Raw genomic sequence first — 144,179 nt, forward strand, 5'->3', positions numbered from 1 at the left:
GAAATGTGTGGAGAATAAAATTGGATTAGTGTAGGATTAGTGTAAATGGGTTCTCTATGGTCGGTGTGGACACAGTAGGCAGAAAGACCTGTCTCAACACACAAGATGCTGGAGGAACTCAGCAGGTCAGGCAACATCTATGGAGGGAAATGGAGAGTCAATGTTTCGGGTCAAGGCCCTTCACCTGGATTGCCAAAGAGCAGCAAAGCAGTAGAAATCTCAGTGGTCTGGTACAGAACTACCAACAAAGAAGGAAAACTTGTTCGAAGTCGGCACACCTTGAAGAGATTTTGCAGTGGAACAGCAAAGACAGAGACTGGAGATGCTGGAATCTGGAGCTACATACGAGATGCTAGAGGAACTCAGCAGGTCAGGCAGCATCTGTGAAGGGAAATGGACAGTCGACATTTCAGGTCGAGACCTTTCAATGTTCCCATGCTGAATGACATCTAAGAATTGATATCGCTCTTTTTATATTACAACCTAAATTCAATATCACTGTTTTCAATGACTGAGGGGTCTAGAATGAAGATTAACTGGAAGAGATTAATTAAAGGAAGCATGCAAAACTTCTCTTAACTGCAGCTCCGAGACTGAAAAATCTGGGGGTAGAGGTTGACAACTTTATTCAGAACATGAAATGGCAATCCCAGACATTATTATTTGAGGATTTGCAAGGTAACTATTGTTGGTATGTGTATTAGGAAAGTTTTTAAAAAACATTGGCAGCATATTATTTATGCAGACTATATAGGTCAGATAGCAGTATTGCTAGATTCATTGGCAAACTCTGATGAGGAGTCAGCCTTGGCTTTGGTTCTTGCAGTGATTAATTTTGCCATCAGCTTTTTGAGCTACACAGAATATTTTCCTGCAGGTCTTCATCTTGCCTCTTTCTGCTGTGTGGCAGTTTCACTGAGCAACTCTTCACAGAGCTTTTGTGGTTTTAGTTATTGATTGGCTGTCTTGATTTTCATGACGATCGACACTTCTTCGTGATCATTTACAGTAAATCTGCATCCAAAGAAATTATTCCTACAGTGGTTCTGCTGGAAATCACAAAATCTGAAATTCTATTTTCCACAATTGTGGGGGGTAGGCATTCATCTTCAGTACGTGAGACAAAATTATCCTTCTATTGCTTTCTTCCTTGTGCTCGTGTTACTTCTTAAATAATCTACATTTTTCTGCTTGGAGGCACAAGAGACTGCAGCTGCTGGAATCTGGAGCAACAGATAATCTGCTGGAGGAACTCAGGAGGTCGAGCAGCTTCTGAGGGAGGAAAGGAACTGTCAACGTTTTGGGTCGAAATCCTGCATCAGTCCTAATGCAGGGTTTCCACCTGAAATGTCAACAGTTCCTTTCCTACCACAGATGCTACTCGACCTGCTGAGTTCCTCCAGCAGATTGTTTACTGCTTAACCGCTTCAGGCAATAGCAAGTTCCTCTTAATTGCGGTAGACATTAACCTTGAGTTAACTATTGGATTTATTAATAACTACCTTATAATTGCACACTCACACTTGTAATCATTCAGAGGTTAAAACATCTGTCTTGCATCTATCAAGTCTCCTCTCAACCTGCAAACAAAGAGAAAAAGCCCCAGACTGTTCAGTTTTTCCTGATAGTGTCTGTATCCCCTGCTATCTTTGCTTTGACTTACAGGCTGCAAAATTCTGCTGTGTAGTACTTCTTGTTGATAACACCACACAGATATGCTTTCAGCTTGGAATTTGATCTGTAGTGCCAATAGATGAGACTGATTTAACACCAATACTGATTGGTGTTATGGTGACACCTAATGTGATGTTTTGAGTTTCTACATCAATGGGATTTGGTTCTTCTACACTTCATTCGAGTTGGTAAAGTCTACAAGTACCATGAGCCAGGATCTGACAGAGCTTGGCTGTATGTCAAGGCTTCTGCTGTCAGACATGGGTGACTTAACAGGCATTACACTGGACTGCAGCACGACAGAGACAGAAAGAAGGATGCACAGGGTAAGATGTCCTACTAAATTGGTATTGGTATTGGTATTGGTTTTGGTTTATTATTGTTACTTGTACCGAGGTACAGTGAAAAACTTGTCTTACAAATCGATCGTACAGGTCAATTCATTACACAGTGCAGTTACATTAAGTTAGTACAGAGTGCATTGACGTAGTACAGGTAAAAAAAACAATAACAGTACAGAGTAAAGTGTCACAGCTACAGAGAAAGTGCAGTGCAATAAGGTGCAAGGTCGCAACAAGGTAGATCATGAGGTCATGAGGTCATAGGTCATAGTCCATCTCATTGTATAAGGGAACTGTTCAATAGTCTTATCACAGTGGGGTAGAAGCTGTCCTTAAGTCTGGTGGTATGTGCCCTCAGGCTCCTGTATCTTCCACCCGATGGAAGAGGAGAGAAGAGAGAATGTCCCGGGTGGGTGGGGTCTTTGATTATGTTGGCTGCATCACCAAGACAACGAGAGGTAAAGACAAGAGTCCAAGGAGGGGAGGCTGGTGTCCGTAATGCACTGGGCTGTGTCCACAACTCTCTGCAGCTTCTCGCGGACTTGGGCAGAGCAGTTGCCATACCAAGCCGTGATACATCCTGATAGGATGCTTTCTATGGTGCATCGGTAAAAGTTGGTGAGAGTCAAAGGGGACAAACCAAATTTCTTTAGCCTCCTGAGGAAGGAGGAGGAGAGGAAGAAAAGCCTCAGGGTGTGACACTCCTTCTTGCACCCATTGCCAGGAGTAATCCATGAGGCACCTACAATTCAGTAACATTGTATTTCAAAAATAAGGGACAGGCTGTGGTTAAAACTTGCAGGCGGATTAGAGCAGGACAGCGGCACAGCTAATAAAGCTGCTGCCTCATTGCTCCACTGACCAGGGTTCAATCCTCACCTCTGATGCTGTCTGTGTGCACTTTCTCACTGTGACTGCATGTGTTTCCTCCAGCTCTTATTTCCTCCTACATGCCAAAGCCTCCTGGGTTCTTAAACTAGGCGACCGCTTGGCCGAGCACCTGCACTCTGTCTGCCATGGCCGTCTGGAGATCCCAGTTGCAAACCATTTTAATTCTCCTCCCCATTCCCACTCCAACAAGTCTGTCAGTGGCTTCCTCCACTGCCAGGGTGAGGCTAAATGCAAACTAAAGGAGCAGCACCTCATATTCCACCTGTGTAGTCTATAACCCGGTGGCGTGTACCTTGAATCCTCCAACTTCCGGTAAACTGTTCCCCCTCTTCACCAGAGCCCAGGGTCAAACTCATAACACTGGAGCTATGAGGAAGCATCTCTACCAGTTGATGCCACTGTGTTGTCTACTATTAACACTTCTTAGCAAATTCCAGCATATAGTCTTTTCCTCTGATTCTCTGCCTGGTAAATTTCCCTGTTACTAATTCAAAAGCAGAATAGTCTGTACTTTACAATTATCAAGTAGGAATTATACAGTATTAATGAACTGTTTCGACCACACTGTACTCCTCACAGATCTATTGAGACATTGGCCTCCAGCAATATGCACAGCCTACCTATAATATGTGCATGAAGCACATGACTCCAAGGCTCAATTGATTTAGACCTTGAAACTTACTTCCGAGCTGCATCTGCCAGCTGGCTGCCCAGATGTAGCTTGAATCCTTTGCAAAGTCATCAGCTTGAATGAGAACAGAGGAAGAATTTGCATTTCACAATCTCAGTTCATCCTGAAGTGCTTTACAGCCAATTAAGCACCACTGAATTGTAGTGATTGTTGTAATGGAGAAAAATTCAGCAGCCAATTTAGTGCACAGAAAGGTTCCACAAGCAGCAATACAATAATAGACAGAATGCCTAGAAATTCATCCTCTTTCAGTGGCACTAAATGTGCTATGGTGGTGATTGTGCTTCTGAAATTTGAATCCATCGACCATGTATAAAGTTTTTAGCAGGTCACCGATTTTGTATTACGTTCTATCCTCCATTGATGCTGAATAGTCACAAAAGCATGATGTTGCACAGTCCAACTTCCAGGTACCCAAATTAAAAATGACACTGGAGAAATGCATTGGGAACACAGCATATAGGTAAGTGGCTGAGCCCCATGTGAACAATCTGCTTGCTGAGTAGACTTTGAGGGCTAAAATTCCTATCATTGTGTCACTTTAATTGGGTGTGATGTGTAGTGCGGACAATCTGACTTGTGTGGCTGTGACCAGTGAAACAAAGGCAGGGAAAATAATCAAACACACACTGCTAGTGTATGCACCAGCCCTGCTAATAATAGAATTAGTCACTCTTGCAGTCATAATGACTAAAAATAACCCAATTGATCCATAAAGGATCAGTCTGCAGGAGGCACCATCAAGCATCACTTACATTTCCTGTCATATGCAGTGCTGTGCACTGCCAGGATTAGTGAAATGAAAGATGAAACAACCATTCAGACAGAGGTTAACACAAGAGAACAGGGCAACTCTGGTAATTGTATGAGTATTTGACCATAATTGCCACTGCAGCTTATTTGTCCTGACTTGGTTAATGTTTAAGTGTGACTTAGAGCAAGTTAAATAAATGATTCTATCTGATCTCATAATGCGGCTGATAGAGTAGAAATGAACGCAATGATTTCTGCATTATCTGTAGCAACTTGGAGTGTTTTGAAGACACGATGCTGTGTTAACTACACTCTGTGTCTCACTCCTCTTGAACAAGTTTGTCTTTGCAGGAACAGTTAACTTTGTACATTGCTTATAATAATAGATTGACAAAAGAACTTTGCTCTTATTAGCAGCTTTTCCCTCAGCATGTTCCCAAGTGCAGTGCAGCTGATATGAAGTCCTGTTTTACAGAAGTGTAATGTAAGAACTGGAGTAACTATTTTGTGCAGAACAGGGCACAAGAAAAAGCAATGTGATTCATTGATTTATACTGCATGGAAATAGGCCCTTCAGCCCAACTTGTCCATGCCAACCAAGATGCACTAATCCCACTTGCTTGCATGTGGCCCACATCCTTCTACACCTTTCCTATCCATATACCTATCCAAATGTCTTTGACAGTTGCAATTGTATCTGCCTCTGTCACATCTTCTGGCAGCTCGTTCCATATATCCACTACCCTGTACGAAAAGCTTTCCTCTTGTTACCCTCCGCCACCTGGTTCTGACTGTCCATCACCCACAGACCTACCCATGTTTCTTTTCACTTAATTCACCTTTCCTATCCTCTTTCCCACCTAGTTCCATCTATCCATCATCTCTCCCTTAGGTGGTTCCACCTATCACCTACTAGGCCTCATCTGTCTTTCTTCTCCTCCTCCTCACCGCACCCAGTTCCATCTGCTTAATTTTCCACCCGTTTATCTGTTTCCACCTATCACATACGAGCCTCTCTCCCTCTCGCTCTTATATATACTAGCCATCTTCCTGCTACACACTCAATCCTGATGCAGGGTCCAGTGTTGCAGCTTCAGTGGTTGCGTGGGAAGGTGCCATAAGAAAGGGAGTGTGTATTGGAGGAGATGGAACCAGAGTTCGTGGAGAGAACGTTCCATTTCGAATACCAAAAGAAGAGAAGAAATATCTGATAGTAGCATCTCTTTGAAGGTGATAGAATTATAAAGGATTATCCACTGAATGTGGAATCTGGTGAAGGTCAAGGAACCCTGTCTTTGCTCTGGGTGGGAGTAGAGGGAATGAGTGAAATGCAGGAAATGTAACAGACACGATTCCGAGCACCGTCAGCTATAAAGGAGGGAAACCCATCTCAAAAGCATTGGTGTGGAAAGAACAAAAATGACAAGGAAGATTCAGAGATGGGCAGTGTGAAAATCAGAGTAGAGTGGAAATTTGCAGCAAAGACAATGAAACGTTTAAGTTCTGTATGAAAGGAGGAAGCCGCACAAATGTAGGTATCTGTACAAGGGAAAGAGAAGATGGAGAGGGCCCTACTGTTTTTTCATGGAGGACGAATATTGGCCAGGATGTCAGAACTAGCCTGTTTCGGTTACTTTATTTTATTTATACAGCACGGTAACAGGCCCTTCTGGCCCAACGAGCCCGCGCCACCCAATTACACCCATCTTAACCTACGTCTTTGGAATGTGAGAGGAAACTGGAGCACCGGGAGGAAACCCTTGCAGTCACTGGGAGGACGTACAAACTCCCTACAGACAGCGGTGGGAATTGAACCCCGATCGCTGGTGCTGGTATTGGTATTGCTATTGGTATTGGTTTATTATTGTCACTTGTACCGAGGTACAGTGAAAATCTTGTCTTACAAACCAATCGTACTGGTCAATTCATTACAAAGTGCAGTTACATTGAGTCAGTACAGAGTGCATTGATGCAGTACAGGTAAAAACAACAACAGTACAGAGTAAAGTGTCACAGCTACAGAGAAAGTGCAGTGCAATAAGGTGCGAGGTCACAACAAGGTAGATCGTGAGGTCATAGTCCATCTCATTGTATAAGGGAACTGCTGTAATAGCGTTATGCTAACCACTGTGCCGACCCTGTTCTTTAAAACAGTGCTAAGGAATTGCTTCCATCTAGCTCAGAGAAGTAATGTAGGAGAGAGGGAGTGGGTGGTATAGAAAGGGAGAGGGTATGGTTGGGGAGAAAAAAGATGGTGATGGAGGGGGAGGGAGTGGTATGCTGTGATAGAGAGAGGGGAATGGGAGGAAGGAAACGAGTAAGGAGGAAAGGGATGGAAAAAAGGGAGGAGGTGAGAGGGTGGAGGGATGGATTTGGAGTAGAGTAGGTGATATCCCACCAGAAGACTAGTGACCTGACAATGAATTGCTGCCCACAGGAGTACAGGAAGCAGGTGGTGTGAGATGTAGTTGGTCACCTGCTAGCAAATGTAGTCATGCTGAGGACCAAGTGTTTGAGCGCCATTGTCTGGCCTTATGTACACGGGGGAATGGAGAGAGTGGGTACAGGATCTGAGCCAGGTCCAGTAAGGTGCTGGGGGGGGGGGGGGGGGGGGGACAGTCACAGGGAAGTGAGACCTAGCTGTTGGGTTAGGTTAGGGCTTGGAAGGAGGGTCTGTGTAGGGATCGAGGGGAAGACAATGTAGGAAACTATATTAAAGGGGACCTCTCTGTGTGAGGCCCCCAATGCCAGGCTTGACTTGCTCAGGGAAGGCCTCTTTAGATAAATGGGGGGCAGACAAATCACCACTGTGAAAACCTGGTTGCTGTGAGAGGGCCCAAATATCAGGAGCACATAAGAACCAGGTGGGGAAACTTGCCTAACAACACTTTAAACAAGCATAACATAAGAATAATGCCATGTATCTCCAGGCAATCACAGTTCACAACCAGCAGGACCTAGTCAAATTGCCACTGTCACACACTTTATCGCAGAATTTTAATTGTGTTCCACGAGAAAAAAAGGACAGCTTCTATCCCGCTGTATTCAGACTCTTGAACGGACCTCTCCTATGCTAAAGATAAATTCTTGGTCTCTCAATCTAGCTCGTCATGGTCCTTGCACTTTATTTGTTTATCTGCACTTTCTCTGTAGCCGCTACACTATATTCTGCATTTTGTTTTCTTTCTAATACCTCGATGAGCTTATGTATGGCATAATCTGCTTGGATGCCAGGCAAGCAAAAATTTTTCACTGTATCTTGTTACACGTGACAATAGTAAACCAATTCCAAACCAATTCCAATTCCATTTCCAATTCCAAGATGGTATCCATGCATGTAGTGCTGCTGAAAACATCACCATGCTTTCCTGTGTCACCAATAGTGCAGGGTGCCCTTATAGGAACATAGGGAAATAGAAAATAGGAACAGGAGTTGGCCTTTCAGCCCTTCAAGCCCGTACCATCATCACCTCAGTGCCACAATCCTGCCCCCTTACAATTCCCTTTTGATGTTTTTTATGTCTAGAAATCTATCTACCTCCTTCTTGAATATAATCAGCAACTTGGCCTCCACTGTCTCTGTTGTAAAGAATTCCACAGATTCACCATGCTCTAAGTGAAGAAATTTCTCCTCATCTCAGTCCCCTTATTCTGAAATAGAACATAGAACGTAGAACAGTACAGCGCAAGAACAGACCCTTCAGCCCACAATGTCTGTGCCGAACACAATGTTGGATTAAACTAAATCTCTTCTGCCTTCACATGGTCCATATTCCTCCATTCCCTGCATATTCACATGTTTACCTAACAGCCTCTTACACACAACTATCACATCGGCTTCCACCACAACCCCTGGCATACTGTTTCAAGCACCCACCACTCTGTGTAAAAAACTTGCCCTGCACATTTCCTTAAAACATTCCTCCTGTCACCTTAAATGCAAGTTCTCTAGTACTTGACATCTCTACCCTGGAAAAAAGATTCTGACTGTCTACTCTATCTATGCCTCTCCTCCTCATGATGACTTCTCACTATTCCCTGCCAGTCAATCAAAACTTCTTACCTGCGCCCAGTGAGCATTTTGTACATTTCTATGATATCGCCTCTCTTTCTTCTAAATATTAGTGAATGTAAGCTGAGTCGATGTATTTTGAGCAGTGCGGGTTATCTGGAAATAGAGAACATTTGGGATTATATTGAATCTTCTGGACATTCACACAACAAGACATAGTCTTTCCCTTCAGCAACAAACAAACTGCTGGAGGAGCTTGGTGGGAGGAGCAGCATCTGTGGGGGAAAGTCAAAACCCTGTGCCAGGAATTTCTTTCCCCCACAGATGCTGTTCAACCCATGAGTTCCTCTAGCAGATTGTTTGATGCTCCAGATTCCAGCATAGAGTCATAGAATCATAAAGTCGTACAGCATGGCCCTTCGGCCCAACTCGTCAATGCCAACTGTGTTGCCCAGCAAGCTAATCCCATCCCCCTGCATTTGGCCCTTAGCCCTCTAAACTTCTCCTATCCATGTACTTATTTAGACAGCTTTTAAATGTTGCTAATGTGCCCACCTCAACCATTATTTCTGGCAGCTCGTTCCAAATATGCACCACCCTTTGTGTGAACAAGCTGATCTTAAACCTATGCCCTCTTGTTTTTAGCACACACTCCCTGGGAAAAAGACTATATGCTTTTACCCTACCTATGCCCCTCATGGTCTTATATACCTCAGAAACAAAGGACAGCAGATGCTGGAATCTAGATGGAAAACACAATGATGCTGGGGGAACTCAGCAGACCAGGCAGCATCAGTGGAGAAAAGCAGGCAGTCAATGTTTCATGTCAGAACCCTTCTTCAGGACTGACCTGAAATGTTGACCGCCTGCTTTTCTCCACGGATGTTGCCTAGCCTGCTGATTTCCTCCAGAATCATCGTGTTTTTCATCCTATATACCTCTATCATGTCACCGCTCAATCTCCTACTTTTCAGGGAATAAAGTCCTAGTCTACACACCTCCCCTTGTAACTCAGGCCCCCAAGTCCAGGCAACATCCTGGTAAATCTTTTCTCCACTCTTTCTAGTTTAGTAACATCTTTCCTATAACAGGGTGACCACAGCATCTGCAGTCTCTTGTGTCTCCAGACTTTTCCTTGCCTGGTGTCCAGTTTTGCTCAGTCAGCACAGAACAGAATTGAATCACAGACCTGCTGGTGAGGTGCCGTTACTTGTTAGGTGGTCTTTGACCTGCTTCTGGTTCTTTTGTTCCTGCTGCTTTAGCAGGCGTGTTGAGTTAATGCGATTAGCCTGCTTTGAGAGATGCCGAGAGAAAAGGGAACCAATCCTGATGAAATTCCACTTCTGTTGCCCCAGTTATTGCTCACAACTTTTGAAGTATGAAGTGACTCGCAGGTGGTGTGACTGCGACCTCAACCAAAGATTTCCCGAAGTTTCCAAACTAAGGAACCGTGCACAGCGAAAGGCAGGAGGGGCAGGTTTCCTTGAGTGTCTGCCAGCATTTCCTGATAATTGAACCATGGGCGAGGCTTTAATTCGGAACAGGTGAATTCTAACAGTGAAAGAGATTGAAGGCTCAAGGCAGCAACAGACCCAGGGAAGGATTTAAATAGAAATATGATTAACAATGTGCAAAGGGAGCTGAGTTGGCTGAGCTGGTTGGCAGGCTGCACAATGCTTTAACATGGCCAGCACAGTTTGCTTGATCTAAGCAGCTGCCTGTGATCGATGTGGACACTGTGAGTGGCGGGGACTACTCGGTCATTAGCACTGCTGTTCATAATGTGATGTTGCTTTTGGGCTTCCAAGATCTATCTGATTTTTACTGAAAAATAATGAAGCACAGCCTCAGGATATGGAAGCCAGAAGATTATTTCCATCAGAATCTGTCGTCAGATCTCCCCTGAACAACGATCCTGGACCAGTGGCTAATCTGCATATTAATGGAGTCATATTCATTTACTCCATAGGCGACAAATTGACCGTGCTTTTACTTGGTGATTGGTTCCAGTTGTAATTATGAACACAAGGCTGCTCTGTGGGACTGGTGAAGTGATTTGGGAGTTCCGGATTACTCAGTCACTGACGGGCAGGGGTCAAGGTGATGTCCTGCTACGTGTCAAGTTTTAATGTTGCTTTCAATATAAAGAACAGAAAGTACAACGCAATGCATGTTGGTGTTTACCAGTGACTTTTCTTAAAAGCACAAGTTATTATCTAAATGAAGTCCTTCATGAAATCAGCAAGCCAATTTAGTCGATGAGCTACTCACTTACATTGTTATTGAGATGTTAGTATTCTTTATCATAAGCTGGACTTTTGACTCCACCACTTCATCTAAATTGTTAAATCCCATGGCCAACATCTAATACTGGATGAACAAAAATTCCCTCCAGCTAAATATTGGGCAGGCAAAACCATTGGTAATTGGTTTACTATTGTCACACGTACTGAGATACAGTGACAAGTTTTTGTTTGTGTGCCATCCAGACAGATCATTCCGTACATCGAAGTAGTACAATAGGAAAACAAAACAGAAAGCGGAATAAAATGTTACAGTTACAGAGAAAATGCAGTGCAGGTAGACAATAAGGTGCAAGGACCATGATGAGATATATTGAGAGATCAAGAGTTCATTGTATTGTCCCTGCCATAAACTCAGTTATCTGGGCACGGTAGCATAGCGGTTAGCGTGACGCTATTACAGCACCAGCGATCAGGGTTCGATTCCCGTCGCTGTCTGTAAGGAGTTTGTGCGTTCTCCCGTGTCTGCGCGGGTTTCCTCCGGGTGCTCCGGTTTCCTCCCACATTGCAAAGACCTACAGGTAGTTTAATTTGGGTTTAAAATGGGTGGCGCGAACTCGTTGGGCAGGAAGGGCCTGTTACCATGTTGTAAATAAAATTAAAAAAAAATTTAATTAAAAAATTTTTAAAGATCCTTTCTTTGGTACTTACGCCCTCTCTTCATATTTGACCCCAAGGTCAGTGTCAGACCACATTACAAAGAGAATCTATTTCCATTTTTAGAACATCGCCGCTCACCAGTCCTGTACTGGGCATCTGGCAGTTTTGGCAAATAGCAGTGGGGTGGTGTCCTTTTGGATGGGTGGGACGGGCTTTGTGAAAAATAAATTAAAGAGCAAATGTCAAAATAATAAGCATTCCATCCACTCCCTGTTTTTACTTATTTTTATTTGCTCCGATTTGTGTTATTTATGGCATTGCTGGATTGCTAAATCTCGTCTTTCCACAACTCCCACTGGGTCTGGTGAGCCTGAAGTGCCAGGGCTGATTTTTGTTCCCAGTCTGTCGCTGACCGACGTTGGCCTGCCTCATTTCATTTGCTGCTGAAGTCCTCATCCATCTCTAGTGCTCTCCAGACCTCAAGCATTCCATTCATAGAATTAACGAATCATAGAGTTACTAGAGCACAGGAAGAGGCCATTCTGTCTCTCGTCTATACTCCCACAAGAACAATCCCATCAATGCCATTCCCTGTATCCTACCAAATAATTCAGTCTCAAGCATCTACCCAATTCACTTTTGATTGATTCTGATTCCCCCAACCTCACAGGAAGTGAATTCCAAAGAGAGTCATGGAGTCATAGAGTTATACAGCATGGAAACAGCTCCTTCAGCCCAACTCATCCATGCTGACCAAGGTGTCTATCTGAGCTTGTCCCATTTGTCTGTGTTTGGCCCATATCCCTCTAAACCTTTTCTATCCATGTAGCTGTAGATGACCTGCAGTAATGCAAACATTCACTGAGGAAAACATTTTTTCCTATGTCCCTCTTGTACTGTTTGTACAAAATTTTAAATTTTTGTCTCCTGGTTCTTGAACCATTAGCTAATGGGAACAGCTTCCCTCCAGTGACCCCATCTAAATGAACCATGATCTTATTGAAGACTGCACTTCAGCTGTTGCTTTAGTGTTGAGGCATATCTTCAGATGGGGAATGGACGAAAAGATCAAATCTCCTCTCAACCTCCTTTACTCCAAGGAGAACACGACCTTCTCCAGTCTAGTTTTGTGGATGAAAGCCCTCATCCCTGGAACCATCCTGGTGAATTTTTTTTTGCCTTTGAAAATTCCTAAAGTGTGGACACCAGGATTGGAAGCAATATTCCAAATGCATTCCATGTACCGATTCTTACAGTTCAAAGTAATCATGAAGGCAAAAAAGTGCAGATGCTGGAATCCTGAAATAAAAAAAGGAAAATTCTGGAAATACTCAGCAGGTCACGCAGTATCCATGGAGAGAGAAAAACAGGCCATGCTTCATGATCCTTAGTTCATACTTGACTCCAAGATCAACATATCCAGATCTTTCTGCAATCTATGACTATCCTCCTCACTGCTTTGCCATCCGCAGGTGTGGAAATTTACTCCGCACATCAATGCCTAAGCCATTAATATATATCAAAAAAAAGGCAGTGTTCCCAGTACCGAGCCCTGGGTAGGACCACTGTCTACTGCCCTCTGTGACGAAACATATCCACTGCTCCTGACTTCTGCTGTTGAGCTCATTTCCTACCCAGGCTGCCGCTGATCTTTTCATTTCATGGGTCTTAAGTTGGTTAATTGACTTTATAAAATGCCTTCTGAAAATCCATGACAACATAACTGTATATTACTGTGTACCCTCGATCAACCTTCTCTGTCACATTGCAAAAAATCAGTTAGGGTCGGTCAAAAGTAACTTGCCATTAATTGTATAATACTGTCTCTCCTTATCAATTGAACCTCAAAGTCAAAGTTGAGCTAATTGTTCTATGCACAAGTACATGTGTGCACAGGTGCAATGAAAACTTACTTGCAGCAGCATCACAAGCCCATAACATCATATAATTAACATTCACAAGAAAACATAAATTAAGCACAATTTTTACCAGAAAGAACACAATTAGAACAAAAAAAAAGTCCATTGTAGTGCAAAGTGGTCACAGTGGTCATAGCGTTGCTATACTGAGGTAGTGGTTAGGGTTGTGCAGTTTGTTTCTTGAACCCAGTGGTGTGGGACTTCAGGCTTCTGTACCTCCTGCCTGATGGTAGCTGTAAGAAGATGGCATGGCCTGGATGGTGGGGGTCTTTGATGATAGATGTTGCCTTCTTGAGGCAGCACCTCATGTAGTTAGTGCCGATGGTGGGGAGGGATGTGCCCGTGATGTATCGGGCTGAGTCCACTACTCTCTGCAGCTTCTCAAGTTCCTGTGCATTCAAATTGCTGCTCCAGACCATGATGCAGCCAGTCAGGATACTTTCAACAGTACATCTGTTCAATTTCTCCAAGCCTTCATTAATGTTATAGAGTCATAGGGAGATAGAGCATGAAAACAGGCCCTTAGGCCCATCGAACCCATGCCGACCATCACATATGTTAATCCTATTTTTGAGTTACACTAGTCCTATGTTAATCCTATTTTTATTCTCCCAACATTCTTTTCAACTCCCCCAGATTTGACCACTGAACCACACTAGGTGTACTTTATAGTGGCCAATTAACCTATCATTGCCCATATTTGGGATATGAGAGGAAAATGGAGCACCTGGAGGAAACCCATACAGGGAGAATGTGAAACTCCACTCAGACAGCACCTGAGGTCAGGATTGAACTCAGGTCTTTGGCACTGCAAGGCAGCAACTTTACGAGCTGCACTGCTGTTCTCCCTGATTATTGCTGGTAAAAGATTCCACAGAACCATCTGTATCAATGATTTGGATGAGAGTGTATGAGGCATGGTTAGTAAGTTTCCAGATGACACTAAAATAGGTGGCATAGTTAACAGTGAAGATGGTTATCAGGATTAACAGTGGCATCTTGGTCAACTGGGTATGTGGGCTGAGGAATGGCAAATGGAGTTTAATCCAGATAAGTGTGGGGTGTTGCACGTTGGGGAAACAATTGAGGGTAGGACTTTCACAGTGAACACTAGGGCGCTGGGGAGTGTTGTAGAACAGAGGGACCTAGGAATACAAGTACATGGTTCCCTGAAAGTGGCATAGCAGGTAGACAGGGTGTGAAGAAGGCTTTTGACATGCTGGTCTTCATCAGTTGGAACACTGAGTATCGAAGTTGGGATGTTATGTTGCAGTTGTACAAGACATTGGTAGGCCACATTTGGAATATTGTGTTTAGTTCTGATTACCCTGCTACGGGAAAGATGCCACTAAGCTGGAAAGCGTGTAGAGGAGTTTTATAAAGATGTTCCCGCACTCAAGGGACTGAGTTATGGAGAGAGGTTGAGAAGGTTGGGACTTATGGCATTGGAGCCTATGAGAATGGGAGGTAACCTTATAGAGGTGTATAAAATCATGAGGGGCATAGGTAGGGTCAATACGCACAGATGGATGGTCACAATCTTTTTCTCAGGGTTGAGGAATCAAGAATTAGAGGGCATAGGTTTAAGGTGAGAAGGGGGAGATTTAATAAGAACCTGAGGGGCAACATTTTCACCTAGGGTGTGGTCTGTATATGGAATGAGCTGCCAGAGGAAGTGGTTGAGGCAGGTACATCAAAAAAATTCAAGAGACACTTGGACAAGTACATGGATGGGAAAGGTTTAGATATTTAGGCCAAACGCGGGTAAATGGGACTAGCTTAGATGGGAATCTTGGTCGGCATGGACTGGTTGGGCTGAAGGGCCTGTTTCCATGCTGTATGACTCTATGACTCCATGATTCTATGGCCTTATTAGCCACCTCAGAACCCACAAAACCAGAGTAGAAGCAAGTCATCCACAATCCTGAGGTGCTGGCCTAACATGAATGGAAATTGTTGTTAGGATGTTTCTTACTGGAGATATTAATCTGAAAGTTCTACTGCACAATGTTGTCTCTTTTCAGCCTTAGACGACTGTCAGTCAATGTTTGCTGGAGTGAAATGTGATCACAGCCATTTCTGGGCCATTTTGCGTCGCTTGAAAAGTTTGTCCAGGCCCTGCCTGTTATGAGTTGCTGTGGTGATCCTATCATGATTTCTGTGTCAAGGCAATCTGGGTCGACTTTGTTCCCTGCGCAACACTTCTTTGGGAACATTGAAGGGGAACTTGCAACATGCTCTCCTGGGCAATTGTTGTTGGGCATTCCTGAACAACACCTTCTTGCCACAGCACCAAACTGGAAGACTTATGAAGCAAATTAATTACTTACCTACACCAAGGGATTTTCTCCAGTGCACTAAAGCCACCCATAACCTGATCTTCTGGCAGCCCCCATCACCCCTTGATCTCCGTCCACTCCAGACTCCATGATTCCACCCTCTGACTCCCTTATTTCCCCTCTCGCCACCCCAACCTCAATCCCTCCTGCTTCCAGAGGTGATCTTCCAGACTTTGAACCCAACCGTCCCAAAATTCTGCCAGATCTGATTCTCCCTCCCCCACTAACAACCTGCCAATACACTCTACTCACAGTCACAATGCCCCCTCCCCAAATGCTGAGCACTGATGCCCACCATCCCCTGGGCCATGGGCCCAATTGGGATTGAAAAGCGCCTAAGCCCAAACATGGGACATGGCAACCAGGTGGCACATGGTTGCTGCTGTGTCGTGCCCACTACCTTTGGCCATGGGCAAATGATCAAGGGGGGCATTGGCACCTCACCTCTGCGGCATTCTGGCATATCTAATGGGTGCACTTGGTAGCTGAGGTAACGTGTTCTGTTAGCAGGTTCCCTGATTCATAAATAGGAAGGATAATGATTCAACACAACATCATCTTGTCTCCTCTCCTTCGGATGTTCACTTTGAATGAATTGCTCTGCTTTTTAATAGAGCTGAGAACTTTACAGAAAATACATCATTCCTTTGTAGAAAGACATTGAGCAAATGGATCTGGTGCAAGGAACAGCTCCAAGGAACTGTCACGCTGGCAGTGTTACTATGGGGTTTTGGAGCTGAGTTAGGCTGTCCTGACTCTGAAGACAAAACCTTCACATCAAACGAAACCTGTCAACAGATGAAAAGAACTGGATGAAATAAACACATCATCTTATTGAATAAGGCTAATCTTAAACAGATTGAGAGAAACAGTGTTCTAGAAGTGTATATCAATTTCAGACCAACCATGTCTGAGAGTAAAGAGACTGCAGGGACAAATTATCTGTTTTTTCCTCTATCTGTCACTAAAATTAATTGAAGATCAAAGGTTGCAACGAAAGCTCATTGCTCATGTTGTTTACATTTGATGAAGTCCCTTATCAGTTCATTGGCTTTGAGGGACCCTCTCAGTTTTAGTGGTTGGTTTCTTGCGTATAATCAGAGACTTTATTCTAACCTTCAGTCTTGCTCTGTTTACAAATAAGTGAACAACAGCTCTTAAGGTCGATAGAATTAGCAGTTGTATTCTCTGGATATCCTACGGATATTCGCACTGAGGCACTTCTTTCAAAATGCAGTTACAGTCATTATGTGTGCATGGAAAATTTGCAGTAGAGGTGATTTTAGTGATTTTGGGAAGGAGTGTTGACTCTCTTCCCTTCTAGACATTGCTCTTTGGGATTTTTGTTTACCACTACCTGAACACGCCGGCTTGCCTCAGTATGCCCAGCTCCATTTCCAGGCCTCCCCGTCTAGCCCCAGCCAGGATCTAAGGTGTTTACTCTCCATTCGTTGCTCCATCATCTTTAGCCCTTTGTCACCTCCACTTATTACTTCCTAGCTTTGGGCGCTATTCCCACTCCTTCCCTCCCCCATCTGCCTATCACCTCCCCCTCATCTGGATCCACCTGCCGTCTGCCAGCTCTTGCTTTTCCCCTTCCCCTCCACCTTTTTAAACTGTCCATCTCTCCTCTATCTTTCAGTCCAGATGAAGGGTCTCAACCCAAAATGATGACTGTCCATTTCCCTCCGCAGATGCTGCCTGACCCGCTGAATTCCTCCAGCTTTTCGTGTGTTGCTCCAGATTCCAGCATCTGCAGTCTCTTGTGTCTACATTCAAAAGGCTCTGGATTAGTGCCGCTCTGTTGAGAAATAGATAAGATAAGTTATCTTTATTAGTCTCATGTACATCAAAACACAGAGTGAAATACATCTTTTTGTGTACTGCTCTGGGAGCAGCCTGCAAATGTTGCCACGCTTCCGGCGCCAACATAGCATGCCCACAACTTCCTAACCTGTATGTGTTTGGAATGTGGGAGGAAACCAGAGCACCTGGAGGAAACCCACGCAGTCAAGGGGAGAACATACAAACTCCTTACAGACAGTAGCCGGAATTGAACCTGGGTCGCTGGCGCTGTAAAACATTATGCTAACCGCTACACTACTGTGCCTGCCCAACGCCTGACGTTGCTTCACCCCCTCAGTACTGCCCTGATGTGTGAGCTTAGATCATGTGTTCATGCCTCTGGAATGAAGCTGGAATCTTGAACCTTTCAGGCAGTGATGTTAAGGTCTAACCTGGAGTGAGCTACTTTATACAAGGATGAATTCAGACACGTTTTTACAAGTGTAAATTCAACAATGCTGCTGCCCCAAAGGTTCTAATGTTACGCATGGCAGGAGTGTGGATGACAGAACCAGCTCTCTAAATGTGAAGTCACGGGGACAAGGGGAAAATGCAGGTGTGTGGTATTAGGTTACAGATCAGCCATGATCATAATGAATAGCAGAACAATTTGAAGGGTAAAATGACCTTTCCTTCTTTCTGATACTATACCCTCCATTCCCATGTTCCCATCTTGATACAATTACTGTTCCTTTTACATAGGTTATCGGCGGCAAAAATTAACCTCACTGCTGAAAATCTTACAGTGATTTGTCCATGAGCACATATTCACTATTCTGCTGGGAATTTTATGACTTCAAATAAAACACACTGGCAGCAGAGAACTATGAATTAGACAGGACTACCAAATTAGGAAGGCATGTTCCACATGCTGATAATATGTTGATGGTGTGTAATTCATGTAATTTTAAGACACTGGTAAGGTATAATACTTAAGTCAAACTGTGAGACTAAAGAAGAAGCCATCCAGTTTTATTAATACAAACTGGTCCTTTTTGTCAAAGAATTGTGCAAATAAGAGGTGATTTTTTGGCTTAAAATCAATGCTCCCAACATGCAGGGCAAACAGGGGCATTGATTATGTAGTGGGAGACTGCTAACAAAACCTTCGAAATGCCAAGAGCCGTGTATTGCGGGAGCTGTAATTGTGTATGGCAGAGGAAGCTGCAGTCTTTGCCCAGCAGGTAACAGTCTTGCCTCCATGTCAGGTTATTGGTTCAATGTCCCCTATAGAGATATGAACACATGAACTGGGCTTCACTCTGGTGTGATTACTCTTGCATGGATGAGATATAATGCTGCAAGACTATCTGACATTTCTGGTGGATATAAAAAATTGCACAGCACTCTTCTGTCAAAAGTATGGGAGATATTCCCAATGCCTTGGCTGAAATCTGTCCCTCAACTGATAACACTGAAATAGACCTTCTGGTCATTCATCGAGCTGGTGTCGGTGGAACCTCTTTTCATTTGTACATGGAACGTGAGTGTCTCAGGCAGGGCCTACATCTATTGTCCATCCAAATTTCCCAGGAGAAAACATTGGTGGGCCATTTTCTTGAACTGTGGTGAAAGTACTTCCAAACGCTGTCAGGTAAGGAATTCTAGGGTTTGTTGAGCAACAATGAAAGAATGGAAAATACTTCTATATCAGGGTGGTGTGTGACTTGGAGAGGAAATGACAAATGTTTGCTGCTCTTGCTGTGGGTTTGGGAGATGCTGTCAAAGATAGTGAATTGCTGCAGGTCATCTTTAGTGATTCGCACTGTAGCCATGGTATATCAATGATGGAGGCAGGGAATGTTTAGGAAGGCGGATGCAGTACCAATCAATCAGGCTGCTTTGTCCTGGTTGGAGATGAGCTTCTTGAGTGTTATCAGAACTGCACTCATCCAGGCAAGAGAGAGTATTACATCACACTCTGGAATTTAGGGAGTCAAGAGGGGAGAGACTTGGCCTCTGAATACTTAGGGAATTGTTTTACTGCTTCGTACTGTTCTCCAAGGAAAGAATGCAGAGATATGGAAACAACATCTTGGGAGACAATGATCACAATACTTTGGATTTGAATATGCATCTTGGTTCTGGGATGAATGTGATGTGTTGTAAATAGTGCACTACAGAGTTTCCAATTTATAAACTGTTACCCAAATTAATGACTATTTTTTGATAACCTTTTCTTTTTTTAAAAAGTATTGTTAAAAATTGGTTGTAGCAAATTTCATTTCAGTTACATTTCATGAGCAGGGAATACAAATCTCTCTCTGAAGCATTCATTGAGATAAAAGGCAATCTTCAAAACATTATGAGATATAACAGGCAGAGTGATAATACGACACCATCCTTGACACAGGCAAGAATGACAGGCATTCTTTTAATATTGCTTAATATATAAGGGTCATGTGAACACCCCCAGAACAAGAAAAGATGTTCCACATGTTATCTGTTCTTTTGAAAGGCAAGAGACAATAACTTCCAAATCTATGAGCCATTATGTCTGATGTTTTTGTAAATGTTTTATTTAAATGTTGTGTTGCTTGATGGACATCATGTTCACATGGGGTGAGACAGATATTCATTTTATAAAGTATTGATCTGAAGTGACTGTCTCCAGATTCATGGCTTCTTTGCTTGGTAAATTGGCAAATTGGTTTATACTTTTGTATCTACTGCCTATTGGGAGGGGGGAGAAGAGAGAATGTCCGGGTTGGGTGGGCTCTTTGATTATGCTGGCTGCTTTACCGAAGCAGTGAGAAGTATAGACTGAGTCCAAGGAGGGGAGGCTGGTTTCCGTGATGTGCTGAGCTGTGTCCACAACTCTCTGCAGCTTCTTGCGGTCCAGGGCAGAGCAGTTGCCGTACAAAGCCCTGATGCATCCGGATAGGATGCTTTCCATGGTGCACCAATAAAAATTGGTGAGCGACAAAGAAGACATGACAAATTTCTTCAGCCTCCTGAGGAAGTAGAGGCACTGGTGAGTTTTCTTGGCTGTGGTGGCTACGTGGTTGGACCAGGACAGGCTATTGGTGATGTTCACTCCTAGGAACTTGAAGCTGTCAACCCGCTCGATCTCAGCACCGTTGATGTAAACAGGAGCATATATACCACCCCCCTTTCTTGAAGTCAATGACCAGCTCTTTTGTTTTTTCTGACATTGAGGGAAAGGTTGTTGTCCTGACACCATTCCACTAAGCTCTCTATCTCCTTCCTGTACTCTGACTCATTGTTATTTGAGATACGGCTGGCTACGGTGGTATCATCTGCAAACTTGTAGATGGAGTTAGAGCAGAATCTGGCCATGCAGTCATGAGTATATAGGGAGTAGACTAGAGGGCTAAGGATGCAGCCTTGTGGGGCAACAGTGTTGAGAAAAATCGTGGCGGAGGTATTGCCGCCTATCCTCACTGATTGTGGTCTGTTGGTCAGGAAGTCAAGGATCCAGTTGCAAAGGGAGGTGTTGTGTCCCAGATCTAGAAGTTTGGAGATGAGTTTGCTCAGAATTCTAGTTGAAGGTGGAGCTGTAGTCAATAAACAATAGTCGAATGTAGGTGCCTTTACTGTCCAGGTGCTCCAGAGATGAATGTAGGGCCAGGGAGATGACGTCTGCTGTAGACCTGTTTTGGCTTGAATGAATTGCAGTGGGTCTGGAAGGCTGGAGTTGATGTGTGCCATGACTAGCCTCTCAATGCACATCATGATGGTGGATGTCAGAGCCACCAGGCGGTAGTCATTAAGGCATGTTACCTTGTTTTTTCTCAGGTACCAGGATGATAGTCGTCTTCTTGAAGCAGGTGGGAACCTCAGATTGAAGCAGTGAGAGGTTAAGAATGTCTGCAAATACCTCCACCAGCTGATCTGCGCATGATCTAAGCACATGGCCAGGGACACCATCGGGGCCAGATGCTTTCTGCGGGTTCGCTCTCCAGAACACTGATCTTTCGTCCACAATGGTGACTGTGGGTTCAGGTGCATTGAAGGCTTTCAGGGTGGGTGGTGACATTCCAGTGCCCTTCTGTTCTAAACGTGCAAAGAATGCATTAAACTCATCAGGAAGGGATGCGCTGTTGTTGATGATGCTGCTCAACTTTGTTTTGTAGCCCATTATAGCATGTAAGCCCTGCCACAACTGACGCCTGTTCTGGAACTTGTATCTCGATTTCTTGTACAGCTCAAGGACAACTGATTTGACCACCACAGTCTTAGACTTCAGTAAGGAGTGGATCTCCTGGTTCATCCATGGTTTCCAGTTTGGGAACACCAGGATTGCCCTCTTTGGTACACAGTCCTCAACACACTTGCTGATAAAGTCTGTCATGGTGGTGACATACTCATCTAGGCTGGCAGCTGAGTCTTTGAACATGGACCGGTCTACCGACGCAAAGCAGTCGTGTAGAAGCTCATCTATTTCCTCAGACCAGCACTGCATGACTTTCTGTACTGGATCCTCCCATTTCAGCTTCTGTTTGTATGCAGGGAGAAGGAGCACAGGCTGGTGATCTGATTTACCAAAGTGAGGGCAGGGAGTAGCTCAGTAGGTGACCTTGATGGTTGTGTAGCAATGGTCAAGGGTGTTTGGGCCCCTGGTGGGACAGGAGACATGCTGGTAGTATTTTGGTAACACACTCTTGAAGTTGGACTTGTTGAAGTCACCGGCAATGATGAAGAGGGTCTCAGGGCATCCCGTTTCGAGGCTGTTGACAACAGAGTATAGTTCATTGAGTGCAGGCTTCACATCTGCCTGGGGTGGGATGTAGACTGCTGTCAGGATAGCTGAGATGAACTCCCGTGGCAGATAGTATGGGCAGCACTTCACCATCAGATATTCCAAGCTGAGTGAGCAGGGCCGTCACATCTGAGCACTACGAGATGTTGATTAGGAAGCAGACCCTTCCAGCTCTGCCTGAGGATGCCATACGATTCATCTGGTGAATTGAGAAGCCCTCAGGTTGCTTGGCACAGTCAGGTGAAACAAGTGTAAGCTACGTTTCAATAAAACATAGCACACAGCAGTCCCTCAGTTCTCTTTGACAGATCAGTCTTGCTCTTTGTTCATCTCACTCTTAGTGCCTGACATGCTTTTCTCCTTCAAAGTTGTATTCAGTTATGGGCTGTGTGGTGTTGGGCTGAGTGGGTGTTTGGGTCTGTAATGAGGACGGTAGGAGCAGGTTTAAGTTGTTCCATTGGTCAACCTGCTGTGTTGCTACCCATCGGTTTGGTTCAGTATCCAAGTCTCTTCCAGTAGCTTATGAATGTCTTATGCAAACAGTTTGCAAATTAGGTCTCCTTTTATTCCAGTCTCCAGTTCTTAGTTGATGCAATATGTATCTCATCACCCTCTGCCTGTGTTGTCAGTAGCAGTGTTAATATGTGTAGACTTGTATTACTTGGTATAGAGCCCAAAGGTACAGCGCATGTGTGTCAACTGAAAGTGAAGTGCTGGGGTGACTATATAGCATGTTTAGCAGCATTCATTTGGGATGAATTTCTGGCAATGCATCTATTCCAATCCTGTAGCAAAAAATAAATTGCCGGAAGAACTCAGCGGGTCGAGCAGCATCTGTGGAGTCAATGGGATTGTTGGCATTTTGGGTCAAGACCCTACATCAGAACTCAGAGGGAAGATAGGATTGGGAGGGACATGTGAGAGAGAGGCTGGAAGGCGATAGGTGAAACCAGATGAGGAGGAGGTGAAGCCGGGTGGGAGAGGGAGAGTGTTGAGATAGTGGCTGGTAGGTGATAGGTTGGACTAGATAAATGAGGGATTATGGGCAGATGGAACCAGGTGGGGGAGGGTGATGAGTCCAGCTGAGGGGGGGGGGGGGGATGGAAAAGCTAAGCAAAGGGGGAGAGACCCTGGGTGGACTGGTGGGAGTGAGAAAGGAACATGGGGGACTGGGTTACCTGAAAATGGACATTTCAATGTTCATACCATTGGGCTGCAGGCTACTTCAGTGGAATATGAGGTGACGTTCTTCTAGTTTGCATTTGGCCTCAACGTGGCAGTGGATCTCGATTCCAATCTTGTCGTTTTCCATACTTTGAGCTATTGTAGTTTACTTGGTTAGATATTGTATATGGAAAACCTGAAGTATACAGTAAAACTCCATCAAGTTTAGCACTTTGGTGATACTGAACTAGCCAATTTTCTGGACTGGGATATTATTTTATTAATGCTCCCACACACTTTTAATTCACTTTTTAAGAATAACATACTTTTGAGTAAACCCAGTAAGTTTAAGGGGAGACTGGGAAACAGAACCAGGTACATTACAGGGAGTGCGGGAAATGAGGCCCATGTGAGTTTAAAGAGAGCACAGGAGATAGGGGCGAGGTGAAAGTAAGTGTGGGAACTGGGGTCCGGCAAGTGGACAGGGAGCATGGGAGCCCAGGCCCAAGAGGGTGACAGGGCTGCACGGGAACCGGGGCCCCAGTGAGCGGAAGGGGGGTGCAGGAATTGGGGCCCTGCCTAGTGGATGGATAAGGACCTAGGAACACATCACCTGGTGAGCCAGCTGCTGAACCATTGGGATTTCTGAATTGTCAGATAGTGACTGTCAGAGTTTTATTGTATAAATTGAAAAGTGTTGGTGCTTGTACTTAGTGCTGAGGGTCTCCACTCTTCATGGTTTGCATTCTGTCTTTTTCTCCTTGATTGGTCCTAAGTTTGAAAGAGCCACGGTTGACCAGTCCAGATCCTGTTGGACTGGTGACCCCATCCCATGTGATCAACGTCCCCAAGCCCCCTGTCCTGTCCAGGATGAGTCTACATGGAACAGAGGAGCCTTCTGGTTGGTGACAGGGCCCAGCCCCACCCCTAAATATTCCTGAAAGCTCTGTCCACTTCCAGCTTTGTTGACTGTAAAGGCTGTGCAACTTTTTTCGTAATTTTAAACTGATTTTCAAAGACATCTAAAACTATTACGTTTGAAGTAAATAATTACAAAAACTAAATTTCACTAAATAAATAAAGTTAACTAGCAACATCAATAAATGGCTTAAACATTAAACTAATCCAAAATAATAAAAATAACATCTTCCCCTTTGCCTCCTAATCCAAAACGCTGGAATTCCCATTGAAGTTAAAGGGATCGTGGATTCTGTGTTAGGTCTGACCAGTGTAAAGTTGGGACATCCTTGTGGCTCCACCTGGAGTCCAGCAGTGGAATGAACTGGTGGATTCAGCCTTCCTAATCTGTCAGTAAATCCAGACTTCTGCTTTTGACGGGACATGTGTTGATGGCAGAGACTTACTGCTGTTTAAATGGTGAAACACTGGCTGTTCCATTTGGAACTATTGTGACAGCCAAAGAGATCAGACATTGTCATGTCCTTGGTGAAAACACATGACTGGTATCACAGATTACAATTTATACTTAAGGACTTGGTGCAATCGAGGTTAATAAAGGCCACTCCTGATTCCTGGCTCATTTCAAATCTGCTCTCTCTGTCAGAGGTGGACATTGTAACTGGTTTATTATAACTTTGATCTTTACAAATGGCAGCTTATTCCAGGTTAGGAGTGCTGTGCATGATGTTGGACAAACTTGATTTCCGTTCTATTCAGTATAGTAGAGATATAGCACAGAAACAGGCCCTTCGGCCCATCGAGTCTGCACCAACCATCAACCATTTACACTAATCCTTCATTAATCCTATTTTGTTTATTCTTCCCACATACCCATTAACTGCCCCTTCAGATTCTACCACTCACTTACACACTAGGGGTAATTTACAGTGGCCATTTAACCAAACAACCCACATGCCTTTGGGATGTGGGAAGAAACCAGAGCACCCAGAGGAAACCAAGAGAGTCAAAGAGAGAACGTGCAAACTCCATACGGACAGCACAAGGTCAGGATTGAACCTGGGTCTCTGGTGTTCGAAGGCAGTGGCTCTAGCAGCTGCACCACTCTGCTGCCAAGGCTCCAGGCTGTATGTAACACAAGGAGTTTTTGACGTTTTAGATTCCCTGCTGTTTTTTTTTCTGTTTTTCGTGATGTGTTTGTGAGTCTGGTGCCTTCTGGTTGACGGTGGGTGTGTTGAAGGACCAATGGTGTGAGTACAGTGCTTAGTGGGAAGAGGTGTTTGTGCAGATGGAGGTGAGAACTCGTGAGTTGGATCTTGCTTTGTGCCCCATGTGAATAGAGAAAGTAGTCACTTATCTGCTTAGTTAATAAATACATCAGTCGTTAATGAGCAGTACAGATTATGAACCGAGAAGTGTCTGCTGGAACAATTATAAATTCAGCATCAAATCAGGTACAGAATGTGAAGTATAGAAAAGAATAAATTGCATTAAGTGAATTAAAAAACCAGAAAGGATAAGTAAATAAAAACTGACATTTATTTAACTTTTTATCTAATCTATAATAATAAGTAAGAGTTGAAACTTTTGCATAAGTTAGTTTTCAGTGTTAGTGAGGTTGTTTGGCCTAAATTGAGAATTACCTAGGCTGGTATTGACAAGGTCTAATACCTTGACTTTTTTTTAGTTCACAGTCATGAGGTGGATACAGCAATTTTGCATCAATTAGTGAGCCATGAAACGGATGGTATGACACTACTTTCAGAAAGCTTTTGGACAAGGATGACATTAGCTATCGGATTTATGCATTTACCCTCAACGCTGTGGGGGCTGCAAATAGCCTCCCAGCTTGTGCAAGTACAAATTCCCCTATTAGTTCTCCAGCCAAATCCAGCCCACAGGATCATGGCTTTCAAGAACACATCCAAGGAGAGTTGAGGTCCCTAATTCTGGTAGTTAGGGACCAAGGGTGAAACGACATTTGTTGTGGTGTAGTACCTCCATGTTATTTTGTGTCAGCCAAGTGTACTACCTTTATTTTAAATTTTTTTTTCACCATTTGTTTCTGATCAGAACTTCATCCTCCAGTTTAAAATAATTACCACAATAATTTGCAACTAATATTTACCTTCATAGATAGGTTGGACAAACTTGGGTTGTTTTCTCTGGTGCCTCGGAGGCTGAGGGGAGACCTGATAGGAGTTTATAAAATTATGACAGTCTTAGATAGGGTAGACAGTCAGAATGTTTTTCCCAGGGGAGAAATATAAAGTGATAAGAGTACATGCATTTAAGGTGAGAGGGGGAAGATTTAAAGGAGATGTGCAGGGTAAGTTTCTTACACAGAGAGTGGTGGGTGCCTGGAACAGGCTGCAGAGGTTGTGGTGGAAGCAGTTAAAGACAGCGGCGTTTAAGAGGCTGTTCGGTAGACACATGAATATGCAGGAAATAGAGGGATTTGGATCACGTACAGGCAGAAGAGATTTAGTTTAATTTAACATCATGTTCAGTGCAGATATTGTGGGCCGAAGGGCCTGTCCCTGTGTTATACTATGTTCTATGTTCATCTGAATAAGGAACAACCGGTGCAGAATTGTGACTTGGATTATGTAGTGCTGAGCCACTTGTGCGTTAAAAGCAGCAGTGCGAGATTTCGTCTGCAGCCAAACTCAAAGTGGGGGAGAAGTTGAAAACTGGTTCATCTCACACAATTTCCTTTTGGGGGAAATAGTACAAAGCCTGAGACTCCTGTCAACGCCAGTAATAGACTAATAAAGTGCGAGCGAGCTCTCAATGTGCCTTCAGCCATTCTTCTAGTCTTTCATGGGCAGGTCATTCTTTGAATGATTCCCTGTGGACCAGACCAGTTTTAATTGCTCACAGCTGGCGATGTCTGAAATCCAGGTGGTTTTTGCTGTTGTTGCTGATTATTTCAAAGTCGCTTGGCAATTGAGTGTGTGATTATTGCCTTTGTAAAACAATAAATCGCCCCTATCTGCAAATATTGAATTTTCCTTACTAAGACCCATTGAACGAATCCACAGGAGGAGAAACCTTATTCCACTGCTTAGTAAAAGAAAAGGGACACGGTGCAGTTCAAAGGAAGGAAGCAAAAAGGCTGCACTTCCGGACAGCCGATGCTTCTTTATCTTAATGCCAAGTTGACCATGAAAGTGAAAGCTAAGCAGGAAATGACCCTGAGTGACAGTTGTTGAGTTCCAACTGCATTCAGGCCTAATCAGGTGTGTCCTGTTCTTTTCTCTTGCAGCATCTGTCTATCATGGTTGACGTACTTCATGCAATTCCAAGATTGTTAATGTCCGAAAGGCATTGTTTGTCATTACGGCCTCACAGGAACCGGCACCCATCCTTTAACTTTGAGGGAATTCAAGTGATTTTTGTCACTTCAAAGCATCCACATGTGCAAGCTCCATCAACGTCCTCTGTTGATATGAATATGTGAGGAAATATTACATTCACTATGGGCTTTACTGAATTCCTCCCCTTCTGGGTTATTCCAAACACAAACTATGATACAAGGATGAGAAACACTGTCATCTGAGCTCAGTTGATAATAGCTCACTTAGTTGAGGATTGAAATACAGTGACTATCAGACTGTGGTTTCCACTGCCATTCCTCACATGATCTGTCTGCGATTTTGTTCTTGGGATACACAGAGATAAATTGGAGGATTTTGCACTCTGGGTCTGTGGGGTTGCTGTACCATGGGGGCATAGCTGCATATTCCTAATGGATGCCCCTGGGATATTAGACTGATTGGAAGGGAGTAAAAGCCCAGATGTAGGCCTCGATCAGAGCTGCATCGGCTGACAATTAGTCAGCCGAACATCACAGTGATTCAGATCCAGAATCTCAATATCCAGTGGTGTCCAAGGCTTCAGACACCACTGAAAGACTCTTCCATTCTTGCCTTTGTGCATCATACCATTGTAAGGTGAGCAAAGGGGAGTATCAGGGTCCAGGGCATTGCCTGGGTGAGCATGTCGGAGATCAGGGCCAAGAACTGAGCCAAGGCTGAGTTGGGTCAGTGGGCCAAGTAAGCACTGCAGTCAGGGTTATTTCCATATTTCCATATGGCATGAAGAAAGCAATTGGTCCGTTGAATCTAAGGTAGCCCTGAGAGAGATCGCATTAACCCACTCATTACCCTATAATCCTTCCAGAGAATCTCAGAAGCATGGAATCGTACAGCACAGAGACACACCCTTTGGCCTACCTTGTCCATGCCGACCATGATGCCTATCAACACTAATTCCATTTGTCCTCGTTAGGCCATTTCTCCCTGTTCCTTTCCTATCTGAGTACCTGCCCAAGTGCCTTTTAAACATTGTAATTGTACCATGCTCTACCACCTCCTCTGGCAGCTCATTCCAGATAATCACCACCCTCTGTGTGAAGAACTTACCCCTCGGATCTCCTTTAAATTCCTCCCCTCTCACCTTAGACCTGTGCCCTCTAGTCCTAGTTTTAGACTTCCCAGACCTGAGCAAAAGACTAGTCTTTTCCCCTCTGTAAGGTCACCTCTTAGCCTCCAATGATCCAGTGAGAATAAACCCAGCCTATCCAATCTCTCCTTATAACTACAGCCCCCCAGTCCCAGGCAACATCCTGGTGATTCTGGCCGTTGTCCATCAACATGCCTGTGGTTCGCTCACCAGCCACGCACACTAGGGGCAATCTACAGTGGCCAACCAGGCCATCAAGCAATGGGAACCAGAGGTGGGGTTGGGGGTGGATGTTGATATAGGTGGGGGTGGAGTACGGGCTGTTGGGTGACTGGGGAGTTGGATCCAGAGTCGTCAGGTTAAGGCTGATTTGTGAGGCAGGAGTGACCTGGGAGTCAAAGCCAGAGGTGGATTCGTTTGAGGAGTTGGGGGAAGAGTTGAAGTTTAATTTGGGAATCAAAGCCAGGCAGGGAGAGGGAAGGGGGGGCCGGAGAAAAGTTGGTTAGGTGGACAGTGGTCGGGGAGTTATAGCAATAGCCAGAGGAGCTTGGAGAGAGAGGAGGTCAGTACAAAACCTACCTGAGGAACCAGAGTGGGGTAACCGCCCAGGGACCAGTCTGATGGAAACGTGGCCTACCTCAGAGCAGTGTAACCCAATTTCCAGAAAACATTTTAAAGGAGAGTTGTATGAGGAATGAGGCCACTAGCACTTTCAGGAGGGGATCACACCATAGAATACTCAACCTCTGACCCGTTCTTATAGCCACAGTATTGATGTGGCTGGTCCAGCAGAGGTTCTGGCTAATGGCGAACTCCCAGGAAATCGTTGGTGGGGGAGCCAGCATTTGTAACACCTTTGAATGTTAAGGGTAGATGGCTTGACTCTCTCTTGCTATTGGTCATGGCCTGGAACTTCTGTGGGAACAACTGTCACTTGCCAGTTATCAACCCACAACTGAACGTTACATGGATTTTGTTGCACGTGAGTATGAGCTGCTTTGTTAACTCAGGAATACAAATTAGAAGGGAGCAAACAGAGCTGGCTGCTGTGCAGCCATCAGTGAGCATTCCCACTAATTACCCCACAATGGAAGGAGGCCATTGAAGAAGCAGCTGAGGTTGGCTGGGCCCAGGGCACTGCCCTGAGGAACTCTAGCAGCAATGTCCTGGGATGAGGTAATTGATCTCCAGTGACCACAACTATTTTTAGTTGGCTTTCACTTGGACTCTTCAATGCCATACTTGATCAATGATGCCTTGGTTTCAAGGGAAAGTCTTCACCTCTCCCTCCTGACTCAGCTCATCCTCTGCTGAAACTCTCATCCATGTCCTTGTTACTTCTGCACTTGACTATTCTGGTGCAATTCTGTCTGGCCTCCCCTGTTCTTAGCTTCAGGTCTCCGAATCTCTGCCGCCCATGTCTTAACCTTCATGGTCCTGCTCACCAATCATCCTATGCTTCAACTTACATCGGCTCCTGGTCAAGCAACTCCCTCACAGCTCGGTTCTCCACTGCTCCAACCTCTACTGATGTTGTACTGTACCAATCATGGCATCTTGAATTTAATTGTTCTAACCATGGATTCATCTGCCAAGATCCTAATCTCTGGAATTCCCTACTGAAACTTCTGTAGTTCCTACTCCCTTCCCACAGGATCCATCTGAGCAAAGCCGCCAGAGGACGTTATTGCAGCTGTATGCTTTGTAATGACTAAAATCACTTGACTGTCCACTAACACCAATGATAGATGTTGAATCCTGATGGACAATAAAGGGAAAATGCTTCTCCCGTGTCCTATGTACTGTTGTGTTGAAATGATTTGTATGGATGGCATGCAAAACTAAGTTTTTCACTGTACCTCAGTACATGTGACAACAATTAGCCAATTACCAATTAAAGCCAACAGTGCCCAGGCCCAAGGCTCCTGACACCACTGAAAGCCCTTACACACTTAAGTTTTAGAACATAAGGAAATAGAAGCAGGAGTAGGCCACTCATTCCCTCAAGCCTGCCACATTATTCAATTTGATCATGGCTGATCTATGCTGGCCTCATCTCCTCTTCTGTACCAGATGCCCATAGCCCTAAATTCCCTGATCTTTCAGAAATTTATCTCTCTCCTTTTTAAGTGTTTCCAATTACTTAGACTCCACAACCCACCAAGGTAAAGAATTACAGAGATTCACCACCCTCTTCCAGAAGAAGTTCCTGCATACCTTTGTTTTAAATAACCGCCCCCTAATTGAGTATTAGAGTCACACAGTACAGAAGCAGGCCCTTCAGCCCACCAAATCCATGCTGCCATCATGTACCTATCTATACTAATCCCATTTACAAGCACTTGGTCCATAGCCTTCTATGCCTTGGTAATTCAAGTGCTCGTGCTTCTTAAACATTGTGACAGTATCTGTCTCCAACACCTTCTTGGGCTGATGCTTTCACAGTATTTAAGAAGCATCTGGACAAGCACTTGAATCTTGTAACTAATCTTGTAAACTCCTAACCTTGTGCTAATGCAAGGAGATAAAAGGGAAGTATAAAGAATGTTAAGGGTTGGGGCTGGGACCCAAGGGATTACCAGGGCCGGGACTGAGCCAACACCTTGGTTGGTGGTCAAGGGCTCAGATCAGGACTGTAGTAAAGCCAAATAAAAGTAGCTGTGGTCCCTGGAGTTTGATCATCTCAGCCCGGGTCATCGGTAGAAGGAGTTCCTCAAGGCAGTGTCCTGGCCTCAACCATCTTCAGCTGGTTCATGATGACCAAGCTAATGCTCAACTACCCTCATACCTCCTTCTGCGGCACAGTCAAATTTAATTGGATAACTCCTTTGTGGAACTCCTTGGAACATTTTGCTGTATCAAAGGTTCTTTATAAGTTTTTAAAAGTTTTGTTGTTGGAAAATACTAAAATGCAACATATTTCAAATGGAACCTTTAACTTCTGCTCATTAAAATTGCCCTCTTTATAAATTTTTTTTATCCTGCTGTCTTCCAAGTTTGCATTCACGCTGGAAGAGAATCGAGACGCCCTTGCTTCAAGATGAAGCAACTTGTTTGCAGAAGCAAGTCATGCTGAACCTAAAAGATGGCTGTAATTTTTACACTCAAAGGGAGCAGTGGACATCGTCTGAAGTCATTCAAGTATCTCTAGTAGTCACTCTTATTCGAGGTCACACACAAGTAGGTATGTCTTTGAAACAGAGTGAGCACAATGACAACAATAGCAGACACCACAACTGGGTTATTGCGAACCACCTGTTGGCTTTCCTTATCTCCACTGCAAGCATCGATCTCAGCCACTGTAACTGAGCGATGTGGTACCTCAACAAAAGTCAGTGAATGAATATGCATCAAACATGGCAGGAAGCATTTTAAAGATACACACTACTGCCAATGAAATACTACATCTGGGATGCTTTAAAACCACACAATATTGTTTTAAACAACCTGTGTCCTGTAATGTCTTATTGGTTCCAGACCTTTTCTTTTATAAAGCTCGTAGCTATCTTTAAAAAATCTTCAAAATGCTTCACTTGCAGTGAACTTTCTGGTGAACTTCTAGATGACATTCAGCTGTTTTGCTTCAGCATGAACACTTCCCAATGTTCAGACCAAAGCAGAAAATAGTTGAAAAATGTACAAAATAAACAGATTGAAGAACCATGAAAACTAACAAAGTAGAAATAGAATTACAAAACAATGTTAGAAGGTGGATGGGATAATTGACAATTCAACTCAGGCAGAGCTCGGTTTCCTGGATATGGATTATGGCAAATCAGCAGGCCCTTATACATCTCTCCTGACAACTATCAGCAGCGAAGCCAATGGATAATAAATAGGGAGAGTTGTGTAAAAGGTGCTGACTTGCTACCATCCACTCTACACAAAGCCAACATCAACCCCAATACCTTCCACGAGGCTGTGTCCTGATGTCAAAAGAAGTTGCCTTAATCAGATGGAAATTCTGCTGTTTCCTTGAAAGGAATATTTATTGACAACACCGTGTCACACAAACTGCTGGAGGTATATGATTTACAACAGTCTTTAGCACAGTAAAGAAAGTTAATTTAGTCAGCAATCAGAGTCTGTTTAAAAAACAGAGGAAATATAAACCACAGCAACTTCTCTCAATAAAAGTCGGGTAACTTCTCCAGAAAAAAATGAAGTGAGTGGAAGATAGCTAAATGAAAAGTATGTAGATGAAATCAATCTCAATCTCTTTTTGGGGTGTGGCCATCAAGCTTGAATGGCAGGGAAATTACCCAATCATCTCTGCTCTGGCTGGCTGTTGTATTGTCACAATATACAACATCATTTAAATTCTTTGGACATGACATAATATTCAAATTAAGCTCCCATGCCAGAACACTGTGAGTAAATGGGAACCTAATACAAGATGCCTAATGGAAACAAAATGCTGGAAACACTCAGCAAGTCAGACAACATCTGAGGAAAGAGAAACAGAGTTAATGTTTCATGTTGAATGTCGCTGACCTGAAAATTTAACTCTGTTTCTCTTCCCACAAATGCCGCACGGACTGCTGAATGCTTCCAGCATCTCTTTTGAATTCAAACTTTCAACGTCTGCATTTTTTTTGGTTCACAAGATGTATCACAATCACTGTATCCACCCAATTCAGTGATGTGCGATTGCCTGCTTCGTTCCAGCATTAAGAAGAAAAACTGCTGTATAATTCCTCCTTTGCTCACATCCAAAGTAGCACCTTCATTAAGGCACAAATTGATTGGGCTTACCATTTTGTAAGGGAAAAGCAATACATTTCACATCAGTGAGAGCCCAGGTGTATACCGTCAAAGCACTGAGGCACTTGGAGGTTGAATGGCCCATGTTTGAATGAACATTGATGGTTAGTGATGTCCCAACACCAAATTAAGTCAAAGTCACGAGCAATCTAATACATGAATTATATTGCACACAAACCTATTGAGAAAACCCTCAAATCTGTTGTTAACAAGGAAACACTCTAGAGAACCACCCTCTCAATGACACTGTCCTACATAAGAACATAAGAAATAGGAGCAGGAGTAGGTCATCTGGCCCAATGATCCTGCTCCGCCATTCAGTAAGATCATGGCTGATCAGTCCATGGACTCAGATCCACCTACCTGCCTTTTCCCTATAACCCTTAATTCCCCTACTATGGTCTGAGTAGAAAGGTAAAAATAGAAGCCCACAATAAATACTTGGAGGGACTTCTGGCTTCTGATAAATTCAGTAATCAACTGCTCAGAAATATTTAGCCTTAGTATATTGATAGTTCCATAAACACAGTTACAGTTGCAGTAGTTTTACCTTTATTTTATTTCTTTATGATATTTTATTTACACAAGATTCAGAACAGTTTAATTGGTGATGCCAATCCACTTTCCAGTTCCTGGAATGGCTGCCAACATCTATTCGGGTACGTGCAAAGTAAATATTTACTCTGTGGCTATAGATGGGGTGGATTGCAAAGGCTGTTTAGTAGGCTGAATTCTCAAAAACAATAATCATCTTTCTTGTACATGCCAGTTTTAATAAATAGATTGCATGTTTCTGCAGAGGGAGCCTCTAATGTACAATTTGTGTTCAGAATCTTGAAATGGCTCTGATTAAACTCAAATGAAGATCTCTAAACTTCACTATTCTGTTCAGTTGATGGTTTGAAGTTCCATTGAAACAGTGACAGAAACAAACCATTATGTGAACTTTTCATTAATGGCAGTGCTTTTTAAAATTCTATTTCAAATCAACTTCTTGCTTAAAATCCACTACCATCACAATAGGTAGCTGTAAATGATAAGAGGGATAATTAAATGTACCAAAGCTCAAAGGTTTCATTCATGGCACGAAATCTAGGCCGATGCTCTAGTACAGGACAGACAGAATGCTGCATCATTACCCGTGCTACCTTTTGGATGAGTTGTTAAACCAAGATCTGATCTGCCAACTCAGCTGCTTATAAAGATACTGAATACCAATTTGAAGAAGAACATGGGAGTTCATTCCAATGTCCTGGCCAACACTTATCCATCAACCACTGTCATACCATTTTCACATTACTGTTTGCAGGAACTTGTCAAACATAATCTAGCTGCCTGGTTCTTGCCTTACAATAATTTCTCCACTTCAAATATACTTCACTGCCTGTGAAGTATTTTGGAAATGATCTGAGGTTGGAAAAGGCAACAGGTAAATATAAATTCCTTCTTCTCTTTAAACGTTTACAGTTTTGATTCCCCATTACTGTTTCCTTGTCATACTAGAGAAACAAAGGACCATTTCCTTGTCCCCTCAAATGGATAGAAAGGTACACACAGAAATCTGGTAGTGTGGCTTGTGCAAGGAATTTGTAAAGACCCTGAAGGAAGATGACAAGGTTCTTCAGTATAATTGAGAAATATCTTAATCTCCTTGTCCTCTGCCCCCCTTCCCCAAACTCTATCCTGTTATACTGGGTGACCTTTGGGCCTTGGTAGTTCCTACAAGCGTCATGCAGTCATAGAGTTATAGAGACATACAGCATTGAAACAGGCCCTTTGGCCTACTGAGCCTGTGCCAACCATCAAGCACCCACTAACACTGATCCTATTCACTACACACTAGGGGCAATTTACAGCAGCAAATTAACCCACGAACCCACATATCTTTGGGCTGTGGAGGAAACAAGAGCACTTGGGGAAACCCAAGCAGTCACAGGAGAATGTGCAAACTCCACACGGACAGCACCTGAGGTCAGGATTGAACCCAGGTCACCGGAGCTGTAGGGCAGCAGGTCTATTAGCTGTGCCTCTGCACACTCTCTCTGGTTGCTCTTCACTGCATCTGCCCAACAGCTGTGATATTGACATCGAGGAAACAAAGGAATGGAAGCCTCAATTGAGCCAGTTACTTTGGTCTCTAGATTATTGAGCTACTTGGGTCTTTGCCTCGGCTGAATGTGTTTGTCTCGACATGACATTCAGCTGATGTAGTTTCCCAAGTAACTTATGTTCTCTGGCACCACTCAACAGATGGACCTCAATTTGCTACAGTGAAGAAATGTTTTGAGAATTATGCTTTTCCTACTTTCTGCTAAAAATAATCAGTGAAGTGGAATTTGTCCAGAAACTGCTGATGGTCTTTTTGTCTGTATTTGGTATTTCTTAGGATTTCTAACATTCCAATATTGGATAAAAGATAAGAAACAGAATCATCACCCTCGCTTTTGATTATGGGACTGTTATAGGAACTTTGCATCTCAGAAAAGCTATTTCGGCTATTTGCTGAGATAATTTCACCAGATTGAAGTGTTGCACGTCAGATAATGACATGGTTGAAGGACAGAAAATTAAGAATAATCATTTATAAATGATTTCAGATAAGCAAGTAGCAATATCCCTAAAATTGATATTGGGATTATTGTTCTCAATAAAAAAAGGGAGAATCTTAAGTTTTTATATATAAAAATATAGGATATAGGTTGATGGGACAAGTAGATGGCAGAAGAAAGTTTTTGGAAAGGACCATGAGGTGGTACGTTCTGTGAGGTAGAATATGGAGAGAAATGTGCACTACTGGCTTTGTTTTAAGGGGAACAGAGGACCTGAAATACTTAGGAGAACAGATGCAAAAGTCTTGAAATTTTAAGTAAAGTGAGTGGACAAGTTAATAAAAGCAATAAGATTGTAGATTTTACAAAATATATAAGCATAGAGGCAATTTTAAACTTATGTATGTTATTGGGGATGTGGAGAGAATAAAATGGGATTAGTGTAGGATTAGTGCTTAATGGTCAGTGTGGACTCGGTCAGCCAAAGGGCCTGTTTCCGTGTTGACGACTCTATGATTCTCTTATTGGTTGGAGTGGGATTAGAATTGTATCCAGTTTTGGACATTATGGTGATTGGTTGTTGTGATTTTGTTATTGGACTAGAAATCCAGAAACCAGACTAATGATCTGAAGACATGAATCCAAACCCCACCATGGCAACTAGCAAATTTCAATTCAATTGATTAAGTAAATCTGGAAAAAAAAAATTGGGAATCAATAATGGTGACCTAAAATGACTGGAATGTTGTACAAGCCATCTAGTTCACTGATATACTTTAGGGAAGAAAATCTGCTGCCTTTATCTACCTACAGTAGGCTTACATGTGACTCCAGACCCATAGCAATTTGGTTGGCTTTCAACTGCCTTCTGAAATGCCCTAGCAAGCTTCTCAGTTCAAGGACAATTAAGGATGGTTTTGACAACAATGCTTACATTGCATGAAAGAAAGAAACAAGGAAGCTGTTGCTTTAAATACTGAACTGTCTGTTGTGATGCTTCATCAGCATTTTTCCCTGGAGCAACACTTGGGAATGCTGGTGAGTTTTCCCTTGGTGCTGTGAATCCAGCTGTGTTCAGCTGACATTCACCCTTAAGGATTCTACGCCCAGATAAATAGATTAACTGGGAGGACATCCCAAAGCAGAGAAAGCTTTATTAAACAGCAACAAAAAGCTACATTTGTATGGAGACAAAAGAGACTGCAGATGCTGGAATATGGAGCAAAAAGCAAGCTACTGGAAGGACTCAGCAGATCAAGCAGCATCTGTGGAGGCAGAGGGCTGGTTCACGTTTCAGAATACAACCCTGCATCAGGACTTCACCATTATTTATACTGTGTCTTTGATGTAGTCAAATGTGCTGAGATGCATCATGGTTCAATTGCCAACAAAAGAATAGGTGCAAAATGTGTTTAAGGGCTGGTGACTAATGACTTAGACAAAGGGATATGCTTTAGGAAGATTCTTAGGAGAGAATGATAGAATCGGAGAGATTTGGTGAGGGATTTCTAGAGCTTAGGAGTTATCCAGCTGAAGGCTGAACCACAAGTGGGAGTGTGTATGTCAAAAACAGTGTTGTAAGTTGAACTTAGGTTCCTCTCAAAAGTGAAGTGGGTAAATATTTGAGAAACAAATTTTATATGAGTTGGTGAAAGGGCAGCAGAGTGGGTGGACCTTGCAGAGAGCTGGCACAGGAGTGATGGGCTGATAGTCCTCCTTTTGGGGTTGATTCATACAGTCAGTAGTTCACATGATCAAGTTTAAAATAAATCTCTATAACAAAGATCTGCTCATTTGTAATGATAGCACTTTGGTGAGCACTTCAGCGAGCAAATTGATGTGTAAAATACTTTTGTGCATTTACTTCAGCCAATTCACGTGGGTCTCTTAACATTAGGCACCACATCCTGACAAGTATGCAGGAAGGCAGGCTTGTATGTTGAATCCTGGAACAGTGACGAAACGGGCAGCCACAGTCTGCATTGTGGGCTGTGAGCACTTTCCTCTGCTGGAAGATCATCAACTCAGTGAAAGACGCACTTTGGTCTGCCAGAAACTTGTCGGTCTTCCAGTGTGATGAGAAGTCCGCAAGCAAATTCTGCTGACTGGCACATTCCAGGGTGCAGGAGGACGTGCTGAGGGACATGTTGAAGCTTGGTGCAGCCACCACAAAGGCTCTGTGGGAGAGAACCACAGTCTCGGGTGCTGCTGCTCCTGGACGCTGAAGGGCCGGTTGTGTGTAACAACCTCTCAAGTGCTTCATGTGTGTATGTTAAGAGGAATTATAAAGTGGCATTGATGCTTTGTACATATTGGTGCTGGTTTGATGACGCAATGAATGTATTGACTGGATGACATTATGGAAGTAAAGAAGGACATGTACTGATTGCATTGTATTTCCTGTATATTCTTTTGAAATAAAAAAATACTTCCCTCAGTAGCAACCTCACAGCCAGAGCTATGGAGGATCTGCAAATCCCTCAGTGATAGAGAGACCACTGACAGCAGAGCCTCCCGGAACTTGTCCTTTATTTCGGATGTTTTTAGATGACAGTGAACGGGAGTCTGATGCTGAAGGAGCTGACAAGCTCCATCCGTACCCTCGAGAAGAATAAAACTCCTGGAAGTAATGATTTACCATCTGATTTGTACTTGGTTCTGTGGGACTGGATGGGCTCAGACCCGCCAGAAGTGTTCAATGCTATCCTTGTTAGAATCCCTGAGGAAGGGCATCATGGCGCTCATCTACAGGCAGAAAGGAGTGAGGGAGGACATTAGTGACCCATATCACATGATTCTGTCCAAGGTCATCTCCAGTCGAGTGTCTTCTGGGACAGATGATCAACCTGGATCAGACCTGTGTATACCTGTAGGAAAATCTCTGACAACTTTGCGTTGCTCAGGGGTATCATCACCCATGTGTGGGACAGGGGGTGGACAGTTGCCTGGTCAGCTTGGAACAGGAGAAGGCCTTTGACAGGATATCATACATGTACATGATGGACGTGCTCTCCAAAATGGGCTCTCGGGAGGGAATCAGGAATTGGATCCAACTGCTCTACACGGACATCAGTAATGCAGTCCAAATCAACGGGTGGAAACAGAGCTTCCAATTAAGTCTGGAGTTGGATAAGGCTGCCCACTCTCCTCCATCTTGTTTGTGTGTGTGGTATTGAGTCCTTTGCTGAATCCATCAAGAAGGTTGTAGACACAAGAGGGGTGACATGCCAGGCAGTGGGGGCATTCAGATCAAAACCTCCCTGCACATGGACAACGTAACCGGGTTCTGTTCAGATCCATGGTTGGTCTGCAGACTGATCAGCATCTGTGACCAGTTTGAACTGGCATCAGAGGCCAGAGTCAGTCACAACAAAAGTGAGGCCATGTTCTTCTGCCCCTGGCCTGACAGATCCTCCATTCCTTTCACCGTCAAGTCTGATGACCTGAAGGTTGCTGGGAATCTGGTCTGGAGGATCCAGGACCTGTGGCAAGAAATGGCTGGAGTGGGTAGCCAAGGTGAACCAGAAATTGGGTCTGTGGGAGCAGTGCTCCCCTTCGATGGCAGGCCCTCCCCATCAGAGCCTTCCTGTACAGCTGGAATCTCACCTCCACTCCACGCTGCCTCAAGATGCTTGTAGTGCTGATGAGACTGCAGGGTCCACCTCCTCATGGACTCTTCATTTGCATGAAGGTCAACGAAAGCATGCAGCATCCTTGTTCAGATTTACCCTGAGCAGCTACATAACAGAGGGCCCTGTGATCTGTGGGCTTTTCCTGGACACACATATCATAGACGAACATCAAATGATGCTGGAAGATAAGATAAGATAAGATATCTTATTATTAGTCACATGTACATCAAAACAGACAATGAAATACATCTTTTCATGTAGAGTGTTCCGGAGGCAGCCCACAAGTGTTGCCACGCTTCCGGCGCCAACATAGTAAGCCCACAACTTCCAAACCCGCGCGTCTTTGGAATGTGGGAGGAAACCGGAGCACCTGGAGGAAACCCACGCAGACACGGGGAGAACGTACAAACTCCTTAAAGACAGCGGCGGGAATTGAACCTGGGTCGCTGGCGCTGAAATAGCATTATGCTAACCGCTACACTACCGTACTGTACCATGCCACCGAGATCGTCAACTTGGTGAAAGATGCACTTTGGGCTGCCTGAAACTTGTTGGTCTTCCAGTGTAAGGACATATCTTCAAGTGAATGCTGCCGACTGACACATTCCAGGGTGCAAGAGTACGTGCTGAGGGATGCACTGAAGCTCGGTGCAGCAAAGGCTTTATGGGGAAGGAACACATTCTGGGGTCCAGCCGCTACTGGATACTCAGGGGGTCACTCCTGTGTAACAACCTCTCAGTTACATTGTGGGTGTATTGTTTAAGTAGGAAACACGAGTGGCATTGACACCTTGTAAGAGAATGTATGGAATTGAAGGTGCAATGAATATAGTGACAGACATGCAGTATATACAGTATGTATATTTTTGAATAGTGTATATTTTTCAAAACAAAATAAACTTCCCTTCCTTGCTCCAACCTCATCTTCCTCTAAGGCAAGAAACTGACCTCTTCCAAGTGGCATCTTTGTGGCCAAATTCAAGGAATTGACATCATTGGCTGTAAACAGGACAGTGAATGTGGAACTTGTGGCTTAAGGCTTGCTCTGCCACATGGAATACTATTGACAAATATCAGTAGTTTTTCTGAGCAAAAGTTCTTTTTATTGTCTATCTACTCACTGACTTCCTGAAGAACTGGTTCCAATATCACTGCAATAGATTAATAAGGCAGTAATGTTCGTGGGAGGCTGCTTTGTTACAAATTGGTAGTCATGTTACCCACATTACAACAATAACTATATTTCAAAAGTTCTGCATTAGCTGTAATGTGCCTTGGGCTGCCCTGAGGCCATGGAACATGCTTTATCATTGCACAGTCTTTTTTTCATCACTTCTGGGTTACTGTAAGCACAGGACAGCAGTTACCTTCTACTGCTACATCCAACCAGGTGTGTCTACACCCTGTCTACGCTTCTCGCTGCCTTGGAAAAGCAGCCAGCATAATCAAAGAACCCTCCCACCCCAGTCATTCTCTCTTCTCCTCCATTCCATCAGACAGAAGAGATAAAAGCTTGAAAATGCACAGCACCAGGCTCAAGGACAGCTTCTATCCCACTGTTATAAGACTCTTGAATGGACCTCTTGTATGTTAAAGATGAACTCTTGTCCTCACAATCTACCCTGTCATGGCCCTTACACCTTAACTGCACTGCACTTTCTCTGTAACTGTAACACTATATTGTGCATTCTGTTATTGGTTTTCCCTTGTACTACCTCAAAGTACTTATGTTTTGAATCAGAATCAGGTTTATTATCATTGACATATATCGTGAAATTTGTTGTTTTGCCGGCAGCAGACATAAAGACATAAATATTACCATAAGTTATAAAAATAAATAAATAGTGCAAAAAGGAATAACGAGGTAGCGTTACAAGAGAAATAAGGGACTGCAGATGCTGGAATCTAAATGAAAAACACAATGATGCTGGAGGAACTCAGCAGACCAGGCAGCATCTGTGGAGAAAAGCAGGCAGTCAACGTTTCGGCTCACACTATCACTGACATGTCAGTCCTCGGCCTCCTCCACTGCCAGAAGAATTCCAAGTGCAAACTGGAGCAACAGTACCTCATTTTCCATCTTGGAACCTTGCAGCCTAACAGCATGAACATTGAATTCTCCCACTTTAAGTAATCCCCACCCCCTTCCCCACAACCCCGCACCCCACCACGCTTCTTCTCTTCTTCCCTTTCCTAGCCTATCTTTCTTTTTGCTACCCCCTTTTTTTCTTCCTCTTCTTACCTTTGACCCATCCCCCGGTGGATCTGCTCTTCCTTCCTCCCCCGCACCCGCCTATCACTATCTCTTACCTGCATCTACCTATCACCACCTTGTGCCCACCCCACCTCCCCTCTTTTGTCCACCTATCACTGCTCTGCTTCTCCCTCCTACATATTGGGCTTCCCCTTTTCCTATCTTCAGTCCTGAAGAAGGGCCCTGACCCGAAACGTTGACCGTCTGCTTTTCTCCGTGGATGCTGCCCGGCCTGCTGAGTTCCTCCAGCATCATTGTGTTTTTCATTTTAATGAGGTAGTGTTCCTGGGTTCGTGGACTGTTCAGAAACTTGATGGTGGAGGGGAAGAAGCTGTTCCTGAATTGTTGAGTGAAATGATCTGTATGGATGGCTTGCAAATAAAGTTTTTCACTGTATCTCGGTACATGTGACAATAATAAACCAATAACAATATTCTGTTTGAGTCCAGACAATGATTACCTGTAGTTTAATTGATTGTGTAGGGCCCGACAGCAACCAAAGCCCACTTTCGATTTCGTGTGACCATATATTGCACTGTAGCCTAGCTGGATAGTTGTCAGCATAAAACTCCTCAATTTACTGCATCGAATTAGTGGAGTTCCAATGAATGGAGGTCACACAATGTAATCAAAAATAGGTCACATAATATCTTACTGTTTATTCAGATTTTTTAAATTCAATTTATTGATTTTGGCAAATAAACAATGAGGCCATCATCTTTAAATTGTGGTCTCCAGTTTAGCAATTCCTTCAGCCACGTGGTCTACCAGAACTAATCTGAAATTCCCCTACAGCCCCAGGGCTATCACTCTCATTATATTGAAATAATTTGTCATGGGACCTACTCTGAACTTCCAGCTGTCTAATGAGAGATCAAAACCGAAAATGAGAAGTAAAGTTAGTTCAACATCAGATTACAAATTAGGGGTTTGTTAAAGGGGATGCATTAAAGTCCAAGTTGGGAGAGTAAATAGTTTGGACCAGAAGAGATTAGAATAGAGTTCGGAAATTTGCACTAAAATGACGGTAAAGTTTCTTCCCAAGCCACGGGGGAATTAACTATCTCACTCGCATGGCCCACAAGGAGCTGTTCATATAAGCAGTGCCATTCCCAGAGCTTCACTGAAGCAATGTACAGTAACCCTGTGCAAAATCACTTGCCCCATCTTCTGCCCTGGCAGCAGCTCTTAAAGTGGCAGTCCTCAAATGCAGCTGCCCCTTCTAGTACTGGGCCTGAAATGTAATTCCAGAACCAGCAGTGGGAGGCTGGAGATGGGAGTGAGGTGTCTGCACCTTCAACAAATCCTGGTAGTGGAGGTAGACACATCTCTGACCTCAAAAAGGAAGAAGCAGGCCTTACCCTAGCCATGGAGACATCTGGTTCATCAGCGAGGATTCCATGGCTGAATTGTGACCACCTCCTCTGGTGGGCTGGGTCTCTTTAACTCACATCTGGTGGGGTGAGGGGTATGTTCATTCCCTCACGGAGACCTGCTTCACCAGGCAAGGTGCACAGTTTCCTCAGTATGCATCCAGTCACACAGCTGGTAGGTCAGGTACGTGTTGATGTCAGTATTGCAGGCCCATTTGTTTCTCTGCATGAGTGTGTCAAATGCATAGAGACCAACAGTTCAGTTTATCATTGCAGTACCCATCCCAATTTGAGGTCAGTTTTGCACTTCAGATTAATTATATAATGCTTAAGTAACATTGCCCTGAGGAATATCATTGATTAGAGACTTAACTAAACCAGCCACATAGATACCAAGGCTTCCTGAGCAACTCAGAGACTATGTCACAAATCATCTTGATTTGGAAACATATCTCCATTCCTTCATTGCTGCAATAAGTGACACACCTCCTGACACCCGAAGCCTTTCTACCATCTACAAGGCACAAGTCAGGAGTGTGATGAATACTGTCTACTTGTTTAGATGAGCGCAGCTGTAACAATGTTCTTGATGTTCAACATCAGCCAAGTCACGATTAGATCAGCAGCTTCATCACCTAAAAATTCCCTTCCCCACGTTTGTGTGTGGATGAATGTGTGTGAGTATGAGAAAATGTGTCTTTGAGTGTGCGTGCATTCATTTGTTTGTAAGTGTGTCTGCGAAGGCATGTATCTATCTATGTGTGCAATGTGTGCATCCATGTGTGTGCAGGCGCTTGTGCAGATTGTGTCTCAGTTATGTGTACTGAATGTTCAGATTTGTATGTACTTGTGTGTGGAAGCATGAGGCATGCAGGTGTCTATGTATCTATGTGAATGTGTGCCCACTCTGTGTGTGTGTAGTTGTGTGTGTGTTTGTGTATATCTCTGTGTGTGTGTGTGTGTGTGTGTGTGTGTTGTATAAGTATGAATGCAGGAGTGTGTCTTTCTGTGCGTGTGTGTGTATGAGTACGTGTGCACACAGCTGGATTCCAAGGACTGTGAATAAATATCCCACAGGACAACCTCTTTGGGAAGTTTTGCAACTGCTCCTCCAGCCTTCAATGACAGAACATCCCTGTAAATCCTCTCCACATGCAGCACTCCCTGAAGAGTTAAGTCGTGCTCCAGCCCTCACAGAGCTGCCTTGGTGTAGTGCCGATGACAGGAGTGTGATCACGCTGCCTACTTGTGATGCTGGGCATGTGGCCACTCTGTTTTAGCTTTCCCTTTATTCCCACTGGAACGTATAAGCATGAGGTCTTAATCCACACACCATATGAGGAACAAAGGCACAATGGTTATGAATAAGAGACAGGATGAACTGTGTTCTGGACTTGTGGTAAGTGGGTGTTCAATGAAGTATTTGTGCAACAGTTGTTGGAATATTAATCTGTGTTTCACAGTGCCGAGGAGGCCGTGCTTGGTGGTGCTGGAGGCTTTTGTGTAGGATTTTTGTTTTAGCTATGCCATCAAGAATGAATCATAGCTTGATGTGTCTTTTTTAGACTGGGCCATACAACCTCTTCCGTATGGTTTCACTGCCCCTCCCTACAGTGATACTGGGCAGGAGATTAAAGGCAAAACAACTTCCTCTTTTTGGGGGAATCAAGGATTTTCTTTGATTTCAAGACAGAATTGATTTCATCAGTTGAGCGGACAATGGCATTGAGGCTTTATTGCAACTGCTCGACCTGCTCCTTCTTCACTCTGGAACTAAGGTTACCCCAACTTCAGTTATCGAGCTGCAGTGCAGAGACGGTGCTGGTGATTGTGCCAATTCAAACACTGAGCTGCACGTCATTGTTGATGGTAGGGGAAAATAAACACGTAACAGCACAGAACATAGATCCGCTATCTTTGGTCCTCTACAAAGGTAAGAGGATAACTAGGGAGCAGGCAGGATTATTCAAGGATGAAGGAGGGTATTTATGCTGTGAGTCAGAGGATGTGGGCAAGGTACTAAACGAGTACTTTACGTTGGTATTCACCAAGGAGAAGAACATGGAGGATAGTGAGTTTTGCGTGAGGCTTGCTAATGTGCTGGGGCATCTTGAGATCAAGAATGAGGTTGTACTGGGTCTCTTGAAGAGATTCGGTAGATAAGTCCCCAGGGCCTGATGGAATAAGATAATATCTCTTTATTAGTCACATGTACATCGAAACACACAGTGAAATGCATCTTTTGCGTAGAGTGTTCTGGGGGCAGCCCGCAAGTGTCGCCACGCTTCCGGCACCAACATAACATGCCCACAACTTCCTAACTCGTACGTCTTTGGAATGTGGGAGGAAACCAGAGCACCCAGTGGAAACCCACACAGACACGGGGAGAACGTACAAACTCCTTACAGACGGCGGCAGGAATTGAACTCAGGTTGCTGGTGCTGCAATAGCGTTATGCTAACCGCTACACTACTGTGCCTGGATACATCCCAGGTTATTGAAAGAGGCAAGAGAGGAGATTGCTGGGGCATTGATGAAGATCTTTGTATCCTCACTAGCAACAGGTGAGGTCAGAATCTATTTCCCAGGGTAGAAATGTCAGATACTAAAGGACATGCACTTAAGGTGAGAGGGGGAAAGTTTAAAGGAGGTGAGCAGGGCAAGTTTTTGACACAGAGAGTGGTGGGTGCCTGGAATGGGCTGCCAAGGGTAGTGGTCGAATTAGATACGATGGTGGCATTTAAGATGCTGTTAGATAGACACATGAATGTGCAGGGAATGGAGGGGTATGAATCATGTACAGGCAGAAGAGATTTAATTTAGTTTAGCATTGTGTTCGGTACAGACATCATGGGCTGAAAGGGCCTGTTCCTGTGCTGTAATATTCTATGTACCAACCTGCCTCCTGTCCCACAACAGCACTGTCCAATAATAAACATTCACAGCAAGACTTAGATCATGTGGATCTCTCCCTATATCTTAGGAGCCGCCTCTCAGGATAGCACCATTCATCACTGCCTTCAATGCACTTGCACAGACTTTGGAGGAAAAGACTCTCTTTAGATTGAGACCTCAAACCCAGTACAAAGCTTTTGTTTGACCTGGTAGCAGTGAGCTGTGTTCTCCCACAGCTTCTGAGATATGGATTATGGACAGCAGGCATTGTAATATAGTGAAAAACATGATGATGCTGGAGGAACTCAGCAGGCCAGGCAGCATCCATGGAGAAAAGCAGGCGGTCAACGTTTTTCATCTGGATTCCAGCACCTGTAGTCCCTTGTTTCTTATTGCAATGTAGTGGATGGGTGCGATCAACACTGTCTCTGCAAAACACTCCACAGCATCAGAATGACAATCAAAGCATTCTCTCCAAGACCAACGTCCCCTTTATCAAGGTCCTAATTACACCAATTTTCACCTAATTACACTCCACCAGCTACATTGGTCAGATCATATCAGTCACATACTCCCCCTCCACCCCCCCCAACAACACCTGACTCCTGATATAGAGATTCTAATCCAATTTCTGTTGTGGCAGGAGATTACTGGAGAGTGGGGGTGTGAGGAATGAAGCAAAAGTTTCAAGGATGTTCCCAAAACCTCTTTGAAAAAGTCTGACATCTTCACCAATGCTCTGGGGACTCCTGGTCCATAACTGCTCAAAGTGGATAAGGTCAACATTGTGCCAGGTGCACATGGAAGCCCAGCAACAACAGCAGAAGGAGTGCACCACCTCTCAAACTGCAACCCACCCTGTTCCCAATTTGTCCTCATCAGTCACTTCAGAACCCACAGAACTGGAGTGGAAACAAGTCATCCTCGATCCTGAGGGCCAATGAAGAAGGAAAGGGTGTGTGTGCCTGTGTGTGTGTTGTGTTCTTTGTGTGTGATTATGTGTCTAGGGGTGTGTGTGTGTGTGAGAGAGAGAGAGAGCAAGCAAGCCTGTGGGTCTTTATGTGCTCATGCATTTGGTTGTATGTGAGTGTGTGTATATGTGTATGAAAGTGTGCATGAGTGGTTGTGTGTGAAAGAAAGCGGTTGGATATAGGTGTATTTGTTTGTGCATGTGTGTGAATGAGTGTGTGTGTGTATGAGTGGTTGTGTGTGAGAGTGGTTGAGTGTATATGTGTGCGAGTGTGTGCATGGGTGTGAGTGTGTACGTGAGTGTATTTGTGAGTGGGTATGTATGTGAGCGTGTGCATGAGTGAATGTGTGTGAGAGAAAGTGGTTGGGTGTATGTGTGTGTTTGTGTATGTATGTGTTTATGAGTGTGTGTTTGGGCATGTATGTGTCTGAGTGTGTGTTTGCATGTAAGTATATGTATGTGTGTTTGTGCGTGAGTGTGTGCACAAGTGGCTGTATGCAAGAGAGATTGGTTGACTGTATGCGTGTGTTTGTGTGTGAGTATGTACATGAGTGGTTGTGTGTGGGTGAGTGTATACATGAGCGGTTGTGTGTTTATGTGTGTGCATGCACATGCACATGTGTGTGTTTGTGCCTGCAGGTTTTTGTGCTTGCATGTGTGAGAGAGCGGTTGAGTATATGCACGTATTTGCATGTGAGTGTATGAGTGTGTGTGTTTGTGTGTGAGTGTCTGCATGATTGAATATGTTGAGTATATTTTATGTGTAGGTGTATGTGTGTTTGTATGTGAGTATGCATCTGTGTGTGTGTGTGTGTAGGTTTGCGAATGTGTGCATGAGTAGTTGTGTGTGAGAGAGGGTGGCTGAGTGTATGTGCACACGTGTGTGTGTGTTGTATAAGTGTGAATGCGGGAGTGTGTCTTTCTGTGCGTGTGAGTGTATGAGTACGTGTGCACACAGCTGGATTCCAAGGACTGTGAATAAATATCCCACAGGACAACCCTTCTGGGAAGTTTTGCAACTGCTCCTCCAGCCTTCAACGACAGAACATCCCTGTAAATCCTCTCCACATGCAGCACTCCCTGAAGAGTTAAGTCGTGCTCCAGCCCTCACAGAGCTGCCTTGGTGTAGTGCCGATGACAGGAGTGTGATCACGCTGCCTACTTGTGATGCTGGGCGTGTGGCCACTCTGTTTTAGCTTTCCCTTTATTCCCACTGGAACGTATAAGCATGAGGCCTTAATCCACACACCATATGAGGAACAAAGGCACAATGGTTATGAATAAGAGACAGGATGAACTGTGTTCTGGACTTGTGGTAAGTGGGTGTTCAATGAAGTATCTGTGCAACAGTTGCTGGAATATTAATCTGTGTTTCACAGTGCCGAGGAGGCCGTGCTTGGTGGTGCTGGAGGCTTTTGTGTAGGATTTTTGTTTTAGCTATGCCATCAAGAATGAATGATAGTTTGCTGTGTCCGTTTCAGACTGGGCCATACAGCCTCTTCCATATCGTTTCACTGCCCCTCCCTACAGTGATCCTGGGCAGGAGATTAAAGGCAAAACAACTTCCTCTTCTTGGGGGAATCAGGGATTTTCTTTGATTTCAAGATGTAATTGATTTCATCAGTTGAGCGGACAATGGCATTGAGGTTTTATTGACTTTTATGACTTTCTAATGTGTAATTCAATGCTTCAAATGAATTAGTTGAAGGACGAAATCAACCCTTTTCATCAAACAAAATGCACCCTGGTGAAAATCAAAACAAAAACTTCAGATGCTGGAAATCTAAAATAAAACCAGAACATGTCAGAAACACTCAGCAGGTCAGGCAGCATCTGTGGGAAGCGAAACAGATTAATGTCTCAGGTTGACCTGAAACTTTGACTCTTTCTCTTCCCACAGATGCAGCCTGACCTGCTGAGTGTTTCTGGCATTTTCTGTTTTTACTTTAAAATGCACACCGGTGCTTTGTATGGAGTTAGTATTGATGTGCATGGTGGGCTTACTTGTGCTTATGGGGATCACACCCTGTTCTGTTTCCTGTTCTTCTGTACACTTCCCTCAGTCATATGCCTTCTACTCCTGGGCAGGTAGCAATCATGTGCTTGCATCCAAGGTTCCTGGAGAATCAAAGTGAAAGTCAAGTTTAGTGCCACACGCACAAGTACATGTATGCACAGGTGCAATGAAAAACAGATTCCTAGCATTAGAGACAACATTCAGAAGAAAACCATCAATTAAACATTAATTATACAACATTTGTTACAAGAAAGAACACAACTAAAACAAAAAAAAAGTCCATTGTAGTGTAAAGTGGTCAAAGTGTTGCTGTACTGAGGAAGTGATTAGGATTATTCAGGATGGTTCAAGAACCAAATGGTTGAAGGGAAGTAGCTGTTCTTGAACCTGGTGGTGTGGGACTTCAAGCTTCTGTACGTCCTGCCCAATGGTAGCTATGAGAAGATGGCGTGGCCTGGATGGTGGGGATTTTTTGAAGCAGCACCTCATGTAGATACTTTCAATGGTGGGGAGGGATGTGCCCACGATGTATTGGGCTGAGTCCACTACTCTCTGCAGCTTCTTACCTTCCTGCGCAATTGAATTGCTGTACCAGACCATGATGCAACCAGTCAGGATACTTTCAACAGTACATCTGCAGAAGTTTGTTAAAGTGTTCAGTGATATGTCCAACCTCCTTAACCTTCTAAGAAAATAAAGATGCTGGTGCGCCTTCCGTGTGATTGCATCTATGTGCTGGGCCCAGGGCAAGTCATCTGACAGGTTAATGCCCAGGAAATTAAAGCTGCTGACTCTCTCTGCTGCCCCATCTCTACGTGCACATTACCTGTGCCTTGCAACTGCATCACATGACACCATTCTGTTGTGTGCTATGCTGCAACGAAAGCTAAAATATGACTGGAAATTGGGATTTACTGTGGGCTGCATGAAGTCTGTAGTCTTTTTAGGTCCACCTGGCCTCTGATGCACTAACATATCAAGAGCAAGGACTCCATTTTCAAGAACTATTTGCAAGCATGGCCCTAAGTGTCTCCAGCTACTCATGCAGAAACAGACCTTCACAACACTTGTGCGGCCCACTTCAGTGCTTTTTCAAGCCTAACGATTTAAGTCGTGTATTACCCTGCTCTCCATTGGATCCTCCTCTTCCCCCCACATGACCCTAACTCTGTCCACTGACCTGCCTGACTGACTCACCCCCACTCCTCCCCGATCGAGCATCCACTAACCTGCCTGCCCTGTCCACCCCATCCAATGACCCACAAGCTTGATTCCCACCCATCCAATGATGTGCCGATCCAATTCACTCAAGCCAATGACCTACCTGCCTAATCCACCTCAGGCCAATGACCTACTGTCTAATCCATCTCCATCAAATGACCTGCCTGATTCACCTCCATCCAATGACCTACTTCTCTAATCCATCTCCAGCCAATGAACTACCTTTCTGACCCAGCTGCACCCAATGGCCTGCTGCAGTTGCTATCTACCATTTGCCTGACCTACTGGGTGTTTCCAGCAATTTCTGATTTTATTTTGTATTTCCAGCATCTGCAGGTCTTTTTTTGCATTTTTATTTACCAAGGGAACTAATTTCTTCCTACATAAATCAGAGTGTGAATTGTCTTGTAACAGGGAGTTGTTGAAGTGGGCATTTAAAAGGTGGCTAAATGATTAATGCAGATTACTATAACAGGAAATTATACTAACCCTATATGAATGTTGCAAACACACATGGAGCACTGTTTAGTTCTAGTTGCCATATTATTAAATGGACTTTCTACAGTCACGTAGCTAGTTGTGCCGCTGCCTCACAACAACATCAATCCAGGTTCAATCCTTACCTCTGGCACTGTCTGTGTGGAGTTTGCACGTTCCCCCGAGACTGCATGAGTTTCCCCTGGGTTTCTCCAGTTTCCTCCCACATCCCAAAGATGTGCAGGTTAATTGGGAAGGCTAATGATTTAAGTCACGTATTACCCTGCTCTCCCTTGGGTCCTCCTCTTCCCCCCCATCTGACCCTAGCTCTGTCCATCCACATCCACTGACCTGCCTGACTAACTCACCCCCACTCCTCCCCGAGCGAGCACCCAGCAACCTGCTTGCCCTGTCCACCCCACCCAATGACCCATAAGCTTGATTCCCGTAGCCTGAAAAAGCTATGGGAATAAGTGCAGCTGAAAGGGATTAAAATGAATAGGCACTTGATGGTCAGCATGGACAACTAGGTCAAAGAGCCTGATGACTCTATGACATTGAACATTGACAGGGTAGCTACTGGGAGACTGCTTCCCTCAACTTGAGAGTCGAGAACTGGGGGTCTCAGAACAAGGAATTAGCTGTTTGGGACTGAAATTTTCTTCATTTGTAAACCTTTGGAATTCTCTACTGCAGACAGCTGTGTATCATTGAGTATATGCTCAAGGCAGTCATCTTTGTATGTTATGGGAACCAAAGGATTTGGGGATAGTGTGAGAGTTATTGTAGTGAGAAAGGTCATGGCTGTCATGTGACCGTGACAACACTGACCCCTCTGACTGGGATGACACCATTGAGCACATGGCCGAAAGTGACACCACTGTCAATCAAGGTTTGGCTCCACCCCACCCATTAGGTATACACATAGGGATTGGTCTTTGCGAGCACCTTTGTTCCTGGGCACACCTAACCATTGGCCCATTTAAACACCTTTGTCCTTGCTGCACCACCCAGCCCTCCAGCAGTATAAAAGTGCTGCATGTTTGGTTCTCACTCTCTCTCTCCCTGAAGGTGTTGAGGTAAGTTGTGCACTACTTCAGGGTAGATAGTTAAAGATCCCAGGGAGCATTAGAGCCAATGTTTGTCCAGATTCAAGGTGTTCAGACATTGTGTTGTTTATTCCTTGATCATTTGTAACCAGTTCAGTGTGTGTGTGCGCATTCTCACCCCTGTTGCGATTTCCCCCACGTCTTGCGATCACTCGTGTGTGAGTGTGCATCTGTTCCCATCCATTCTGACCCCGCATTTGTCTTTGTAAATAAATTTTCCCTTTTTAAAATACTGAGACTTGTGTATGAAGCCCTCTGTCTTTAAGACCCGAAAGAACCTTTTCTCACAACAGTTATTTATTTATTTTTCCTTTCTGTCTGTTTTATAATGACAGAGGAGACCATTCAGCACATCAAGTTTATGCTGGCTTGCAGAACAATCCCATTCCCCCACTTATTTCACTGGAACCTATTCTCTCTCCCATGTCCATTAACTCCTCTTGATTCTTCTCCAACCCACCTACATTAGGGGTAGCTTATAGTTGGCAATTAACTGACTAATCAGCATGTCTTTGGGAAGTGGGAGGAAACCGGAGCACCCAGAGGAAATCCACATGGTCACAGGGAGAACGTGTGAACTCCACACAGACGGCACCAGGAGTCAGGATCGAGCTTGGATCCCTGAAGCTATACCACTGTGGTGCCCTTTCGCTGTGAGATAGGAGACAAGCCATAATGTTAATAAATGGCAGAAAAGGTTTGAAGCAACAACTTCTATTTTTTAACTTCTTCTGTTCATATTTTGCAAAATCTAAAGCTCTTCATAAACTATATGCATTTTATGATCTATCATTTCTATTCAACAACTCCATGAAGAGGGTAATGGGAACATTTTGGTGATGAATATGTCTGAATAGCTCTTATTATTAACACTAGATCTGTGAGAAGAGCACTATTCTGTATGGTAATAGCAATTAAAGTGAGAAATCAGAGCATATTTAAATAATTGGATTAATCTATTTAAAAAACACAGAAATTAAATCATAATCCTTTAATATCAACATATTGTAATTATATAAATGTTCTTCTACAGGAAAGGAAAAAAAAAGTTGAAGTTTGCAGCAACATACAACCTGCTAGAAGAACTCAGCGGGTCGAGCAGCAACTGTCGGGGGAAGAAATTGTTGACGTTTCGCGTCTGCAGTCTCTTGTGTCGTTTCTGATGCAGGGTTTTGACCCAAAACGCTGACAATTCCTTTCCGCTGACAAATGCTGCTCGACCTGCTGAGTTCCTCCAGCAGATTGCTAGTTGCTTTAGATTCCAGGATCGGCAGTCCCGTCTGTCTCAGTTGAAGATTGCAATTCAGAAAATGATTTTATTTCGTGTGGTTTCCCAAAAGCAGATACTGTATCTCTGGACAGGGGCTGGATAGTAACTGAACACGATTTCTATGATCAGCAGAATGTGTGTAGAGGCCCATAAAATACCCAATATTAAATGCAAATGATGAACAGAGGATTGTGTCCAATTTATAGACTTGCACAGCTTGAGGAAATGGATCACCCAACCAGCAAGAATTGAGGCATATAGAAAAAGAAGAGCCGAGAAATTGGACACATTAACATCTGTTTAATTGTGCACAGGTCATGTATAAGAGCCACTTTGTTCAATGAGCACAATGAGGTGGTCACCATAGGAACAGGCAGAAAGGTGATGGGTGGCCATCAGGAAGAACAAATGGCAAACAGTGCAGGTGTCCCCTGTGTTCATCCTCTCTCAAACAGGTATAACATTTTAGATACCATTGGGGGGATGGTCTCTCAGGGAAAAGCAGCAAGTACCAAAGCTATGGCACCAAGGTTGTCTCTGCTGGATAGCGGAAACAATAAAAAGACTAGGTGAGCTATAGTGCTAGTTGACTCAATAGTGAGGGGAGCAGTCGGGTTGTGAATTGGATTCCAATGGTATGATGCCTCCCTGGTACCAGGGTCAGAGATGTCCCGGAGTGGCTGCAGGGGATTTTGATGGGGGGAAGGTGATTGGCCAGCAGTCGTGATATACGTCAGTCCCAACAACATAGGTAGTAAAAGGGATGAGGTACTGCAAAGTGAATTTAGGGAGTTTGGTAGAAGGGGAAAGACCAGGACCTCCAACGTTGTAATCTCTGGATTACTGCCTGTGCCATGTGCTAGTGAATGTAGAAACAGTAGGATAGATCAAATGAGTACATGGTGAAAGGGATGGTGTAGGAGGGAGGGCTTTAGATATTTGGATCATTGGGACCACTTCTGGGGAAAGTGGGACTTGTGCAAACAGGACAGGTTGCACCTAAACTGGAAGGGGACCAATATCCTTGCAGGGAGGTTTGCTCATACTGTTGGGGAGGGCTTGAACTAATTTGGCAGGGGGCTGAGGCAGAGTACTGTGGTACAGGTGGGGATTTCGGTCAAATATAATGTATAAACCAAGAGAGTCCAATAGGAAGAGTAGGTAGGGACATGATAAGGCAGATTATTATAATGCAAGGAGACTGATGGGTAAGACTGCTGAACTAAGAGTGTTAATCAGCAAATGGAAAGATAATATTACTGCAATCATAGAAACATAGTTGAAGGAAGGGCAGGACTGGCAGTTCAATGTTTCAGGGTACAGAAATTTCAGGTATGAAAGGGGGGGGGCAGGTAAAAGAGGAGGGGGCAATATTGATTGGGGAAAACATCACTGAGGTCTTTGACATGAAACATTAGCTCTGTTTCTTTTTTCACAAATGTTGCCTGACCTGCTGAGTGTTTCCAGCATTTTCTATTTTTATTTCTGTGTTCTTCTTGGTTGTCTTGCTTTTCCTTGGAAATGGCAGGACTGTATTGGTTTTGAGGGAGTGGGACAAGGAAGGGGAAAATTTGGGTAGTGGAGGTAGTGTGTTAGCACCTGCTCCCTGTTACTCCAACCCTCAAGGTGTGGGTCAGCCTTGACGGACTAAGTGGCCTTTCTACCGATTCCTTTAATGTGCCTATCTTGTAACCTTAAGCATCCTGTTTATAGGAAAATTATCACACTGCACTCCTATCACACTGCACTCCTGTCAGTGGACAGTCCTGTAAAAATTATTCTTTGTGGAATACTAATCCATCATACACAGATTGGAAGTACTTTTATTCTTATTATATGCTAAAAGATTTATTGATACCCATTTGACAAAACGGAGAGCTACTTACTTGAGATTCCTCTGGTGCCTTGTTTGCCATAGTAATGCCTTTGTAAATCTTTCTAATATGGTGTATAAACTGTTCCACGTGTTTGTTGCCCAAGTGAAAATATAAGGTAATTGGGTGAGGAACTGTTAATTGTTTCTTAATAAACAGTTTCAAAAAGGCGATGACAGGCCTTAGGCTTGTGCTATATATTAATGATTAACACAATTGAGTCCAATTATTTTGTGATATTTTCACAGCCTTGAAGGGCTAATTCTGCGATTATGAGCTATTATTAAGGAGAAAAGGCCAGAAATAAAATAACAGAAGCCTAGTTTGGAATCTAGTTGGTTGATATTAGATTCGCTGAGCTGATAGGCTGAATGAAACCATGATTTTTAACCTTCATTTGCATTTTCTTCAGGGTAAACATCTCACTTGGTGGAAGGTCACATAAATAAAAAAAAATGTTTCAGGCATGATAGAAATTCAGAGCAGGATTTTTCAAACTATTTTACCAATTATTGCTGTTAACTGCCTGGAATTGCTGTGTGCACCACCCATTTTCCAAGAAAGTTTATTAGGATCCCAGTATGGGAGTCAGGAAGCAAATGCACATTTGCAATTATAAAAGAATCCAATATTCATATGTATGTACACACAGGCATTCTGTAGCCCTACTTGAAATGGGTGTTTGGCAGCCTCAACTTATTTGCATTTGACAGATACACTTTATGAAGATTAATTTCACTGACTCAAATTCAGGGAGGTCAGATGTAGAGATTTCCTAATTATTTCAGTCATGAAAATAAGTAACTTGTTTGAATGTGGAGATGGGAAGAACAGGAATATACACTGGAGAAACCCTTAACTTCAATTCTCCATAATCCTTCATCGCCTCTGATATGGTCACTTGTGAGATGAATTCCTTAATGTCATAATCTTACGTGAAGTGTGGGTGTCATCAGTATAAGTCTATCTTTAGGAATTGAGTGTACTATGTGGTATGACTTTTGATACATTTTTGCACCAAATACAAAAGTTAGTGGAGAGTTGACTGCCTTCAATAGAGGATGTTTTGTTGATACCTCTACCTCTATTATTTGCCTTGGTAAGCAGCACCAAATGCAATGGGTGACATTGAAGTTCCTGATCTGAATGGCTTATACTTACTTACTTACTTTACTTTATGTACTTACTTTATATACTTACTTTATGGAAGTGATTATGTTATCGCAAACCTCCTGGGCAATCTCCTACCATGTCCACCACATTGCTTGGTTCATTGGCTTTCTTCACCCCCCTTTGGGGGAAGGTTGTTTTCTTGTTCACGTACCTCCTCCACTGTGTCCACATGTGGTGAGAACTCGTGCTCCCTCTTCCTTGATCTCTGAGCCATCATGATACACACCTTTGGCTGCTACACCTCCACAAGACATACTCCTAATCAGTGTTTCAGTGCTAAGTCTGCTGGTCTCAGTTTTAGTGTTTTAAAAATGATAAACATTGATTAACTCAAAAGGTGCAGGTTAAAACCAGGCTTTTAAACTGGTATGTTCTATTTGCATGGTACCCACTCAGCATCTGTTTCCACCCGTTACACAAATTAATCCCCTTTCTCACCATCCACATTATTAAATCCTTTAATCACTTAAAACTAATAGAACTGATGCTGGAGACCCAAATTCAATCCTAATCTCAAGTGTTGGTGGTGTGGAGTTTGCACGTTCTCATGTGAGTTTCCCCTGGGTGCTCCAGTTTCCTCCCACATTCTAAAGATGTGCGGGTTTGTAGGTTAATTGGTCACTGTAAATTGCCCCTAGTCTGTAGGTGAGTGGTAGAATCTGGAGAGAGTTGATGGGAAGGTGGGGAGAATAAAAAATTGGGGATTTATATAGGATTAGTGTAAATGGGTTGTCGGTGGTCAGCACAGACTTCGTGGTTGTATCTCTCTAGGACTTTGACTCTACCTGTGACCTCAAAGTGATAACCCTATAATCCTCAGTACAATCAATACTTATTGATAAATATGTGGCAGTGATATGCAGACTGAGTCAAGGGAGTAGAGAATCCTATTAGAGTAATCTTATATGGATTGTATGGCGGCATGGACTCGATGGACTGAATGGCCTGTACTCAAGCAGGACTTAATGGTAGTAATTACTTTGATTATATGCAGAGGTGGGTTGATCACCAACCAATGTGATGAGACTTGAGATTTGGAAAGAGCAGAGTCCACAGCGCAGAAAGAATGCTTCGGGGATTGGAATGGCAGCGAGAAATGGCTCCTGGGGATACATTACCTCTGGCAATGGGGTGAATGTAAGGAGTTCTTTAAGAGGGGGAACAACCAGGGTAATTGGTTTATTATTGTCACATGTACAGTGAAAAACTTTGTTTTGTGTGCCATCCACACAGATCATTTCAAAACATAAGTAGGGAAAAGCAATAACAGAATGCAGAATATGGTGTTGCAGTTACAGAGAAAGTGCAGTGCAGACAGATAACAAGGCACAAAGTCATAACAAGGTAGATTGTGAGGTCAAGAGTCCATCTTATTGTACCAGGGAACTGTTCAATAGTCTTATAACAGCGGATAGGAACTGTCCATGAGCCTGGTGGACATGTGCTCATGGGTCATGCTCATGCGCATGGAAATGGGGAACAATTTAACAACATTTCTCTTTAAACTAATTACAGGAGGTGCTGTTTCTATACTGTTGTTTGAATGCTGCAGTGTCAGAGCTCCAATGAGCGCATAAACCGAGACTTCCTCAGTCTTCTCAACTGCATGAAAAACGTTTCATTGCTTTATTTGAAGAGAACAGGGAACATTCCTTGGGGTCTGAGCCAATGCAAACATTTCAACCATCATCACCAAGGCACATCATACAGTGTGGGATTTTCAATATTATGACACATACTGTTCAAGAAGTCCTGCATTACTGTAAAGTGCTTTGGGATATCCAGAGACTATTAGTTGCACTATATAAATTTAAATTACTTCAGATTTTCTTGTCTTTGTCCTAGTCTTCTTTAAAAAGTGGTTTCCTTATCTGTGACTGAAAGCACCCATTATTTATTAAGTTCTACTGAGGCCAAGCTTTTTAATGAAAGAAAGTGTTATGATATGAAGATAGCAGGCCTAGGAATTGTTTTGCACCGTAGGCAGATGCACTGTGTGGTACAGTGATGACCATTTCCACCTCAGCTTGCTGCTTCAAACTTCAGTAGCTACCAGGCAGGGGGGGGTGAGAGGAATCTTTGGCTGGGATACGGATGGGAGCAGATGAGGGGAGTGCAGTGAGGACAGCTGGTGGGAGATTGAGAGCCTGATTTAGTCTGGGGCAGGGTGTTGCCACGTTGATGGTTGGCAGTGGTCGGCGGGTGTGGTCAGGATCTGGGTGGTGCTTCTGGCTGTCAGAGGCTCTACTGGGGCCCTGGGATTGGTAGGCTAGCAATGGCTGGCAGGGGACCAGGGGACACCCCGTACATATGATTGAACATTTGGGAGACCAGCGGGCTGGATGGGGATGGATTCACATGGTGCTGCGGGCATCTTCTGCCAGGTGGGAATGGGCCTTTCCACGTGCCTTCTCTCTCCACACATCACCCTCCCATGCCCCCCACGGAGTCACAACAACCAGGGGATGGGTCAACATTGCACAGACTCACTCACTCACTGAGTCAGTGAGGCCGGCTGGCAGCCACTCTCCTTTACTTTACCATCACTGCTGTCTCTGTGATCCTCCTCCGTACACTGTTTCTGTTCATTTCCAACTTATGAACCGTTCAGGTTACGAACAGTTCTCAGGAATGGAAAGAACCCTATCGTAACCTCAGGATTGCCTGTATATCTTGCCAAATGGAGTAGATTCTAAACTCATTTTCAGTTAAGGGTTTGCACCATAACTTACAATTCCCTTCCTTTTAAAGCTTGCTTTTTCATTCAAGATCTTTGCAGATTGTTTCTGCATGCATGCTTGCTTAAATGTTTCAGCAGCGATGTCTAATGGGTGTCAAGTGCCAGTCACTGTTACCCAGTGACCTCTGTGTATCGATACAACACATGCATGAAGGATTGTGGTCCAATTTTACAGTGCACACTGAGTACAGAGGTGCTTAACACATTTTATGACTGATTTTTGCATTTACAATCTTTACATAGTATTTGATATATATCTGTTCCTAACTTCCCAGTAACCCCAAATAGAAAGGCAATAACTACAGATGATGGAAATCTGAAATAAAAGCAGAAAATACTGGGGCTGCTCAGCAGGTTAGGCAGCACCTGTGGAAAGAGAAACAGGTGACTCAGGTGACTCTTCAGCAGAACTGGAAAAGTGAGGAAACAAGTAGTTTTAAGCATGCTTTATTTCCCTCCCCACTGCCCTCATTCGCGTCCCTCAAATTACACTCCTCCACACAGAACAGTTATGACTAACAACCATTTATCACCCTCTCAGAGGGCACCAGAAGCAAAAGTGTCATCTGCAAAACCTGGGTCTCTGCCTACCACTGGCATTCTGTTTGTTCTCTCCACCTCTCCCTCTCACCTTTTCATCTAATGGGTGTCAAGCGCCAGTCACTGTTACCCAGTGACCCCTGTGTATCGATACAACACACGCATGAAGAATTGTGGTCCAATTTTACAGTGCCCATGAAAGATCAACAACCAGATGAAAGATCAACAACCTGAAATGGTAACCCTGTTTCCTCCTTACAGATGCTGCCTGACTTGTTGAGTATCCCCAGCATCTTTTTTTCTTATTCTTTAACAGAAAAGTTATGTACAACAAAGAAACCAAAAGTAGGCCAAAAATGAGGCCAAAAACCTGCATTAGTTCAAAATGACCACTAAGGAAGGAAGCAGTTACACTGGCTTTTGTCTCCACCATCTTTTCTCAGGGATCTTATTGGAAACAGCCTCCCATTGTCCAAAATATTCTCCCCAATGTCAGAAGGTCACAACAGGAGTAAAAGGCTTGTAAATGTGAGCTCAAACTGAATAAAATTAGAAGTTATGTAGTCTTACTTGAAGTTTGCTATTTATAATTACATTGTCTAGTCTAGCAACTCCACCTGATTTTCAATTACTGTCGATATGTATTTTATGTCTTCCCCATATGAAAAATGATCTTCTTGGCTGAGGTGACCTAGTCAGAGTCTGTGGAATCACAGTGCTGCCTGAGTTAATGTCTTTCAAACAGCAATAGGTAAGCTGAATGAGTCAGAATTAATAAAAAAAAACTATAATTTGTATAAAAGTATCTTCATGATCACATTTTCCTCAACAATATAAACAATTAACTTCAAGTTTTGTTGTACGTGCTTCACGGCAGTCCAGCTACATTACGAGAAGAAATTAATTTTCTTTATTAATTACACCTGATTGCTCTTAGTAATTGAGGGTAAAAATCTAGTGCAGCACCATTAAAGAAAATGAAATCCCTAATTGATGTACTTCTTCACTTTAATAACACCAGGTGGTATTATTTTCAAATATGTTAATGTGAAAACCTGGCATCATAAAACCCATGGAAAAGTGTATGAATCAAGGATTCTTTTGTGCCTGCAGAAAAGACACTTACAAGTAGCTATTAAACCAAGCAATTATTGATTTGTTAAAATACTAAAAAAGAACAAATTTGGCAGTATTTTGGCAGCACACCAAATTTGGCACTTTGACAGTCAATAAAATTCGTAAAGTTTTAAATAACATTACAGCAGACTTTTAATATTCACACACTATCTTGTTTGTTTTTTAAAATATGTGATACAGACATGTCAATCATGTTAACTAGATGAGTATTCATTGAACAATAATTCATCAAACTGCCTGGTTTGACTGACAATTGATACACACCAGAGCATTAGAAATCATGTAGTTTTTTCTTTGAAGAATATACACATTCTCACCTCAAAAAAAAGTGCAGTTCTTGAATTGTTGTTAAGAAATGTACAGACACATAGATCCATAGATGTACAAAATATTCAGTCAATGATCATCTTTGGGACCTCTAATGCACTGAATTGGTAATTAATTAGTTTATCATTGCCACATGTACCGAGATACAGTGAAAATCTTTTGTTTGCATGCCATCCAGACAGATCATTCTGTACATAAGTACATCGAGGTAGAAAAACAGAATGCAAAATATAGTGTTATAGTTACAGAGAAAATGCAGAGCATGAAGACAAATAAAGTGCGAGGGCCATGACAAGGTAGATTAAGAGTTCAAGAGTTCAACTTTATTATATAAGAGGTCTGTTCAAGAGTCTTAGCTGATAAGAAATAATGTTTTTAATGGGAGGAGTGTACAAACTTAAGAAAACTGGCAAATTACTGGATGCAGATGAGGAGAACTTTCTATACTGAGTAAGTTGTATTGATCTAGAATGCACTTCAGAAGGGTAGTATTGGTAGTTTTCACAAAGGAAATAGATATGTAAAAAAAGGTAACATTTGAAGAGCTGCATTGAAAGGACGGTAATGGGATAACCTGAATGGCTCACTCAGTGAGGCTCTCTGTGCATGATTGTCTGTTGTGTATTATTATTCTCTGATTATCTCATTTTGGAAGAACTCGTCACTCACTGGTGTGAAAGAACCACCTTGAATGGTTAGATATTTTCTTTATCCTTTTCTTTGGCCCTGCTGTAGTTAACATTGGCAAAAGGAAAATACCGACAAAGTCTAGTTTGTGAGTTTTGACCTTTTCAAGGAGAATGGTAGTAGCTGACTGCAATATCCTCATCTTCTTCATGAAGATCCAGCAAATAATCTTGTGTTTCTCATTCAGGCATCCAGCATATCAAGCGCAAGGGAAAAATCTTCATATCATCTCTTTTTGCAATGCAGACATTGGAGTCTTGACTCAAAAGGATTTCAAACAACTTTGTTGACATTGTCAATCGTGGATTTTTTTAATCTTTAGTTTCTATGCGGTGGCAGCTAATTACCTTGCATGGTTGAATATGAATACAATGAGGGTATAAGCTTCATTTTAGTATCACAGGAGCACTTGACTGTGGCATATTACTGTATTTAACACTTGGGAAAGCTTTGCAGAAACAATTTATCCATCTAGCATTTCATTGGTCCCAATATTATTAGGATTTCAAAAACACAAACTGCTGGAGGAACTCAGTGGGTCAAAGTGCTCAGAGCCATATGCAGTCTCCTCCACTGCAAGGGAGCATCCATGCTTCAGTAATTATTTGACCAACAGGATGCACCAGACACCAAGTGTGAATAAGACCATAAGATTTAGGACCAGAATTAGGCCATTCAGTCCATCGAGTCAGCTCCATCATTTAATCATGAGTGATTTTTTTTTTCAACCCCATTCTCCCGCCTTCTCTGTGTAACTCTTAACCCCCTTACCAATCAAGAACCTGTCGTTCTCTGCCTTAAATACACCCAATGACTTGGCTTGCTCAGCCCTCTGTGGCAACAAATTCCACGGATTCACCACCTTCTGGCTGAAGAAATTCCCCCTCATCTCATTTCTAAAGGGACATACCTTTATTCTGAGGCTGTCCCCTTGGATCCTAAGCTATCCTACTAATGGAAACATCCTCTCCACGTCCACTCTATCCAGGCCTTTCAATATTCGGTAGGTGTCAATGAGATCCTTCCTCATCCTTCTGAATTCCATCGATTTCAGACACAGCCATCGAATGTTCCTCATACATATATGAATAGTTCATGTTTGTACACTTTTGAAATCTTGATTTAATGTATAAATATAATCTGGAATGATATAGTTTGGTTTGATCTTTTATTCAACAATTGTGGTCAAGGATGGGTGGAGTGAAGATTTATTCTTTTAGTTTAACTTGTCATGGGTTGTGGGTGTTGCTGGCAAGGTTACTCTCAAGTTGTCTTTGAGAACTAGGTGGAAGCTGCCTTTTAGAGTTGCTGCAGTGTATGTGCTGTCAGGAAAAATATGGAATTGGTCAAAGAGTTGTTTTAGATATTTATTCCTTGTTCTAGAAATTAAACTCAGAGACAATGGAGAAACTGAGATATATTTCCAAGGGGTGATATATGACTTTGAGGCAATCTTAATTCTTTTCTATGTAACAGGGCTGATTTTACAGTAAAGAAAATGATTCTTCCAGGCAAGTGGAGAGAGAAGGCCTGAGTATACAAGATTATTCCTTCATGGGACCTGCTGAAAAGCATACTTAGCCATAAATCAAACGTGTAAACATATGAAGTTATGTGCTAGCCCTTGTTTAAACTGTGAGGACTGATAAATATGCTTTCCACAGGAGAGTCACAAAGAACTATGTTAATTCATGTGGAAATATGAACATGGGTGCCATACACCTATTCCTCCAGAGCTTCCTTCAATCTTAACTTGAATTGGATCCAGTTTGATCCGAAGGAACAAGAAATACCCGGAAATGGACTGACACAAACATTCTTAGTTGTTACTGCAGACAGTGACAGAATGGAAAGCTTATTGCACGAAACTTGACCACTTTGTGAGGAAGTCCAAAAAACATATATGGGTGTTTTCATTAACCTGATATATGTGGATGTGAAATTATTGCCATGTGGAGAGAGAGGTATTTAATTGGAACAAAGGTAGTTTTTGACACGTTAGAATACATTTCTCAAGGAATGATTATCTTAAATGACTTTTTCTCCAATTCCATACTTTTTCAATCACATGGCAATAAATTCACATCCATAGTTTAATGAAAAACCTCAGATGTATATTATTTTGAATTTCTTTGTAAAGTGGTAGGGCTATAGAATTTCTCTGTAAAGTGGGAAATCACCATCCAGGATTTTTATTTAAAAGCAAAAGTTGTGGTTGCTGAGACTGTACTTTTAAGGGTCTTGTTGACAGTTTCTAACTTTATAACTAAAGGAAACTGTTGGTTTTAACAGCCTGTTAAAGTGAGACTGTTGATTCCACTTTAACAGGCTGTTTCTGAGGAGGGAGAGTTTCAGGCCAGTAATTTTTCATTGCCAACAATGCCCTGTATTTAAAAAGCTCCTTTAATTCAGGAAAGTGTCCCAAGATGCTTCACGGGGGAGTTATCAAACAACATTTGACACCAAGCCTCAAAGGCAGCTATTGGTGAAGTTGTGGTCCTAGTGGGTAGCAAGAGAGATGGAAATTGAGCCCAAATTGGACAGACTGCGGGGGTTGCCAACCATCAGACATAAATAAAGGTCTGATTTATGGAAAATGGAAGAGAGGAAGCAGTGTGGATAGGAAAGTTCAGAGAACTTTGAACTTTTACAGATCTTACTTCAGACTTCACAGTTCCCATTTTTCTTTCACCCCAAAGACGGAGGATGTCGCTACTTAGGAAAGGAGAAATAAAGATAAAGGAAGAAGGATTTCAGACAGAGATTCAAAAGTTACAGGAGCACTGAAAATAGACGTTAAGGGGCCAGAACTTCTGTAGCTGGGCATTGCTGCTGGAAAATGTGAAGGGGTCCTGGAACATATGCTGGCCCTGTCCCACAGTACTTAATAACTGGGGTGAAATAGTCTCCAACTTAAAGGGGCAACATTGGCACCTGTCCAGAATAGCTGGTGCCAATTGGATCTGACCTCCACTGCCATATTGGTTATGCCCAAGGGGCTGAAGATGTTGGAGGTGAAAGATAAAACAATTTTATTGTTCGCTAGACAGTGATTAAGTAAAACATGAAAAAAGTAAGTAATCTCTATGGGTTGTATGACCTTTGTCTCTTGACTTTTTTGGGGCAATGACCATTTCTGGCAAGAGGGTCTAAACACCTAACCCTGATATTTAAAGGCAATACCATTGCTGAATACCCCAACCATCAGACTACTAATTCTAGTGTTGATTTCTATGGAGCACCCCACCACCAAAATTCTAAAGAACCCATCTATCTCTACAACAAATTCCCAAGATTTGAAGAAGAAAGAAGCTTTACATTTGTATGGCAACCTTCACATCCCCAAGACACATTGAGGTGTGCTATAGCTGGTGAAACACATTTTAAAATAGAATTGCTGCTGTAACATTGGAAATGTGACAGCAAATTGCAGAGAGCATCATGACCAAAGACAAACACTCTCTAATCTTTAACATGGTGTCATTTTACTCTTTCTGTCCCTTGATGGAGTGTCCTTTTAGTGCTTCCTTTAAGGTGGCACTTCTGGCAGTGCTCCTGTACTTAAGAGTGGGACAATGAACATACAATTCCCTAAACATTGTGCCTAGTTTGCCATCATGGCGTTGCTAGGAGAAACTCCTCATAGGGAATGCAAATCCATATAGAAAGATTACCATTAACAAGATTGCCATAACAATGCTTACATGATGGAAATGTTATGCAGCAGCTTTGTGGCATATGTTAAATTAATTGGTAATTGGTTATTATTGTCACATGTACCAACATATCATGAAAAGACAAATCATTCCAAACATAAGTACATTGAGGTAGTACAAAAGGAAAGGCAATAACAGAATGCAGTATATAGCGTTGCAGTTACAGAGAAATTGCAGTGCAGGTAGTCAAACAAGGTGCAAGGGCCGTGACAAGGTAGATTGTGAGATCAAGAGTTCATCTTTATTGTACAAAAGGTCCATTCAAGAGTTTTATAACAGCTGGATAGAAGCTGTCCTTGAGCCTGGTGGTATGAGGTTTCAAGCTTTTGTGTCTGAGCCTGGTGGAGCCTTGCAGCCCCCACCGCCTCCGGCTCCAACCTCGGCCCTGGCCACCCCCAGGCCGAGACCTCTCATACCACTGCTGGGTCCTTCTGCTCCTCTGCTTCCACCACTACTCCCCACCCATCCCTGGTCTCTCAAGCCTCCCCCTACCCCTCATCCCCCTTCACTCCTCTTGAGCCCCTATCTTCCTCCCACCCCACCTTCTCTGACACCTCTAACTCTTCTCTGACCCCCCGCTCCAACCCTCTACCCACCCCTGACCACAGCTCCAACCCCTGCCATGTCTTCACTATCCCCTCTGACCTTCCCCTCTCTGAGGCGGAATGTTCTGTCCTCAGCAGGGACCCTACCCTTGCCCCCCTGCGCCTGCAGCTCAACGAGTTCCACGCCCTTCATGACGCCGAGCTCTTCTTCCCTCAGAGAAGAGGCAAAGGGCTGAAGGAGAAGGAGTCTCGACCCTAAACGTCAACTGTTTATTTCCCTCCATAGATGCTGCCTGACCTGCTGAGTTCCTCCTGCATTTTGTGTGCTGCTCCAGATTCCAGCATCTGCAGAATCTCTTGCGTCAGGTGGTATGAGTTTTCAGCCTGCACAAACTGGTAACAAAAGCACTTTAACTGCTAAAAGCATCCTCGTTCTTCAGAAGGGCTATCCACAGTGTTTGATTACTGCTTTAAGTTAGCAGTTGGCATTCTTTCAGTAGCCTCATTGCTCTGCTGTAAGGCAGGGTTACAGAGGGTGAGGGCACTGGGTGAGGTGGAAACTACTTGGGGCTCTGTTCTTGTTGCTCTCCAGTGACTCAGCTGGGTGTACAAATGATCGAGGGTGAACAGCTATAGTTACTTGTGTGTTGTTGCCATTCAGTGTCAAGACTGCATTAGAAGTTCTCTGTGGTGGAGAAGTGCTGAACGCTCCCATTATGCACCCTGCCTTCAGGAATGAATCAGTATTGCCTTGTATCTAATGAAGATTGGAGATCATACCCCCTGTATACAATATGTCCCATGCCTGCTTCTCCCATCTTTTCAAAGGCAAATTGAAAAACACTTACAGATAACAAAGACTAATTTTCACCCCTACAAGAGCTGGTCAACATTCAGACATGGGATGATAATGTTCACACCACATAAGTGCCAGGCAATGATCATCACCTTGACTCCAGAAGTGATCCTCTCAACACAAAGTGAAAATTATGATTTAGTAGCATTTAACTTCGCTCTGTTCATCTCTTCCTCTGTTGTTCAGTCCAACAAGGCTGGAACTAGTTTCATACATTTCAAATGTGATTCACCAGCATAACACATTTTGTCAGAAGTGTTCCACTAAAGCAGCATGTCATAATAATAATCTCACTTACATTCTTTCATGGTGATGTTTATATAATCAAATCAAAAAAGCTGCAGATGCTGGAAATCTGAAACCAGAACAAAAAATGTTGGAAACATTCAGCAGGTCAGGCAGCATCTGTGGAACTGATTTAACGTTGTGGGTTAAAGACCCTTCATCAGATGATCATGTTTATCATCTGCTGCTCATTCTTGTTGAACTGTGAAACTCCTTGGTTCTTTTACATCGCAGCAGTTCTCAAAGATAATACAACAGTACATTGATATTAGTATTGGCTGCTGTTTTTTGATAACCAGACACTGCCCTATGACATATACAATAATCTTAACTGTGGCAGTAATAATGTCACCTGAACATTTCCCTTCTTGTAGAATTAGTTACTGTACATGATATATCAGTTACTGTGCAATTCTCTATAGCCTTGTAATTCTGGCTAGCAGACAATTAGTCTATAATGAAAAATATGTAGCTCTACACTCAAAACGAACCACTCTTGGTTACTGTTAAGCTACTACTTGGGTCCTGAACGTGGCTATGCAGGTGTCTGAGTCTGACAAGGGCAATACTCTGCTAGCTTCTGTGTGCACAGTCAGTGGGCCACACTGTCCAGAGCAGGAATGTTCAGGACTGTGGTGAATCTATCAGCAGCTTGCCAGCAGACAGTCCTCACTTCTGCCAACTTCTGTTGCTTTTACTCCAAGGGTGGTTAAATAGTTTAACGACTGCTTGGCAATGTTCAGGCCCTGTGGTGGGCATGTTTCTTGGCAAAAGTCAAATGAGCACTAAATGGAAACACTGGATAAAAGCCATTGAATGGCCACATGGCTTGCTGTCCGAACGGAGCTTTAAGTGCTCCACATTTATTAGCTCATTCCAGAAGGATACACAACTGGAGATAAGGGCATTCCCATCTAGATGAACATACATTCTTCAAATCATCCATCACTGCCCTCATGATTAACATTAACAAGTATTTTGATAGTTGACATGGTTGATTGGGGTATGATGGAAGTGCCTTGCTAAGTTGTTGGGCTTGGACATTAATGTGCAAGTTAAGGACACAGGGCTTGCACACAAGGTGGAGACATAAAACACTGCAGATGCTGGAATCCGGAGCAACAAACAATCTGCTGGAGGAACTCAGCGGGTCAAGCAGCATCTGTAGGGGGAAAGGAATTGCTGACGTTTCAGGTCGAGACCCTCCATCAGGACCGAGAGTGGAGAGGGGAGATAGTCAGTATGAAAAGGAAAGGAAGAGGGGTGAGACAGGGGCCGGTAGGTGATAGGCAGATGGGGGAGGAGTGAAAGATGATGGGTAGATCTGCTCTGGAGGAAGAACCACCTTGGAGTGGGAGACAAAATGTCAGACCTGTCTTTCATTATACTCCATAGAGAAGGAAGATCAGGAAAAGGATAAAAGGCAAGGTGAACTTGGACTGAGTTACCACAGGAAACATTTACCAGCTACATTTAGATAACACTCACAACAATGCCTGTCTACAATGTCCATCTGTCCGCCGTCCTTCACCCTTCCTCATTCCACCTACCACCTATTGGCCCCTGTTTCACCCCTCGCCCTCTCCTCTTTATACCACCTCCCCGTACCTCTTTATACCTCCTCACTCTCAGTCCTGGCGCAGGGTCTCGACCTGAAACGTTGACAGTTCCTTTCCCCTCACGGATGCTGAGCTCCCCCAGCAGTTTGTTTGTTGCTTGCATACATGATGCCTTGACTCAGTTGGTATGATTCTCGCTTCTGGATCAGAAGATTATGGTTTAAGTCACATTTCAGTGACACAAGGTTCAAACCTCCCTGATCATGTATTCTAAATGTGCACATACATTCATGGAAAAGAACAGTTCTACTGACTTTAAGGGAGTTGGCATTCAGAAAAAAAATGTGACAAAGATAATCAGATATACCTTGAGGTCTTGCAAATGAAATAATATTGTTCTTCAGGTGGGAGAGAAGATTTTCAAAAAACTAGCATACTGGCTGAATTATTGTGGGGGGATGTCCCGTAATGAGGCCGTGACATGCAGAGGAATATGAGATTTGCTTGATTTGTAAGCATTGTTGTGAGTGTATCTAAATGTGATTGGCAGATGTTTTCTATGATAACTCAGTCAAAGTTCTCCTTGACCTTTCATCCTTTTCTTCAGCTTCCACCTCTTCAGAGCTGGGAAAAGACAGATCTGACCTTTTGTCTCCCACTCCAAGATAGTCCTTCCTCCAGAGCTGATTAAATAGAGTCAAAGTCACAGAGCCATACAGCACAAAAAGAGGTTCTTCGGCCCAATGAGTCCATGCTGATTGTCAATCACCCATTTACACTAATCCTACACTAATCCCATTTTATTCTCCCCACATTCCCATCACCTTCTCCCCAGATTCTACCATTTGCCTACATCCTAGGGGTAATTTACAGCAGCCAACTAACCTCCCAACCAGCACGTCTTTAGGATGTGGGAGGAAACCAGACCACCTAGAGAAAACCCACACGGTCACAGGGAGAATGTGCAAACTCCACACAGACAGCAAGTACCCAATGTCAGGATTGAACCTGGGTTTCTGGCCCTCTGAGGCAGCAGCTCTACTAGCTGCGCCACTGTGTCACCCCAAATATGATAGAAAACATCTTTGCAGACCCCATCTCCTTCCCTCAAACCCCTTGAATAATGCAAAACCAACCAATTCCATCTAATGGAATGGCCCTTTAAATCCATGTCAGTCTGATGGCCACTGCAATTGCTTCACACCACCTGCTACAAGCTGGGTCTTATTCGGTGAAGAGGTTAGGGTGGGTAAAGCAGAAACGCGGGCCACTTCCACTTGATTCCAAGACCAGTAGCAGACTTAGTTCTTCCTTGGACCAGACGGACAGCATCCTATCTTTTCTTCCGCTCTTCTGTGCAAGTATAGAGGGGTGGGCATTGTACAGGAATGTCAATAATTAAAAAGAAATCAATTGCACATTGTACTGGGATCAATACCGATGGATCTTATAAAGCATCTTGGAGATTTGGACCATCATTTGATTGGGCAGCATAGTGGCCTAGCTGGTAGGGATAATGCCTTACAGTTCCAGTGGCTCCAGTTCGATCCTGAGCTCTGGTGCTGTCTGTGTGGAGTTTGCACATTCTCCCTGTGACCGTGTGGGTTTCCCACTCTCACATCCCAGAGATAGGTTAATTGGCCACTACAGGTTCCTCTACTGCGAACAGTAGAATCTGGGGGGAAATTGGGAATGCAGGGAAAATAGGTTGCAGGGAAAATTAGTGGGGGAATAGGATGGCAGAGACTCGATGGGCTGAAATGTCCTTCTATGTCGTAGGGAAATATGGATCAGTGCTCCCTTGATTTTCCAGCACCGAATTTGCAGAAATTGGCCAACGTGTGCTCACAGCAGGCAAGGCTCTGTGTGGGCAGCCTGACAACAGAAATCTGATCTACTGTATGTTGCCTAGTTTACCATTTAGCCCTTTTAACCGGACCCAGACACAGAGCGAGGCCTGAGACAGGAGGGCTGATAATCGATGAACATTGATCCCGGGGCCTCATTACTATACTTGGTGTGAGCTGCTGGTGCTAATTGAGACTCCACAGGCTGCTCATTTGAGAAAAGGCATCAATATCAGGCCGACTGCCTCCCCAACACTGGCCCTCTAGTATGTCCTGTGAGGAGGGATTGATACAGTACATGCTACAGAGGGAGGGCAGGGGGTGGGGGCACATTCCTTCTTCTCCTGAGTCCACAGAACAGGGACTTTCGATTCAAGAAAAATATTATCACTTATGTTCCTGAGACTACATAATTAAAGGAGCTGTGTTAGACACCTTCATGAGACGTCTTATAAAAAAACCCATATACTCAGCAATGTTTTTGCAGACTGGACATGAGACTATTCCATTGCTAAATTAGTAACCTTTGTTCTCATGATATGCCTGAAAAATTAGTAGTTGCATAGTGTACAGCTGAACTCAACAAACAAAGAAGCAGCAAGGCAAGTGGAGCACATGTGCTCAGCAAACAGCAAAACAAGCCAAGGCGATTTGCAAAGTCTATTGGCAAAGTTTATTTTAAAGGAGAGTTTCGCAGAAATCTGGTCTTAAAATCAAGCCTAACTATTTATGGTGGTGGGGTGTTGAGGAATTGCTGAATTTTCTTCATTCTGGACAGGAACTGTTTGAAGTTGTAAAATTTGTGGTTTGGTTTTACGTTCTTCCCTACCTCGAAATCATTGGCTGGCACAGAGGAATTATAGACCTCTAACTAACGGGTGAAACTTCCTTTAACAGATCATTGTTAGGAAGCGAACAACAGCCAGGACTGTGCTGTAGACAGAGACAGATGCAAATTCTCCTTTGGCAGATGTTATCCCAATGGCCATTTCTGCACCCCGCCCAGTACTCCTTGCTATTACAGCCAATGTTACAACATGGAGTGTCAAACCCTTTGCGTTTCTGCTGGTTCTGATCTAGCACCTAAGGTCACTTTGTACCTCATCATACTGTAGAGTTGACCACATTAACAGCTTACATAACCTCCAGTTGGTTGTACACCATACTTGAATGGGAATGTAAAATGTTTGTTTTCAAACTTATGTTTTACACAACCAGTGTCTTCTGTGCTGTGGCTTTCTTCTCTCTCAGATGGTATTAAAGTGCCACTGCCCTGTGGGCTCCACCAGATATGTGTGAAGACCTCAGTTTGTACTTCCTATCACACGTGAGGCCTAAAGAAGAATAGCCACAACACTGCAAGGTTCACATCAACGCCTTTACACCGTGGCCTCCTGCTGTTTTAGGGATCGTTGACAAAGCAAGGTGGAGTCTGGATTGGTGCAGACAGCTATCGGCAGTGGGGCAGGGAGATTGTGGGAGAAGTGGACGCAGTGCAGGTGGTGAATGACTGCAGGGATAAGGGTGCATGGAGGATTGGGGTGAGAATATAGAGTGGGGTTGGGCCCTATTGGGATAGAATGCCACTCTGGAAATGACTGGGGTAGGGATTTGAGGGGGGATTAATCTGACAGGTGAGTGAGAGTCCGGGTAGTTTCTTGGTAGTGGCTGGGTCAGGGAGATGATTGTGCTCTGCAAGATGTCCGGAGGGATTGTTGAAAGTCATCCGCAGTGAGATAGCGGCAGAGGGGGAGTTTCTAACCAGAAGATAGCCATCTGGAAGAGGAGGAAAACAGAGAGGAAGTGGAGGGTGAAGTGAAGAAACAAGAGGGCAAAAGGGGACAGTGAGAAGCCCTCTCTGCATGTGGTCCTTGTCCTTTAGTTCCTTTAGGAGTCACATCACAGATAATGAAGCTGTGCATAGCAACGCGTGCCAGGGCTGGACAGTATTTCAACTTGGGCTGCAAATTGGGAAGTTATGTTTGAGCAACACAAGTGCTAACCATTGACCAACTCTAACCAGAGAAAGTTAACCACTTACTCTTCACATTCTATGGTACTGCTACAATGAACATGCTGGGGGTCAGTATTTTTGGTATTACTTTATTATTGTCACTTGTACCGAGGTACAGTGAAAAACCTGTCTTGCATCCCGTTCATACATATCAATTCATTACACAGTGCAGATGCATTGAGTTAGTACAGAGTGCATTGAGGTAGTACAGGGTAAAAACAATAACAGAATACAGAGTGAAATGTCACAGCTACATGGAAGTGCATTGCAGGTAGACAATAAAGTACAAGGACAAACAAGGTAGATTGTGAGTTCAAGAGTCCATATCATCGTATAAGGGAACCATTCAATAGTCTTATTACCGTGGGATAGAAGCTGTCCTTGAGCCTGTATTTGAGTGTAGTAGTCCATTTGTTGGCAGTGGGAGTTACTGATGCACTTATTGACTTTATCCATGCATGTGAAGTCTTTATACAACACTGAAATGTCCTTTCTACCTTGCTACAGGCATTGAATCCTTTGCCACTTTTTAAACTTTTCACTTTTTAAATATTTCTTCTAATTCCTTATTTTAAATTATTATTTCTTCTGACTTTGCCTCGAAGGAATGCACGTTTATGTTTGTCAGTCACTCCCTTTATCCACACTTCTGAGCTCTCAATTATCCATTTTGTATTTCTTGCTGGCTTGCATTCATTCTATTTTCCCCCTCCTCAACAATTTCTTTGTCATCCTTTGCTATTTTTTCCATTGCAGCAGTGTAATTGACCAAAGACAAAGAGTTGGAGTGGAAATGAAATGGCAAATTGAAGCCTCCAGGGTGACCCTCATTCTGATGAAAGCTCATTGACCTGTAACGTAGCTCAGTTTGTGCTGCTTCAGAGATGCTATCTGACCTGCTGGGTATCTCCAGCATTCTCCTTTATTTTAGTTTCCCAGCAACTGCATTGTCTTACAACGCTAGCAGTTTTTTCTCGCCTCAATCCTCATCCATCTTCTATATACCCCTCCTCCGGATCAGCTGCAGAAACAAACCTCCATCATCCTCTCACACCATGACTTTAGTCTCCTTCAGTCTCTTTTGGACCCCACCTTTAAACAGACCTTCCTTTCGTTCTCTCCATCCTTCCCCCTTCATTGTGAATTAAAACATGTTTGACTCAAACCAATGTCGGTTATGATGAAAGGTCATTGACCTGAAAAGTTAGCTTTGTGTCTCTCTCCATGTATGCTGCCCGACCTGATGAATATTTCCTGAATTATTTGCTTTTATTTCAAGTTTCTAATATCAATAACTTTGTTTTATTTTTTGACACAATATGGCACATTGTAACGAGGCTGCTGATATAAGGAGGCATATTGTCAAAATAACAGAGGCACAGGAGAGACTGCAGATGCTGGAAGATGGAGCTGAAGCAACACACACAAAATGCTGGAGGAACTCAACAGGTCAGGCAGCATCTATGGAGGGAGATGAACAGTATGGAGGGAAATGTCAAAATACCAGATACATTGCAAAGTGGTGGTTGACATATTGGGACTTAAATGTAGAGATGTTGGACGTACATCAGACACCTTAAATAGGGGGACAATATAGCTAGGAAAGTGTAAAGAAGGGGATGGTGTAACAAGATATAGTGTAATGAGGGTGATAGTGTTACAAGATATAGTGTAAAAAGAGAGATTGGGTATTGGGACATAACAAAGAGAGAGATAGTATAACAGGATACAGTGAAAAGAGAGAGACAGTGTAACAGGACAGTGTAAAGAGAGGCATAGTGTAACAGAACACAGTGTAAAAAGAGGGATAAAGTAAGAGGACCCAGTGTAACAAGGTGTAAGGTGTAACAGAACAGTATAAGGGGAGAAATGGTGTAACAGAACACATTGTAAAGACAGGAATAATGTAACAGAACACAATGTAATGAGGGGTATGGTGTAACAGGACACTGTAAAGAGAGGGACAGTGTAACAGGACACAGTGTAACAAGGGAGGGTAGACATGGGCACTGGAGAACTCTACAGTGTTGATGTATGGTCAACATTGTTTGGGATCTCTCTTGTCTTCCCTCATGCCTCTTCCACTGTGAGCAGAGAGGCCCTGAGGCAATGAGTGGAGGCTGGTGTCCTGCCAACTTTTAAATTAACTCCACACTAGTCGCCTTATTACTCGCTGAACATCTGGGTAGCAGGAAAGCAGATCTCCCTTCTGCTGCTCCCAACTGCTTGCTGAGTCGCGTTTAACTAATTTTCTTCAATAGTTCCTGCATTTTCCATGTAAGAGTCTCAGCTATACTTAAATTGGTGTACTTTCCAGCTGCAATTATTCTGAAATATAGTAATATTGTGACCTGCTTAATATCTTAAATTTTATGAATACTTAAATATTTAAAAAGAAAAAAAGATTCAAGTGAACAGAATGTGCAGAGGTCGGTAAAACTGGTGAACAATATTCTCACATACGATTCACACTGTCAACTAAGGACAAACTCTCCCCATTATCTCTTAGCTATAAAGTTTCCAATGCATAGTAAAATGTACCATAACAGAAAACAGAGATCAGTGACTTCTGTGCCAAGGGATGTATGTGTAACAAAACCTCCTAGTTTTCAAGCTCTGCTGATTACCACAGGCTTAACTGGGAACATTTTGGTTTCTCCTCTATGAGTAAATGGGGTTTCCAAACCTGACATTATTTATTTTTCACTATTTATCTGACACTCACATTGGAACAGTTAAATACAGTTTAAACCTGAGAAAGGTGATTTTCTAAAACTGAAGTCACCAAGAAAGAAGAGCGAATTATATCTCATTTTTACGCTAAGTATTAACTGGAAAGAATTAACTTGTTCTTCTTCAAATAGTGTCTTGGTTGTCTGACAGACAACTGAGCAGCCACATGTTTTGACATCTTACCCGACAGACAACACTTCATGCCTGCATAGCACTAGAGGGTTGTGAGCTGAAGGGGAAATATCTCTTGTGAACCTTATGCCTGTGTCACTGTTCTATGTAAAGTTCTATTCTCTTTTGATTCTTAGTGATGGAAACTGCCTTGACAACCAAGACAGTTGACTGAGTTGCATCTACCTTCACCCTCAGCAAAGTCAACATACTGATCTCTACCATCACCAGTGTTTCAGCACTGGGACCACTTCCACTGAATATGTGGGGCATTAGGTCACATTCATATATTCATGCAGAGTACAGCTGCTCCAAGTAGGTTAGAAAATTGTCTGACTCTTTTGAGGAAGAACTTTGAATGTAAGGGCAAAGGGAATAAAATAGTGCACATGGTATGTTGAATTTAATTGTCTGTCTGTAGGCTAGTTCTGCTAATCTGTTGTATCTGAAGTTAATTAAACTTGAATTGAGCAATGAACTGGGACCTTTAAAGAGCCAGAAACAGGCTTTTAAAATAATTGTTTGATTTTAGAACAATCTGACCAAATTGACCATTTTTGGCTGACTTCCATGCATGTCTCTGGTTGTTATAATGAACAATCAAGGCCTTGAAATTAACATGAATATCGGCATATAAACAGAAAGCACTTCAAGGAAACCAACGGATGTTTAATAGTTTCCTGACAACTGTTCAAAGAGCCAAGTCTGAACTTCCAGCCATCCTGAATGCTTCTTTGTGACAGACTGCTGCTTTGGTTGTGGGTTGTCTGTCATACCATGATGCTTGTGCCACTTCTGGCCAGCTCAGCATCCTTACACAATGTAGATTACGTAGTTTGGAATCGGAATAAAGCTATATCGTTGAGAAATGATCATTGGACACTCCTAGTCCTTGTGGCATGGAGGTTTTGAAACATCTTGGAGTCATAGGGTCATACAACAGGGAAACTGGTCCTTTGGCCCATTGGGTCTTTGCTGATGATCAAGCACCCGTTTACACTAATCCTGCACTCTCCCCACATTCCCATCACCTTCTCTCCAGACTCTACACATTAGATAAGATAAAATAAGATTTCTTTATTAGTCACATGTACATTGAAACACACAGTGAAATGCATCTTTTGTGCAAAGTGTTCTGGGGGAGCCACGCTTCCGGCGCCGACATAGCATGCCCACAACTTCCTAACCCGTACATCTTTGGCGTGTGGGAGGAAACCGGAGCACCTGAAGGAAACCCACACAGTCATGGGGAGAACGTACAAACTCCTTACAGACAGTGGCCAGAATTGAACCCAGGTCGCTAGTGCTGTAATAGCATTATGCTAACTGCTACACTACCGTGCCTGCAATTTACAATGACCAATCAACCAACAATCCTGAATGCCTTTGCGATGTGGGAGGAAACCTGAGCACCCAGACAAAATCCATGCACTGATAGAGAGAATGTGCAAAGTCCACACAGACAGCACCAGAGCTCAGGATTGCTGGAGATTTGAGGCAGCAGAACCAATGACTGTGCCAGCAAAATGCACTGATCTTCTGCTACAACATTCCTCTTCATGAAGGAAGGACTGAGTGCTCTTACTCTTTCTCCAACTATGATGCCGTAATATCTCTCTTGGCCAAGAGGCTGAAAGTTGTGGATCTGCAACACCACTGCAGAGGTTTCAGCACAACATCTGGAGTGGTGCACCAGTGTCGCACTTGTGTGCTTATCTACGGAGGTGACATTTTTGAATGAGACATAAACTTGAGACCAGGTGGATGAATAGTAACTGGAGCCACAAATAACCATAACTTTAAAGCCTTGTTCCTGAGTTGAAGGTGACATTTGTTTGTCAGACATTTCAATATTTTCCTGTCTTTGGATCATGTCACCTCTTCTAATTTGGTCTGCTCCCTCCTGCTCTTTTGTAATCTTTTGGGCCCCATATCTAAGGAAGGATGTGCTGGAGAGGGTCCAGAGGAGATTTACAAGAATGTTCCCAGGAATGAAAGGGTTAACATATAAGGAGTGTTTGTGGTTCTGGGCCTGTACTCGTTGGAGTTTATAAGGATGGTGGGTGGGGATCTCATGAAAACCTAATGAATATTGAAATTCCTGGATACAGTGGACGTGGAGAGGATGTTTCCAGTAGTGGGAGAGTCTGGGAGCAGAGGGCACAGTCTCAGAATCGAAGGGCGTCCCTCTAGAACAGAGATAAGGAGGAATTTCTTTAGCCAGAGGGAGGTGAACTTGTGGAATTCATTGCCACTGACGGCTGTGGAGGCCAAGTCATTGGGTATATTTAAAGTGGAGGCTAATACTGTAGGTTCTTGATTAGTGAGGGTGTCAAAGGTTACGGGGGGGAAGGTAGGAGAATGCGGTTGAGAGGGAAAAGTAAATCAGCCATGATCGAATGGCGGAGCAGAGGATGGGTTGAATGGCCTAATTCTGCTCCTGTGTCTAATGGTCTTATGGTCTTATAATCTTTTTAGGATCTGCAACCCGTAAGACCTTGAGAACAGGCCACTCATAGTTGGCTCAGTGTGCTTACGCAGACAGAGATAGTAATCAGAACAAAGCTGTATCGTTGAGAAATGACTGTCCTTTCACCAGTCCAAAGGGGTCCAGAGCTTGCCAGGGTAAGGTCATTCAAGGTCATGTTGTGCAAAGGTCACAGGAGCTTAAGAAACACGCCACTCATCAAGGAGTATAAATCATTGGTCTCAAACTCTTGACATTATAAGGTTAGAGAAGTCTTATATTCAGTGTAGATGGAGCCCCACAGTAGGATTTGGGACATTACTATGTGGGTTCTCTTGGATGAAATATATTGGTGGTAAGTGTCTCTAATTTTCTCTCTCTCCAGGTTGCTATTGATAAAAAGATTCAGGTTATTAAGGGGAGCCACAATGGACATGTGAGAGCAGATAATGGCTTCCAGCACTTGTGGGAAGCCAACAATCCTGACAAACCCTGGATGACCTCCCTGATGCTGTGGTGAGGAATGAACTGACAGACATGGGCAGAAATCTGCTATGGTTGTTTGACAAGCAAGGAAGTTGAGAATCAGGGTGACCCCAACCTTCACAGAAAATGCGGTCAAGATATGAAAATGTGGACCAAGCTGGTGGGAAGATGGGAATGAAGGGTAAGTTGAAAATGTAAGGAGGCCCCCCTGTAGGAGGAACTCCACAAACTGGTCCCCATTAAGGTCTTGTATAGGTCTATTTCAGTGTGAGTAGCCTACTCTAGGCACAGGCCATGGATGTGCAAATTAATTTTGAGCAAGGGATGACAAAATGTGCATTGAATGCAATTTGATGCAGTTGCACATGTCCAGTGTGGTTTTGTGTGATCATGTCATACAAGTAGAGGACCTGGAACCAAGCTGACATCCTACTAAGTCTACACAGTAACTACCCCATCTCTATTAGCAAATGGATTTTCATTACACAAAACCATTGTACCATGAGAAAGGATTTTTGGCCCAATTATTTGAACTTTAGTCTTACAATCAAGAGTATAGAGCGGTATAATATTAGTTCTTGATAACAGTAACAGCCCCAGAAGTTTACAACATTCACCAGACTAAGGATGTTTGTATAATTTGCCATCTTATATAATTGGAATTTGGGATCTGACTTATTTCTTTGAATCCTACAATGGGAAAACTAGTCTAATCGATATTATTAAAAAGAGCAATTGGGAGTTTTGAGCAATTGACTAGGACTGTCGGTCTACCTCATGACATTTTCAGTTCATCTGCAGAAAGTTACTGGATAAACTTGCGTTAACCATGTTGTTAAGTTATTCAGACAACAGAAAAGTGTTGTGTTTCCAAGGAAGCTGGAAAGTAACTTGAACTAGGTCTTTTACAGCCCAGCAGTTTCTATAATCTTATTCGGTCAAGGGAATGCGAGTTGCTATATGTAGACATCAGGTTGGAAAATCCCCAATGAACTGCTGAATTAGATCAGTCTACCTCTGTTGATGGGTGAAACTTGATAGTACAAGGGCAGATCGCTCTTTGAATGCATTGAATTAAATAGTTTTATTGAGGTTCTCTCTAGGAAATATTTCTACTTCATGAAGAAACCATAAAACTCGTCCTCTGCCTTTCATAGGCTGCTGTTATTTTATTCAATTTGCTGTTTTTTGATGTAAGTTTCTAAGTCGTGTGTCCACAGACCAAAGTGTGGTGAAACCATCCATCCCACAAATGCACACAAGCATTATTCATCTGCAGCCGCTGGTCAGTAGGATGGCAGCTTGGTTCCAGATCCTCTGCTTGTTTGACATGGTCACGTAAAACCACACCTGGACATGTGCAATTGTGTCAAATTGCCTTCAATGCACATTTTAATATTACTTATTCAAAATTCATTTGCACATCTACGGCTTTCACCTAGAATAGGTCACTCATGCTAAAATAACCCTTCACAAGAAGTTAATTGGGACCAGGTCATGCGGGGATGTTGGTTGTCCTTTTTTAATCCTCTCCAAGTCTCGAACTGCAACTGAATTAGTGTGTCTTCCAGAACAGCAGTGTGTCAACATATTCAGCTCCAAGGAGGTGATCAGGTGACAAGCTCTACTCTTCTCAGATCAGGAGAATTGAAGCCAATTGAACTGTCATCTCAGCTTATGTCAGCTAACTCTGCACTGAGCAGTGATCGACCATGGGACTTTCCTCACCTGTTTGGCTCAGCTGCTCACTGGAGATAAATTGCTGAACTGTCTAATCCTCCTGTGCTAATAAAACAGCTGCTATTACATTTTTCCTTGGGGCTTGTCAGTGAGATATTTTTAATAATAAAAGTACTGTACTTATTTCATTTTCTTCCAAATTCACTCCATGTCCTTATTAAAATAAAATGATGGAGCTAAGAAGTTTGCATTTGGGCCTTGCATATCTTGCAAATGTTGGAACAGCAGAACAGAATGAAGACACCCCAAGGACATTCCATTAATGGTAATGGCTGTAAATCAAGAAAAGAATACCAGTTGTATCACATTTATCAAATGAAACCAGATTCTGGGTTAAGGAAAAGTATTATTTGTTCTTGAAGCAGGGTTACAATGGCATGTTCATTGTCCACATGCTAACCCAATGTTTTCTGCATTACAATGTCACAGTTTACCACCTTGCCATCACTGTGACGGTATCAACCCAAGTGTCACACACTCTTTCTGCACCTACCTTTTGCAGATTACTTTGTTTTGCTAGATTAATTCCCAAAATCAACCATAACGTCTCTGGATTTACCTAAAGGATTTGCTTATGCTGAGCTTTGTAAAAAGAAATTTGAAACCATTTCCAATTTAGGCTGTGTTTTTCATTGCTTTTATATCAAGAAGTATCCTGAGGCATTTTTTTCTCTTTGCCTTTCTAAGTGCTTAACATGATTGTGGATACAAGCCACAGACATCGCAGTTGCAAGTATCGTAGGAATAAAGTGGATACTCCCAGCTGACTGGAGTATACTTTTCTGTAAGTTACAAGACCTCTTAACAACATTTAAAGTATGAATTATACATGATGGAATAAATTCAGAAATGCTTTATAGTTATTAGAAACATTTAAATATTGCTTTATCCCCTTTTGAGGAAAATTCCACAGCCCTCAGCTTGGAATGAAGAATAGGGGCCCAACCTATGTTTGTTGCAAGTGTGGCTTTACTGCTGAGAACAGGAGGCCACAGAGTTAGTTGTGTTATGAATTAATTCTTCAGTCAATCCTTCGACCTTGCTGGTCTGCGAAAATCCAGCACATATTCACTTTCCTGCTCAAATAATTCAAAGACTTCTAAATGACAGCTTATGTTATCTTCTTCAACAATGCTATTTCCATGATATAAAAAGTTTTGACAGTTTCTTTAACTGGATTAGTTATACTGTCAGTAACAGTAAGTTATTTATGGTGCAGACATATCAGTTGCAGGCAATACTGCTAGTTTTCACGGAAGGATTATAATGAGGCACAGTAGCTTAATCGGAACACCAAACAGAAGAAAACATTTAGGGGCAGACTTACACGCTTACTTTTTCTGTTGTTACAAGCCAATTCAAATTGATAATAGAAGTTGCAGAAGCAAAAGGTCATGGATTCTGGATATTGGAGGTAAGTAGAAAACATTGACCTGAAATCTTAATCCTGTTTCTCTCTCTCCACAGATGCTGCCTGACAGCTGAGAATTTCCAGCATTTGTTGCTGATGTGAGTTGATTCTTCCACCTTTCTAATGCAGGTACTTCCTCATAAATAGCTTATTCTGACTACAGTGTTAATTTGGGGTCTTTTTTTAACAACTGCATGACTAATTATTTACATCAGGAGCTCAGTCTGAACACCTAACTTTCACAATATTTCTACTTGAAAAATGGTATTAATTTTTACATACATGATGGAGGTTTGTTGGTTTTCATTTATCTTTGCATCATTAGTGCATGCCCAGCACATGTAGGTTGCTAACTGTTCACCCCCAACCCTTGAAAGAAGAAGAAAGATGTGCATATAACCCTTTCACAATCTCAGGATGTCCCACATAAATACTTTGGAAGTGCACTTGCTAGTGGGATGTAAGAAATACAACAGTGACATTGCACACAGTATAGTCCCAGTAAAAACAAAGATATAATAGACAGAGCATTGGAATTAATGAATGAGCATTTGATATTGGCCAGGATCATTTACGTTCACCGGTAAGAACAGGCATAGCCTGGATTCAATGCCTGGGTAGATTTTGACTCCGCATGGTATTGCAAAATGGGTGTTAGCCAATCAGGAGACAATGTTGCACCTTTTTTATATATTTCCACTGACTTCCATTGGACAAAGTTAAGGTGCCCAGGAGTCCCACTGTCATTTCTTTCTCTTCCCAGGATATGGCCTTCCCGAAATTTTTGGGGTAGTGTCCCCACAGCACACAGAAGCAGGTGCCACAAGTATTGCCACAAACAGCAACAGTTACACTCCACCTCGAAGAAAGCCAATAGTCCAAAACATCCACCCTGCTTCTGTCCCCACAGATGCTGCCTGACCAGCAGGGTATTTCCAGCATTTATCTTAATTCTGCATTGCTGTTTTTGAGGTTTGAAGTATCTTGCTGCAGCCCTCTCTGAAGGAGGTCATGCAGAGGTGAGACAATTCATAAGGCAATTTAAAAACTAAATGTGAAGCTTTATAGTGATAATGTGTATGGGTAGTTCAGCCATAAACGCTGCAAGTACCATTGTGTGATATATGTGTTATAAATGAGTCAGTGTGCACATGACATACCATGTAATTATACGCATGACATAAGCATACATGGTAGTTGTGAATCGTCAATAGTTATCATGTATTCTGAAGCTTTCCTTAACTCCAAGAGTTCTTTTAATGCAGGACTCCACCAGCTCTACAATAGTTACACATAAACTATCACCTAATGTACCATATATTGATGGTCTTTTGCCTTACTCTTGAACTGCTCTGTGTATTTTGTAAACACATAAGGACAGTATTGTGAAATTCCCCTCCAGATCTGTCATTGTATAGAATGCATAGGGCTTGACCTGATTGCCTTCCTGACTCTGTCCCCACTCCCTGATCCCAGGTTGATCTTTTACCAATGGCAAACCTGATCTCCCCACCCCCCAAATCTAGTCCCTGTTCCAACCCCTCAGCACTTAGTCTGACTTTCATCTTCGCCCCAGTCCGATCCTCTGCCCAATCTGCACCATCCTTTTCCTGCTACCACCTCCTCACCTCATCCCACCATGTCCACCAACCCCAGCTCAGTTCTCTCGTCCCAAGATTCCCCTCATCCCACCGTGATCTTCTCCTCTCCCCAATCCTGCATTTCTCCTTCACCATCTTTACCGCTCCCCCGTAATGTAGACCCTATTCTCTCCTACCACAGGTCCTCCCCAATTCCAGCCCCATCCTCAAAGGCTGATCTTCTCCCTCAACAATCTTTTCCATGACTGATCCTTTCTACACCTTAATACCCTCTCTACCACCTCAGATTCCACTACCTCCCTGCCCTGTACACACCCCACCCCCCCCTCTCAATCCAAGAGCTGAACCTATCTCCACACAGGGCTCTGCAAGAGATGGTGGAGCACATGTATGTTTGAGCGTACCAACAGCATTCTGTCAGCAGGACACCAAGGGCCTTCAGTGTGATGAAATTTGTCTCAAGCTAGCTCAGGACTGTCTTATTACACTTTTCAGGCATGTTGAAATTTCTAGCCCTCAGTCTTCACTGCTAAAAGACATCCATATCCTTTAATGACCTCTATCTATTACGTCATCCTTCAACCTTCTCTTTTCAACTTGTTCATTCTTTCCTGATAAACCAAACCTCATATTCATATGATATCCTGATAAATCTTTTTCATCCCCTCTCCCATACCCTTATGTTGTTTTTAAGAACGTGGCAGCAAGAGCTGTACATCCAATGGTGATCCACTTCCTTGTGTGCAGCATACATTCTCTGCTGTTCAATACATTCCTCTAGAAATAAACCCTAACGCTTGGTTTGCTTTTTTTAATGGTGTAATTAACCTGTGATTTAGTGAGTTGTGTACTTGTGTTCCCAGATCTGCTTGCTTCTCTCTCATTGAGAAGCTAATTTTATATGTGTGACTTCCTTACTTTTCTTACCAAACTAAAATATCTCAGATTTATTTGTGTTGAAATTCATTTAACAATAATATGGCAAACTGAACTCCAGTAGCTTGCTATTGCCTTACTCCATGGAGAACCAATCGGCTGACATCTTCCAGGATGATAATGATCATGCTCTGGTCGCCACAACTCTGCAGCTACAACCTTACAGTTGTCTCCCTCCAGCTCCCCATTCCTCGTTGCCTGAAGCCAGCCCATTTAAGAGTTGCTGGCCGTAGTGCTTCAAAGCCATTTTCCATCTCCTCCTCTCCAAAGGAGCAACAGCAGTAGTTGTTTGGCCGCAACAGCTGGGGAGCAGTGCACAGCAGTGGTGCTGATACAGGGATGATTGGTCAACACTTGCATTGCTTTGGTTTGGATTGGATAAGGTCAGAAGTTTGGCATTGCCCCATTGTATTGTGGAGGGTCATGGCTGTCACGTGACAACACTGCCCCTACCTGATCGGATGACAGCACTGCCCCTACCTGGTCGGAAGACACGCCATTGCCAATCAAGACTTGGCCCTGCCCCACCCATCAGCGCATACCTGGCCACCTGGCCTTTTAAAATTACCTGGGCTGGAACCCCCAGCCCTCCAGCACTATAAAGAGTGCCACATGTGCTTGGCTCAGCCTCTTTGTCTCCGAGGGATTCACTGTGCTTCGCTCCAGGCCAAGCACTGTGAAACGGCACTGGAGAAATCATTGGTGAGGTGTGCATTGTTTAAGGGTTGGGGACATCTTAGTCAGTATCCCTGGGATCATAGAGCCGTGTCTGCACTGAGTCAAGGGGGGGCAGGTATTGTGTGTGTGTATTTTGAACACCCAGTTCATTGTGTGTGTGTATTTTACCCCCGCTGCCACTTTCCCACGCTCGCTACCAACTGTGCGCGTGTGTGTTATTCCCGTTACCCTTTCCCCGCATTTGTCTTTTGTAAATAAATCATTCATCTCTAAGACTATGTTCAGAGTCCTTGCCTCTGAGACCTCAAACCTGTTTCACAAAACCTATACATTTTGGGTGCCTGCACATTATCCATGTGGAATCCCGCCCTGAGAACCTCATTATGGGCAAGGTGTGCTTTAAGGTGCTAATCGCATTCAGTGATTGAATTTACAATTCTGTATTTGAATTTTTCAGCCTTTTCTTTATTCCACATGTCCCTATTAGCGAGAAGAGTTGTTCGCCATCTACCAAACCAGGCTCCTTCATTAGTTCAAGTACATGAATCAGGTCACCCTCACACTTCCCATGGAGTTATAGAGTTGTACAGCCCACCTGCCACATCCATGCTCACCTTTTTGCCAATCTAACTAATCCATTTGGCTGCATTAGGATTGTATGCTTCTTGTTTATTTAAGTGTCTATCTAAATGCCTCTTAAACATAGGAACTGTATCTAACTCCACCACCTCCACTGCCAGTGCATTGAAGATATCAACCACTCTCTGTGTAAAATACTTAACCCCTCAGATCCCCTTTGAATCTCCTTCCTCTCAGTTTAAACCTATGCCCTCTTTTTTCTGATCCACAGGGAATGTTGCTCAGATTCAGTGGTGTCACAACAACAACCTCGCACTCAACGTCAGCAAGACCAAGGAATTGATTGTGGACTTCAGGAAGGGGAAGTCGGGAGAACACACGCCAGTCCTCATTGGGGGGTCAGCGGTGGAAAGGGCAAGCAGCTTCAAGTTCCTGGGCGTCAACATCTCAGAGGATGTATCCTGGGCCCAACACATTGATGCGACCATGAAGAAGGCACACCAGTGGCTCTAATTCATTAGGAGTTTGAGGAGATTTGGTATATCACCAAAGACTCTTGCAAATTTCTACGGATGTATGGTGGAGAGCATTCTGACTGGTTGCATCACCGCCTGGTATGGAGGCTCCAATGTGTAGAATCGAAAGAGACTGCAGAGGGTTGTAGACTCAGCCAGCTCCATCACAGGCACAACCCTCCCCACCATCGAGGACTTCTTCAATGGGCGGTGCTTCAAGAAGGTGGCATCAATCATTAAGGACCCTCACCATCCGGGACATGCCCTCTTCACATTACTACCATCGGGGAAGAAGTACAGGAGCCTGAAGACCCACACTCAACATTTCAAGAACAGCTTCTTCCCCTCTGCCATCAGATTTCTGAACGACCCACGAGCCGATGAACACTGCCTCGTTATTCCTCTTTTGCACTATTTATTTATTTAGTTTTGTAACTTATAGTAATTTTTATGTCTTTATGTCTTGTACTGTATGGCTGCCACGAAACAACAAATTTCATGTCAAATGTCAGTGATAATAAACCTGATTCTGATTCAGATTCAGATTCAGTGAAGCGGTATTCCTGCTTCGTGTCTATTTTATTCAGTCCCAATTCTCCTGGCTTGCTGCTAATGGCACTTACTGGAGTTATCTGCAAAACACATTTATCATAAAGGGGCACTTTTATGAGTAGACTGCTCATCATCTGAAAGTACCTAAGATTTGGGTAGACACTGCACAGCCCATTCATTCCAACAGTCATGAAATCCCCTGTATTTCTGATGTGTTACTTGTGATCAAAGTTTGCTGTCATCACATTGTGGATTCATGATTTCAAAGCCACAGTGCCTTCATCACAGGTATGGTCCCAGTGAACTGTTGCTGGACTCTTTGGAAGAAGTCAGCATACCCTTAATAAGATGAGGTGCCTGAAACTGAATGTCAAATTCCAAGTGACGCCTTGCTGCTACAACAGAAACTGAGCTGATACTCTCTTGCTCTTACACATTGTATTTTGTGATAAAACCCTATGTTCTTTGTGCTTGCTTTTGACACCTGCAAACTCGCTTTGATTGCTACTGCACTGGAGACTGGGTTTGGACCATCTGAAGGATGCATTGTCTTTTTTGGTATTACTTTTAAACACCATTGTGAGATCTAAATAAGATTACCCTCCCTACTATGACTGGTTGACATAGAAGTCTAGATTAAGCAAAGAATCAATATGGTTTAGTTCAATAAAACTGATAGCAAAAATTAATCTAATGTTTATCTGAGGGGCTATCATTGTTTCCTGATCCAAGCTTTCAAACACTTGCACAGAGAAACCACTGCAACATCAGCTAACGGAAAGCCTTTATTCAAGAGTTTCTGGTAGACAAGGATTGGTGTCGAGAGCTTTAGCTTGTCAGTGAATAACTATTAGATGTAAGGTGGATGTTTTCCCTGAATGAGGTATCTTTGACCAGGGGACAGTGTGTGAGGAGGAAGGGGAGGCCACTTAGCACTGAGAGGAGGAGAAATTACTTAACGCTGAGGCTGGTGAACGCTTGGAATTCTATAACCTGGAGGCCTGTGGAGGCTCGGTCATTACGTTCATTCAAAACAGAGATTGATCGATTTCTGGATGTTAAGGGAATTGGAGATTGTGGGAATGGTGCTGGAAAATTTTGGAAAAATGGTAGAACAGGATTGGTAGGCTGGATGGCCCATTCCTGCCCATGTTTCTTTTGTTATTAGTTTATTAATAATACATCCAAACTTGTTCCATCATATTATGGAGCTTGGTGTTCTGGTGCTTTCTCTTACGAGCATTAGAAAATAGGAGCAGGAGTAGGCCACTTGGCTCCTCAAGCCTGCCCCACTATTCAATATGATCATGATTTGATCAGTCCTCAGACATCATCTCCTCTTCCATACCTCTCCTATAGTCTTCAATGCCCTGACCTTTCCAAGGGTTGTCTAATTCCTCTTTAATGTTTCACAAATCAAAGCTTCCAGGACTGAAATGGAGGGATGTTGTTGATGCTGGAGCATTACAGGTAAATGGCTCAGAGGCGCACCAGAGAAATTCGTACAGAAAACATTCACGGGACTGTTACCAGGACTGAAGGGTTTGAGTTATGTGGAGAGATTGGATAGGCTGGGACTGTCTTCCCTGGAGCGAAGGAGGCTGAGGGATGACCACAGAGGTGTATACGACTATGAGCAGCATATATAACGGTCACATTCTTTTCCTCTAGGGTGGGGGAGCCTAAAACTAGAAAGCATAAGTTTAAGATAAGAGGGGAAAAATTTAAAGGGGACCTGAGGGGCAAGTTTTTCTAAACAGAGGGTGATGTGTATATGGAACGAGCTGCCAGAGGAAGTGGTAGAGGTGGGTAAAATTACAGCATTTGGACAGGCACATGGATAGGAAAGGTTTAGAGGGCTATAGGCCAAAGGCAGGTAAATGGGATTAGCATAGAAAGGTATCTTGGCATGGATGAGTTGGGCTGAAGGGCCTGTTTCCGTGCTGTACAACTATGAATCTGTGATTCTTGTAACAGTTTAAAAATAAGGGGTATAAAACAATAACTACATTTAGTTATTGTGATTTATCTCTGAAACAATTTTTTTACAAAAAATAAAGAAGCAATAATTATTTTCAGGTCGATCCACTGTGGTAAATCTGGTCCAAACCAAACAGATGATCAGTGGAGAGAGTGATCTGTTTTAACTTGTACCAATTGCAAAACAGCTTGGAGTCAACAGAATGATAGATGTGGTGGTTGGTTATATCAACCAGTGACACAGGAATAGAAGTGCAGGCTGTCCCCAGGTTAAGAATGCCCAACTTATGGACACATGTACGTATGAACGAGCTCCCATAATATTAATAAATTCAAAATGCTAATGTATGTACATATGTTCATTCCTATGAAAATTAGACTAGTTTCTTCTCTTTCTCCAGATTTAATAATTGTTCTCTCTTATCACTATTATGTGCTTTTGATGCCATTCGTTACAATACTGTGGAGGCATGTTTGACATATTGAGTGATTTCTTTGTGTGCCTTCCAACTTATGGACAAAATTGACTTTAAAAAACGGAACCCGTTTGTTACCTGGGGATGGCTTGTAGAACATTCTACTGTGGCTCAGGGATGAGAAGATTTTGGTTCAAAGCCCATTCCAGCTCAAGCAACCCAAGCTTAATCCTTTCACAGCATTACTGAGCAAGTTGTGTACTGTTGGAGATGCTGTCAGTTGGATGAGTTGTAGCTTGGGAATTTTAGTAAGTAGGTTCCACAGCAGTGGAGTAGTTACATCCGTATGTAATGTCTTCAGAAATGTTTGAGACAAAGCAAATCCATATCCAAAAGAGATAAAAATTTATTTACACAACAGGAACTAATTATTTACATGCTGAGATTTTAAGGTTCTCTGCAAATGTTGCATTATGAGAGAAGGCACTCTATGCTGTCCCAATATGATCGCAATATAAACAGGCACAGGGAAAACAGTAAATTCCATGCATAAAGAAACATTACACCACTGAACTGTAAACTAGAAATTGAATTGATCAGCACCTATTTTCTTTCCGTGCAAGTTGTGCATAAAAGTAACAAACCCAGGATAGATCATGCTCTAGACATCATGTTCAGCTGAAATTACTCCCATTGAGATGTTTGACTGGGCACATCCATACTCCATTTCTTTGAGCATGCCTACTGTTTCAGAACATAAAACATAGAAGATTACAGTACAAGCCCTTCGGCCCATGAAGTTGTGCTGATGTTTTATCCTGCTCTAATATCTTTCTAACCCTTCCCTTCCACATAGCCTTCCATTTCTTTATTATTCATGTATCTAAGAGTCTCTTAAACGTCTCTAATGTATCTGCCCCCACAACCTCGGCTGGCAGTGCATTCCACGCACCCACCACTCCCTGTGTAAAAAACTTACCTCTGACATCCCCCTTATATCTTCCTCCAATCACCTTAAAATTATGCCCCCTCATATTAGCCATTTTCACCCTGAGAAAAAGTCTCTGACTGTCCACTTGATCTATGCCTCTTATCATCTTATACACCTCTATCAAGTCCCCTCTCATCCTCCTTCTCTCCAAAGAGAAAAGCCCTAGCTCATTCAACCTATCCTCATAAAACAAGCATCAGTCACATGCCTCATGGTAGCATTACTTCTACAATGCCATTTTCTCCTGTACCAACCTAGACTGGAGCCCAAAGATTCAACCTACTACCGTCATTGAACAGTCACAAATAAACAAGGAAAATTACACTTTGAAATTCCTTGTGACACTCGAGTTATAGGGAGTCCATTCTGTCATCAATACAATGATCAAAACATCAGCTAGACTCATGGTCCGCTCTTTAAATATTCTCCCAATCATTTTTCCTTGTTTGCATCCTCTTTAGGTTTGGGAACATCAGTGCAATATGCTGCTGTTCCGACCTCATTGGTCATCCTGTGCCTCCCTGTGGCGTGAAATGTGTAAACTGAGGCTCAGTCTAATTGATGGCACAGGAGGCTCAAGGTTTCACGGCAGTTACTGGCCAGTCTCTGCAACCTCTCAGGCAAGTCTCTGGACACAGCGGACATATTCTGCCAGTGACTACAGGCTTCAACACAGGCTTCAGGATCATTCCATGTTCTGCTGGAAGTGTCTACAGGGTCTCGCAGATCGTAAGATAAGATATCTTTATTAGTCATGTACATCAAAAAAACACAGTGAAATGCGTCTTTTGCTTAGAGTGTGGGTAGCCCGCAAGCATCACCATGCTTCTGGCGCTGACATAGCATGCCCACAACTTCCTAACCTGTACGCCTTTGGAATGTGGGAGGAAACCAGAGCTCCCGGAGAAAACCCACGCAGACACGGGGAATACATGCAAACCCCTTACAGACAGCGGCAGAATTGAACCCGTGTCGCTGGCACTGTAATAGTGTTACACTAACCGCTACATTACCGTGCCCGGAGACCTTGTTGTGATGTTTGCGGTGTACATCAGACTCCAGCGGGGATGAAAGGACCCTTGCATTTTCCCTGCTTCTGGAGGTGATTGAACACAACCATGTTAATCTGGAGTATTGCATTTAATTCTGGTTGCCCATTATAGGAACAATGTGGAGGCTTTTGAGAAGGGTTAGAAGAGGTTTACCAGGATGCTGCCTGGATTACAGGACACGTGCTATAAGGAGAGGTTGGACAAACTACGGGTGTTTTCTCTGAAGCAGAGAAGGCTGAGGGGAAACCTGATAGAGGTTCAAAAAATTATGAGAGAAATAGAGTTGACAGCTGGTATCATTTTTCCAGGGTCAAAATGTCTAATACAAGAGGGCATGTATTTAAGGTGAGAGGGGTACGTTCAAAGGAGATGAGCAGGGCAAGTTTTTTTGACACAGAGAGTGGTGGGTGCTTAAAATTCGCTGCCAGAGGTGGTGGTGGAGGCAGGTACGATAGAGGTGTTTAAGAGGCTCTTCGAGAGGCACATGAATATGCAGAGAATGGAGGGATATGGACCACGTGCAGACAGAGGGATTAGGTGTCATTAGCTTAATTAGTTCAGCACAACATCTTGGGCCGAAGGGCCTGTTCCAGTGTTGTACTGTTCTATGTTCTTTGTGGTCTTAACCCTACAGGAGTGGCGTGGTGAGAAAAGACATTGTTCTGTTAACAAGTAGCTGGCTTGCAACTGGAGGAAGATGTTTTTCCAAGTGTGTGCAAGACATCCAGGAAGGTGCCACAATTCCTCTAACCTGCAGCACTCCATAACCCATCAATTCCCCAGACTGATGGAGCTACATCCAGGTGACAAAGCCTACCCTTTGATACAACACACAAAGTGCGGGAGGAACTCAACAGGTCAGGCAGCCTCTATGGAAGGAAATGGACAGTCGACATTTCGGGTTGAGACCCTTCAAATGGACAGTTGACGTTTCCGGTCGTTTTATCCTTTGATAACCTGACTCAGGACCCCTTGGGAGCTGGGTTGGGGATAGGGGTGGGGTGCAGGGCTGCAAGAAGTACCACAAACAAATGTAATTTTCTTCCTAAAGAGTGACAGAGTGGGACGTTGCAGTGCTAGAAACACACTTTAGGTGCCTTCACTCCTGCGAACATGGCAAGAATGGAAGGGATCTACTACACAATCTATAACATGGGACTGTACCAAAGGGTGAGCTGGACACATAAGAAGACAGAATCTCTTTGTAGAGGAACTCTGAGAAGTATTGGTATTGGTATTGGTTTATTATTGTCACTTGTACAGAGGTACAGTGAAAAACTTGTCTTGTGTACCGATCATACAGGTCAATTCATTACACTGTGCAGTTACATTGAGTTAGTACAGAGTGCATTAATGTAGTACAAGTAAAAACAATAACAGTACAGAGTAAAGTGTCACAGCTATGGAGAAAGTGCAGTGCAATAAGGTGCAAGGTCACAACAAGGTAGATCGTGAAGTCATAGTCCATCTCACTGTATAAGGGAACCATTCAATAGTCTTATCACAGTGGGGTAGAAGCTGTCCTTGTCTGGTGGTACGTGCCTTCAGGCTCCTGTATCTTCTACCCGATGGAAGCGGAGAGAAGAGAGAATGTCCCGGGTGGGTGGGGTCTTTGATTATGCTGGCTGCTTCACCAAGACAACGAGAGGTTAAGGAGGGGAGGCTGGTGTCTGTGATGTGCTGGGCTGTGTCCACAACTCTCTGCAGTTTCTTGCGGTCCTGGGCAGAGCAGTTGCTGTACCAAGCTGTGGTACATCCAGATAGGATGCTTTCTATGGTGCATTGGTAAAAGTTGGTGAGAGTCAAAGGGGACAAACCAAATTTCTTTAGCCTCCTGAGGAAATAGAGGCGCTGGTGAGCTTTCTTGGCCGTGGCATCTACGTGATATGACCAGGACAGGCTGTTGGTGATGTTCACTCCCAGGAACTTGAAGCTCTCAACCCTCTTGACCTCAGCACCATTGATGTAGACAGGTGCATGTACACTGCCCCCTTTCCTGAAGTCAATGACCAGCTCTTTTGTTTTGTTGACATTGAGGGCAAGGTTGTTGTCATGACACCATTCCACTAAGCTCGCTATCTCCTTCCTGTACTCCGACTCAACGCTGTTTGAGATACGGCCTACAACGGTGGTATCATCTGCAAACTTGTAGATGGAGCTAGAGCAGAATCTGGCCACACAGTCATGAGTGTATAGGGAGTAGAGTAAAGGGCTGAGGACGCAGCCTTGTGGGGCACCAGCATTGAGAATAATTGTGTTGGAGATATTGCTGCTTATCCTCACTGATTGCAGACTGTTTGTTAGAGAGTCAAGGATTCAGTTACAGAGGGAGTTGTTGAGCCCTAGGTCTCAGAATTTGGTGACAAGCTTGCTTGGGATTATTGTATTGAAGGCGGAGCTGTAGTCAATAAACAAAAGTCTAACGTAGGTGCCTTTACCATCCAGATGCTCCAGAGCTGAGTGTAGGGTCAGGAGATGGCATCCGCTGTAGACCTGTTTCAGCGATAGGCGAACTGCAGTGGGTCCAGGTTGTCTGGGAGGCTGGAGTTGTAGAAGTAAGAGGAGGAGGAAGATGCAGCAAGTTCCCGTGGAGCAGCACACATTGCTACATGGGACGTTCAGATCCCTCAGGGTGCCTCGGCTACATTGCCAGCCAGCTGCAAAGTGCAATTAGCCTGCAGCAATGTGTCAGCCTGCACAAGAAGTGTGAGATAAATGTAAGTGACTCCTTTCACAGTTGACAATTATCTTTATTGCAAGTCTTTTACCAAGTGAAAAGCTGATTCAGTTGTTTTGTCTCTTTCCCAGTTCTGACAAAGGATTTTCGAGCTGAAATGGTTCCTCGGTTCTCTTCCCAGATGCTGCCTGACCTGCTGAGTATCTCCAGCATTTTCTGTTTTTGTTCTCAGTGCTATCCCTGGAGCAGTAACAGAAGAGTACGGCACTATGGCAGAAGCCTATGAAATGTTAAAACAAAGTCCCAAGCACCTTTTCTGGTGCCGTGCACTTATGTAAAGAGTAGGGGCTATCGCACCAGATGCTCTGGCCAATATTTAACTCTCGACAAACAACATTGAAAGCATTTTATCAGATGTTTAATAACAGCTAAAATTTGTCTGATGCATTTCTGAAGGTACAGCTGCACAAACATCACCTGAGACTTAAATCCTGAATTGGGGAGCAGCTCTGGAGAGGGGGAGTGCAGTGTTCATGGATCGGTCTCACTCTTGGAGACAACGAATAACGGCAGCTGGAGAGTGGGCGGAGGATGGGGTTGGAGGGGAGCACAGGGGAATCAAGAAGAGGGAGAGAGCTTAGAGAGAACAAGGTGAATGAAAGGAAAAGGAGCTGACAGAGAAATGGATTGAAGGCAGGGGAGATTGAGGGAAGAGGTTAGGGGAAGGTAATGGAGGTAAAGAGACTGAGGGAGGGGGGCTGAGGAGGGGATCAGGGTGGGGGTTGTGGGTTAGATCATGTGCCAGTGTTCATGTGAGTACATGTGGTCAGACTGTGTGTGTGTGTGGGGTGTGCATGTGTGTGTCTGCCTAGTGTTTGTGTGCATGTGTGAGTGTGTGTGAATGTGTGCGTGCCTAGTATTTGTTTATGTGTGTGTGTGTATGCTTAGAGTGTGTGTGTGTGTGTGTGTGAGTGTGTGTGTGTGTGTGTGCACATGTGTGTGTGTGCACGCGTGTGTGTGTTTCCACGTTTATCTGAGTGCTAGGTCAGCACAGCAGAGCCTTGTCTCCAGTCATTCTGAGACCTCACTCTGTCAATTCCACGTGGCAGCTGGTGTGAAATCACCATCTCATTTTAAAGGAATTCACACACAGACATCTTCACAGCTCAGGACTGGAGTGGAAGTAAGTTAGCCTCAATCCCAACAAACTGCCTAATAAAGAGAAGACTTAGACCCAAAGGTTGTGAAAAGTTGCAAATTCTCTCTTTTCATTTTACATGTTTTTTTTTAATCATGCCTTTTGTTGGGTAAAATCCATTCAATTGGAGTATCTGTTTTTCAATTACTGCCTTGATAATTTTACACACAATTTCCCGAGGAAACAGATTTAGTGAAATTACACTTCAATATGAACATATAGATGGAGAGGAGTAAGACATTTGGCACCTGCACCAACATTCAATAAGATCATGGCTGATCTTTCACCTCAGCACCACTTTCTCACACTAACACCATATACATTGAGTCCCTCAGTATCCAAATATCTGTGGATCTCTGTCTGGAATATACTCCGCAACTGAGTCGTCACATCCTTGGATGCACTATCCACTGGGTGAAGAAGTTTCTCCTCACCTCTGCCCTGAAAGGGTAACTCCTTATTTTGAGATTCTGACTCCTAGTTCTAGACACCCCAGCCAGGGGACACAATACTTTTGCACCTACTCTGTCATGCCAGTAAGAATTTTCCATGTTTCAATGAGATCACCTGAATGTAGAACCAGTTTACTTAACACCTTTGCATAGGAGAATCCCCCAATCCCAGGAATCAATTTGATGAACCTTCTTTACACTCCATGTATTGTAAATATCTCTTTCCTATGGTAGGGAGACCAGTCCTGACCACAACAATCCTGGTATGGTCTTATAATTGAAAAAAGAACTCATAATTCTTATACTTACTGTACATACTTGCTATATATCCATCAATCTGCTGGAGGAACTCAGCAGATCAAGCAGCATCTGTTGGGGGAAAGGAACTGTCTACACTTCAGGTTGAAACCCTATCCTGATGCAGGGTATCAACCCAAAAAGTCTACAGAGGCTGCTTGACCCACTGAGTTCCTCCAACAGATTGTTTGTTGCTCCAGATTCAAGCACCTGAATATCTTGTGTCTCCAGTTAGAAATCCAATCTCTATTGTGGCAAGGGCAAAGATACATTGCTGCTTCATTATAAGTGGCAATGTACACTCTCATTTTACCTAGGGTATAGATATGACCTATATTACAACAGAAAAGGAGAATATTTGGCCCACTATGTCAGTGCTGGTCAAAAAATCCCTACTCAACCCAATCCCATCTTCCAACATCTGGTCCATAACCCTGCAAGTCACAGATCTCCAAATACACATCAAAGTACTTTTTAAGTGTGATGATATTTCTACCTCAATCACCCTTTCAAATAGTGAGCTCCATATCCCTACTACTTTTCCCCTCCTCCCTGTGTAATCTTTCAACTAATTACATTCACACATGCTTGCTGGATTTTCCTCTGCTGAAGAAAATGGGTTATTCCACTATAGGTTCCTTGTAATTGAGGTGTGTAACATTAAGCCGCACTTCAGCCTGCCCTGTTCCAAAGAAAACAACCCTAACTTACTTATTCAACCTTTCCCTCTTGGCTACAACTTTCCAGTCTGAGGAATGTCTTTGTAAACCTCCTCTGTACCCTATCCAGTGCAATCACCTCTCTTCTGCAGTGTGGTGACCAGAACAATGCTCAAGCTGCAATCTAACCAATGCTGTATACATTTCTACCATAATCGCCCTGCCCTTATATTCATGACTCAGCTAATAAAGTAAAGCATCTGATTTTAACCAACCTATTGGCCTGTCCTGTGACTTTTAAGTTCCCGTGAACATGCACTATAACGTCCCCTGTTCCTTTGCGTCACCCAGTATCCCTCCACTGAATGTATACTCTTACTTTTTTGTATTTTTCCAAATGCATTATGGCATACTTGCCTTAACATCTGCACATCACATATCGATCATCAGTACAGGGTGATTGACACTAATCCATCATCAAAGGAACATAAGAAAGTTGGAGAAGGAGGAGGCCACTCAGTCTCTCAAGCCTGCCCCTCCACCCAACTTGATCATAGCTGATTTGCTCCAAGACTCATCTCCTCTTCTGTGCCAACACCCCATCGCCCTTGATTCCCTGATCTTTCAAAACTGTATCTACTTCCTCTTCAATATCACCAATTACAAATGATCCACTCAAAAGGTGTAAAGGAGGGCAGACTTTTCTTTGGTTTAGTACTTACTGATCATTTAGAACTTATTATTTAAAAAGTGGCATCCTATCAACATATTCATCCAGATGTTAAACCACAGAGACATAAGTAGGACCAATATTGCACTGCGGTTGACCATATCTCCTGCCAATCATCAACTGCTGGAAGTATTCAATGGTTAACCTACGTGTTACCTACTTCTGCAACCTTTATCAACTGTTTTCATTGCTGACTGTCAAGAGAGACAGTCTGAGAGCCAGGAATTCAGGCAACTGATCAGTCAATTGTGATATTGAGTACAATCTTATGGATTATTCAGACTGACCTACATTGCAGGCAAATTGAGGCATCATTGCATTGCAGAAGTATCAAGTGTTCTATTCTCCACAACTGACATCTCTCATCTTTACCAAGCCTAAAAACTTAACAAAACCAATAGAAATCCACTTTAACAAATGAGAAAGAAATGTTAAGTCAATAAAGAGCAATGCATTGCAGATAATGTTACACTGCCTCACTCCTGTGATAATTACCATGCTCAATGAAATTCCTGTGGTTCGATTGAAAGTAGAAAAGAGAAAGATCAGGATGCTGGGGCAACCTGCAATTAGTGTTATTGGAGGCTGTTATTGGTGTATTTTTAGAAACAGTTGAATGTGCATTTGAGCGTGACATTGGAATGAGAAATAATCAGCAAAAACAAATAATTTGCAAAATAGAGTGATTTCTTTTGGCATTGCTAACTGGTAGAAATTAGTCATTTGCTAAACCTGTGCTATACTAACATATGTGCTTTGGACTTCACTCCTGAAATTTGATTTCAATAAAACTAATGGACCTGAATTTTGGAAGTATGTCGAGCATAAATGGCAGAGACAGACTTTCAACCCTGAAAGAGAAGTGGTCTTTTTCCCAAAATGTTAACTCTAGAGTCTCATTCTTACATCGTCATAGACTCATAGAGATATCCAACAAGACCACTGAGTCTGTGCTAATCATCAACCACCCATTTAGGCTCATCCCATTTCTTGTTTTTATCCTTCCCACATTCTCATCAATCCCCCTGATTCTACCACTCACCTTTACACTATGGCTAGTTAACCTACCGATCAGCATGTCTTTGGGTTGTGGGAGGAAACAGGAGCACTTGGAGGAAACCACACATTCATATGGAGAACATGTAAACTCCACATATACAGCACTCGAGGGTAGGACTCGAGTGTCTGGCACTGTGAGGCAGTGGCTCTACTAGCTGCACCACTAGGATGCACATGTACTTCCTGCCTATCTATACTAAATGCAAAAGGACAGGCATGCAATCCTATAGTGCCTCTCTTGGGAGATCTCAAAGTATTTATTAGCCAATGAAATGCTTTTGAAGAGCAGTCCTTCTTGTATTGTAGGAAATACAAAGACAATTTGCTGGTTCCTACAACATCATATTATTAATGTTCAAGTTCATGTTGATTGTCATAGGCATACATATGCAGGGTATTAATGCCATGAAAATTAATATTTTTCAGCAGCAGCAACATGACAAACGTAAGTTAACTTAAACTTAAATTAACACAAATTATACATCACTTACATGTGTGCAAAAATAAACTGCAAAATGAACATAATGGCAAAAGTGCAAGTTGAGAGAAAGAGAAAGAAATATAGTCTGAGATAGTGTTAAGGTTTTTCAGGTTGGTTCAAGAAGCTGATGGCAGTGGGGAAGAAGCTGTTGCTGAACCCTGAGGTGTGGGTCTTCAGGCTCCTGTACCTCCTGCCTGATGGCAGCTTCTAGTGATTTTGGTTGTGGGATAACTATCAACCAGAGGAGCTCGTAAACTTGCTCTCCTTTCGCTGCCAAATTGCCCATTACTGAGAGAATGCCCCTCTATGTTTATATATCTTTCCATTTCAAAAAGCAGCTAACATTTTTAATGTCTCCAGGGAGACTTCGAAATTTGAACCAATTTAGCTGGAATTATGAGCAGTCTTGTATGGCTGGCAAACTCACTTGGCAGTAAACCAAATGACCAAATAATTTCAAGTCAGTAGAGAGAAAGAGAGAGGGGCGGTCGCTTTAATGAAGTGTGAAAAACAAGCACCAGATGGGTGCTGTGCTAACACGCGCACCTGTGTGAAAAGCTGGATTTAGCTTGCTGATTTGTTCCTGAATACTGTTTGCTGGGATCTGAGAGCAGGGAGTGCTAGAGCAAGATTCCACATTTGGGGCTGATGCACTGATTGGATGCAATTAAATATATGAGCACCTTTCACTGAGGGTCTGCACTCGGTTGGCTGCCGCAGGCTGCCTGGATGTCCCTGGGACTGAATGTGATGGCACACATAAATTCCAATGTAGTTCTGGAGCTCCTGGCAAGGACATTCCAGAGGAAGGCTGATGTCATTTCAGCAGAGGCAAAGGAGTCAAATACTAGAGGATGTGCATTTAAGGTGGGGGGGGGGGGGGGTGGAGTTTAAAGGAGATGTACAGGGCAAGTTTTTCACACAGAGAGTGGTGTGAAATGAACTGCCAGAGGGGAGTGGTGGAAGCAGAAATGAAAGTAGTGTTTAAGAGGCTTTTAGACAGCCACATGAATATGCTGTGAATGGAAGGATATGGATCATGTGCAGGCAGAAGAGATTTAGTTTAATTTGGCATCGTGTTCGACGCAGACATTGTGGACCAAAGGGCCTGTTCCTGTGCTGTGGTGTTCTCTGTTCTATGAATCACCCCACCTTCCTACCTTCCTGTCCTCTCTCCTGCAGCATCTGGCCTCTTGCACTCGTCCCATTCCTCCATCATCAGACACTCACATTCTTCTGCCCAATAGGATTGACAGCACAGCACTTATTCTTTTCTGGTGAAGTGTTAGTGAAGCCTAAATGCGTTGAAGAATGCTTCTTGTCATGTTTGCTCAACATCACAGCAGCAAAAGTACACAGCAAGTGGTGACAGACCGCACAGCTGCACTTGAAATTCTCTGGAATGGCCAGTCAGCTGATTGGCATTAAGATAAGATATAAGATAAGATAAGATAAGATAAGATAAGATAAGATAAGATAAGATAAGATAGAGCATTAGTTTACCAAAGAAAAGTTGAACCATAGAACCATAGGACCATACAGCACGAAACAGGCCCTTCGGCCCACCATGTTGTGCCGTCCATCAGGCCACCCTCACACTACCTAACCCCTTCCTCCCGCATATCCCTCTATCTCACATTCCTCCATATGCCTATCCAACAAGCTCTTGAACCTGTTGAATGTATCTGCCTCCACCACCACCCCAGGCAGTGCATTCCATGCACCAACCACTCTCTGGGTGAAAAACCTCCCTCTGACATCTCCCCCGAACCTCCCACCCATAACCTTAAAGCCATGACCTCTCGTCTTGAGCATTGGTGCCCTGGGAAGGAGGCGCTGACTGTCTACTCTATCTATTCCTCTCAATATTTTATGTACCTCTATCATGTCTCCTCTCATCCTCCTCCTTTCCAGTGAATAAAGCCCTAGCACCTTAAGCCTCTCCTCATATTCAATATTCTCCAACCCAGGCAGCATCCTGGTCAATGAGCCTGTTTAATCAACACTAATAGGCAACTTAAGTCTCAATCACGTCATTAACTATCTTCTCACCAGACGTCCTTGGAGCAAACTTCAATTCCTTTACCAAAATGGCAAAGTGCACAAAGTGTGGGGCTGCATTACAGTTTCAGCTTCAAACCCTTGTTGTTAGCTTGGAAGCTTTTTAGCAGCAATTGTATTCAGGGAAAATCACTCGCACCAAACTTATTAGCTCAGAAGGTGGTTGATTATCCCTGTGCCTCCCCTGTGATTTTAGTTCTTACATGTGTCCTGTACTTTTGCATTCATTTTCATCTTAAGTATACTGCATGTAGGTATTCCTTGAATTGTGAACATTCGATTTACAAATTTCCACAAAAATGCCATTAACTCGATGGTTACTTGATTTTTTGCTACAAAGAATAACACCCCACTCTCTGCCCAAAGGAACACACCGTTCCAATATACTCCTAATGCATTTCACCCAGCTTTTCCAATTAATACAATTTGCTTAAAGGATTGTTTTCCAAGAATGCTTCCCTTTTGTAAATTCAGGAATAGCTGCATCCATTTTACTCTTGAAAGTTACCGGAGCAGGTGCTCACAGAGCTTTTCCAAACAGTGCATTCCAGATATAAGCAACCCACTTTGCAAGGACAAAACTCTCACCTCTCACCTGATTCCGCAACTTTTGTTAATCTTTTTGAACTAAGCTGGGCAAATGACGTTTGTTAATCTTATTGAACTGAACCACTGCAAGATGCACCATGTAATGGTCGAGAGAACTACATGTGAGAGAGAAAGGATCTTCATAAATACATCAACAATGCTCTATTCATTATTTGTGTTTTCTAGATCAACTCATATGACACTCTCTGTAATATGATGTGAAACTTCACTTGGATATCATTTCCCCTGCAGCTGGATTTCATATTTCTAAGTGCTACAGTGAAGATCAGATATCTTGAATTCCAATTACTAGCTTGGCCAGATTGCATACTCTCTGCTGCCTCTAAGTTGGTTACTTTTACATTCTGTACAGGCACTCTGTGCCTCAGTCAGGAAGGTGGATCACATTTGATGATAAATAACACATTTAGTCACAACAACATTGTTCTTTGTGTTTATCAGTTTATTAAATAAACTGGGGTCAAATTTGGGTTTTATGTCAGGAATCAAAATCCTAACGAGCAGATATTAAATTAACTTAGGAATTTCACCAACCATCATGGCCTGAGACCTATTATTGTAGATCTCTGTCAATGATTTGTCATGTCTAAATTCAAGACTTCTTGAAACAAGCTTCCTCTCCTGCATCAAATGATAGCTGACCAGGGTTCCCAGTCATTAGGCTAACTTTCATACCTGTCATTCTTGCTTGTGTTCTTATGGAGGGAGTCAGTCATCTCCAATACCCTGAGCAAGCTCTGAAGAAAAAAATGTGAAATTTTAGATGCAGTGCTTTGCTTGTCACATAAGCTATGAAAACCTAATTGACCCTTATGTAGTTCACTGAACTATATAATTTTCCAGTATCATAACATTCTTCTAAATGGCATGAGATGACACATCAGAGGATTTTGCTTAAACTGCTATTTTGTCCCTTCATTCAGGCAGATGATTTAACTTGCACAGGGCTCTGAGCAACAGTAAACAGCCAGAGACCTCAAACAACACAGGCAATTACAACACCATGGTCACCAAAGAGTAGAAAATAACTGACTCATAAAATGCTCTGTTACTGAGCTACTGAAAGGAAACTGGGCATCTTAAACAACTCAATGGAATGCCTCGTGAAAGTAAAGAAGTAACAAGTTTCCGTGTGTGAGTGGATTTTCTACACTTCCTCCTTTTGGCACAAAGCTAGGAACTATGCAATGACACAGACTGGATGACAAAGGGGTACTTGATGCTTTCTAAGGGCTGCATAGATGCTAAATACAAGTTTAGAAATTGCAGACTGCCATAAGAGGAACGCTGAGTTGGGATGAACAATAAACACACCGCAGTCATGAGGCTCAGATGGCAGCCTTGTTCCCATGGTTTACAACACTCCAGAGCCATTTCTAAGGCAGAGTGGAGACACCAGGGACTGCAGATGCTGAATTGGAGCAACACACAAAGAGCTGGAGGGACTCATTGGGTCAGGCAACATCTGTGAAGAGAAATGGGCAATCAACATTTCATCATTTCGAAAGCAAATGATGGTAGTCTACAACCCGACATCATGAACATTGAACTCCCCAATTTCAGGTAAACTGCTCCCCCACTGTCCCTTTTCTATCTCCTCCTGATCTACCCATTCCCTCCTACACCACCCCCCCAGTCCCCCATCACCCTGTTTCCTTCCCCATTCTTTCCACTCCCCCACCCACTCTATCTGCCCATCACTGGGTCCCCTCTCCCCACTGTTCCCACCTGCCCTCCCCACCTCCCCTTATTTGATTCCATGCTCCACCTTCCTCTCCCATCAGATTCCATCATGGTCGCCTCCACCTATCACCTTCCAGCCTGTGTTGCTATTTCCACTCTCACCCCCTCCATCTGCCTATCAGCCCTCCTCACCTGGTTCCACCTATCGCTTGGCAGCTCTTGCCCCGCCCCTTCCCCTCTGCTCTTTGTACTGGCTATCTCCCCTCTATCTTTCATGAAGGGTCTCAACCCAAAAAGTCGACTGTCCATTTCCCCTCCACAGATGCAGACTGACCCGCTGAGTTCCTCCAGCATCTTGGTTGTTGCTCCAGATTCCAGCATCTGCAATCTCTCGTGTCAACAGAAAAATCATGGTTACCCACTCAGAACGGTGTAGTTGACCCAGGGAAACGAAGAGGCACTGCGGGCATTCCAGAGAATGATCTGGAAACTGCTGAGAAGTAAGAATCTGCTACAATGGAAATCCAGATGTAGTGATTCCTTCCACCACTGAGCACTGGTTTGGTAAATTCTATTCAAAAACAATAACCTAATTTATTTCTGCAGCACCTTCTATGCAAACATTTTATAGAGAAATTTCTAATTTTCTGCAGATGTTTAAAAACATAAGAAAATAAAAATTAAGAGCAAGTGCAGGCTCCTCAAACCTCCCACCATTGATAAAAACCATGGCTGATCTTCCAACTCAGCTCCAGTTCCTAGTCTCCATATCCCTTCCTGCCTATATCTGCTTGTCCACTTACCGACTACACTAGCTTATGTGAAGTGGATTACAGCCCGCAGAGGTAGAATTGAGAGACCTCAAAGTACAAACACTTTATGAAGGGACTAAGCATTCTTAGTGCCAGCCCACTGCTGCACGTAATACCGTACTTGGATGCGTGGTGTGAAAGTGAATCTTCCACATTATTGGTTTTGAACCAGAAACCACAAGCTGCAGAAATTGGCGCCCCTCTCTGTTATTCTCTTGTTGTGACTGTGATCTGAGTCACCAGAGAGAGACTGAAGCTGGTGATATAGGAGTCTTTATTCATCATGACAAGCAGACATTCTCCTGGAGACCCTCTAGGTAGAGTCTCTCAAACTCAAAGTACATCACACTTTTATACCCTTAAGATCAAAGGTAACAGCAGGTGATTCAATACAATTTCAATAGCTACAATGACATTGTTTACTTCAATATTTTGAGTCTGACAAATGGTTCCATTGAGTCATAGAGTAATACAGCAAGGATATGGGCCCTTCAGCCCAACGAGTCCATGCTGACCACGGTGCACACCCAGCTAGTCCCAATTCCCTGCATTCGGTCCATATCCCTCTTAAGCCCCACCCCTCCATGTACCTACCCAAGTGCTTCTTAAATGATACTATTGTACCTGCCTCAACCTCTTCCTCTGGCAGCTCATTCCATATACTCTATGTGAAAAAGTTGCCCCCCAGGTCCCTTTTAAATCTTTCCCCTCTCACCCTAAATTTAAGCCCCCAAGGTTTGGACTCCCCTACCCTGAGAAGAAAGACTGTTACCATCCACCTTATCTATGCCTCTCATAATTTTAACCATTTCTATAAGGTCACTCCTCATTCTCATACTTTCCAAGGAATAAAGCCCTAGCCTGGCCAACCTCTCCCTGTAACTCAGGCCCTCTAGTCCTGGCAACATTCTCGTAAATCTTTTCTGCACTCTTTTCAGTTTAACCACATCTTTCCTACAACAGGGTGACTTAAACTGTACACAGAACTCCAAGTGTAGCCTCACCAACGACTTATACAACTGCAACATTACATCCCAGCTCCTATATTCAATGCCCTGACTGATGAAGGCCAGCGTGCTAAGCGTCTTTTTCACCACCCTGTCTACCTGTGATGCTGCTTTCAATGAACTATGCACTTGAGTTACGCACCTACAATGGGAGTCACCTCTGAATGTTCAAACACCTTTGCTGGGACAAAGTAATTCACACGGATGGTCTAAAACTTCTGAAGACAGAGAAACCAGACACCCAAAGTTAATGATGTGAGGGCTGACTCTCTGAGTGCACAAATATCCCAACTATTGATAGACCAAATTTGCCTATGACCATGTTTGATGTTCTAAGTGACAACATCAGTCTGGTCCGCAAGCTTCCTTGAACTTGGCCACAATGGTGCAAAATAACTTAGTCTTCCTGGTGATCACCAGTTCCACTTTGCCTTCACTCCTCGTAAACCACCTCTTGAAACCAGCTATCCTTGAAACACTCAGCATCACGCATGAACCCCAGTGACATCGCCTGTTCCTCACCCTTCAAAACCTGGTGCTCAGCCTTCCCCAGCCGATGGTATCTGCGCCTGTCCAGGACATGAGAAGTATTCTGGATTCCCACATGGCACAGAATGTGCAACCCACAACTCTGCAGTGTCCTACCAAGCCTTTATCAGATCAACTCAATTGACAGTCATAATGTAATATTGTCCATTCAGTCACTGGGGAATTTGGGAGCTGGATCCTTGTACAGATGCTATGATGGGGTGTAGCATCTTCAGGGGGTCTAATAGATGTTTCAGGTGGACACCCTGAACTCACAGGAGATGCAGATGTTCCACAGTGCAATCAGTTCGTTCCCAGGAGAAATTTGCTGGGGTATGCAGGATTATTAGTATGCAGGCCAGGATACTCATACCTCTCACTGGATGAGTACAACACCAACTGTGTGCAAGGCCCCAGAGTCAGATATTGGTACTGGTATTGGTTTATTATTGTCACTTGTACCGAGATACAGTGAAAAACTTAGCTTGCATACCGATCGTACAGGTCAATTCATTACATTAAGTTACATTAAGTTAGCACAGAGTGCATTGAGGTATTACAGGTAAAAACAATAACAGTACAGAGTAAAGTGTCACAGTGACAAAGAAAGTGCAGTGCAATAAGGTGCAAGTCACAGCAAGGTAGATCGTGAAGTCAGAGTCCATCTCATCGTACTAAGGAACCATTCAATAGTCTTATCACAGTGGGGTAGAAGCTGTCCTTAAGTCTGATGGTACATGCCCTCAGGCTCCTGTATCTGTTATACTTAAGACCAAGAAGAGAGAGGACAAAGGATCTCACTATGGGGATGAGGGACAGTTGGAGATCCAATTATGGAGACATTTCAATATGGGGTTTGCCGATCAGGCGGAGATGTTATATCCAACTGTGGAGATGACCAACGTGAGGGGTCAGCTGTGTACATGATCCATATGGAATGGGTGGGTGGGATGGTGAACTGCTGAGCTAGATGGGTGGGCTCAGCTGTGGAGGCAATCAGATGGATACGTAGGGGATGTAGGTGTTGGGAATATTTAAGGTGGAGATGACTGGCGGGGCTGGCAGTCAGGGAGATGAATGGAGGGGCTGGACAGTTGGGCAGACCATTGGGGAGGGCTTGAGAACAACTAAAGAGGAGGATGGTGAGGAGATGATCAGAGAGGGGGATGGTTAAGATGAACATGAAGCCTGAAGACATTGGCAGTCAGGGGTGGCTAGGGTTATCAGTAACTTTGAAATGTCCCCTTTGACACTCACCAACTTTTATCGATGCATCATAGAAAGCATCCTATCTGGATGCATCACGGCTTGGTATGGCAACTGCTCTGCCCAGGATCGCAAGAAACTGCAGAGAGTTGTGGACACAGCCCAGCACGTCACAGAAACCAGCCTCCCCTCCATGGACTCTGTCTATATCTCTCGCGGCCTTGGTGAAGCAGCCAGCATAATCAAAGACCCCACCCGCCCTGGTCATTCTCTCTTCCCTCCTCTCCCATCAGGCATAAGGTACAGGAGCCTGAGGGCACATACCACCAGGCTCAAGGACAGTTTCTATCCCACAGTGATAAGACTATTGAACGGTTCCTCTATATGATGGAGTGGACTTTTGACCTCACAATTTACTTGTTATGACCTTGCACCTTATTGTCTACCTGCACTGCAATTCCCTGTAGCTGTGACACTTTGCTCAGTATTCTGTTATTGGTTTTACCCTGTACAACCTCAATACCCTGTGTAATGAATTAATCTGTACGAACGGTATGCAAGACAAGCTTTTCACTGTACCTCGGTACAAGTGACAATAATAAACCAATACCAATACCAAATAAAGGCAACAGAAGTCTTGATGCAGGGTGTCTGTCCAAAACGTTGACCATCCCTTTGCCTCCACAGATGCTGCTTGACCCAATAAGTTCTTCCGACAGTTTGTCTGTTGCAACAAAGTAAAGCTCAGATAATCTGATTGATAAGAATTCCCGATGGCTTGGCATCAGGCTCACTCCTTAGTCTGGTGTGTGAGTGGGGTGTCCAGAATGTAAGCACAGTGTGTGGACAGAACCAGGGAGTCCAGAGTGGAGCCAGAGCCGGGTCCTGACTGTGGGCATGTGTTCAGGTAGAGCTGGGATTGGGATCCAGACACCAGGGGTGGTCAGGAACATGGGTGGGTTCACAGCCAGAGCCAGGGTCCTGAGTGCTTGTGTATTTCTTGCTCCCTTTAAACTAACTGAGTTTACCGGAAAATTCATTATGCCACTATACAAGATGTGTAAAAAAAAGTGAAGTAAAAGTGTGTTTAGGCATTAATGGGAATAACATCCAATAGTCTGGAAAATCTGCTAGTCCAGCACCACCAAAGTCCAGAGTGTTGGATTATCGGAGGGTTAGTGTAGCTGGATAAATATCATATGGGCCAGGTAAAAGCATGAGTTTTAGGCCTTGTAATGATGCTGAAACTGTCTTCTATCCTCCAGGTTAGAGCTCTGCTCAGGTTTGGAGTTAAAATTTAAACTGGCCATTGATATTCCTGTCCATTTCCCTCCACAGATGCTGCCTGACCTGCTGAGTTCCTCCAGTATCTCGTGTGTTGCTCCAGATTCTAACATCTACAATCTCTTGTGTCTCCACTGCCATTCTGAGCCTATTCTGAGTTAAAGCACACATTGCTCTTTTAAAGCCCGACCTAACTTAAACAAAACTCATACAGTCGGGTTCTGTGGGGCCCTACTTAGATAGCCATGCTCAACTCGATGCAAGACCTGCCTCAGTGTTTGCTGGCCAGCACAGTTTGTCTGCATTGTACATATATGCACATGACATCAAAACAAGTGTCTGACATCACTCTTACATGTAGTTAAGAGTTTCTTTATTAATTCCATTGTTTATCGCACAAAATCATGGCACTATGCAATAGAACTTCTGGGCTGATGTTTGTAAATTTACTTTTAAGTATCATGATCTCATCAGCCACTGCAGTAAATGTGCCTCAGGTCACATGTAGATTAAAATGGTTCAGATGGAATATAACCTTCACTGCACCACCTGTATAACCAGCTTCTTTAGATCCCTCCACATGTTGGGTCTATAATCTCCTATCTAGACAGATATTCCATTCCTTTCTTTATTAGACCCTTTGATCTGACTATGCAAGTGTCAGATGTAAAACAAGGGTGAATCAGTATACTGTATCTTGCCAGAAGCATTGTGCAGAATTGGTCAATGCATTGCGTTAAGTGTCAGATGCAAAACATGAAATGGATCAATGTGGAGCATTCTTTCCTTTCTTCAAAAGATAAATCAATACTTCCCCATGCTGTACATAATGGCAATGTAATCTGATGAAACAGCGTGCCTAAAATAGTACCGGAATCCATGTCTTTGTGGGACCCACCTGTCATGTTGCTCTGTGGTTACCCAGGAAAGTATGGATTTCCTGTCACCATGGCCTTCTCGCTATAAGTGTAGTGGAGATGTTTCTCAATAGTCCCTCCAAAGAAATGCTCAGCCTTTGTGTTAGTGTGCTGGTGAAAAAAAGTCAGGTGTATGCCCTTAGCAGAGCCCTTGTCTGTAATGAGTTTAAATGTTGGGATTTTGTTTTTTGTTAGAACACTCCTAAATCTGCTGTGTTATCTGGCTCAAAATCCATCTGTTGCAGCTGAGCTGTTTGGCTATGAAAACTAGTGCTGGCCATTAGTATGGAGAATACTCACAAAATTTAACAATATATGGTTCAATTGCAAATGGGATGCAACATATGAAATATTGTGCGATATGTTTCATCGGGAATGGGAACATTTATGACGAGCACTATGAATGACTGCCAGTAAGATTGCCTCCGCATTGTTAGGTTGCCACAGAAGGTTCTTTATTTAGCTTTGAACACATTCCACAACAGGGTTCATGTAGTTGATTATCACGTGACAACTCAACGAGGTAAAACCTTTTTTTGACTGCATTACATTTCCACACAGTCAGGCAGTGGGTGGGTAGGAATATCATCATTCCCAGCTACAAACTAAAACTCCTTATGTGGTTAGCATCCCAAAACTATCCAAACAACAGCTTTGTGGGAGCATCCCCACCACAAGATCCGCAATGCTTCAAGGCCTAGATCCCATCACCAACTTTTCAGGAACAATCAGGGATGGACAAACAAATTAATTCTTTGTCAGTAATGCCCCCTCTCCTGAGAGTAAATGCTTTAAAAAGCTTCAGGCAAGACAATAGATTCCCTTGCAGTCCAGCATTTTGCAAAACATGAGGGGGTCATTGAAGAAGATACACTGTGTTATAAATATGAAGCATTTCTATGAAAGAGGGGATATTTCAAAGCTGAATGAGATGATGGTGAAATTAGAACGCCTTTCATCACAATGCCACTAACAGTTATGGGTGTTGAAAGGACTTCCTGTGATTATCTGCTGTATGCTATTTTAACCATGGTATTTCTTCTTTGGAAAGAGGAAGTAGCATTATCTTTGAGGTCCGCTGTATAACAATAATGGTCTGCTTCCCTTTTCTTCGTACGGTGTCATACCAATGGCTCGACCTTGGCTTCATCTGACATTGACGGAGCTCAATAAACAGCCAAAATTGGCAATTTGTCTCTGGGCTGAGGCTGAAATCTGTTATGACATGAAAATCATCCAAGTGCAGTTCTAAAATCAATAAAACCTCAAAGGTGACATTAGTGTGCCAGTCCACTACATCATCTCCTTGACTCCAAGCTGTCAAAATCTTCCGAGATTGAGGCCATTCGTTGTGTAGTTCATGTCAAAACAGCCAACCAGTCAGGTGGGAAAAATTACCCGCACTGCAGTTATCTATTCATAAATCCAGCAGATCATAAGTCCATTACTAAGCACTATTTGACGGCAGAGAAAATTTGTTGTGGGATTGTATTGTATTTCCAGTGCACCTGGCCTTCAATTTGTGTAACTCTTTGTCCTTCCGGCAAGGGGATATTGTAAGTCTAATCTCTTTCAAACTGAATTGAGGTCTTTATTGAGAATATTCCCTCTTAATTGGACCACATCAGCTTTTGTGCTCCAATAGACTGTGGCAAATTACAAAAAGCTCCATCTGTCATTTATACTTGGAACTGCAAAGACTGTGAGTGAATTAAAGGTTATCCTTTTGATGACTCCACTTTGAATGAACTGTGAAAACAAATTTGGGAAAATGGTTTTGCTGCCTACACTGGATAATCATTTAAAACTTTGGGATTTGATTACGGTGACTTAAGTTTGCTCTGGCCTATCAAAATTCAAAAGATTCAAAGTACTCTCTGGTTTTCCCATTTGGCTTGGTGCTGTGATGCTTGGATTGTCAGAATGTGGGCAAATCAGTGTTTATATTTTGCCCATTTAGCTATCAAAAGGCTTCTAATCCAGTTTTGATTGGCTTTCTCTTTATCAACAATAGGGCCCAGGAGACTTCAATCTTCTCAGCTTGCATATAGCAACAGGTTTACAGCATTAAACTGATCATAATCTGACATCAGTTGATTCTGGCCTGAAATTTATTCACCCTACTATGTCATCCTTTCCTCCGCCCCCGCCCGACCCCAGCCCCCATCACCCTGTTTTCTTTCCCCTCCTCCACCCACTCCGTCTGCACATTAGTCACCCACACACTCCTCCCACTGGGTCCCTTCCCCTCCCCCTACTGTTTCCCTGCCCACCCCATCTCCCTTATTTGGTTCCAGGCTCCACCTTCCTCTCCTATCAGATTCCACCATCTGCAGCCCTTTCTCGCCTCCACCTATCAGCTCCCAGCTTCTGTCGCCATTTCCACTTCCCCCCCCCCTCCATCTGCCTATCACCCCTCCCCACCTGGATCCACCCATCACTTGCCAGCTCACACCCCACCCCTTCCCCTCACCTCTTTATTACTGGCTATCTCCTCTCTGTCTTTCTGTCTGGATGAATGGTCTTGACATGAAACATCAACCATCCATTTCCCTGCACAGATGCTGCCTGACCCACTGAGTTCCTCCAGCAGTCTGCTTTTTACTTCAGATTCCAGCATTTGCAGCCTCTTGTGTCTCTGAAATTTATTCTGATGAACTGGCAGTTCCACATGAATGTGAAGAACTCCTGCAGTCCATGTACTTCTCAAAATTCTGCATGGTTTATTGCCATTAACATGCCACCTGCACTTTGGCTTTGGGTTCCTCACAGAGCCCAACAGTGGTCCAGAGAGGCACTGTGGCATATCTAGCGGAGCTGCTGCCTCACAACTCCAGTGACCTGGGTTCAATCCTGACCTCCAAGGCTGTCTGTGTCTCCCTGTGACTGTCTGGGTGCTCTGGTTTCCTCCAACATGCCAAAGACGTGCAGGTCTGTAGTTTAATTGGCAACTGTAAATTGTTTCTAGTGTTATGTGAGTGTTGAGTTCTGGGGGGAGTTGATAGGAATGCTGGAAGAATAAATGAGATTAGTGTAGAATTAGTGTAAATTGGTGCTTGATGATCTACATGGACTTGATGGGATGAAGAGCCTATTTCCGTGCTGTACAATGCTATGGTGCAAACCTCCACTGTTCTCCAGAATTTAGTCTGGTTCACTGGTTCTATTCATTCAGTGGAATCGAACGGCTGAGGAAAACAGATAAGTTACAGGTAGCTTGTTCTACTTGATTGAGTTAATACAAATATATGTTATCTTTTTAAAGTGTTAAATTGTTTTAAAATGTGTAATTTTTACTTTTTTAGCATTTTATAGTATAATTATTTTTTTAAGTGCATGAATGCACTTTGTGAACCTCAAGGAACATTCAAGTGCTTTGACTGTTCTGACAGGTGGTTCAGCTTGGGGGCATGGCTTCACCGACCATCAAAGCATATCTAGGGTTGCTGATTGGTTGCACAGTTTGGCTCCTGGCCAATCAGGTCAGAGCCAGCTTCTTTGTGGAAGTTCACTCACGGGCAGATTTGGCATCCATGGTTGCAGAGTGCATTGTGTTAATCCTGAGCCACTAACTTGGCAAGCTCACAGAGGAATAAAAAAATACCACAGCCAGTTATCCAGAGTTTAAAAGTATCTGTCAGAGCAGAAAGATGAAAACCATACTCTGCATCTGCCCAAACTGAATCTGGCTTGAATCTGTCTGAGATTGGCACACACCTGTCGATGTTTGCTCATTTTACTTTATCTAATGCATTTTTGACGTCTCAGTCTGAAGATAAGAACAGCTCGAAAAGATCAAAAGGAGAAAAAAAAGATCACAAGCCAATTTTCTCAACTTCATGCTAAACATTCTGTTGCCTGGTACTCACATTCTTAATCTTGACAAGTAAATGAAAAACAGATTAATGAAACGGCTACCTCTATTTTTTCTTATCACAGTAGTTTTTAAAATGGAGAAAAATCACACATGGATTAATAATTCTGTTGACTCAAACCTTCTTGTATAGTAACACCATTTCTGATGGTAAGCCACTGACTCCATTGTAGGTGGCAAATAGATTGAACAAATAACCTGGTGACAGTGAAATTAAATGTAATATATTTGCATCTCTGCAATGTTGAGAGAAAGAAAGATTGAGGGTGGCACAATGATGCACTAGTAAGGTTGCTGCTTCATAGCTCTGGTACCCTGGGTTCAATCTTGACTGCTTGTTCTATCTGTGTGGACTCTGTATGTTTTCCCTGTGGCCAAATGGCTTTCCTTCAAGTGCTCCAGTTTCCTCCCACATCCCAAAGATGTGTAAGTTGGTAGGTTAATAGGCTACTGTAATTTACCCTCATGTGAGTGGTTGAATCTCAGAAGATGGAGGGGTTGTTGAATGGGAATGTGGGGAGAATAGGTTGCTGGGAAAATTAGTGGGAGATTGGGGTTGCTGTGTGAGCTGGCATAGACTCGATGGGCTGAAGAGCCTCCTATGTTATAAGGAGATATGGAAATATGATATGGTGAGGATGGGAGTGGGTGGAAGGCAGTAGAAGTGTGGTGGATGTTGGAGATTAAATTGGATATTGTTGAAAACGCTCTCAGAAGGATTACAATGTGCAATTAACCCCTGTCCATTGACTGAATGCATTAGAACACCAAGGCTGTGCTGCCTGCACACTTCAGTAATTAATGATGCAGTGGCAACTGCTATGCTTCTCATGGGCTGCACGCATCACCAGGATTCGAATATTCTGAGTAACTCAGTCTACTTAACTTAGGTCTGCGCAACTTGAAGGAAAATTATACATCTCAAGGGAAAGGACTGCTGGGGCTGGTGGAGGCTCTGGGATTGGTAGGAATTTTGTGTGGTCCGGCAATCGATGAGAGCTGACCAGGAGAGAGAGTGGGTGCCAAGGTTATTGGACGAGCAACAGAGGACTTGGTTGAATTGGTGGAAAGAAGGGGCCAGAAGACCTTCTAAGTCCAAGCTCAGAGATAATGCTAATAAATAGCATGGAAGTCAGTGCCAGTCCCAAGGTCCTGGTTGAAGTGGAGGAAGAATTTTAAAAAGGAATGAAGCAGCTAGAACTAATGGGCTTAGGTTTAGGGTAAGGGGTAAGAAGTTTAGACTAAATCTGAGGAGCAGATTTTTCCTGTTCTGAACTTGCGGTATAAATGTTTGAAGTGAGTTCCTTTAAATGAATATAAGGGTATGACAAGCTGAAAGCAATGGAAATTTCTGATGATTTCTACACTGTTAACAGCAGTAATGATTACACATTTGTTACACCAGATAAGCCTCATGGAATAAATGAGAAGGTTTGGTTCAGGAATATTGGCTAATAAAGCCTGGCTCCCACATCCAAATTATGAGATCAATATAAACCATCATTACACTTTTCCATTACTACACCAATTCCTAACAACGTTCTTTTCATTCATCTCATTTGCTGTTCTAAGGCCTCAATGCATTCAATGGGCTGTGCATTTGCCACATATAAATAATGGCCACACTTCAAAAATAATCCACTGGATCTGAAGTTCATCGAGTTACAAAAAGACATTGTAAAAATGGAAGCCTTCTCTGCTACTTTTCCTTTTGCTCAAAAAAAGGCTTGAAGTTTTTGGATTGAAAACAGAGATAGCCTCCAAACCAACTTTAGGACTGTTATGTGTGAAATACTGGACCCTTGTCGAAGCTTAATAAATGCAGAGTAAAGCATAAAATGGGTTGTGGAGCAGAGCAGCCAACACAGGGCAGATGAAAAGAACCTTTGTCAGATCCTGGTGTTTGTTTGAGTCAATTCACTCCAAACATTTGTCCCATAAGTTTAGAACAGGTTTACATCATACAAACCAATACTGCACAGATCATGTTGAATAGATAGGGCTTATGAGATGGAAGATGCTGATTAGAGACGAGCTAAAAGCAATTGACAAAATAGATCATGGATAGGAAAGGTTTTGAGGGATATGGGCCAAACGTGGGCAAATGGGACTAGCTTAGATGGACACCTTGGTTGGCATGGACAAGTTGGGCCGAAGGGCCTGCTTCCATGCTGTATTACTCGATGACTCAATGAGATCAAAGCTGACAGCAATTCAAAAGATATAATGAGATGTGTTGGGGGCAAACTTTTACCTGTACTGGGGTTCAAAGCAAGTGGTAATAAACTGAGCATCCGGTATAGGAACAAAACCCTAGCCGATGAAAGATCAAAAGTAATTCAATTGCTTTCTAACGTCCACATGCCAGATGCCTCATCTATAAATTCCTGTGAATGGACCCTCATGATATCAATACTTAAACAGAAACTGTTTCATTCAATTTAATGAAGATAAATGATAGTTTTTTTCCCCAAATTATGGATATTCACCACCATTGCTAAATTTGAAGCAACATATGAATACATTACAGAAAGTCCTCTCCTACACTCATCAGGTTGTATTGCATACTGATCCAGCTTCATCTCTGGCCTCTGGGAAGAGGTGGACATACCGGGTGACTACAGAGATACTGTAATCATGACCAACTTGAAGGAAGGAGCAAGGAGCTAACTGCAGAAGGGTCTCCCTGCTATCTGACACAAAGACAGTTATTGCAGGATCCTCTTCAACCATCTCCTCTCAGTGGCCACAGATTTGCTCTCAGACCCAATCTGTCTAGAGGAACTCTGGACATGATCTTCCCTGCACTACAACTCTAAGAGAAATGCAGGGAGAAGCACCAGTTAGTATGCATGGACTTTTTTGACCTCACTAAAGACTTTGACTCCATCAACCAAGAGGGACTGTGGAGGAGCCTTCTCAGAAATTTGGTTGCCTTTTGTCACCTCAATTCCTTGTCTGCTACAAGGTTGTAGTCAAGGTATGATTCTAATCAATGGCTCCACCATCCACCCAAGTCCAGTGCAGACAAGCAAGGCTGGGTCAAAGTCAAAGTCAAAGTCGAGTTTATTCTCATATGCAATCAAAAACTTGTAACAGCATCACAGGCACGTAGCATTTGAGACACAAAGGTGGCGTAGCGGTTAGCACGATGCTATTACAGCGTCAGCGATCGGGGTTCGATTCCCGTCGCTGTCTGTAAGGAGTTTGTACATTCTCCCGTGTCTGCGTGGGTTTCCTCCGGGTGCTCCGGTTTCCTCCCACATTGCAAAGACTTATGGGTAGGTTAATTTGGGTTTAAAATGGGCGGCGCGGACTCGTTGGGCAGGAAGGGCCTGTTACCACGCTGTAAAAAAAGTTAAATAAATAAATAAATAGATAAATAAATAGATAAATAAATAAGTAAAGGGAATCATAAATTAATCATAAATTATACAAGTAAGAACACAATTAGAATTTTAAAAAATCAAAGTCCATTGTAGTGCAAAACAGTCATAGTGTTGCTATACTCATATAATGATTAAGATTGTGCAAGTTGGTTCAAGAACCGAATGGTTGAAAGGAAGTAGCTGTTCTTGAACCTGGTGGTGTGGAACTTCAGGCTTCTGTACTTCCTGCCCGATGGTAGCTTCGAGAAGATGACATGGCCCGGATGGTGGGGATCTTTGATGATAGATGTTGCCTTCTTGAGGCAGCACCTCAGGTAAGTACTTTCGATGGTGGGGAGGGACGTGCCCGTGATGTATTGGGCTGAGTCCACTACTCTCTGCAGCTTCTTACATTCCTGTGCATTCAAATTGCTGTTTAAGGCCATGATGCAACCAGTCAGGGTAATTTCAACAGTACATCTGCAGAAGATTATTAGAGTGTTCAGTGATATGCCAAATCTCCTTAACCTTCTAAAACAGTGAAGATGCTGGCACACCTTCCTTGTGATTGTGCCAACCCCTTTGTTGCAACAGAAGTTGAATGCAAAAGCACAAGAAGTAAGAGCAGGATTAGGCAATTCAGCCCTTCTATCTGCTCCACCATTCATCAAGATCTTCTACCTCAGTGCTACTTTCCTGCATGACCCCATATTCCTTGGTCTCTTAGTGTCCAGAAATTTATTGTCCTTTGTTTTGAATGTACATACCCACAGCCCTCCAGGGAAGGGAATTCCAAATTGGATCTCTGTCTATTGTTTAAAAAATAATTTAAATGTAGTTGTTGGATATTAATCCCTTTTGCTTAAAGACAGAAGCTACTGTTGCTCACATAAGCCAGTGAATGTCAAATGTACTCAATTCTTATTCCTTTGTACCATCTTTGCAAAGAAGAAAAAAGATATGTATATGCAAAGAAGATGTATAAGAATGTTGCTGGGACTCAAGATCCTGAGTTATAGGGAGAGGTTGGGCAGGCTGGGACTTTATTCACTGGAGCATAGGAAACTGAGGGGTGACCCTATGGAAGTGTATAAAATCATGAGGGGTGAATGCACATAGTCTTTTTTCCCAGGGAAAGGAAATCAAAAACTAGAGGGCATAGGTTTAAGGTGAGAGGGGAAAGATTTAAAAGGGATCTGGGAGCAACTTTTCACGCAGAGGATAGTCAGTAGATGGAACAGGCTGCCAGAGGAAGTGGTTGAGGCAGGTACAATAACAACATTTAAAAGGCACTTGGACAGGTACATGAATAGGAAAAGTTTAGAGGGATATGGGCCAAACATGGGCAAAAGGGATCAGCTTAGATAGGCATTTTGGTCAGCATGAAAGAGTTGGGCCGAAGGGCCTTTCTGTGCTATATTACTCTATGACTCTATGTCTTGGCTTTTTCAGCCTTCCATAAGCTTTAATGGATAATAGGAACGTGTGCTAAGTTCCTACAATTGGTCAGGTTAAAAATTAAACCTCTTTGATTCAAGAATGCAGTCAGAGTTAGATCAGCATAGAATCTATTTTCTCATGGGAACAGAACTTTGGTTTCACATGCCAAGAATATTTTGTGCCTCTTCATAGTAACAGTTAAGGACAAGAAATGTCTTTTCAGCCACTGCCCCTTGACTCTTGAATACTCCACCTCTCCCAGCCTGATGTTCAACTAGACCTGGTTCCCATAAAGCCATGAATCACAGTGTTCTTAATTTTGTAGAATCCTTCCTCTCTCAGTCTCCCTCCTTCCCTCCCATACCATTTACCACCAGTGATCTGTTCAGAGACCATGATTGTGATTTGATGAATTCAGGAGCTTGCATAGAAATTTAAATTTGTTGGCTTTTTGAAGGATGAGCATGAAATTCCTTAATGTTACAGAACAAATACGTGTGTGTGTGTGTGTGTGTGTGTGTGTGTGTGTGTGTGTGTGTGTGTGTGTGTGTGTGTGTGTGTGTGTGTGTGTGTGTGTGTGTGTGAGTGTGTACCTTCGTAGCCTAAAATTGTATATACTATTGTTTTTGACAATTTTGGTGGGGTTTCCTGCGTCTCTGCTGATTCAGTTTAAATCATTCTCTGGTCTTCTAATTCCTTTTCATTCCATTTGCCCCTAAAAATACTTCCTACTTGCAAATAAAGTGCTTGTAACTGATAAGCAGTGTGCAATGGATACAAGTCTTGAACCCTCCAGGAACTCCATTCCAAAAGCAACCACTGCAGTTCATCAGCCTAGTGAGTGGACTGTCAATGGAAAAGACTATTCCAGCTGCTTACAAGATGATACGGATAATGGAAGTAAAAAAAAAAGAATTGCAACTGCATTTTGTACATGTAAGTGCTGAGTGAGAGTCTGTCTCAGTGATGAATGGCACACATGACTTTCCTCCAAATTTCCCATGGCAGATGATTACCCTGATTATAATTCATATTTCAAACAGGAAAGATAATTGGGAGATTTTAACTCTTCCTATTAAGAAGGGAAGAGGTTCAGTTAAAATGGAGGAACTCCATTTCACACACAGCTTAACACTGACCTGTGATCCACTGGTTTTGGAATCAACATGTGCTATTCAATGCAGTAATTTCATCCACCTAAACTAAACCATTTTAGAGAGCAACTTAACAATCAATACATTACAATGGATACTAAAGAACATTAGTTAATTAGGTGGGTTTATACATCAGACCTATGGTCTAATAGGCACTATTACAATCATTTTATTCTATGTGATTTAACTAATTGTATTTAGATTCCCAGTTGCCATGGTGGGATTCAAACCCATGACTCTGGATCATTAGTCTCAGCCTCTAGGTTATTACTCCAATATACTGTCATTCTGTGCATCTGGAGTGATACCTTGCACAGGGGAAGATGATTCTGGTTGTCAGTCCAGCCCCAGATCATTACTGCAGGATTTCATCAAGGCCAATACTCTGGGCCCAACCATCTTGAGCTGCTTCAACAGTGATCAATGATTCTCCTTCTGTTGTAAGGTTAGTGGCAATAATTGCATGATGTTCAAAATCATTTGCAACTCCTCATTTTTAAGCACATTATCCCTGCATGTAGCAAGAGCAGCATAAGACTTAGCATTTGCTAATAAGTGGCAAACAACATTCATATTGTGTAGGTACCAGGCAATGACCACTTCCAACAAGAGATATTCTAACCACTTACTCTTAACATTCACATATTACCATCATCTAAGCTCCAGCATCAACATTCTGGAGGTCACCACTTAATAGACACTTAACTGAGACTGCAGTGTTCACAAGATGGGCAGCATCAATTTACTGAAACTACTCTACTGCACCTCCCAAGCCTTCAATCCTTATCATTTGTGGAGATAAGGACTATTGACACATGGGAGCACTATTATGTACATGTTCACTTCCAAGTCACCCATCATCATGACTTGGAAATACATCCCTGTTCCTTCATCATCAATAGGTCTATATACAGCATATGGCTGTGGGAGTACCTTTACCAAAAGGACAGTGGTAGTCCTTGAAGGATGCTTACCACCAACAAGTCAATAGCCATTAGATATTAGCTAATAAACCTTATGAATGAATAAAACAAGGTTTGGTCATGTTCTATTCCAAAGCATACAGTAAAATGATAGCCTTTCAAGGTTGAAGAATGTAAGCAGATAAAGTGCTTCTTGAGGCCCTGCATCCAGATGTGTGTGGGATAAGAAGCTGAGGAAGACGATGACAAGGGTGACTGACCACAGAAACTAATGCAGGGATAATGCAGTGGCCAGGAGAGTTCTGAACGGCAAGAGTGGAGTGAACCATCTGGGCTCTGTTGATACTGCTTAGGTACTGGACCAGGGTAGCAGTAAGGTAGTGGAGAAAGTCAGAAGGATATTTAAATGGAAAGCCTTGCCGTTAGGGTTCCATGCAGCAAGGTTGATGCTTCCGTCAGTTTTATTTTGCTGCTTAAGTTGAAAGAGAAGAAATGTAAACTTTGCTGTGGAAATCAGAGGCACCAGGGAAGCACCACTGAGAACCAGCATCAGCCAGTCAGTGTGTGCACTGTAAGCAGTAGGGCTACAATGGAAGAGCTGTGTGAGGTAGCTACTCAGTCAGTTCAAGTTAGCTGCACTTGGATCATCCAGCAAGAACCCCTGTCAGTTGTCACCTATTGTGGTTGGCTGCAACTGACTTCCCGTCTGTGGAGCTGTGTAAATTTTCTCCAGGTTCCTTCTGATTCTCAAATTGCCACTTTACTTCAGAACATTCTCCTGCTCCCTCAAACCTACTCCCAATAAGCCACTGGCCATCCAACTTCCTTTCCTATCTACACACTGGTTAATGTTTTCAGCAGTTCCCTCTGTTGCCTTGTCTCCTGCTATTATCAGACCTTGCCCTCAGACAAATCAACACTCAACACATTCATCCTTACAATCACTGCCCTGTCCAACCTCCCATCACATGTTGGTTCCTTCTGAACCTCTGTCTTTGAATCCCTCCAATTAGCTTTCCACAGACCCCTGCCTTTTCATCTAGGTTCCAGCACCTACAGTCCTTTGTTTCCCTGCCTTTTCTTACCTTCTGTAGTAGAAATCCCAACTTGTAAGTTACTTCTGAAATCCAACACCTTTCAGGCACTGCTTTCCAGGTCAAGACAATTTCCTGAGTGGAAACAGACCCCTGGCGTTTTACCAGTCCTTTTAACTCAGTGATTCCTTGTTAACATCCATCCTTGCAGAAAGTGCCAATGGAAGCAGTTCCTCCTTGTCGCTGCTATCAAATGCCCAGAGTCTGGAATGGATCGCCAGGGATAAAGCATGAAGAAGAGGTAATCGTGACCGGCTGCCGTCCCTCACAGGGATGCAATTGATACTGGTTTTTGCATTCCAGCAGGAATAGGAAAATATTTGGCATCATTCACTTTATTATCAAACAGAAATCAGCATGAAGAATTTCAGCACACCAGACTCTAAGGCAGATGTGGTGTTTACAGTGTACCAAGCAAATGGGGCCCTCAATATATCGTTCTCAGGGCTTGCACGAAAGCCAACTCTCAACATCATATCCCTCTGGCAGCTGCAGGGAGAATTCATCGTCTATGGGGCGCTGTTGACTGTTCACTTTGCCTTGTTGTTTTTCTAAGATAAAATCCTTCCCCAGTCACTCATTTTATTTTATATTATCTGGGAACAATGTGAAGAAATTTCAGTTATGCTCGAAGTAAAAACTACCATTGGGATGTAATCCAAATCACTCTTTCAATAGTCGTAGAATAATACAGCATAGAAACAGGCCCTTAAATTCAACTCGTCCATGCCGACCATGGTATCCACTATGGAAGTTCCATTTGCCACATTTGGCCCATATCCCTCGAAATCTTTCCTGTCTAAGTATCTTTTAAATGTTGTTATTGTACCTGCCTCAACCACTTCCTCTGGCAGCTCATTCCATATACGCACCATCCTCTGTGTGAAGAAGTTGCCCCTCAAGTCCCTTTTAAATCTTTCCCCTCTCACCTTAAACCTATACCTGGAAGTTGTTAGTTCCCATTCCCTGGGAAAAAGAATGTGTGCATTCACCCTATCTATGCCCCTCATGATTTCATACACCTCTATAAGGTCACCCCTCAGTCTCCTACACTCCAAAGAATAAAGACCTAGCCTGCCCAACCTCTCCCTATAACTCAGGCCCTTGCATGCTGGCAGCATCCTCGTAAATCTTCTCTGCAAACTTTCCAGTTTCCAGTTCAAATTGAGTTTTGTTTAAGGTTATGAGATGCATTTCCAGCAGGAACTTTCCTGATTGGCAGTCATTGAACTTACCCTTTTGAGGAGATGAAGACCAAACTAAAACTCAAACTGATTTTGCTAATTCAATGGTTCTAGCAGTTTTCAACCTGAAAAGTTCTGGTGCGTCAAACCCTTCAAAAGAAAGCTTCAAATCCTTCCACAAACCTGCAATGTGGAATCCATAAAGAGAGTAATTGGTAAATTGGTTTATTATTATCACAGGTACTGAGGTACGGTGAAAATCTTTGTTTTGCTTGACATCCATACAGTTCATTACATCATATCAGTGCATTGAAGTAGTAGAAGGGGAAGGCAATAACAGAATTCAGAATAAATTGTTATAGTTACAGAGGAAGTGTAGTACAGGCAGACAATAAAGTGTCCACCTTATCGTACTAGGGAGCAATTCGATAGTCCTATAACAGTGGGATAGAAGCTGTTCTTGAGCTTGCTGGTACGTGCTTTCAGGCTTTTGTATCTTCTGCCCTATGGGGGGGGAGGGTTGGGGGAAGACAGAACGTCTGGGATGGGGTTTGATTATGTTGGCTGCTTTACTGATGCAGTGAGAAGAATTTGCACACACGATCTCATAAAGAGTATTATCGTAAGGGCATCATTAGGGTAGACAATAGGAAATTTTTCCTCAAGGTGGCAAAAAGTAGAGGGCATATGCTTAGGGTATGGAGTAAAATGTTTAGAAGGGATCTGAGGAAGAAATTTTTCTTCCAGAAGGTGGTGGAATGTTCTGGAATGTTCTGCTTGAGGGGGTGGTGGAGGCAGGTACACCAAAGCATTTAAGTATCAGGACAAGCACTTGAATCACCAATACATAGAAGGCTGTGGACCAAATGCTGGTAAATAAGATTAGTGCAGATGGGTGCTTAATAGTTGGCATGGACATGGTGGGCCAAAGGACCTGTTTCTGTGCTGTAAGAATCCAAGATAATATCTACCTATAATCTATTTCAGTGACACTGGTTAAGGCATCAAAATTGGTCAATGAGACCCTCCACATTCTTCTGTGAGGTAAAGTCATGGGAACACTTGCATCACCCAAGCAGATGTGGTTTGTCTCTTCTGAAAGCCCACTCTGTTGGAAGTGCAGCACTCCCTCAGTACTGCAGAGAAGAGATTTTTCACCAAGACCTCTAGAGGGAGACTAAATCTACAGCTTTCTGACTCAGTAACATAAGTGCTATCACTGAGGCATTACTAACATGATCAAACATGTGTTGTTTAAAAATTCTAATATGTAGTGGTTAAGTGGGTCAGATTCAATTACTGATGCCCCAGGGTTTCAAAACACGCACATTGTTTGACGACCTACTGCTGAGAGTGTGCTTGTATTCTCTGATTGTCCTTAAGGCAAGTATTGTTGAGCAGCAAAAGCAGGGTTTTCTCAAGTTAAAGATCATCTTCCATTTGTAGTTAGAGCTTTTCCTGTCAAAGTAATTTAACCCAAGGTAGTTTCTAGCACTCTAGGGCGTTGAGTTGGAAGGTTGTATTTTCACGAGTGAGGTGCATAATCTAGATCAACACTAAGGTTAGCACTGAGGGAGGGCTGCACCATTGAAGGTGCTGTCTTGTTCTGCATTCTGTTTTCTTTTTTCACTTCCTTGATGTTTTGAGGTATGGCATATTCAATGTGCCTGGATGGAATGCAAACAAAAGCTTTTCACTACATCTTGGTACATATGGCAATAATAAACCAACACTTCAAGTCAAGTCAAGTCGAGTTTATTGTCACATGCACATGTACATCACAGCCACAGAGGTACAGACAACACACAGAATGTTATACATAAATTATACAAGAAAAAAGAAAAAAAAGACTCTGCAAAACAAGACATCAGTGCAAATAAAAACCCCAATCAGAGAGAAGTCTATGGTAGTACAACAATGGGCTGTAGTGTTCTGTTGCTGAGGTCAGGTTAGGGTTGTGCAGGTCAGTTCAAGAAACTGATGGTTGTAGGAAAGTAGCTGTTCCTGGCCTTGTTTCTTCTCTCAGGTGAATGTAAAAGATCTCCTGACAATACTTTGAAGAACAGGGGAATATTCCCCAGTGTCCTGGCCAATATTTATCCTTCAGGTAACTCCACTCCATCAAATACGGGTGAAATCTGTCTTAAGTTGCTGGCATTAATTTCATGGAAGAGTGAGAGGTTCTACGCACCTTCACACATTCAGTTCCAATGAACTCAAGGGTGATATTTATCATGTGTGTGTTCTGAATAAAATTTATTTGCCACTGAGTTGATCTTTTCTGACATTGTCAGTGGAGGTGAAGATCACTGATTTTACTGAATTTAAAGAGGTACGGAGAGGATTAGAGCTCCAAAATGTGTTAGGAAGCCTTTTAAATGTCATATGCATAACATTAAATAGGGCTGTCAGCACAGAAAGAGTCTTAGTGGTAATTAAGGTCGACAGAAGTGTTTTCCCATCTCTTCACCTCAGCTATCAATATATCCTGTCCTTTCTCCCACACATGGTTATCACACTTTCCGTATTAGGAACTCGTAGTGGGAAAGAGTTCTGCATTCTAACAGATCTAGGTGAAGAATTCTCTCTTAAATTCCCTATCGGATTCATTAGTTGATATCTTGTTCCTATGATGTCTAGTTTTGGACTCCTCCACAAACCCCTTCATCCTCTTAAGGTCATCCTTCAGCATTTTCTTTTCCTGAGAAATATCCCTAGTCTTTCCTAGTACTTTCATTTCTGGTATCATCATTGTGAATCATTTTTCCATCATCCCTATCTCCTCCAAAGCCATAAAACATGATGATTTCAACATGCTTAGCATTCTAAGGTGGCCTAATGTAACTAAAGCTCTTTGCTTGTTTAAAATAACTTCTCAACTTTTCAATTGTATCTCTCTAGAAATGAACCCCAGTCCTTGGTTTGCCATTTTTTGATGGCCTTTACTTCTAAAAATTTGCATGTTTAAACACCTCAAAAACTCTTCTGCCCTGTTTGTAGAGGTGAGTAATCACACCCTCACTTGAATCTTGGCCAATGGTTATATACTTAGTGTCTTTGGATAGTGTTGAGATTTGGAGCACTGGCCACCTTTTCCCATCTTACGGTGGTATGGTGGAAAACTGTACTCCCCATTTCATTGGGCTCCAGAGATAAACACCAAGTTCTCCCTCGTCTGTGTGGTTCAGGTATTATCTGTAAGACACATAAGGAGAGACTCAAAAAAATCCTTTCATTTATGTTAATTGCTTCTTTAATTTTGCAAGTGCTTTACCATCTAGTCCATGCCAGCCTGATTTTATGCCTAGTGCCATCTACCTGCACCTGGATCATAGCCCTCCATACATCTCTTATCCATGTGCCTGTCCAAGCTTCTCTCAAATGTTACAATTGAACTTCCATTCACCACTTCCGCTGGCAGCTCATTCCACACCTGCAGCAGCCTCTGATTGAAGTAGTTCCCCCTCAGATTCCCCTTAAATATTTCACCTTTCACCCTAAATGTATAACTAATCTCACCCAACCTGAGGGAAAAAAGTCTGCATGCATTCACCCTATCTATACCCCTCATAACATTGTAAACCTCAATAGGATCTCCCCTCATTTTCCTGCACTCCAGGGAATAAAGTCCTTACCTATTCAACCTTTCCCTATTGCTCAAGTCCTCAAGTCCTGGCAACATCCGTGTAAGTTTTCTCTGCACTCTTTCAAGCTTATTGATATCTTTCCTGTAGGTAGGTGACCAGAACTGCACACAATACTCTAAGTTTGGCTTCACCAACGTCTCATACAACTTCAACATAACATCCCGACTCCTGTACTCAATGCCCTGATTTATGAAGGCCAATGTGCCAAAAGCTCTCTTTATGACCCTATCTACCTGTGATGCCACTTTCAAGGAATTATGGACATGTATTCCCTGTCCCTTTGTTCTACTGCACACCTCAGTTCCCTACAATTCACTGTGTAAGTCTTACCTTGGTTTGTCCTCCCAAAGTGCATCACCTCACACTTCTCTGCATTAAATTCTATCTGCCATTTTTCAGTCCATTTTCTCAGCTGGTCCAGATCACTTTGCAAGCTTTTAAAGCCTTCCTTGCTGTCCACTATGCCCCCAATCTTGGTGTCATCTGCAAATTTGCTGATCCAGTTTACCACATTATCATCAGAATCATTAATACAGATGATAAACAACAACAGACCCAGCACTGATCCCTGCGGCACACCACTAGTCACGGGCTTCCAATTAGAGAGACAACCATCTACTACCACTCTCTGGCTTCTCCCACTAAGCCAATGTTGAATCCAATTGGTTACTTCATCCTGAATGCCAAGCGACTTAACCTTCTGGACCAGCCTCCCATGCAGGCCTTGCTAAAGTCCATGTAGACAATGTCCACTGCCTTCCCTTCATCAAACTTCCTGGTAACCTCCTCAAAAAACTTCACAAGGTTGATTAGACATGACCTACCATGCACAAAGCCATGTTGACTATCCTTAATTAGGCCCTGTCTATCCAAGTACTTATATATCCTGTCCCTTAGAATACCTTCCAATAATTTACCCTCAAGTGATGTCAGGTTCACCGGCATTTAATTTCCAGGCTTGTTGTTAGAGCCTTTCTTAAACAATGGAACAACATTAGCTATCCTCCAGTTCTCTGGCACCTCACCCATGCATAAGGACATTCTAAATATCTCTGCCAGGGTCCATGCAATTTCTGCACTCGCCTCCCACAAGGTCCAAGGGGGCACCTCATCAGGCCTCGGGATTTATCCACCCTAATTCACCTCAAAGCAGCAAGCACCTGCTCTTCCGTAATCGAGATATGGTCTATGACCTCACTACTCTTTTTCCTCAGTTCTATAGACTCTGTCTGTCTCTCGAGTAAATACAGATGCAAAAAATTAATTTGAGATCTCCCCCATCTCTTTCGGCTCCATGCCTAGATGACCACTCTGATCTTCAAGAGGACCAATTATGTCTCTTACTATCCTTTTGCTCTTAAATATGGCTCTAGAAACCCCTGGGATTCTCTTTCACCTTGTCTGCCAGAGCAACCTCATGTCCTCTTCTAGCCTTCCTGATTTCTCTCTTAAGTGTTCTCTTGCACTTCTTATACCCCTCAAGCACCTCATTTAATCCTAACTGCCTATACCTGATATGAGCCTCCTCCTTTTTCTTTACCAGGGCCTCAATATCCCTCGATAACCAAGGTTCCGTAAACCTGTTAGCCTTGCCTTTTATTCTAACAGGAACATACCGATTCTGTATTCTCAATATTTCACTTCTGAAAGTTTCCCTCTTACCAAGCATCTCTTTGCCGGAAAACAACCCATCCCAATGCAAGCCTGTCAGATCCCTTCTGATGCCCTCAAAATTGGCCTTCCTCCAGTTTAGAATTTTCACCTTAGGACCAGTCCTCTCCTTCTCCATACTTTTCTTGAAACTAATGGAATTATGCTCACTAGATCCAAAGTGTTCCCCTACACTCACTTCTGTCACCTGCCTTGTCTCATTCTCTAAGAGGAGATCCAGTATCGCGCTCTCTCTGGTTGGGAACTCTAAATATTAAGGAAACTTTCCTGAATACGTTTGACAAACTCGATCCCATCCAGTCCTTTTATAGTATGGAAGTCCCAGTCAATATGTGGAAAGATAAAATCACCTACGATCACATCTTTATATTTCCTACAACTGTCTGCTATCTGGCTACAAATTTGCTCCTCTAAATCCCACTGACCATTGGGAGGTCTATAATATAGTCCCATTAAGATGGTTATCCCTTCTTTATTCCTCAGCTCCACCCAATTGCCAGTAGTTGAGTCCTCCAGTACGTCCTCTCTGAGCACTGCCGTGACATTTTCCCTGATGTGTAATGCTACCCCTCCCCCTTTAATACCTCCCCTTCTATCACATCTAAAACATCGGAACTCTGGAACAATGAGCTGCCAGCCCTGCCCCTCCTGCGACCAAGTCTCACTAATGGCTGCAACATCATAATTCCACGTATGGATCCATGCTCTAAGTTCATCTGCCTGACCTACAATACTCCTTGCATGGAAATAGATGCAACTCGGAACATTAGTCCCACCACGCTCAACCTTTCAGTTTCCATCTTTGCTTGTCGTCTTAACATCTACTTTCCCCACAGCCTCTCCACTTGCTGTACTGCCACTCTGGTTCCCACCAACTTGCAACTCTAGTTTTAACCCACCCACCCCACCAAGCAGCACCAGCAAACCTTCGCGCGAGGATATTGGTCGCCCTCCAGTTCAGGTGCAAACCATCCCTTTTGTACAGATCCCTCCTGCCCTGGAAGAGAGCCCAATGGTCTAAAAATCTGAAGCCCTCCCTCCTGCACCATCTGCTTAGCCATGTGTTAAACTGCACTATTTTCCCACTTCTTGCCTCACTAGCATGTGGCATGGGTAGCAATCCTGAGATCACCACCCTAGAAATCCTGTATTTTTTCTGAACACCTAACTCCCTGAACTCACTTTGCAGGACATTGTCACTTTTCCTACCTATGTCATTGGTACCAATGTGTACCACGACCTCTGGTTGCTCGCCCTCCCCCTCAAGAATGGACTTGATCTCTGACCCTGGCACCTGGGAGACAACATACCACCCGTGTGTCTCTTCTGGTCCACAGAACCTCCTGTCTGCTCCCCTGACCAATGAATCCCCTATTACTACCTCTTGCCTCTTCTCCCCCCCTTCCCTTCTGAGCCAAAGAGCCAGACTCAGTGCTGAGACCTGACTGCTTTAGCGTTCCCCTGGTAGGTTATTTCCACACCACCCCCTGCAACACTACCAACACTATCCAAAATGATATACTTGTCATTGAGGAGAACAGCCACAGGGGTATCCTGCACTGACTGCCTATTCCCTTTCCCAGTCCTGACGGTCACCCAGCTACCTGCCTCCTGTAACTTAGTTGTGACTGCTTCCCTGTAACTCCTGTCTATCAACCCCTCAGTCTCCCGAATGATCCAAGGGTAATCCAACTCCAGCTCCAGTTCCCTGACACGGTCTGTAAGGAGCTGCAGCCCGATGCACTTCTCGCTGGTGTAGTCATCAGGAATGCCGAAGGTCTCCCTGACTTCCCACATCAGGCAGGAGGAGCACACCACTGCACTGGGTGTCATTCCCACTGCTCTACCACTGTGTCCAGAACAGGAATTTAAAATTCAAGCTAAAGAGAGCAGGACTAAAGGCAGAAAACATTTCTTTGTGCATAAAGCAGTGGCAAATTCAAACTCTCCCCTTCAAAGAGCCATTGAGATTAGGTCAATGATAAGACCATAAGATATAGGAGCGGAACCAGCCATTCGGCCCATCGAGTCTGCTCCACCAGTTGATCATAGCTGATTTTCTTTTCAACCCCATTCTCTCGCCTTCTCCCTGTAATCCTGAATCCCCTTACCAATCAAGAACCCATCAAGCTCTGCTTTAAATACACTCAATGACTTGGCCTTCACACCCCTCTGTGGCAATGGATTCCACCGATTCACCACCCTCTGGCCGAAGAAATTCCTCCTTATCTCAGTTTTAAAGGGACATCCCTCTAATCTGAGGCTGTGCCCTCGGATCCTAGACTCTCCTACCAATGAAAATATCCTCTCTACGTCCACTCTATCCAGACCTTTCAGCATTCAGTAGGCTTTAATGAGGTCCCTCCTCATCCTTGTGAACTCCACCACGTTCAGGACCAAAGACATCAAATGCTCCTCATACATTAAACCTTTCATTCCCCGGATCGTTCTAGTGAACTTCCTCTGGACTGTCTCCAGTGCCAACACATCTTTCCTTAGATACAGGACCCAATATTATTCACAATATTCCAAATTGACAGACCTTTCTTAGGGATGGGTGCTTGGAGTTAAGATGCAGATCAGTTGGGATGTAATTGAATAGTGGAACAAATTCTATCAGTTGAATCGCATATTCTCTTGTTCTTCTGTTACTGGGGGTATTTACAAGTTTGGGTCCTACAATTCAATGCTGAATGCCTTCCAGGTAAAGGAGAAGCTCGGGCTAGCATGACTAAAACAATTAAACACATCACCACCTTGCAATATGGCCTTTCTACTTGTCCTGGCATTATAATAATTACAGTTTCAGCACAGAAAAGGATTAAGCCATGGTTGAGCAGTTGGCTCGGCAGGAGCTGCAACACCTCCTGTAGCACAGGGTCCCTGTATTGTGGTTCTGTCTGTTTTGGGAACAGAGAGTGCTTCTAAATACCATCTCTCTAAATGAGCAGCTTTCAAAAGCTGCTTGTTCTAAGTCAATGCAGAAAAGCAGTAATTATCCCATCATTCTCCTCGGAGCCAGTGATTACTTGATTATAGATTATGTGTTCCTTCCTTTCACAACTTCCACCATGTTTTCCTTCCACTGGAACTGATGATGCATCTTTACCATAAAACTGCTTCAGCAGAGAAAGAGAACTGGGAAGGGGTGCAGCCCCCTCACACCTGTTGCATCAGCTGTTGGTTGGTGGCTCCAAAGTGAATGGAAAGAGAAACCTCGAGAAATGCAAACGCAGGTGGAACTCAATACCCTCCATTGTCTACCCATGCAGAGAGTCAAGGTTTAACCCACTGATGCAGGAAATGCAGCCTTCCCTCAATGTTGCACTGGACTGTCAGATAAGATTATAAACACAGCCCCTGAATTAAGGGTTGTGCCTACAATCTGGCCTCAGATTGTTAAGAGTGTTATCATTGTTGTCACTGTCAATGAACCATGCAGAGACCAGAGCTGTAGCTGCAACAGGTCTTTAACCAGCATAACAAGCGGATACACAGAGGAGACCTGATGGAAGAATCTCCTGGGAAAATCTAGGAGAAGGATCTCTTTGAACCCAGCATACATCAAGGTTTTGTACACTTTAAGCACAAACCTAACAGCCGGTGATCAAATACAGTTTCAATAGTTATATTTGCACAGTTTACTTCAATATTTTGGTTGGTTCCACAGAATTGCATGTTCACAATGGGAGCACATCTTAACTGACAAGATCACCTCTGGATATTCAAACACCTTTGTTGGGACTCCAGACATCCATAATGGCTTTCTTTTACCACTGTTTTAAGGGATGGCTCTCTGGATACACAGACACCCCAAATATTGATTGACAAAACAAATTTAGTGTTCAGTGGCAGGAGAGCCGGTCTGGACCTCCTCTTTGGGCTTATCCCAGGGGTTTCAATGTAATCCAATTAACATAAACATTCATCTATTGTTTGCCCTGTATGATTTACAACAGTGCCAAACCAAGATATCCCACACCTAATGGCCGGTTTCATTGTCCTTAAAGTATCAATGAACGCCACATTTGAAAAGGTGAGAAAATTGGCTCTTGTTTTTATTATACACTGTTACCCACATCATTCCTGATGAAATTAATGGAAGAGTACCTCACAATGACTTCACCCTAAAAGGTGTAGCAGCTATTGTTTCTGAAAAGCTTTAGGAAATGTAACAAGGCTTGACCTGAAAAATATTTCAGTTTATTGTCATCTGCACGTACATGTACCTGTATGCACAGGTGCAATGAAAAACAGCATCACAGGCTCATAGCATCATATAAGCAGCATTCACAAGAAAACATAAATATAAATTATACACAATTTTTACAAGAAAGAACACAGTTAGAACAAAAACAAAGTCCATTGTAGTGCAAAGTGGTCATAGTGTTGCTATATTGAGGGTTGTGCCGGTTGGTTCAAGAATTGAATGGTTGAAGGGAAGTAGCTGTTCTTAAAGCTGGTGGTGTGGGACTTCAAGCGTCTGTACCTTCTGCCTGATGGTAGCTGTGAGAAGATGGCACGGCCCGGAAGGTGGAGATCTTTGATGATAGATGTTGCCTTCTTGAGGCAGCGCCTCATGTAGATACTACCGATGGTGGGGAGGGATGTACCCGTGATGTATTGGGCTGAGCCCACTACTCTCTGCAGCTTCTTATGTTGCAGGGCATTCGAATTGCTGAACCAGACCATGATGCAACCAGTCAGGATACTTTTAACAGTACATCTGTAGAGGTTTGTAGAACCTCCTTAACCTGGAAAGTAATTTCCTGCTGATTTGATGACAATTGACATTAACGGGAATCATTCTGCCTCTCAATCTCTCTCCTTTTTTTCAGACACCACCACCCCGACCCATTCTGCTTAAAATTCAAGGCTCCAGTGTTGGAACTACAAATCAAGAGATTGGTATTTTGTAGCGTGGGGGTACATTCTGCTTTGCCTAAAAAGGGAAAATGGATTAGAGTTCCCATGTGATAACATTGCCAAATTCAATTACAAATATAAAGAAAATGGTTTGTGAAGCAGTTATATTAGGCCTGAGCCCAGCTGTAAAACAAAGAGAGTGAGACTAGAGTCATAGCATCATACAGCACAGAAACAGGCCCTTCGGCCCAACATGTCTATGCCACCCTTGTGCCTCTCTACACGAATCCCATTTACCCACATCAATTTGAGCTTCACCCTGCCGCGTCCATGCCCTCTTTACATTTCTCAGTCCACTTCCAATCACCTCGCCCCAGTTTGCCATTTACACTCCATAGCATCCTGCTACTTCTGCGCCTTCCCCTGCCGCTCACTGATCCTGCGTCCTTGAAGTTCACTCTTGCTTCGCTCTGTCTTCTCAGACTGTTCATGCTTCCCCCTACCTGTTGCGCTGGCTCATCACCTCTTCACTTTCTGCAGTCCACTTCCAGTATCCCCGCTCTCCCTGCGACCAATTACTGTTGCACATTCCTTGCTTAGTTGACCCTTCACTCTGTCCATTCCTATCCCTTGGTTCACCGCTGGGGCACCCACCTCCTCTTAGGGAATGAGATAGGGCAGGTAACTGAAGTGGCAGCCAGGGAGCACTTTGGCTCTAGTGACCATAATTCTATTAGTTTTAAGGTGGTGATGGAAAAGGATAGGACAAGTCCACAGGTTAGGGTCCTAAACTGGAACACAGCTAATTTTGGGGGAATTAGGCAGGATCTAACAGAGGTCGATTCGATGAGCCTGTTTGAAGGGAAGGGAATGAGTGGCAAGTGGGAGACTTTTAAGAGTGTGATATCAAGAGTCCAGGGACAGCATGTTCCTGTCAGGGTGAAGGGTAAACCTGGCAAGTTTAGTAACCCTGGCTGATGAGAGATATTGAGGCGCTGGTCAAGAAAAAGAAGGAAGCAAACATTGGGTTTAGGAGGTTGGGGATGAGTGAATCCCTTGATGACTGTAAAAAGATTAAGAATGCCCTTAAGAGGGAAATCAGGAGGGCAAAGAGAGAGTTTGAGATGGATCTGGCAGGTAAGGTTAAGGAAAATCCCAAGAGAATCTATAGCTATATAAAGAGTAAAAGGGTGACCAGGGAGAGAGTAGGTCCCCTTAGAGATCAGCAGGGGCCCAAGAGACAAGGGAAACTAGTGGAGATGTCTTGGAGAACATTCATATTACCAGGGAGGAGGTATCTGCAGCCTTACAGCACATTAAGGTGGATAAATCCCCAGGGCCTGATCAAGTGTATCCTTGGACTTTGTGCCAGGCTAGAGAGGAAATTGCAGAGGCCTTTGTGGGGATATTTGTTCTATTGTTAGACACTGGTGAAGTTCCCGAAGACTGGAAGGTGGCTAATATTCTTCTGTTGTTTAAGAAGGACAGCAAGGACAAGCCAGGGAACTGCAGGTCAGTCAGCCCGACATCAGTAGTGGGGAAGTTACTGGAGGGAATTGAGAGACAGGATCTATCAGCATTTGGATAGACAGAGCCTGATTAGAAGGAATCAGTATGGCTTTATGAGTGGAAAGTCATGCTTGACAAACCTTAATTTTTGAAGAGGTAACCTAAAAGGTGGATGAGGTTAGGGCAGTTGTTGTTGCCTCTTTGGACTTCAGCAAGGCCTTCAAGGTCCTGAATGGTAAGCTGGTCTGGAAGGTTAGGTCCCATGGAGAGCTCATTAGGTGGATTCAAAATTGGCTTGGAGGTAGGAAGCAGAGAATGGTGGTTCAAGCTTGTTTCTCAGAATGGAGGCCAGTGACTAGTGGTGTGCTGCAGGGGTTGGTGTTGGGACCCTTGTTATTTGTTATTTATATAAATGATTTGGATGTGAATGCACAAGGCTTGATCAGTAAGTTTGCAGATGACACAAAATTAGGAGGTGGTGTTGATAACGAAGAAGGTTATTGTAGGTTACAGGGGGATCTTGATCAGTTAGGGAAGTGGGCCGAGGAGTGGCAAGTGGATTTCAATACAGATAAGTGTGAGGTGATGCAGTTTGGAAAGTCAAACCAGTGTAGGACTTACACCCTGAACAGTAGGGCAATAGGGAGTGTAATAGAGCAGAGGGACCTGGGAATACAAGTGCATAGTTCGTTCAAAGCGGCAACACAGGTAGTCGGTGGTGAAGAAGGTGTTTACTACGCTGGCCTTCATCAGTCAGGGCATTGAGTACAGGAGTTGGGACGTAATGTTGCAGTTGTATTAGTCATTGGTGAAGCTGCACTTGGGTACTTTTTACAGTTTTGTTCACCCTGTTATAGGAAAGACGTGGTTAAACTGGAAAGAGTGCGAGGAGATTTATGAGGATGTTGCCAGGACTAGAGGGCCTGAGTTATAGGGAGAGGTTGGCCAGGCTAGGTCTTTCCTCCTTGGAATGTAGGAGAATGAGGGGTGACCTCATAGAAATGTTTAAAATTGAGAGGCATAGATAAGGTGGATGGTAGCAGTCTTTCCCCCAGGGTAGGGAAGTCCAAAGCTAGGAGGCAGAGATTTAGGGTGAGAGGGGAACGATTTAAAAGGGACCCACAGGGCAACCTCTTCACAGAGAGGGTGGTGAGTATATGGAATGAGCTGTCAGAGGAAGTAGTTGATGCAGGTATAATAGTATCATTTAAGAAGCCCTTGGATAGGTACACGGAGGGGTGAGGCTTAGAGGGATATGGGCCAAATGCAAGAAATTGGGACTAGCTGGGTGGGCACTGTGGTTGGCATGGACTCATTGGGCTGAAGGGCATCTATCTGTGCTGTATTGCTCTGACTCTCTGACTTGCTGTCTGGGAAATGCAGAACAGACCCCTGCACTGCAAAACCTCTTGGCTTGTAGTTCCAACACTGGAGCTTCGAATTTCAAAGGGGATTGAATGAGATGATGGTGTCAGGAAGGGTATGAGGAGTTGTGTGGCATTAACCTGACAAGGGCAGGGATGTAGAAGCTCTTCTGATCTTAACAGTCGGACCTCACTTAGTATTTGTAGGCTCAAGCTGACACCTGGCAAGCCTGGTACCCAAATACAAAGGCCAAAAATGGCGCATGATGGAAATCTGAATTAAAAACAGAATGCTTGAAATGCCTAAACCGTCAGGCAGCATCTACAGAGAGAGAAGCAGTTAATGTCTCAGTGTGACAAACTTTCGGTGGAACCATTTTGTTTTGCTGAGGCTTTCCCAGCATTTTCCGTTTCCATTTGCGAATTGCTACCTGGTTGGTAGTCAGGAATGGGCTTGTGGCAATGGAGGTTTTAGAGTGGGGGTGGGGTCCTGAGATTAGTCTCTGATTTGATGGTGGACAAGAGAACTAATGGTTGGGAGGGGATAAAGGGAAGAATTAGGTAGAAATGCAAGGAATGGTAATGGTTGGAGCAGGGTGCAGGCTGGCACAGAGGTGCAAGGCTTCATGGTGGGAGATGCTGCTCATTCCTGCACTCACCCAGCCCCCAGAGACAATAAATGCTTAAAATTGGACCTCTTCTGGTCCATGCCTCCAGCTTGTGAGCCAACCCCATGGGGGTTATCCCCCATCTTTGCTAATGTATTCGCCTAAAAACCCTTCAACTGAAACAGATTAAGGCCCGACTATCTCAACGAACACGCTCTGCAGATTTAAAGTCGGATGCCACTTCCTTCCTGTGGGTGAGCCATCAGCCTACTCACAGGCTCAGAACCTGGTGTTGCAAGAAATGCGTTGTTATGGGTTTGTTGTGTGGTAACTTGCAGAGTGCACATAATAATAAACGGACGAAACAAAGAAATCAAAAAGCTGCTCTTCGATGCTCATGTGCGATCACATAGATCATGAAAGATGTCATACATATTTGCAAAAACTACATTGCTTCCCCCTTTGTGAAACTAACTTAACATTTACAAATTTATATATTTAGCCAGCTTAACTAACTTAGGACTTTCTTTGACCGGACCTTGATTGTATTGGCATTGCTTGTGTTGATCTCGGTGTCTCAAAAGATATCACATGCTATAGCATTCATCTCTGGACTCACTGAAGGTGTTTATTCTACTGCTCTTCAGTCGCGTTCTGAGTCAATTCTTCTATTTGCAGGGTTCACATGCATTCAAACACATTATCTTCACTGCTTTTCTTGCACTGAAATCTGGCGGTTGTTTGAAGCTTTCTGAATCTCTTCCCAGTGCTTTGGGGGTAATTCTTGAATCTCCACAAATTCTGGCATCCAGTTTTAGCATCTTTGGCCTGTTTGGTGATGTCCTCACATGAACCCACTCTGAAGTTCTCCCTTTGTAACGTGCATCATGATGTTTGCTTTATTTCAACTGCCTTGCTTCCATCTTCTCTCCCTGATCCAAACTCAGACACTTCCTGAGTCTCCTGTACATTAACATTCCTGTAGGAGTGTATCCAATCTGGGAATATTGGGTGGATCTGTAATGAAAATTTGTGAAGCATTGTTTCATAGTAGCATTTCATTTGTCACTAGAGATGTTATCACTTTGTGTGCTGGTCCCCAGCTACCCATTTGAGGCTGGCTGATTGGGACATGCAAAGTGATGGTTTATTCCATTTAGTTTCACAGCTCAAGCTGAAATTGTGGATCATTATCCAATGGGCATTGTTCATCATCCACACCATGGTCAAGGGTTACTTTGTGACACCTACAAAACTGGATTGTCTTGTCTGTTTTAGGCACTGCAATACTGGGTGCTGTCTAATCACTGCACCGTTTTGACCAATGTACCGTGTCATTTGAGTTGGTCAACTCTTCCTCTACTTGAGCCTCAGCATCCATTATACTGGTGATACCTTCAGTGGATTGCAGTGGCGTTTGGCTTAATGGGAATGTTGATCTTGCCCCTGTATAAAGATCTTCCTACTATTTTGTATTTCCCTCACTTATATACTTATTGAAACCTGATTGAGGCACCCCCTCTGAATATGTTCTTCCCGTTCTTTGAGACAGTCTTTTCCTAATATTGGGCTGTTTGTGTGGTCAGTTATTGCAACTAGCAGCTCTACTTTTTGACCATCATAAGAAACTACATTGCATCTGCTCACTGTATATCTTTGAATTCAGTGTGGCTTTTGTTAATGGCATCTTGCTGATCTCCTTGATTTTAGTTAGCCCTGCCCTTGCTCAAGCAGTCAGCAGCTATTTTAATACACTGGTCATTAATTTTTATTTTAACTTTGTACTTTCTGCCTTTCCTATTGCTGCTGCAGTTGATGTATGTACTGATTAACATTTGCTCTTTGACCATTCATTAGCCTCAGTGTTACACAAGGCTCTTCTATGTGGTTTTCTACTGTCAGTATGTTGTCCCTAGTGATGAGAATCCACTGGTGGATATTATTCTGTCTTCATTAGGAATTGGCTTGCATGTAGAAAGCAGAGGGTTGTGGTGGAAGGAGTGCCCTCGGATTGGAAGGCAGTGACTAGTGGTGTCCCGCAGGGATCGGCTCTGGGACCTCTACTTTTTGTGATATTTATAGTTGACTTAGATGAGGGGGTGGAGGGCTGGGTTAGTAAGTTTGTGGACGACACTAAGATAGGCGGTGTTGTGGATAGTGTGGAGGGCTGTCGGAACTTACAGAGGGATATTGATAGGATGCAGAGCTGGGCTGACAAGTGGCAGATGGAGTTCAATCCGGAGAAGTGTGAGGTGGTACACTTTGGAAGGACAAACTCCAGGGCAGAGTACTGGGTGAATGGCAAGGTACTTGGCAGTGTGGAGGAGCAGAGGGATCTGGGGGTTCATATTCACAGTTCGTTGAAAGTTGCCTCACAGGTGGAAAGAGCAGTTAAGAAGGCCAATGGGATGTTGGCTTTCATAAATCGCGGGATTGAGTTTAAGAGCCGCGAGGTGATGATGCAGCTTTACAAAACTCTAGTTAGGCCACACTTAGAGTACTGTGTTCAGTTCTGGTCACCTCATTATAGGAAGGATGTGGAGGCGTTGGAGAGGGTGCAGAGGAGATTTACCAGGATGCTGCCTGGATTAGAGAGTATTGAATATGAGGAGAGGCTTAAGGTGCTAGGGCTTTATTCACTGGAAAGGAGGAGGATGAGAGGAAACATGATAGAAGTATATAAAATACTGAGAGGAATAGATAGAGTAGACAGTCAGTGCCTCCTTCCCAGGGCACCAATGCTCAAGACAAGAGGTCATGGCTTTAAGGTTATGGGTGGGAGGTTCAGGGGAGATGTCAGGGGGAGGTGTTTCACCCAGAGAGTGGTTGGTGCCTGGAATGCACTGCCTGGGGTGGTGGTGGAGGCAGATACATTGAACAGGTTCAAGAGCTTGTTGGATAGGCATATGGAGGAGTGTGGGATGGGGGGATATGCGGGAGGAAGGGGTTAGGTAGTGTGAGGGTGGTTTGATGGACGGCACAACATGGTGGGCTGAAGAGCCTGTTTTGTGCTGTATGGTTCTATGGTTCTGTGGTTCACTGGGCCCAACTACGCCCAGTGAACCTATGTGCCCTTTCTATGTACAATTTCAAGCATTTCACAGCCCTAAGTTGCATTTTTGTTATGGTTGATCCCCATTACTTCTTCCCACCCTTTCTAACTTTCCCCACACTTATTCAGGTCGGGTGATTTGAACTTCATGTCGAAGCTCCTGCCACCACTACTATTGACTGCAGCCACCACCCAAAGGTTCTGCCTCAGCCAAAATCCTTTTGTGTTCCTGGAAGTCATCTCCACTGATGTGGCTGCCTTACATATGTGCTGGAACATTAGGTTTTGCCTCTTCAGCACTCTGTATTGAATCATTTCATCTGTGAAGCCACACTTGAACTTGCCCCATACTGCTTGATTTAGGAAAGTACCAAAATTATGGTTGTTCAATCCCACCATAAAATTAATAATAACCTTTGCCTTTTGTGTTCCAAATGTGCAGCTTTCTGCAATCTGTGGGGGTGCTGGGTTAAATTATTCTACAATCTCTCTAGCATCTCATCAAAAGAAACCTCCTTGGTTTTTGCATGATGCCAGGAGGAGTGCTGAAGTGCAGTCACTGGCAGCTTTTTTATTTTCAAAGTATATTTTATTCATACAGATATACAGGAAATACAATGCTATCAGTACAGGACTTCAGTAAGGCATTTGATAAGGTTCCACATGGAAGGCTGCCATGGAAGGTTAGATTGCATGGAATCCAGGGAGAGCTGGCTAATTGGGTATACAATTGGCTTGACATTAGAAAGCAGAGGGTGATGGAAGGTTGTTACTTGGACTGAAGGCCTGTGACTAGTGGTGTGCCTATGGGGTTGGTGCTGGGCCCATTGTTATTTGTCATCTATCTCTATGATTTGGATAAGAATGTACAAGGCATGGTTAGTAAGTTTGCAGATGACACTAAAATAGGTGGTATAACGGACAATGAGTAAGGTTGTCAAAAATTACAGGGGGATCTTGATCAGCTGAGTAAGTGGACCGAGGAATGGCAAATGGAGTTTTAATTTGGATAAGTGCAAGGTGTCTTTTCCCAGAGCTGGCATTTCAAGAGGGCATAGGTTTAAGGTGAGGGGTGAAAGATTTAAGACGAACTTCAGGGGCGACTTTTTTTTTTAAAAAGGGTGGGATCTATGTGGAATGAGCTGCCAGAGTAGGTAGTTGAGGCAGGTACAATAGCAACTTTTAAAAGACAGCTGGATAGGTATGTGATTGGAAATGTTTAGAAGGTTATGGGGCAAACACTGGCAAATGGGACGAGCTTAAATGGGTCATCTTGGTCAGCATGGACCAATTGGCCTGAAGGGCCTGTTTCTGTCCTGTATGACTCTGACTTGGATGTCTGTCTTTATATTCATAATGTCGTCAAAATCAAAGTCGAGTTTATTGTCATATGCACAAGTACATGTACGCATAGGTGCAATGAAAAACTTACTTGCAGCAGCATCACAGGCACATAGCATCAGATAAGCAGCATTCACAAGAAAAGCATAAATTAAGCATAAATTATACACAATTTTTACAAGAAAGAACATAATTAGAACAAAAAGCACTGTCTATTTTAGTGCAAAGTGATCAAGCTAGTCATAGTGTTGCTAAACTGGAGTGATTAGAGTTGTGCAGGTTCAAGGGAAGTAGCTGTTCTTGGTGGTGTGGGACTTCAGGCTTCTGTACCTTCTGCCTGATGGTAGCTGTGAGAAGATAGCATGGCCCAGATGGTGGGAATCTTTGATCAAGTCAATACATTCATTCTACCATCAAATTAATACATCTATTTATAACGCACCTAAACCCCTCATGTTTCCTCATTAAGCAAAACACCCATGTAGTGTTTGAGACACTATTATACAGGATCCAGCCCCTCAGTGTCCAGGACCATAGGCTGTGGTCCTTCTTCACAAAGTCCTTGAGGTGGCTGAACCAAGCTTGTGTGTCCTTCAACATGTACTTCTGCCTCCTGGAACTCGCTTGCGGACCTCTCTTGTACTAGAACACCAACCAAGTTCCTTGGATCTCCAGATGAAACAGAAGGTGGCTTGGGTAACTGCCACAGTGCTGTGTCATGTACAGCTACATCAAGAACATCATGCACTGATACCAGGTACCTGTCCACCACTGAGAGGGAGTGCCACTCCTACAGTCCCAATCGTTGTTTTACCTTGACTATCCAATTCTTGCCATGTGCCCCATTTCTTCTGAACCAGATCCCCAGTACCTTCAAGTAGTGTGACTTGACAGTGAAGGGGACGGAGGATCAGTCAGGCCAGTAGCCAAAGAACTTGGCTTCATTCATCCCGCAACTGAGTCTGGCCCCCTGGGCCAGTTCAAACAGTTGCAGGTGCTGATCAATCTGTGGACCAACGGTGGGTCAGCGTAAAAAATGTTGACGTTGTCCATGTACAAGGAGGCTTTGATCTGAGTGCCCACACTCTCTGGCATCGTCACCCCTCTTGTGCCCACATCCTTCGTGTTGGGATCAGGAAAGGGCTCGATACAGCACACAAACAAGACGGAGGAGAGCGGGCAGCCTTGTCTGACTCCAGGTTTGATGGGAAAGTTGTTTCCCACCCACTAACTTGGACTGTGTAACTGATGTCTATGTAGAGCAGTGGCATCCAATTCCTGATTCCTTCCCCAGAACCTATTTTGGAGAGCACATCCAACATGTACATGTGTGATGTCCTGCCAGAGTTCTCCTTCTGGTCCACACTGACCAGGAAGTATCCACACCCTGTCACCCCATCCCACAACTAGACAATGTTCTCCCTGAACAACACAAGGCTGACAGAGATTTTCTTGCCAGGTACAGCGCAGGTCCGAATGGATTACTTGACCGAGAACAGATGTGATCTGATTACCGATGACCTTGAACAGAATATGGAGTCTGACAAGCCGCCAGCCAGAAGCATAACATTGTACACTTCCAGCAAGTCTAGGCCCATCCAGTACAACTCAGCCAGTCATCCATTGCTTCCAGGAGTTTTATTCATCTCAAGGGTGTGGATGAAGCCTGTCAGCTCCTCCAGAGTCAATAGCTGATCTAGACTCTCCCACTCGCCATCATCTAAGACCTCTGTGATAGAGGACAGGAAGTTCTGAGAAGCTGTGCTCTCTGTGGCCTTTCTGTCATACAGACTGGCCTAGAAGGATCTGCAGATCCTCAGTATGTCTGCCTGTGAGGATGTTACTGAGCCGTCCCCTTCCTTAAGGCTATAGATCACATGAAACTTTTGGAAGAAATGTGAGCATGTCTCATCCTGCTTCAGGGAGCAGATTCTGGATCGAAAGATGACCTTGGAGGGTCCTGAGGCAAAGAGCGAGACTTGCCGACTCTTCATCTCTTGGAGCTCCTCCCCCATATCCACCTCCCTCGACTGCAATAGAAGCAAATTCTGCAAGTTTGTCTGAAGTTGACACAATTCCCTCTGACTTTGTCAAGCTTTCTGGACACCTTATGAGGATGAAGAACCTCTTATGTTCTCCTTGGTTGCTTCCCACTAAGGCATCGAGGAAGCAAAGAGGGGTCTTGCAGTTCTCCAACTCATATAATCCATCTTTACTACCTTGATGTTCCTTTAGTTCCTGGGGTCAGCAACTTGATGTTCAACTTCCACATTCCCCTGGCTGCCTTCTGGTCACTGACAGTGTGTGGAGTAATATAGAGGAAACACAAACAGCTTCAAAAGCTGTGTCAGACTCTGCACAATGTGAGACATGCGATCAAATATTTCATGAATGACTCTACGCTTGTTTACATTTACTGTAGGTGATTGGCCCTGGTTTAGTTTAACTCCTCCCCTTCTCACCTGCGGTTAGAGTCAAGGTTTGGGGTTTTCAACTGCACAAGAACACTCTTGGGGCAACTTCTAACAGGACTATTCCTTATTTATTGGTGCAAAAACAATAAGGTGCTGGAGGAACTCAGCAGGTCAGGCAGCATCTGTGAAGAAAAGCAGATAGTCAACGTTTTGGTTCAGGACATTGGTGCAATTGGTGCAAGTATCCATTCTTACTCTTAAGTGTCTTCAGTTGGGTGGTGGGAGTGAAAATTGAATGCTGTATGATCATTTATTTCAATTAAGTCAAAAAGTGGTGTTAAAAATTAATTATTGTCCTCTGCACTGGTTTAGTCCATCAATCAACATTCAAACAATTTCAACCCAATAGTTGAGATTACACTAAATTCATTTCTGCAAGGTATTCTGCATTGATCTTATTGATTTACATTAAACTTTTACGGAATACTGATGCGGGGATGATTACACTTTGGGAAAGCTGCTGGAACACACGAAGAAATAAATAAACCTTCATTGATGGAGCAGAGCCATAGGGTCCTCTTGTAGCGTCTGCACCAAATCCACTCCCAGTCGATCAGACATGTAGCTTTTGGATTAAAGTTAGGTGGCTCATGTTCTATCCTCAGTGTTACACTTAGTGAATTGCTCCATCTAGTGTCCTGTGTCAGGCTTTGTGAGGAAGGATTGCAGTCTAAGGTTCTGCTGCCACCAGACACTTATGGGGCTGGATCCTGTGTCAAACACTTTTTTTAATTTTAATTTTTTAAAATTTTATTTACAGCGTGGTAACAGGCCCTTCCAGCCCAACGAGTCTGCGCCGCCCATTTTAAACCCAAATTAACCTACCCGTATGTCTTTGCAATGTGGGAGGAAACCGGAGCACCCGGAGGAAACCCACGCAGACACGGGAGAACGGGAGACAGCGAATGGAATCGAACCCAGATGGCTGGCACTGTAATAGTGTCGCGCTAGTGTGTACCATCTAAAGGGGCCACATGAGTGACAATGGTGGTTTGTGCACAGAATATACTGACACTAAAAGTGTATAGACCCAATAACACTATGAATGTATATACTGAACGACATTATGAATGTAAAGAGAGACATGCACTGTTCTTGTATATTTTGTATTTCTTGCATATATTTTGTGATTAAAATAGATGTTCAAAATAAAACAAAATGCCAGTATATCACTTGTTTTGAACCTTTTTCCATAGACAGTCTCCCAGGATTGGGGGTGATTTACTGCATTTCTGGTGAGGTCAGTGGCAGACTCTACCACACTTAAGTGGTATGGATGTTGTCCATTCCTTCTCCTCTTTGCACTTGGCCCTTGCCCTCTTCTGTTTTGAGACACAAGGGGAACAGTGCCATCCTGGTGCTCCTTCTCCATTCCGACTCACCTTGGGTCAGGATTTCCACTGAGTTGAAGAGGGTGTCACATTTTGTCCAGGAGGCTCTGAAAATATCTGCGAAATGCTTCCCCGTCCCCTGTGCAGGAACTCACAGTGGATTGCCTGTTACAGGACTCTGGTTGATCAAAGTCAAAGACAATGCAAACCAAAGCCTCAGTGCTGGGGATGTTGGCTTCAGAGAGGACACTGATGTTGGTTCTCTCAGTGGACCATGGAGCTCTGTGCCAAGGTGGAGGTCTGGGTCTTTGAACACTTTTTATCTCAGTTGGCCAAAGTTTGTGCTGTTACATTGGAGGTGATGGTGAATTTTATCATCGATGTCTACTTTTGTTGACAGGTGGTTCCCAAGACATGGAGAGGGACCCATGTCTCTGGAACCACTATTCTTGTGTGTCAGTAAATAGACCAGAAGGCAAACAGAGTCCAGCACTCCTTGTGTTGAAGTTACTTAACAAGAGCATCTAATTTTTATATGGTCTGCTGGTTGCTGGGAAAACATGATCTTTCAAAAAGGATCATTAGAAAATGTTTTTCTTAAATAACTGGGGAAAATATCATGAATATCACAAATTAGTTGCAGAAAGGTAGTCGTATACTAATGCATGTATGCATCAGTCAGCTGTTAACATTGCAGCATAATTTCTTTACTTTTACCTTGCAAAGGGATTTCCACAACTCTGGATTGCTTCTTCCAGAGAATACTTTTCAGAAATCCTAAGTTTTAAGCACAAAACAGGAAAGCAGTGTTGATTTATTTGAGACTGTTGAAAGTATCCT

The sequence above is a fragment of the Pristis pectinata genome, chromosome 5 (genome assembly GCF_009764475.1).
Source record: "Pristis pectinata isolate sPriPec2 chromosome 5, sPriPec2.1.pri, whole genome shotgun sequence".
Taxonomy (NCBI): Eukaryota; Metazoa; Chordata; class Chondrichthyes; order Rhinopristiformes; family Pristidae; genus Pristis; species Pristis pectinata.